Raw genomic sequence first — 144179 nt, forward strand, 5'->3', positions numbered from 1 at the left:
TGAAGTTCGTTTTTTTTCTATCAACTTCATTTTTCACATCAGTGGATTTTTTGCCATCAATTTTAATATAATAATGGAAAAACTTCATTTTATAACAACTTCATTTTTTACATCAATGGATTTTTCCATCAATTTTAGCTAACTTAATTTTAAAAAAACTTCATTTTCCATCAACTTCATTTTTTTACATCAATGAAGTTCGTTTTTTTTCTATCAACTTCATTTTTCACATTAGTGGATTTTTTGCCATCAATTTTAATATAATAATGGAAAAACTTCATTTTTTACATCAATGGATTTTTCCATCAATTCCAACCAATTTCATAAAAAGAAACTTCATTTTCGATCAATTTCACTTTTACATCAATAAAGCTCATTTTTCCATCAACTTCATTTTGTTTTTCTATCAATTAAGCTAATTTTTTTTCAATTTTAACCAACTTCATTTTTTACATCAATGGATGTTTTCCATTAATTTAAATAGAGTTAATGTAAAAACTTCATTTTTACATAAATGAAATTCGTTTTTCTAACAACTTAATTTTTTTTACATCAATGGATTTTTTCATCAATTCCAACCAACTTCATTTCCCATTAACTTCATTTTTACATCAATAAAGTTCATTTTTCATCAACTTCATTTTTTACATCAATGGATTTTTGTCCATCAATTTAAATAAAATTAATGAAAAAACTTCATTTTCTATCAACTTCATTTTTACATCAATTAAGTTGATTTTTCCATCAACTTCACAATTTTCCATCAACTAAACTACTAACTAAAAACTTCCCACCTTTTTACCCAAAACATATATAATTCAAAGTTCAATACCCGACAGTTATATTAAAAATTTATATCAATATCCATGGTCCAGTGACAAAACAACACCCAAAAATCCTTGACAACTCAGCGGAATAAAGTTTTCCCTGGTTTTACAGCTAAAGCTAGCGTGTTTGTCCGATCAGCTCCTCCTCTTTCTTCTTCTTCTCCTCCTCATTCGTTTTTCTTCCTTCCTCCTCAGTGTTATCCATACTGAGTGTGGTTGAAAATGTGGAGGTGGAAAAAGGAAACGGGGAAAAGTTTATTTGAACTATCGCGATTCGGCAGACTCTAGACTCTAGACACTAGACTGTAGACAGTAGACAGTAGACAACTACTGAAAACTACTCCTGTTATAGTTATAGTTACAGTTATAGTCAATCTATCTATAGATAAACCAGTCAAACTCGAGTAGTTCTAGTGAACACTTGTTATGGAGGTTCGCTGCTATTTGTAAACAGCTATCTACGCTATGTACAATGTTCTATAATAGAGAATTGTTACACATACCCAGCTTTTATGTCCTTTTATAAACAACTAAGCTACCATTTGTCCTCTTTATATTCAAAATTGAGGTGGCAGCATTGTAAATTTCACATTTTTAACATATTTACAAGATAACTCAAGCATACAACCTGAATTTGTCCCAAAAAGAAAGAAAAATTACCTAGATTATAGATTTTTCTAGTATATCTACGACTCATCACATCAACGACGAATTTCCTCGGTTCTACTTTGCCGATTACATTGAAACTCAATTTACAGCTTCCTTAGAGGTCCTCGGAAGCACCCCTGAAGTTGGCAAAAAATCGGCAAAGTACTTTCCAAAAAGAATGTCAGTGACCAGGTGATGGTTAAAAACCCTGATAATTGCATTTTTAGCGATTTCTAAGGAACTAATCATCTGATTGACTTGAAATTGAAACTGTACCTTTCTTACTACCCCCAGAAAGCACCCTCTAAATTGCAAGAATTTTGAAAAAGCCGTTTCCAAAAAGAAGATCAGCTTCTGAAGTGCTCTAAGGCTAACATCCGCGAAAATTTGGTTTTTTGAGGATTTCTCGGGATCTAATCGTCAAATTAGGTTCTACTTTTGTGTGTGGCTTTTGTACGCCCTCTATAACATACTTCTAGAATTCCAAGTTAATTTCTCGAAGCTTCCTTGAAATTAAGGGCTTAATCCACAAATTTTCCGTTTTTTGGGGCTTTTTTAGCTTTTTTAAGGAAAATAATGCTCGGATTGCTTCTAAATTCTATAGATCTCTTCTTTACCACCCAAAATAATAATTCTAAAGATTTGGAATGAATTAATCGAGTAGCTTTTGAGATATTATAAGCTACTTAAGAGCAAGTTCAATTAAAAAGTCAATCAACGGTCGTTTTTTTTTTGCTGTCATAATAATTTCTCGGTGTTACACCTTTAAGAAGACGATCAACACCCGACGTGGAATCCGGCGTGGGAAATTTGAAGATCGATCGATCAATCTTTGGTTAACGAGTTGTTGCCGGTCGACGTTGTTGCCGGTTGTAAGCTGCCGTGTACTACATAGTATTTAAATTAAAAACTCATCATATCATCTTGTGACTGGTGACTGGTAACATGACATCTAGTTAAGTCATAGGAGTTTTAATGTTGAATCATAAAGTTTGTATTTTGTTCTGTGTCCGGGTGGGTAAAATAAAATAAAAAAAAAAACAAGCTTGTCATCAGTCATGTCACGGCTATCATGTTTAGATCAATTTATTATTTAACGTCTGATCTTATGGGTGATAACAATCCTGATGCTCTGATGTGACGGTGACGACATTACCATACATATTTTTTTGATCATGAGTGTGTGGGTAAAATTAATATAAAATAATTATAAATATCTTGGATCGCAAGGTGATACCTGTTTTTTTAAACTGTCGTTTTAAACGCAACTTGGTAAGCTGTTACAAGTTACAAGGAAAGATTTTTATCACTTTTTTGTCAGTAATATTATACGGATTTTTATGTATTTATGGATGTGGGTTTGTTGATGCGAGGTTTTATGAGTTACCAAGCTTGTAAGTGATCAATTTTACGGGAAAAGTGGTGAAGTGTGAGAAAAATTTTTAGTCGTTTAGGAAAAATTTACAATTAATTTAGCGACTATATCTCCTAAAATATTAGGAATAGACTCCTAGTATAATAACGTTTTTTATAGGAAATTTTCTAAGCTAAAATTTTAGTATCATGGATTTTTCCTAAACTCAATATTTTAGGAGTTATCCCTATTTTTATAGTCAATAAGAAATAAATTTTCATTTTTCAATTTGATAATAGTAAAGTTACTATATCTCCTAAAATATTAGGAATGGACCCCTAGTATAAAGACGTTTTTTGTAGGAAATTTTCTAAGCTACAATTCTAGTATCATGGATTTTTCCTAAACTCAATATTTTAGGAGTTATCCCTACTTTTATAGTCAATAGAAAATATCTGTTCATTTTTTAATTTGATAATAGTAAAGTTACTATATCTGTTTAAATATTAGGAATAGACCCCTAGTATAACAACGTTTTTTGTAGGAAATTTTCTAAGCTACAATTTTGGTATCTTAAATTTATCCTAAAATCAATATTTTAGGAGTTATGGCTATTTTTACAGTTCCCGGGTAATTATTTGTTATTTAATTTAAAAATTTTTTTCTCATAATAACAGTAATAATAATAATAATTATATACAATAAAGTACGTTGACGTAATAGGGTTCGAAGTACGACAAATAACCGTGAAGGTAATTCAACGCCCAGCGTATCGCCAGTAAACCGTCTTGAGAAATAATCATGACCCAAGTACTTTTTCGCTACGTAGTATTCGCAAAACATATATGTATGTATATATGTATATATATGTACAATATATCCGGGGGGACTAACGCGAGAAAAGTTAATACACCATACACCATAGTACTCTTAGCCGGCAAAAAAGGGTAGGGAGGATAACGGGGTGGGAAACAAAGCAAACATTTGCTCTTAGTCTTTAGTTTTGCGATAGTGTTATTGTAAATCAACAATAACACATACATAATTATATATTTATATACATCATACGTGCTTATGTTGATTTCATAGAAATCTAGACGACCACTTTTATGTTACCCATTAAATTTCAGTAAATTTTTAATTTTTAATTTTATATTTAATATTTCTTAAAATTCCGCATTAAAATTCACAAAATTCCTCATAAAAATTTTTTATATAAATTTATCATAATTCTTCTTAAATTTCATTTTTAAATTCCCATTAAAAATTATTTAAATTTCCCATAAGACATTTCTTAAAATTCTTAAAATTCTTTATGAAAATTTTCTATAAAAATTCAAAAAAGTCACTATTAGAATTCTTAAAATTCCTTATAAAAAATTTATTAAAAATTTTTATAATAATTGATCAAAATCATCATAAAATTTTTTTAAAATTCCACATAAGAATTAAAAAAAAAAAAAACGTTTTTATAAGAATTTTCTCAAAATTTCTAAAATATTAAAAAATTCCTAAAATTCCCCATTAAAATTTTTTATAAAAATCTAAAAAGTCACCGTAAAATTTCTCAAAATTCATAAAAAATTTCGTAAAAATTTTCATAAGAATTTATCACAATTATGTTTAAATTTTTTTAAAAATTCCCCTTATGAATTGTAAAAAAAGGTTTTTACAAGAAATTTCTTAAAATTCTTAAAGAATTTTTAATTCTCAAAATTTAGTAGAAAAAATCTAATAAAAAGTCACCATAAAATTTCTCAAAATTCCCCATAAAAAATTTTCATAAGAATTAATCATAATTTTGTCTAAGTTTTTTTAAAAATTCTCCATAAGAATTTTAAAAATAGTTTTTAATGAGAAATTTCTCAAAATTCCTAAAATTCCTTATAAAAATCTAAAAATTCCCCACAAAAACTCGTCAAAAATTTCTTAAAATTTTCTATCAAAGTTTTTAAAAAATTTATCAAATTTTTGATAAAAAAAATTCCTCAAAATTTTCGATAAAATTCTAAAATTCTCCAAAATTTTCCATAAAAATTCTCAAAAAATTCCCTAGAGCAAATAAATAACATCAACTGTATTAATAATTTTCCATATAACTCTTAAAATTCACTATAATAACTCATAAAAAATTTCATAAAATTTTCTATAGAAGTTTTTTAAAAATTTCCCAAATTTTTAATAAAAAAAATTCCTCAAAATTTTCCATAAAATTCTTCTAAAATTTCCAAAAATTTTCCATAAAAATTCTCTAAAGCAAATAAATGACATCAATTGCATTAATAATTTTCTCTAAAAATTTAAAAATTCACCATAAAAAATTTCATAAAATTTCCCATAGAAATTTTTCAAAAATTTCTCAAATTTTTAATAAAAAAATTCCCCTAAAATTCTTCTAAAACCCTCCAAAATTTTCCATAAAAATTCTCCAAAATTCCCTAGAGCAAATAAATGACATTACTTGCATTAGATGAGAATGTAAACGATTTAAAAGACATATATTAACATGAATACACATAAGAAATAAATCGTCCACCGAAGATAGCAGTAATGGATTTTCGATTAACGACCAGTTGTCGTTTATAAACTGTTTCATTAGTTTCTGCCGACAAACACACTCATTATTTATTATTATTATCATTATCATCATAAGTTCTGACCTTCTCTTATTACTCAACTTTCATTTCAAAATTACATGCACCGACCGCAATAACAACAACAACAATAATATTTAAAAATTTCCTCCCTAAAAATTCCTAAAATATTCACGGAAGTAATACTTAAAAAAAAAAAAAAATAATTTTTGTAAATAAAAATAAAATTAAAGAGCAAGAATCCCAGCCGATGATTTATCAATCTTATCTAAGTTTATGACTCCCAGGACATTGATCTCTTTGTTGTTAAAAAAAATCATACTATCAATAAAATCTTTTTTTTTTTTTTTTATATTTATTATTTATTAATATACTATTGTTATAATTGCTAATAATTACCCACTTAATTTTGTTTCTATTTTTTTTTGTTCTGATTAATAAATTCCGGTTTTATCTTCCGATAAAGAAATACTTTAGATAAAAAGTCACAATAATAAATCCACTTGCTAAATTTATTATTGCTTTAACTTCCGTTCTAATGGTCCAAATTGCCCTTAATTTTATTAAAATATCCAAAAGGTAGTTATTTAAGTCCCCTTAAAATTTTATGAAAATCAAGTAAATAGATTTAAAGTTACAGACAATTTAAATTAATTAATTTTCTAATTTGCGAAAAATTTGGAAAATTTGGAAAATTGAATTTTTGATTAAAAAAGCTTTAAAAATTGGAAAATTAAAGTGCAAAAAATTTTTATAAACTTTTAAAGGTATCTACTTTAACCCTTTAACGGGAAAAAATTTTTAAAAAATTTTAAGGGGCTGGGAATAAAAATAGAAAGATAAATTTAAGGGGTTACACAACGGATTTTTTTCGAGGGTAAGTATTACAACGTATTTCGCTGATTTGAGACGCCGCGGGTGAGAAAATCCGTTTGTATTATGATCACCTTGCCTTAAAAAAGAATAATAGTTTCACGGTGTATAAAAATATATATATTTAGATGGAAAAATATTAGTTATTTATTTGGACAATAATGACGCGGCGTTAAATAATATTTATTGATTTTTTTCTTTGTGTTACTTTGCCGATGACGGTGAAAATATTTTTTTTTTTTTTCTATGGGTTATTAAATAGTAGAAATTCACAGCTGGGAATTTTTGGTAATCTGTTTTAGGGATCGGAAATAGATTTTGTGGATAAAAATGAATAAATTGTAATTTAAAGAATAATACTAAAGTTAGCAATTTTTAATTTTTTGATTACTTTTCATTTATTAAATTAGGACTAGAAAATATTTTTAAAAAATTGCACTTATGGTTTATCAAGTGTTTTACAAATAAGAATTTTTTTTTTTTTTAATAAAAAAAAATTGGTAAAATTTTTAGACAGCTAACTTAATTTTCATATTTAAAGAGGAAAATTTTTAATTTTTGGAGATGGTAACTAAAATATTAGGAATAGACTCCTAGTATAAAAACGTTTTTTGTACTCTCTAAACATGAATTAGTGAAAATTAACTTGAATAAGTGAATATTCACTATTTCCAAGTGCCAATCGTACTACTGATTCGAACCAGTGGTACGATTGGCACTTGGAAATAGTGAATATTCACTTATTCAAGTAAATTTTCACTAATTCATGTTTAGAGAGTAGGAAATTTTCCAAGCTACAATTCTAGTATCATGGATTTTTTCTAAAGCCAATATTTTAGGAGTCGTCCCTACTTTTATAGCAGAAAATTAATTTTCATTTTTTAATTTGATAATAGTAAAGTTACTATATCTCCTAAAATATTAGGAATAGACCTCTAGTATAAAAACGTTTTTCATAGAAAATTTCTTAAGCTACAATTTTTATTTCTTATAAATTTTTCCTAAACTCAATATTTTAGGAGTTATCGCTACTTTTTACAATTCCCGGGCAATAATTTGCCGCGCAGATATTTCGAAAAAAAAAAGTATTAGAACTAAATAAGGGGAAAATCAATTATTGATAATGAGTTATTGATAAAAATAATTATAATAAAAAACCCAATGGTAAACCCATAGAAGAGGTTTTTAAAAAATTTCCCTGGGGTGCAAGAAATCCGCGGTCTAAGCCTGTCTGACATCAATTCCCAGGCACTTTATACCGCTTGTACATCGTAAATATAATAAGGGGTGTAATTGGAGAGGGATGAATGTCCGAGGGTGAAAAAACACGCATTCGCTGTCAGGGAGCGAATAATTTAAGCCCCGACCCTTTTTCTGCTTTACATAACTATTCTAAGCTTAAATTTCTGTTATTTTTTAAATTGTTTTTTATTTTTTTTCAAGCCCTATAATCCGGCCGATTAATTCTAAAATTTATCAGAATCTTTAGAATAAAAAACCGCGTCGAATGCCACCAACCCGATCAAAATCGGCTGATTAGTTCCTGAGTTATCGCCAAAAAATACTGAATCAAGAAAATTTGTAGTTTTTTTCTGACCAGTTATTTTTCGCTGTAACTCCAAAACTACTTTGCCGATTTTTTTGAAATTCAATAGGAGCCTTAAGGATGAAAAACAACGTCGATTGCCGCCAACCGGATCAAAATCGGCAGATAACTCCAAAAGTTATCGTGCTTTCCCCAAAAAAAAATTTTGATCCAAAAAGGAAAAAAAAAAAATAAACTCACGTGTTTAAAGTGAGACGCATCCAGGCGCGTTGCGTCAGCAGCGTCGACGCATTGCGTCGGGCTGGCCTTCTTCAGCTTTTCAAAATGCTCATCCACGAATCGACCCGCGGCATCCACACCGATAAATTATCCTTATTGTTATCAATTATCCTAAAATTTTTTTTTTTTTTTTTTTTTTTCAACTTAAATCTTCAATTCTCTTCTGTTTTCATTATCGTCACCCATATCCGCCCCCGACTGATCATTTTCCACTTATCATATCAACCACATACATATCTACATACATATATATATATATATAAATATATAAATTACTATCTCCACATATATAAATATACCAATATATAAATATACATATACATTTGTCACACCTTTAATCCACCATAACTCACATGAAAAAAAAAAAAATTTTCAAAAAAAAAAAAAAAAATAATTTCACACACAATTAACACCAAAAAAAAAAAAAATTTTTTTTTTTTTCAATTTTTTTTTGCACCCCCCTAATCCATTTGGGAAATTTTTTCCAAACTTTTCACTCGTAAAATAAAAAAAGTCAGCGGCAGAACAAATCTAGCAGAAACATATACGCGTGAGTCAGCCCCACTAGTGTTCTCGTTTACCTGCCGGGCGTCGATTGTGCCTGCTTAGAGAATAGCCCCCACTCATTGGCTCTACATCCCCCTCTATGGCTCTCACGTCGTATCGTATCGCACGAGGCACGTACGGCCCCCCACTTCTTTACTCGCTACTCAGATTCTTACAACTCACAGCCGAGTTTCTCTGTCTAACACTTACTTACTTACTTACTTACTTACTTACTTAGATATGTTGCGGGTCTACGGTGGTAGTGAATGTGTAGTGAATGTTGAGAATTACATATATGAAGCCTCGAGGTATGTGTATGATATTATCCACGCGTGGAAGTTGAACTGTTAAACGGTTGCTGTTGGAAGACGCGTGCCGGAAAATTTTTATGTGATCATATGATCATATTTGATCATTGTGATCATGTGACCATTTGTGATCATATATGATCATTATAATCAGTATCTATATGTGATCATTTATGATCATGTGACCATTTATAATCATTTATGATCATATGACCATTTATGGTCATTATGATCAGTATCTATATGTGATCATTTATGATCATGTGACTATATATGACCATTTATGATCATGTTACTATTATGATTATTATGATCAGCATTTATATGTAACCATATATGATCATTTATGATTATGTGACCATATATGGTCATTATGATCATTAATCAGTATCTATATACGACCATTTATAATCCTATGACCATTTATGGTCATTATAATCAATATCTATGTGATCATTTATGTATGGTCACATGATCATAAGATTATGTGACCATACATGACCATTTATGGTCATTATAATCAGTACCTATGTGTGATCATTTATGATCATATGACCATCTATGGTTATTTATGATCATGTGACCATTTATGATCATTATGATCATTTTATGTGATAATTTATGATCATGTAACCATATATAATCATTTATGATCATATGACCGTCTATGGTCATTATTCTTCTGTAAATATATGTTATCAATGATAAAATGTGATCATATATGACAATTTATAATCATATGACCATTATAAATTTTGATCATATATGATCAGTATTCCTAAATAAATTTATATATTATCAGTGATCTAATGTGATCATATGTGACCATGTGATCATTTGTGATCACATATGACCATGTAATCATTATTTTACAATAGTAATATATAAATATAAATTGTTAATGATTAAATATGATCATGTGATCATATGGTGACCATTTATGATCGCATGTAATCATTTTTTATGAATAGTTGTACGTAAGAAGATGTTATTAGTGATAAAATGTGACCATGTAATGATAAATTTTTTTTTTTTAGATAAATGAGCCACTTAACTTTGAGTAGTTATAATTTAAAAGATGATTACAAGTGTCAGAACTAATGTTACACCACCTTGATTTAATGTATTTTGAGGGATGGTTCGATGGAGATGATTGAGGAGTGCTAAGCTGAAAATTAGGTTACTAATCACCGGAGGAAAACCTAAGGACAGGTGAAACCTTCAGGTGTCCTTACTTATACCTACCTTCCACTATAATTCAAGACTAGTTTTAGACCAAGTCGGTGTTTACTCTATTATTTTCTTATCAATTATTCAAGGTCAACCGAACAAATTCCGGAATTTATTAGTTTTTAAATAGAGATGTTAGTTTGGCGTGGAAAATTGGGAAATTCATTTTTGACGATAACTTTTGCAGTTATCAACCGATTTTTACCAAGTTGTAGATTTTTAATTATCGCTAAAAAATATAAGCTAAAAAAACTTAAGAAATGTTTAAAATATTTTTTTTTGTGTAGAAAAAAAAACTAATAAAATTTCTAAACAATCTATTAACCTTAACTTGGAATCTCCGATAAAATTATCATACTTTCAAAATAAAAAACACTTTCTAGTTATTTATAAATCTTTATTCAGAAAAGAATTTATAGATTTTCAAAAAAAAATTTATATTAAATTCCAAAAAGAAGAAAATATAATTGAGTAGGTATGAAAGGGCATTTAATTTTCTATAATACAACATGAATTCTGGTGATTATCCTCATGTGTGTTATATGTTGTATGTGAATTTCGAGAGTTGAAAAGAGACAGAGTTAGTAACTAAGTAACTGAGAGTGTGTAAAATATAATATAGAACGGTGTGAGTGAGTCGGTTGCTCAGCTAAAGCGGTCAATCATTGTATCCAATCCGGCGATCGTTATTGTGCTTCTTCGGTTAGGTTGTTATTTATTTTTTTGTTACGCAATCTCGGCTAAACACAATCACCAATCACCAATCGGCAATCAGCATTTACCACTGACACTTACGTTAACACTGGCTGTCTATACTGTATTTATTCCGAAGATCTATACAATATTTTTTTTTTTTATTTGTGTCAACGATTTTTTTTTAAGTCCCGGGCCTTGTTAACGATACCTTGTGGTTTTCTCTTGAGAATTCAATTATTATTTTACAATACTAGTTTTTTCTAAGGTTTAAGTTATTCATTTTTTCGAGAATTCGCTACTTAGCTGTATTTTGAGCATTCGTTTTTTTCAAATAACTTCAAAACTACTTTACTGATTAATTTGAAATTCTAGGGGGGTCTTTAGGTTGTAAAATAACGTCGATTGCCGCCAATCCGATCAAAATCGGATGATAACTTCAAGAGTTATCATCAAAAAACAACTATTGGGTAATCACAATTCGCATTTTGAAATTTTACTTTTTTTGCAATAACTTTGAAACTGCTTTTGCCATTTTTTTGAAATTCTAGGGGAATCTTAAGGTTACAAAACAACGCCGATTGCTACCAATATGATCAAAATCTATTGATAACTTCCAGAGTTATCATAAAAAAACAACTATTGGATAATCACAATTCGCATTGAAGAATTCTTCTTATTTCACGATAACTTCAAAACTACTTGTACCATTTTATTGAAATTCTAGGAGAGTCTTTCGGTTGTAAAACAACATCGATTGCCGCCAATCCGGTCAAAATCGATTGGTAACTTCAAGAGTTATCATAAAAAAAAAAAACTATTAGATAATCACAATTCGCATTTTGAAATTGTTATTTTTTCGCGATAACTTCAAAACTAGTTATCCCATTTTTTTTGAAATCCTAGGAGAATTTTTGGATTGCAAAACCACGTCGATTCCCATCAATCCGGTTAAAATTAATTGATAACATCCAAAGTTATCATCAAAAAACTACTATTAGGTAATCACAATTCACATCTAAAAATTCTTGTTTTTTCACGATAACTTCAAAACTACTTTTGCCATTTTTTTTAAACTCTAGAGAAATTTTGGGGTTGCAAAACAACGTCGAATGCCGCCCTTTTTATCAAAATCGGTTGATAACTTCAAGAGTTATCTTCAAAAAACAACTATTGGGTAATCACAATTCGCATTTTGAAATTCTTCTTTTTTCGCGATAACTTCAAAACTACTTGTACCATTTTTTTTGAAATTATAGGGTAGTTTTTGGGCTGCAAAACAACGTCGATTTCTGCCAATCCAATCAAAATTTATTGATAACTTTAAGAGTTATCATCAAAAAACTATTAATAGGTAATCACAATTCGCATTTTAAAATTCTCCTTTTTTCGCGATAACTGCAAAACTACTTGTATCTTTTTTTTTGAAATTCTAGGGGAGACTTTAGGTTGCAAAACAACGTAGATTGCCATCAATCCGGTTCAAATTAGTTGATAACTTCAAGAGTTATCACAAAAAATGACAAACTAAAGATTATTATTCTTGACACAAATGTTGAGCGTCACCCGGATTCTCGAAACTAATTAAAGAACTGATTGATTAACAGCCCAATAAAGAGATGCATAAATCTTGAGGTTATCAGTGGACGTGTAAAGCACCATCCGTTAAGTGGCCGGCCGGCGTCTTCACTATTTTATTACAGAGTTTTATCTAGCGGAGGTTAGGAGTTAGTATCGTTATCTAGGGATCTACCAGCTCGAGCTCTAGCCTGGATTGGGCGTGGGTTGAACCGGTGCCAGTGAGTCGCAAGGACTTAATTACCTGGTCGGATTTTAGTGGCCTACAGTAAATCATAGAACAAAAGCGGCATTTTTATTCGGGCCTATTAGGCCCAATTGTCGGTTGTCGGTTGTCCGTTCTCCGTTCAGTCGCAGGTCTGTCCTTCTGAAGAAGTTTACACGCAGGCGTTTAGTTTTGGATCGCCCGATAGACGATAGACGATAACGCCCGCTAGGCTTAACTGATACAGGTGCCGGTTATCTCACCAGAGATACCCCGGAAATCTTTATCAGCCCAAAGACCCACCGGTTGACGACTCATTCAGGTATACCTAAGGTTTGATTGCGTCACGAGAATTCCTGCGGCTTAGGAATTTTTGGAAAAATTTTTTTAAGGCTTATAAAAGTCTCCAGACTCTCCTCTACAATTTCTAAGAAAAAAATTTCAAAATCTTCTCACTCAGTTCCTCAAAAATAATTCTCAAAATATTTTTATTTCAAAAAATTCTTAAAATTCCCAAAAAATTACAGTTTCTGACCTTTAATTTAAATTTGCACTGAAAGTAACCAACTTAGAACACTTTTGAGGCGCTTAAAAAATTTTCCAGGCTCTCCTCTACAATTTTCAAAAAAAAAATTTCAAAATCTCCCCACTAGTTTTTCCAAAAAAAAATTTTGAAATTTTTTTATTGCAAAATTTCAAAAATTCCACTTTTTGACCTTTAACTTAAATTTTCTCAAAAAGTAACCAACTTAGAAGACTTTTGAGGTACTTAAAAAATTCTCCAGACTTTCCTCTACAATTTCCAAAAAAAAAAAATCCTCAATACTCCCTTTAGTTGCCTTCCATGATCGCGTCTAAAGAGCATAACAAGGAAGCCCGGGCGTTTATTTCTCAATCAGACACATATTTATATATATTTCTTTATCTTTTCTGCTATATATTTAATTCCAGCTTATATATATATATCCATATACACGAGTATGTACATAGCCGAGATCGGAGATATCGATCGAATTCCTATTTTATCTTAAATCGACCTTAGAACTCTCATAATTTCATTTTTAATCTTCTTTTTTCCGTTAATGAATATAAATATAAATCGGCGGCTTTGATCGCGGACGGCGCTAATGAACCAAAACAATTATTATTGTCCGGAAAGAGGAGCCTCTTTCGCCAAAGAAAGATTAAATAATAATTTAATCGGGAATTTTTCGGTAATTAAATATTTAATTTATTTTTTTAACAAAAAATGATTCTGATGTTGATAGAAATAAATGGAATTAAATCACCGTAGAGACTGGAGAAAAAAAAATAATCGGCGTTAAGATGACGAGGGGATGACGAGTTAAGTAACCAAGACTAATTTATAAATTGGATGAGCTTTATTATTATTTATTTTGACGTTTAACTGAAAACGTTTAGTTATTTCGACAATAAAAGGGGAATGAGTGGGGAGATTTTGGAATTTTTTTTTTGAAATTGTAGAGGAGAGTCTGGAGAATTTTTTAAGCACCTCAAAAGTGTTCTAAGTTGGTTAATTTTTGAGTAAATTTAAGTTAAAGGTCAAAAAATGGAATTTTTGAAATTTTGCAATTAAAAAATTTCAAAAATTTTTTTTGGAAAAACTAGTGGGGAGATTTTGGAATTTTTTTTTTTGAAGTTGTAGAGAAGAGTCTGGAGAATTTTTTAAGCACCTCAAAAGTGTTCTAAGTTGGTTACTTTGTGTGCAAATTTAAGTTAAAGGTCAAAAACTGTAATTTTTTGGGAATTTTAAGAATTTTTTGAGATAAAAAAACTTTGAGAATTTTTTTTGAGGAAATGAGTGGGGAGATTTTGGAATTTTTTTTTTCGGAAATTGTAGAGGAGAGTCTGAAGAATTTTTTTAGCCCTAAAAATAATTTTTAGCTCCTCGATTTTCCCCCAAAAAATCAATAACCCCGTTAATTTCTTGCATTACAAAAATAATAAATAAAAAACTAAAAAAGTATTACGGTGAACAAACGTAAGCGGTCGTCCGTCTGGTTCACTCGCGACTTGACATTGGGGTGTAAAAAAATGTCCCAAGATAAACATCAGGTTTAAATTTTTTAGAAAAAGTGTTTACCGTGACACCGGTTAGCACTTCTTTCGTTTCATTTATCTTTTATCTTCTCGTTTGCAAGGACAAATATCTTAATAGCTTGATGACTTATTTTATTTTTTTTCTCTCCGCTTTTTATTTCGGTAATTCTGAGGCACAGGTTGCGGAGCCTGAAGAGTTTGCGGAGAAGGGGGAGGCGTTTATTAGTTTATTTTCATTGGATGCATTGCAATAACAGACTCTGTGATCTTTAACAACGTCTTTAGCAGAAGAGCTCCACTTTGCAACAATAACACGCCTGTGTGGTCCCAGTGGTACTCATGTTGTACTGCTCGAATTTTAAAGAACAATTTTATGTTAAATTCTAACCAGATAAACTATTTACAAGCCTTTGAATCGTCTAGAAGGCTCAAAAGTTGTCTAGAAGGCTTAAAAATTGTCTAGAAGGCTTAAAAGTCGTCTAGAAGACTTAAAATTCGTCTAGAAGGCTTAAAAATCGTCTAGAACAGTTAGATTGAGTTTTTTTGGGTGAAAAAAGGATTTTTTTAGGTCAAGAAGGTTGTAAACTAGGTCTAAATACTTCTAGAAGATAAAAAGTGGAAGTTTAGAACTTCTAGAAAGTTTTATGATCATCTAGAAGTTGCAGTTTGTGATTTTGATGCTTATAAAAGGCTTGATGATCATCTAGAAGGTTGAATTGAGGGTTTTGATACTTTTGGAAGGTTTAAGAAGCGTCTAGAAGTAAAAATTTGAGATTTTTTGACTTCTAGAAGGTTTAATGAGCATCTAGAATGTAAAAATAATTATTTTAACACTTTAAGAAGGTCAGAAGATCATCTAAAAGGGCAAATATCGAGATTTAAGGCTCCTGGAAGGTTTAATGGACGTCTGGAAAATTAAAATAATGATCTTAAGACTTATAGAAGGTTTGTTGATCATCTAGGAGTTCAGGTTGATGCTTTTAACACTTCTAGAAGGTTAAAGAATCTTTTAGATGGGAAATTTTGAGGTTTGAATACTTCTAGAAGGTTTAATGGTCATCTAGAAGATAAGATTGATGATTTTAACACTTCTAGATAGTTAAAGAGTCATTTAGAAAGACAATTCTGAGGTTTTTATACTTCTAGAAGATTCAATGGTCATTTAATAGGAAAAATTTAAGGTTTTAACACTTCTAGAAAATTAAAAGAACCTCTAGAAGTAGAAATTTGGGGATTTAACACTTCTAGAAGGCTCAATAATTGTCTAAAAGGTAAAAACAACTATTTTAACATTTCTAGAAGGTTGATTAATGATCTAGAATTATTAAAATTGAACTTAAACATTTTAATAATGTCAAAAAATCATCTAGGAAGTAAAATTATGCAGCTTCACACTACTAGAGTCTAGAGTTACTAGAGTTACTACTAGAGTTACTTTTTGAATCTAGAATGTTTAAAAAATTTTTTTTAAATACTCTAGAACCTCAAAAAGTCTCCTGGAGGGTCAAAAAACCTTTTTTTTCCATTTCTTGGAGCTAATAAATTTTTTAATAGCTTCTCAGGGAAAAATCACACTGAATTTTCTGGTAAATAAAAAAAAATAATGGAAATATAAATAAGAAAATAGAATATTCCGTGAGAAAAGGTCGGATACTTGTTAAAAGTATGTTGAAAATATTTAAACAATCAATGACAATATTTACAATAGCTTGCAAACAAACCGCCGACATATATAAACATGAATAATATTAATCAATAATGTGCGAATGGATCTCTATTTTCCCAAGAAATAATAATTATTTAAATATTTAAAAAAATTCCGTGCGATTATTTTTGATTTTATAAATATTATTTCATGACGTGCGATAGTTCGGTGTGATGAAAATAATGGAATAACAACCTCAATATCAATATCAATGATTCTATCCGTTATCGATACGGTATCGATGCGTAGTCATGTAATATATGTTATATACAATATACAATATATAAGATCTAAGCTTTTAATAATGATAATAACAATTGATTCTTCTACATTTGTTTAGTATACTATATATATGGCTAATAAAATGTCTGTTGACTAAATTGATAAATTAATATCAAGTGTAATAATCGATAGTGATACTCTAATCCAGATCTCAAGGTAAATTATCAATTCTATTAATAATTTTATTGAGAATTTAATTATTGCTTCCTGGAATTGTTTTCATGGAAATTTGGAAAGTTTAGAGATTCTGGAATAATTGATTTTTTCTAGAAATTCTGGAAAATTTTAATTTTGGTTGAAATTTAGAAAATTTAATTTTTTTTTCAAAAATTTTGGAAAATTTAATTTTTCCAGAGGTTCTAGAAAAATTGAATTTTTCTAGAATTTTTGGAAAATTTTATTTTTAATGGAAATTTAGAAAATTCAATTTTTTTTCACAAATTTTGGAAAATTCAATTTTCAAAATGTTCTAGAAAATTTAATTTTTCCAGGAATTCTAGAAAATTTAATTATTTATAGAATTTCTGGACAATTTTAGTTTTATATAAATTTATAAAATTTGACTTTTTCTCCAGAAATTGTGGAAAATTCAATTTTCTAAATATTCTAGATAATTTAATTTTTTCCAAAAATTCTAGAAAATTTAATTTTTTTCAGAATTTCTGGAAAATTTTGTTTTTTATAGAAATTTAGAAAATTTTATCTTTTTATTTCAAAAATTTTGGAAAGTTCCATTTACTAAATGTTCTAGAAAATTGAATTTTTGTCTAAAAACTCTAGAAAAATTCCAATTTTTCCAGAATTTCTAAAAAATTAAAATTAGATTTTTTAAATAAATCCTCGACACTTAAATCTTCCTAAAAATAATCCAGAACTTAAATAAAATGCACTTAAAATATCATCACTAGTTGTTATTTTTAAAACGAAAAAAAAGACCGTAATTAACAAACAAACAAACAAACAACAGATAGGATATTTACGTAACTGATTGCATATCTACAAAAGAATGGAATGCAGCTGAAAAAAAAGCGATTCCGGATGCAGTGATAAAATTCACACGTTTCACTTGAGAATTATTAAATAAAATAAAGAAAGTCATTGTGATATCAAGATGAGATTAGTGTCTGTAGTGCTTCCGTTTTATTAATACTTTTTTTTTATTATTTTTTTTTTAGTTTTTTTAGTAACTAGACTTGTGAATTAAGTAATCGCGCGGTCATCTTTAAAAACTACTTGATATGTTGAGTGACACAGCTTAGCTCCCTACTCTCGACATCTCAGTGAAATGTTATTTGCGCTCAAGTATTGTGTTTACCTAAAGCATTCCTCAAAGAGTTCAAGCAATGATCCTTTACTCAACTTTGTCATTATTATCATCAGGATAGTCATATAATAAAATCAGTTTTTTTTTTTTTTTACTTTAATAATTAAAACATGACCTTGTTATCTTGTGAACTATTGACATTTTTAAAGATATAAGCTCATCTTGACATTACACTCATCGAGACTTTTCATTTGAGTACCCACATCAATTTTTCATATATTTCATATATTTATATATATTATATATATGTATATATGAAAAATATATCAAAAAATGCAAGTGGGTACTCAAATGAAAGCTCTTGATGATTGTAACATCAAGATGAGCTTATATCTTTAAAAATATCAATAATTAAAAAATGACCTTGTATATTGTGAACTATTGACATTTTTAAAGATATAAGCTCATCTTGATGTTAGACTCATCAAGACCTTTCATTTGAGTACCCACTTGCATTTTTGATATATTTTATTATATATACATATATATAATATATATAAATATATAAAATATATGAAAAATTGATGTGGGTACTCAAATGAAAGCTCTTGATGAGTATAACATCAAGATGAGCTTATATTTATAAAATATGTTATATATATGTATATATAATAAAATATATCAAAAATGCAAGTGGGTACTCAAATGAAAGCTCTTGATGAGTGTAACATCAGGATGAGCTTATATCTTTAAAAATGTCAATATTTAAGAAAGTACAGTGCAATTTAACAAAATTCATTATTTAATTAAAAATTTAAAAGTTATAAAAAAAAATTTCATTTATAAAAATTTTTATTAATTACAGCGCAACAAGTGTCCCAATTACGTCACCCTCAATAACTCATATTCTCTAAAAACATGAAAAAATTCTCAATAAATAAAATAAAAAATAACTCGACTAGTAAAAATAAAAATAAAAATAATAATAAAATTTAATGACCCGTACGGTGAATAACACATTACTCAAACGTAAAATACCGTTGTTACTTTTTATTAATAAAATAAAAACAATAATAATAACAATTTAGTGTCTTTGTCTTGGTGTAACGTCGTCTAACAAATTTGTTTCAACTCTTTTGACAAATGTACGTGCATCCACGGGTACAGCTCCGATACGGGAGATAAAAATCCAGAAGACAGCCGAGAGGTGGAAGAGGAGAAGGAGGAAGCTAAGAGGAAAGGGGAACGCGCGCCGTCGCTCTGTACTGATTTGGGTTACTAAACTGTAAACAAATTCAAACTTTTTGTCCATCGATTATCGATCCTCCCCCTCCCACGCTCCTCTTTGCTTTCATATTCATTTTTTGCTCTCGGTGTTTGTCTATGAGGGTGCAGAGACCTCGTACTACGGACTACCCTCCGATGGAAGTGTATTTATGCCCCTGTTACTCTGATACTATCCTACTGTAAACATGTCTTTTTTATTTATACTTTAATATGTTGTATTTATATTTATATTTTAATATTTTGTGATTTTTTGGGAGAAACAACGGATTTATTGGGTTGAATTACGATAACTCAGGAACTAATCAACCGATTTTGATCCGGTTGGTGGTAATCTATTTCTTTTTTCATCCTAAAGACTTCTACAGAATTTAAAAAAAATCCGCAAAGTAGTTTTGAAGTTATCGCGAAAAAATAACAATTCTAAAATGCGAATTGTGATTACCCAATAAGGGTTTTTTGATGATAACTCTTGAAGTTATCAATTGATTGACACCGTATAGGTGTCAATCGACGTTGTTTTACAATCTTAAGACTCCTTCGAAATTTCAAAAAAATGGCAAAAGCAGTTTTAAAGTTATCGCGAAAAAATTACAAATCTAAAATGCGAATTGTGATTACCTAATAGTTGTTTTTTGATGATAACTCTTGGATTTATCAACCGATTTTGATCAAATTGGCGACAATCGACGTTATTTTGCAACCCAAAGATTCTCCTAGAATTTCAAAATAATAGCAAAAGCAGTTTTGAAGTTATCGCAAAAAAATAACAATTTCAAAATGCGAATTGTGATTACCTAATAAGTGTTTTTTGATGATAACTCTTGAAGTTATCAACCGATTTTGACCAGTTTGGTGGTAATCGACGTTGTTTAGCAACCTCAAGACTTTTCTAGAATTTCAACAAAATGGCAAAAAGCAGTTTTAAAGTTATCGCGAAAAATTACTGGTCGAAGAAAATTAATGTGCAATTTTTTTTGATTTAGTATCTTTTGGCGATAACTCAGGAACTAATCGACCGATTTTGATCGGGTTGGTGGTAATCGACGCTGTTTTACAACCCAAAAGTTCCTGTAGAATTTTAGACAAATTAGTCAAGTAGTTTCAGAACTATTTAAAAAATAAAGTAATTATTAAAGTGTTTCACAATTTTTTGGATCACTTAGAAGTTAAAAAAAAAAACTAATATTTATAAGCTTTTATAAATTTCTTCTAGAACATTCAACGTTCAAAATTTAAAGGCCATGAAATTATTATTTACACCACAAAATTTACACCGGTACAGATGAGTTATTTCCTCTTGTATTATATTTCCGACAAATTTAGTTAAAAAGGCGTTAGGAATTATGAATTATGAATAGCTGGTAAAAATATGAATAAGCTTAGGAAGGACAATAGGTGGATATCGACTGCAAACCCCTAAATGACGCTAAAATCCTCTTTTGACACATTACAGAATTACTTATCCATTTAAACGGGGCCAATTGTGCATTGTCCGTTCCTTAGAATCAATACAAAGCGGCTTTTGTCAAGGCAATTCATCTTAGCTTTGCGACAAACGTCCGAGGAACTAAATCTAGTCCGGCCTACCACGGAAAAAACTTCCCCGGGGAGCTAACGTTGACAGCTTTATAAGCGTTTTATGGATTTTGTTTGACACCTGGAGTGAATTAAAGTATCAAACGATTTTTTAAATAATTTTTTAACATAAAAAAATTTAGTGTTAAAAAATTTTTAAAATTAGGCTTGCATAAAAATGAAAGAAAACAATTACCGCGGCGGGAGGTCCAGGCACCTCAACTCTAAAGACTCTAAAGTCTTTTTCACTAACGAGCTCGGGCAGATTGAATTTATGCTTGACATTATATCCCCGTTTTTTATATTTACAGAGGGTATATTTTACATTCCTATTTATATTTTATCTTAAATTTAGAAAATATGTTTTTTTTGGGCTTAAATTGAAAGTATTAAAAGCCCTTTGTAAGTTCGATTTCAATAAGTGACGTCTACAGTGTAACAAAGGATCGCCGCAGTTTAGAGGTAAGCGAAAAATAAAAAAGTAAAAAATAAAAATGGAGAAACCGCATAGAGAATTGCCAGACCAAAAACAATTAAGTTTGGTGCAAATCCACTATCTTCTTCTTCACATGCACGCCGAAGCATAATAACCTGACCTTTTTATATTAATTTTAGTATAAATGTACCAAGGTGTGTCACTTCAAAGGGAATTACAACCTTTTAGTTATAGAAAATTTTAATAAATTTTCTGGAATTTTTAAATATTCAAAAATATATTTTTACAAATTTTTTTATAAAAATTATCATCCACTTTTTAATATTTCTAGAAAATTTGAATTTTCTAGAATTTTAAATCTAGAATATTTCTTTTTAATTTTGTATGACTTTATAGACTCGTAGAAAATTCAATTTATTTTTTAGAGTTCTAGAAAATTGAAAAAAAAAAATTCTAGAAAAATTCTTAGACCTAAAAATCATCCTCAACTTTCCAAATTCCAATTTTCTAGATTTCTAGAAACTTTACTTAAATTTTATAGACTTTTAGACAGTCCAAAAAAATATTTCTTTATAAGAATTATCCCCCACCTTTCAATATTCCTAGAACATTCAAATTTTCTAGAATTTCAAATCTAGAATTTTTTTTTTTATCTTCTATAACTTTCTAAGCTCTTAAAAAAATTTAATTTATTTTTTTAGTGTTCTAGAAAATTAAAAAAAATTCTAGAAAATTTCTTGTACCTATAAATCATCCTTAACTTTCCAAACTCCTAAATAAATTCAATTTTCTAGATTTCTAGAAGCTTTACTAAATTTTCTAGACTTTTAGACAGTCCAAAGAAATGTTTTTCCAAATTTTTTGATAAAAATTATCCCTCAACTTCTACTATTCCCAGAAAATTAAAATTTTCTAGAATTTATATCTAGAATGTCTTTTTAAATTTTCTATAACTTTCTAAGTTCCTAAAAAAATTAATTTATTTTTTATAGTTCTAGAAAATTCAAAAAAAATTTCTAGAATATTTCTAGTACCCAAAAATCATCTTCAACTTTCCAAACCCCTAAAAAATTCAAATTTTCTAGAATTTTCAATCGAGAATGTTTTTTTTAATTTTCTATAACTTTTTAAACTCCTAAAAAATTTCATAAATTTTTTAGAATTATAGAAAGTTAAAAAAAATTTCTAGAATATTTCTTGTACCCAAAAATCATCCTCAACTTTCCAAATTCCAATTTTCTAGAATTCTAAAAACAACTAAATTTTCTAGATTATTAGACAGCCAAAAAAAAAATTATTTTTCAAAATTACCCCCACCTTCCCAGAAAATTCAAACTTTCCAGACTTCTAGAAAGTTCAAGCATCCCTAACTTCCCTCAGTGATTCCGCAAAAACAAAATTCTTTTTCGAGGGTGACTAGCATCGTACTCGGTCTCAGTCCTCGAAAAACTGAGTCCGCATAAAGTATACCGACTTTCTTACTGCTCAAACACAAACACAAACACACACACACACACACACATACATACGACAACCCTCTTTCTCTCGGAGCATTATGTAGTTGGATATTCGTCTGGTATGGGTTAGTTATGACTTTACTAAGAGGCCGCCTTTACTTCCATATCCATTCGGAGTTCGGAGAACAGCCAGATACTCATACCGGGAGTCGGAGTGGGAGGGTACATACTGGTTCTTATTCTTTTTCCCATACCACGTTCCCTCCTTCCTTTTCTTATACTGTATATTAACAAGAGAACTATTTTTCCCATACATCATCCCGTCTTCACCCTTCACTCTTCTTTCTACCCATTCCAGGCATTCCACTATCGATCTCAAGGAACTCACGCTCTCCTTAAAACCTGCCCTGGAAGCTCCCGGTCAGCCTCGAGCAGCCTAGGACGTCATTTTTCGATCAGCTGAGACCGAGCCCTTTCATTTGAGTACCCACAAGCCCTATCAGTCTCGTATGTGGTTATATGTGACACATGTGTGATGTGTGTCACATATGAGATTTATATGGCTTGTGGGTACTCAAATGAAAGGGCTTAGAGTTTATAGTCTTTTGGGATGGAAAGATATCATGTGTGACGTATGTGGATCGTGATGTGTGTCACATATGGAAATTCGGGTCGAGTGAGGAGTCAAATGAAAGGTAATGTGGTTTTTTTAATTAGTTAAAAAAATAAAAAATAAATCGCAATTGGTAATGAAGCAATTAAAAATCGTAAATTAAGAAGTGATGGTGAAAAAAAAATATATATATGAAAAATCTGGTTAATTAAATAAACAAAACTCCTAAAAGTCTCAATAAATATAAACGAAATTACCCGGCACTACCAATTGAATGAGAATATCACGCAATAAATGCAAACAAGAATTTTTAAAGCCGTAAGAATTGAATTTTTATGTCCCTCATCTCAGTGGCGCTCAATCTACTAAGATACACTAATTTGATTATTTACCACCCAAATTGTCGAGAGTAGTTTTTAAATTTCACCTGTCGAGGTTATGATTCTCTGTAAATTTTTTTTTTTATTTATTAAATATTATATAAATTTTTTATTTCATTTAATCACTTGAAATTTTTAAAATTTATTTTTTTGTAATGACTATAACTCAGAAACTAATCGATCGTTTGACTTCATTCTCACTAATTTTACTTCTTATATTGTCCCCAAAATCCCCACAAAAAATTAGCTCAAAATTTCAACCCAGTACAAAAAAGTTTTTTTTCGTTTTTCGTATTTTCTATTTTTAAATGACTATAACTCAGACACTAATCGATCGATTGAATTGATTCATTTCAATTTTACTTCTTATATTGTCCCCAAGGTCTCCACAAAAAATTAGTTCAAAATTTCTATTCAGTCAAAAAAAGTTTTTTTTTCGTTTTTCGTATTTTCTATTTTTGAATGACTATAACTCAGAATCTAATCGATCGATTGACTTGATTTTCACTATGTCAACGTCTTATATTGTCCCCAAGATTCCCACAAAAAATTAGCTCAAAATTTCAACCCAGTAAAAAAAAAGTTTTTTTTCGTATTTTCCATTATTAAATTGCTATATCTCGAAAACTAATCAATCGATAGATTTGATTTTTTGTAAATCTATTTCTTATAGTGTCGCAAAGGTCTCTACGAAAAATAAGCGTAAAATTCCGAGCCGTGTATTACACCCCAATTATCGGGTACTAAAAATAAGAAAAGGTTAAAAAAAAGTAATCGGTAAGTTTCTGTGTCATAAATATTTAGCATATGAATAATCGAAAATGAAATACAACCAATAAACCAGTTTTTTTAAGCACTTGCTCGTGTGCTTTGTGTAACGCGTTGACGTACGTGTCAAAATAAAGGGTCATGTATATGCAAATCAGTAAAAAATAATTTTTCAATATTTTTGGACTAATTAAGATACAATAAAAATAATTGAATAATTATTATTATTAATAATAATATCTGAGAAAATAACCGACTTTTGGAGCAAAATTCTCGGCAATAAATCTCGTAAATAAATAAAATTTTTAACGAGCCGGTTGATCATTACGTCGAATAGAGACATCATAGTCTTCTCGGCCTATCACAATTTAACGACAGAATATATCACAAAGACCACCTGAGGTCTCGAGATCTTACTACTTTAAAATAAACCCACCTTCCACCTTAGGACCGCAATAAAACGTTTCGGCGTTTTAATTAAACAGCAATTAAAATAAATAAATTCGCGGAACGTACCCACAAATTAAAACTTTTAAATAACGTGTACAGGATAACGTGACCGTTAATTTTATTATTTAGATCGTTTTTTGGAAAACTTTGGTTTTGAAAAAAAAAAAAAAAAAAAATATTTTTGGCTCATTTTTTGCCGAAACAACATAAGAAGTTAAGTTAGAGAAAATCAAGTCAATCGATCGATTAGTTTCTGAGCTATAGTCATTTAATAATGGATAATACGAAAAAAGAAAAAAAACTTTTTTTGACTGGGTTGAAATTTTTGGTCAATTGTTTGTGGAGATTTTGGGGACAATATAAGAAGTAAAATTGAAATAAATCAAGTCAATCGATCCATTAGATTCTGAGTTATAGTCATTCAAAAATAAAAAATACGAAAAACGAAAAAAAACTTTTTTTTACTGGGTTGAACTTTTGAGCTAATTTTTTGTGGAGACCTTGGGGACAATATCAGAAGTAAAATTGAAATTAATCAAGTAATTCGATCGATTAGTTTCTGAGATATAGTCATTAAAAAATGAAAAATTTTCTGATTTTGTAAGTTTGATGTTTCTGCAGTAACAATAGAAACAGAAGGATAAACAATAACGAAAAGGGAATGGTGAAAGACTAGTGGCTCTTAATCTTGGGAGGGTGATGGTGATAATACGTGAAATATAACCATTGTGGCATCTAGAAGCATATAAAACCCCTTCGGCTATTTGTAGTCGAATATCCTCGCCATAATAACGGTAGGCTATAAATTTTCAGGAACGTATCTGCTGGAAGGGTGGGTAATAAAAATATGTATTAAAAATATATATGTGGGCATGAAACGTCTGAACGAAAACGTTTGCCGCCAGTCGCTTTCAAAACCTAATTTACTGGATGTCGCATGATTATGACGGGATTTTTTATAATTACCTGAAGAGGTACCCAAAATTTTAATTAATTTCCATCAAGTTGGGGTAGTCCAGCTTATTAAAACCAAGAAACTTAAAATTCGCAAAATTTGGTCAGAATTCGAATTTGCGGATTTTGGCTTCGTAAAAGCAAACTAAGCGGCAGATTGACTTCAAACTTGGTGCACATCTTCTGACTAGCACCCTTAATGCTGCTTTGGCGGTATTTTGAGCTGGGGGAATTTCTTCAACTTTTGCGAAACAGAAAACGGATATCAGGGTCAAATCTATTCCAGAAAAGCGACTTGGGACCTCTTGAACTTGAAAATAAATAAAGAAGTCGAGTAAATATTAATCATAACTTGTCTGAGGTTATCTAAATCTCAATCTCGCAATCACCCGTGGAATAAAAAAGAGCCAAAAGTTAGACCCCATAGGGCGTTGGGCGCCACTATGGGCGTTCTGTGTCCTGTTCTAAGAAACGTTCTCGGGCTCTCAACAACAGTTTTATCATTTACCAAGCTTACCCAGAGAATTTACACATGCAAATCCATAAATTCAAAAGATCTACGAGGCGAAATAATTGAATTGAATTTAAAGTATGTGTTCTTCGATTATTATTATCACTATTGATATTACCATGGTAATGGTTGGTGTGTGTTTTAGATAGTATCGTAACAAACAGTCACAAATTGTTCCGATGACATACTATCGGTTAGCTTGGACACACTAAATCGATATATATTACGGATAAGATATTTATGAAGATCGTTGACGAAACGAGCTTCGTAATTCATCGTTGCTTTTTTGTTGCACTTACTGTTCTACGGAACAGAAGGGGCATACCGGTTCTCAGACTCAAGACCATCAACCATCAGCCATTGGCCATCACCAGATACCCAGAGACGCACCTTGCGATTTTATCTCCACACGTGCTCGTAACGTGGGATCACACCGAGAAATTTTAAACGCTTTAGCGCCACAGCCAAGGAAATTTGTTTTCTCCACTTTACTTCTTTTTTTTTTATCCCCAGTAATTACAGCTTTAATGACCCAATGCTGTTTATTTGCCGATCATACGCTGAAGCGACTCAGGAATTCATTTGAGATCCGTTTCTGGATTGGGTTCCATCCTGATATTCGTTTTTTGGTTCGCACAAGTGGAAGTTATTGTCGCAGCTTTAATCACCTTAAAAGCATCATTGGGGGTGATAAATAGAAGATGTGTACCAAGTTTGAAGTCAATTGGCTGGTTAGTTCAATTTTGGTACCCAAAAATGTCAAAATCACGAATTGTGAATTTGGACGAATTTGGTCGATTTTAAGATTTTTGAGTTTCTTTGCATATAATTGGGTGCAGAGTGACTAGATAAGATGATTAAAAGCCAACTCTATGGGTAGATTGTCCAAAAATCAATAATTACATAATTTTAGAGTGGGTATCATCGTAGTGCTTTAGGGTTACAGTTAGATTTCTTTGAAGGAATCGTCGCTGCTAAAAATTGACTCAGGACGACCTGGCAGGTGTCTTGGACAGTGTATTCACCAAGTTTGGTCCTAATCCGACGCTTAGTTTGATATTGCAAAGCAAAAATATGAAAATCCACGAATTCGAATTCTCACTAAATCCTTTTTGTTCCTTAAAATTCCATTCTTTCGTAACATCTCTCGGTAATGTGGGAATAAAAAAGGTGACCCGTGACCTTAGAAGCTAAATTGGCACACGTACCTCTCAAGTATGTAATTACAGGATATTACCTCAGAAAGTTCTCGGTAAAAATAAAATAAAGTGATTACAGCCCGGCATTCCAAACTTTGTAAGTCCGAGCACCCACAATTCTAAATGTTAATTTTTAACATATGTGGAAAATTTTACATACGTTAAATATACAAAAGGAACTAGGGCATGCGCGGACTTATTTTAAAGGGCTGAGAGTCCTTGAGAAGATTATTCAGTCTAAAATGAGTCATATGAGGATGCAAATAAAGGTGGGATGTAAATAATCCCTTTACAAATCGACGATAGCCAAAATCTACGGGATCATTAATATCTTCTCTGCATGCTACTCAACCGGGTTCCCTCACCACCTGAAGCCTCCTCACCCTCTCTTAAGAAGTAAGACAGAAAATTCCCACACTCACCACACACACTCGACAAATCCTAATAAAAAATCGGCATCAAAGTACCGGTTTAACTTCAATTTCTGTCGTAATAAACCGCCCACGCATATATACGAGACTTTTTTTTTCTAAACTAGTTTTTTATCAACAAATTATTAGCGCCACTGATAATTTTATGAATTTCTAATTGCAGCCTATTAAAAGGGTCCGGACACCTGGAGTCAGAAAAATATTTTTTTTTTTTTTTTTTTTTTTTTCTTAAAAAAATCATATTTACGAGTTCCGTGAATTTTTTTATATCTCAATCATCATATATATATACATATTGAATAAATGAATTAGTGAGTGAGTGGATATGAATGTAGTTCCTCGTAAAACTTTCGAAACGCGGGCTTTAATAGCGTGTGTACGTGCCAAGATGAAATGGTTCGAAAAAAATACTTTTTTTTTTTTTGGTCGGTGAATAATGAGAGAATTTATTGGCTGGTTATTCGCGAGTACTTGATAATTCGTCGTGATGTTGCTGTGCAGAGTATGGGATATATCAAGAGCTTTAAAATGAGTATACGCATGCCTTGTTTAAAAATAAATCCGTCATATGTGACCATATGGTCATATGTGATCATATATGGTCACATATGATCACAACAAATATAACTAAGCTTGTGGGTACTCAAATAAAAGCTCTTGATATTTCGCACCGGAATTTAAAATATTTAAATCAACATTTCACCAAAGAAGCTTTGCTGCAAGTAATCATGGCGGCCATAAAAATAAAATTCACCAATAATCACTTACTTTGCAACAAAGTTTTTAATTATTCCCACCTTTTAAATCCGTGAAAGCTCTGAAAGCTTCGGTAATGCTTTTAAGCAATAAAGCTTATAAAAAATTAATAAAATTTATACTTTACATGAAAAGCTCTCTCTTCACAGCTAGTTACACACCGAAATAATAGAAAGCTTCGTCGAGAATTTACAAGCGTGTTTTGACTGCAAGATCATAAAAAGCTCCTCAAGAAAACGGTTAATGATGTAAGACGAGCTTTCTTGGTCACTCGATAATTCATCGAGCTTTATAAATTCCTCCTTAGCAGTAGATTCTTGGCCAGTCAATCAAAAGGAGTGTGCCAAATGACGAGCTTTTGTCCCTCAATGGCTACAGCCTTTTAGTGAAAAGCTTTCAGGCTTAATGTCCTTGCAAAAACCCGTATAACTCTAGTTAAAATCATCTATGGAAAGCTCTGAGCTTCTTATTTCCTCCTCTTACCACCAATATTACGAATAAAATTTTTCTAATCATCTAGAATCCAAAAATCGATAGCCAAAATTTTTTCCAATTTTCTTCTGTTAGTTTTTTTATAAAATCTTCTGAAATAAAAATTCCAGCTCCAAGCACCAGAAAGCTTTTGAAAGCTCATAGCTTCCTGAAGAGAACAAGTTAATCAAAAAAATTTTGGGCTAATTAGAACCCGAGTTAAGTCGGTGGCTGCCCAAAGTCCTGTATTTTGACAACTACCGCCATAACTCCGGAACGGGTGGTCAGAAAATTTTTTTTAAAAATGCAAATTAAAGCTCTTGAAAGCAGCTTTTAGGCCCTTTAGGTCAAATTAATTAAAAAAATTTTTTTCATGCCTATGGAGAACTCCAAAGTTTCAAGGTCATTCCGCAAAAAAATTGTTCTGGTAGTTGCTGCCCTCTGGAGGGTCACAAAATTTTTTTTTTTGATTATTTGAAGTTGAAAGGTTATAAAAGAGGCTCAGGGAAGTAGAACAAGCTTTAGAAAAAATTTTTCTGATCATTGGTTCGTATTTTATAAGAATTTCTATCATTCGGTACATAAGTGACCACGATACCATCGATAGAATTCATTGGGGCATTTACCCTAAAATGTGAGTGAATTAACGGAATTTATTGGAAATTCCTTGCTAAAGATATCGGAGATTCAGCGGATTGCTATCGTTGTCCTCCTGTAGGTAGAGAGGTCTGTGACCCTTTGTTATCGAAAACAAAAAGTTTCTTAACCCGGTGTTGGGAATTAAATAATCAAGTTTGTGACTTTTATCTGGTGTAACTCTTATTACGTCGAAGAGTTTCTTAACTTGAGAATCTCAACGCAAAAGGAGTCGATAAGTCTGGGTCCTTTTATCGAGTTGTAAAAATAACCTCATGCAATCCCTAAGTAACTTTTGTATAAACTACGACAAATCGTCTAACTTTTAAGTATTTTTCAGATTTCAAACATACGAAAATAACCAACTACCCTCGACCATAAACTATCCGTCGGTTGAAACTTTTTAGGGGAGCGTGACTCTACAGTGCAATTTAAAACAACCAAAGTTATGCAGGAATAACTTTTAAGGTTTGTTGTTTTCGATAAATAACACCAACGTTATTCTAAATAAGATCGGAACAGAATTCTCACGAGAGTTAGTGGCCCTTTCGTTGTTCTCAACCAGCCGCTAATTCCCGATGAATGACCCACTGTGTCGGCTTTCTCACGAGAGACACAACATTTGACGCTGGGGTGGGAAATCCACAGGTGAGTCGAGAAAACGCTACCAAGGTGCTTTTTAGATTAGATTAGATAACATAGCATTCGTTTTTTGCTTGGCACAAGTGGGAGAAATTGTCGCAGCTTCTATCGCCTTCAAAGCATCATTGGGGGTGATAAAAAGAAGATGTGTACCAAGTTTGAAGTCAATCAGCCGCTTAGTTTGATTTTGGTACCCAAAAATGTCAAAATCACGAATTGTGAAATTGGACGAATTTGGTCGATTTCAAAATTTTTGAGTTTCTTGGCTTAAAATTGGGTGCAGAATGACTAGATTTGACGATTAGAAGCCAACTTGATGCGTAGATTGGCCAAAATATCAATTGGAAGATTCGAGATTAGGTACGATTAGATTGCATCATGATATTCGTTTTTTGTTTAGCACAAGTGGAAGAAATTGTCGCAGCTTAAATCGCCTTTGAGGCATCATTGGGGGTGATAAATAGAAGATGTGTACCAAGTTTGAAGTCAATCGGCCGCTTAGTTCAATTTTGGTACCCAAAAATGTCAAAATCACGAATTGTAAAATAGGTCGATTTCAAAATTTTTGCTTTTGAATAAAGACAAATATAACCTAGCATATAAAATCTGAGCTGCGTGACAGACAGTAAAACTGTCGGAGGTACAACACGATAGATTGCATTATAGAGTCCATTGTCGCACCTCAAGCTCGTAAATGCACCGACAATGAACCCGGCAATTTGTCCAGCCAGTTATTTTTATTTTCTAAAAGTCTTTACTTGGAATTATTGCTGCATTGTGTATCTACCAATGACCAGACTTGCAAGTTAATTTACAACTAAATTACGTTGTGTTAAATTTTAAATAATTGTTTAATTATTTCCCTTTTATGACTGACCTACACTACGTATTTTTTTGTGTCACCGTGAGAACCAATTTGAGGACATAATGCTTACACAATTACTTACACGAAAGTTCTCTATCACTTTCTTCGTAAAATCGAATCCAATTATAACCTTCACTTTTTGCCGATAACTCCTAAAATATCAGGAATATCGTGATAACCCATAAGACTTTTTTGTAGAGCATTAAATTTCATATAAAAAACATTTGTGTTGTGTTATCCTAAGACCCATAGTTTTTGAGTTATCAGCGTTTTAAGTATAAAAGGATACCTTGCTGTGTATTATAGGCGATAACTCTTAAAATATCAAAGCTATAGTGATAACCCTTAGGACCATTTCGTTAGAAAATAAAATTTTCTATGAAAAATGTCGTGTATATTTTGTTCTAGGACCAACAGTTTTCGAGATATCAGTCATTAAACAAAACAAGCGACCTCGCTGATCGCGGAGGCGTAATTATAATGCAAAAAGTAAATATTCCTCGTCACGAACCTGCACTTAAGGATGAGGGAGTCAAGGCCCAGCCCTTAGCCACCCTCGTTCGAGTCAGAGTACTCAGCGACCCACTTTCCGACTAGATCAAGGAGATAGAGAAATAATCGCGTCTACCGTCACTTAATATTCAGGTAACCGCGGTACATTTCGCGATTTTAGATTGGAAGGACGCCAACTCAATGCCTGATTTAATTTTCAGCTTTGATCATCTCGGTGTTCTTATAGACGGGTCAAGTGGATTATTTCTGTAAAAAATTATCATCCCTTAATTTTACAAAAAAAAAAAAAAAAATAAAAAAGGATCTAGCCAAGATATTCGAGCCAAGATTTCAAGAGCACTTTCACGAGTTAGAAGTACAACAAGTACGTGCGTGCTCGCTGGAGGTTCGATAACTTAAATTCAAAGCCAATGTCGGGATTATTTATGCCTTCCGGGAAAATTAATGAACTGAGTAACTAACAGTGAGTGAATTCATGAATTTTTAATCCACTTTATATTTATATTTTTATTTTTTTGTTTACATTAAATTCAAATTTAGTCATCGATTTTAGTATTTTCGACTTGGCCTTCAAATAATCATTATCATTACAAATTAACATTTTATCGGGCTAAGTGTCGTTTAGTATTTATGGCCACCACTAGTAATTTTTAGATGAATAATCTCAATGTCACACTACAATTCAATAATTCACTATTTCCAGTTTTTCATTAAGGATAATTCTAAAACTACTTGTGCAATTTATTTGAAATTCTAAGAGAGTCTTAAGGGTGCAAAACAACGTCGATTGCCGTCAACCCGATCAAAATCGGCCAATTAGTTCAAAAGTTATTATCAAAAATAATCATCAATTCGCCAAAACAGCAAATTTTTAAATTCCAACTACTTTTTTTGCAATAATTAAAAAATGGCATTGCCGATTTATTTGAAATTCTAAAGGAGTCTTACGGATGCAAAACAACGTCGATTGCCGTCAACCCGATCAAAATCGGCCAATTAGTTCAAAATTTATCGACAAAAATGATCATCAATTCGCCAAAACAGCAAATTTCTAAAATTCTACTTATTTTTTGCAATAATTAAAAAACGGCTTTGCCGATTTATTTGAAATTCTAAAGGAGTCTTAAGGTTGCAAAACAACGTCGATTGCTGTCAACTGGATCAAAATCAGCCAATTGGTTCTAGAGTTATTGTGTTTACAGCTAAAAAATTTTTAATAAATCTAAAAAAAAAATGATCCAAAATTTATTTAACTAAAAAACTTACCTTATAACGATCATGGGTGTCCCGTGGTCCCTTGATGGACAATCATTGGGTCAATAATTGTTATTTCGTCACCGAAGTATCACAATAACAAAAAATAAATTCACATTACACTCACTAGTTATTATCGTAAAATTACACCCCCAATAATTTTCAAGTTACTATTAAAATAAATTTATATAAATCGTGATAACTATAAATAGTAACAGAGCGGATAAAAATCGCGTGTGTGTAAGAAAGCGTGGCGCTCAACAACTGACGTCGCGACGCCTAGTCGCGGGTGAGATCGCGGTATACGACGACGACGTCGACGTCGGCAATCCGCCCTCCGGAAGAACCCGGAAACTGACGACGAACCGACGATTCATCCCCCACTAACTAGTAACTTTTCTCCCCACCTACCACCCTTAAAGCATTCTCAATTCTCCCCGCGGATAGACACCCCGCAACTACCGGAGAAAGGAGAAAACTACCCTTATTTTCTCTCACCGACTTCTAACCAATTCATCCTCCGATGCCACAACCGGCGACGCCAGCCCCTAAATAAAAAAAAAAAAAAAACATGGAAATCGAGTACAAATAAAATAATAACTTCTGACGTATGAATAATAACAATAAAATTGTCGAGAATCATTGAATTGATGAGGCAGTTACAAAAATGCCCGTTTTTTTTTTTTTTTTTTTTTCGTTTTATACCATGTAGCATGAAACAAACCTCTATAACTTCCGAACGGATTAAGATATTGAAATTCGGTTTGGGGCATTCGATTTGGGGTCTGAATCTACACCTTTCGTGAAAATTTAAATCGATTTGTAAGAGCCAATTCCGAGAAATCGCAAAAATATACTTTTTTGGTTTAAACCAAAAAATTTTTTTTTTTTTTTTTTTTTGGAAAATTTGATATAAAACTATAATTGTGGTTAGAAATGAAAGAGAATTTTGAGAAAATAAAATTTTATTTGAGAGTTTTGAAGATTTTTTTTTTTTTAAAGAATGTCTACATCTCAAACAATAGAGACGACCAAGTTAGAGCCTGGGTGGCCAGTGCTAATATATTTATTAATTTATGTTCAGTATATTTTTTTCTCCGGCACTAATGAGCGCAATTGACTGGCGTTTACACTAAAAAAGTCGTAATTTCTCGTTGTGTTTAACTGGATGAGTAGTGGATGAAGATGACTAATAATTGATACTCCCACAAAAAAAAAAGGCTAACGTAGTCGGTCAATGAAATGTTTTTTATTTTTTTTGCCAGACTCTGTGGCGCCGGAAAAAATAAAAAAGTGAGAATATAATAAAAGGGATGAATTTTTTTGTGACAGGTCCCCTCTATCGGAAGCCACCCACCACCCACGTGGTGAGGGCGAGTGTATGAATGAATCGACTTTGCCCCAGTTTGTGGGTGTAGGCGTATGTGGACGAACAAGAAATACATAAGAGTAATTCTCGATAGTAATAGAGAATTTAGCTGAAACATTTAGCAACCCTAGAGTCTAGTAGGGTGGCTCGTGGGCGGCTCAGACGAGTGGCGACAGGGTGTGAGGAGCTCGAGGAGTACTAGACCGAGAATGGGGTTTATTCATTTCCGCACCGAGATACTTTCAAGAAAAACAACTATGGACGTAACCAAATTGCGAGGGTGGGGGCTAATATTGGTAATTTTAAGAAATGATTTTCAAGGAGGGTGGGAGGGATTTAGAGGAGGGTGTGCATAAAATTTGAAGTTGATCTGAAGCTTAGTTTGATTTTGATAACCAAAAATGTAAGTTATTTAAGACATATTTAAGATTTGGGCTTTTTAATTATTTTTGGGGTGGGGGGAGGTCCAGAGGAGGCCCAGGGTGTAAAAAAATTATGATAGGTCAAAATGCGTTCAAATGAGGATAGGAGGGGTCTTAAGGAGGGTGTATGTTAAATTTAAAGTTGATCTGAGGTGTAGTTTGGTCATAGGAACCAAAAATGTAAGTTTTTTAAGACGCAAATCAACAATTTGGGTTTGAATTTTGATTTTTTATTATAAAAAGCAATTGTGATGGTTGAAAATGCCTTAAAGAAGGTTGTGAGACATTTTAAAGAGAGTGTGTACTAAAAAGTGTATTCCAAATTCAGAGCAGGCTTCAATGATACCGAAAAAGCAAACCGATTGGCGAAATCGGGCAACTGTATTTGTCCAACAAAACCGAGTAAATATGTTCTTTTAACGGAGCTCTCGAGTAAGCAGCTTGGTCCCCACGTAAACACACCAAGTAAGTAAACACCGCAAGTTCCATTAAAGAAAACTTGTATAAGCGGTCTGACCCGCTCGAACTCGGATACTTTAAAAGTTTTCGCCCTCGGTTCCATAACCTCAGACCATAACACCGGCAGATTAAATGGTTATTAATCGTCGCCTATAAAAAGCACAATTTTAAAATTACAGCTTTTTATCTAAGATCCTCGCAAATAACCTTTAGATAACAATTTCATAAACTTAATACTATTTATTAAGTAACAGATTACCTAAATTAGGGAACTTTTGATATAATTTATACTGCTCTAGCTATTTCACAATCTTGATTGGTTACGATTTATTGATGATATTTAGAAATCAATGCGTGGGCTGAGCGAGTCGCGTGGCGGAATAGTCTGAGTGGGCGGCTTCTGATGGAGTTTACAGTTCTCGAGAGACCACCAACGTTTGTTGTTGTTTTTGTCAATTTTAATGCAGATTACGTTGTTAAAAGTCCAACAGGTTTCGGTCTCACGGAATTCAGGCGCCAGGAGCTCACATTTCTTCATCAAAACTCCTGATGACCTGGAGTTCAAATTTGCAACCAGTAAAGTCCAATTCTAATCTAAAACTCCTCAAAAAATTCCTCAAAATCGTTATAATTCTTTAAAATTCCGTCTTTTTTGGCCCAGGGATCAAAACTGGGCCTTAGAATTTCTAAATCAGAGTTCAGAGACTTCCATTCTAAGATTTGAATCCATTCCAAGCTGGATTTCACGTCAGCTTGAAAAAACTTCGATTTTCCGAGCGAATTCATCGAATTGACTGGGCCTTGATATTCCTAGCATGATTGCTAAGTCCCAATGGTCCGGATGTTGGTTCTAGGCTATCGGCCACTTGGTCTAGGTCCTAAAAAACAGCCTCGAGCAGGTTTGGCTCCAATTTGATGCTTAGTTTAGTTTCTGAAGGCGTGAAACTGAAAAATTTCACCCAAAAGACCACTTTTTGGGACTTTAAGTGGTTTTTAGACATCTGGAGGTCTAAAATAAGAAATTTAGAGAATAGAATAGTTTATTTAGCACCTAAAGATAGATTTTTATAGTTTTGGAAGCAATCCAAAGCTCAGTTTGCTGAAAAAAGCCCAAAAACTTCAAAATTTGGGCCAAATTCGCACTTTTTGGAGCTTGTAGCAGATTTGTGAGACTTTTAGGCTCTAGAATATGACTTTCAGGCTCGTAAATCTTCAGGTGAAGTCCTAAAGCTTGGCTTTAGAAGTCTGGCAAGCGTATCGAAGCGTTAATTTGACCCGGGGCCTAAAACTCTCAGGTCGGGTTGGTCAACGACCTATTTACCGGGCAATTTAACGGCAATTAGAGGTTTATCAGCGGCGCTTTTGTCCGTTGTCTGAGGTCAGTCTTAATGAAAGTAAATCTTTGACAAGTTAAAAACCTCAGTCGAAAGTTATAAATAAATTAACGAAGATTGGATTATTTATCGGGTTGCGTTCTACGTTCCTTGATCTTCATTTCTCATTAAGCCCTCGAGGACTCACTTTATTATATTACCAAGTAAGTTTCTTTTGCCAGCCGACTAATCGTTCAGCTCGTTTCGCGGGTTCGTGAAACTAAAATAATTAATAGCCAGGGTTATTTCGTCGGACTTGGCTCTCTCTTTCTATCTTTTTAGGGCCTTTGAGCGCCATAAATCACAACGCCGATTGCTTGTTTGTTCCCACATATCAAATGTTTATAATTGTCCAAATTGAGAAATCACCCTTTTATTCACGATTAATTACCCGTCATATTAACCAAACGATTCTTCAAATTCCCACGGTTAAAGTCCTTTCAGTTTTTGATGATAAGAAATCATCATCATCTTCTTATTTAGAGATTGCAAAAAGGACGAAATTTGCCCCCAGGAGCAACCACGGCGCCAAATAATTGATTTCAATTAATGTTCTCGGGCCTACTAAGAGATGCGATGCCAGATCTTGATACCATCCAGGGCAAAGGGCCACGAGCGAGATTCTTCCCTGAGGCAAACTTTATTTCTTTTGCTCATCCTTTCACTGGTGGCTTTTTTTTTTTTCTTTTACTAAGATGATAAAATCCTCATTTTTTAGCCTTTCTCAGGGTATTTTTTTAGAGGCTTCAAAATTTAAAATAAATTTTTTTAGCAGTGTTTTATCTTAGAACTTTATTCTAGATGGGTAATTATGAAGTAATAAGTAGAAAAAAATTTTGCACGCTTCAAAAAGCCTTAAAAGTCGGCTCAAGGTCAAAATTTGGATAATGTAGTGCTTTTTTTGGTTTTTTATCCAAAAAAAGGAAAGAATAAATTTTTTTTTTTCACTTTATTTTGTCAGAAGAATCATCTAAATGACTAAGAACACCATACTTGATGCTCAAAAAATTTTTGCACGCCTCAAAAATCTTCAAAATTGAGTTCCAAGGTCAAAATCTGTGAAACATGTTACTTTTTCTAGTTTTTTATCTAAAAATCGTATAAATAAATTTTTTTTTAACCTTAATTTGTCAGAAGAATCTTCTAGATGACTAAAAACAGCATGCTTAATGATCAAAAAATTTTGGCACGCCTCAAAAAGCTTCAAAATTAAGTTTCAAGGTCAAAATCTGCGTAATGTAGTACTTTTTTTGGTTTTTTATCCAAAAAAGGTTTAAAAAATTTTTTTTTTTACTTTATTTTGTTACGAAAATCTTCTAGATGACTAAAGACACCATGCTTGATGCTCAAAAAATTTTGACACGCCTCAAAAAGCCTCAAAATTAAGTTTCAAAGTGAAAATCTGCGAAACATATTACATTTTCTGGTTTTTTATCTAAATTAATTTTTTTTCTACTAAATTAGGTTCAAATATTGTTTCTTAAGATAATATAAGTTGAAAAAATCAATAAAAAAATTTTTTGGATAAAAAAAACTCTAAAAGAGCATTTTTTTGGTTTTTTTGGATGAATGGAGCTTAGTATTGATTCCCAGACGATATAGTGGCTCTCGTATAACAACTAGTTGATATGTTACTAGTACTAGAGATAATATTGTAGGGGTGGTAAATAAGAGAGGCGATAAATTGGGCCAATTTGGCATAGAAACGTCGAATTTACCGTGTAATAAGCGAATAGAGTTGGATGAGGTATAGCCTCATTAAACCCTCAATAAATATAAATATAAATAAAAAGTCTTGTTTGAGGGTTTTTCGAGGAATATCGATAGTATAAAATGATATAATGAATAGTTTTGTGTTGGTCGAGTTCGTCGAACTGTGAAAAATAATGGAATAAATAAAATGACGCGAAACAAATGCGAATATAGAAGCACTGGGCGCAAAACTCCGATCCTACAGACGAATGTGGCGCCAGAGAAGAGCTGACGCAACACGTACCCCAAACCAGAGAGCTACGGTAACTTCAATAAATAACAAATACAAATAAATACTGAAGTTTTAAGTTACGGGATACATTTTCCTTTGTCTAGTGACTGAGGTGCCGCATCTGAATCACCCGATCAACCAGTTACACATAAGTCGCTCCAAGATACCACAATTCGCGAGTTTAGCTGAGGAATTGCATGAATTTTTGGGTCACACTTGCCGAAAGCGACTTTTGTAATTGGAAAAGTTTGCTTATGCTTTGTTTTCCTCGCGGGTTGAGGTCAGTGATACAGAGACCAATTTTACAACTATTTTAAAGCTTACTTTAAGAAAAATCCCGAAAAAGTGGATTTTTAAGGGTTTTGATGGAGGAACAAAGGATTTCTGCAAAAACTACTAAAGGGATCGGTTCCAAATTTTGAGGGTGCTTTCGGGAGATGCTAAGGATGGTACAGTTTTAATTTGGAACCAATCGAATGATTGGTTCAGTTAGAACCATTGAAAAACTGGTCTAAAAGCGTTTTTTTTTCAGGTCTAGGCTTGATTTTTAGGATTCTATCAAAAAGTACTTGATGAATTCGTTCCAAATTTTGTAGCTTCTTTTTATAGGTTCTAAAGAAGCTAAAAATTCAATTTGGAATCAATCGGAAGCTTAGTTTAATCAGAATCACTTAAAAAGCATCTTTCTCAAATTTGGACTTTGAGTTTTAGGATTCTATCAAAAAGTATTTGATGGATCCGTTCCAAATTTTGTAGCTTCCTTAAATAGGTTTTAAATAAGCTACAGATTCAATTTGGAACCAATCGGAAGCTTAGTTTAGTCGATACCATTGGAAAAATGGTTTAAAGCGTTTTTTTTTTCAGATCTAGGCTTGTTTTTTAGGATTCTATCAAAAAGCACTTGATGAATTCGTTCCAAATTTTGTAGCTTCCTTTAATAGGTTCTAAAAAAGCTACAGATCCAATTTGGAACCAATCGGAATCTTAGTTTAATCAGAAACCTCCAAAAAGATTTCCCGCCAAAATCAACTAATTTCACTTTTTCTGTGTTTTTACTTCTAAATCTTCCATATTTCCACTAAAATCAATCTTACAAGCCCTTAGGTAGTCAACCCCTCGAGAAAATCAATATGTCGACCCCCCTGATAGCTTGCAATAGCAAAAATAGCAATTCCCCCGGGGAGAATGTTATTCATACAGCGACGGTATTTCTCCGCGATTAGATCTCTCGCGAGAGAATCGATTAATCTTTACTGCCTAAGTAGGCCGTTTTTAAACGGGGGTCTTTAAGGGGGAACAGATGACCCCCCACCCACTTGACAGTGCAATGGAGTTAAATCAGCAGGTTAGTAGCCGGGTGCCGAATTACCTACCGCGTGGCTGCTAATTATCTTGACCAATCTGGAGGATGGGGTGGAGGGGGCTAGGATGAATTTTGAATTCGTAGAATCTGAAAGTTGACAAGATAATAATTTAAATGAAACAAAATAAAGATATCATGTTTCTGGTGATCACGTTGGGCTGGAATTTAAAATTAACACTTTTGATCATATTTATCGATCTTACAGCTCATGAATTTCGATATTTATTGGGGATTAAATTTACTAGATGGCATTAATGTAAATAATGTTGTAACTTTGTTAGCTTTGGGGCCTCTCGTAGTCAAAGAGAGTAATGAAGAGATACCAAAGAGGATTTTTAAGATGACGATTTTTTGACTGGGACTCCAATGAGAAAATCTTATGCAGAGATATATCATACTTTCATGATATATACTTACGCCCATGGACCGGTATTTATTACTCGTGTATTAGCATTACATATTAATTCCGCTTACCAGATGTGCGATCGCGATACCGATCGGGATGACTAATATATCAATGCTATCTGGTAGTTTAGACATCAAAGAGATGTAGACACAAAGCCTCCAGATATATTAATGTCTCATAAACTTTTTTTTTTTTGTAAGATTTATTTATCCTCAGGCTCGGGTCGTGTCATTCAAGGCCAGGTAATAAATTCGCGGGTTTTTGGTCAATTTATTGGGACCTAAACCTCAGATTGGTTCCAAATTTAATCTGTACCTTCCTTGGTACCTATTAAAGAAAGCTACTAAATTTGAAACCGATCCATCAAGTAGTTTTTGATAGAATCTTAAAACTCAAAGTCCAAATTTGAGAAAGATGCTTTTTAAGTGATTCTTTTTCAATGATTCTTATTAAATTTAGCTTCCGATTGGTTCTAAATTGAATCTGTAGCTGCTTTAGAAACTATTAAAGGAAGCTACAAAATTTGGAACGAATTCATCAAGTCCTTGTTGATAGAATCCTAAAAATCAAGCCTAGACTTGAAAAAAAAAAAACGCTTTTAGACCATTTTTTCAATGATATCGACTAAACTAAGCTTCCGATTGGTTCCAAATTGAATCTGTAGCTTATTTAAAACCTATTTAAGGAAGCTACAAAATTTGGAACGGATCCATAAAGTACTTTTTGATAGAATCCTAAAACTCTAAAGCCGTAATTGTGCTAATCAGACGCCTTAAATAAATTTCTTGACAGACAGGTCTCACAACAAGCTAAAAAAAAATAATAAAATTCGAAAATAAAAAGCCTTTAAGAAATGAATCTGACCATTAATTATTCGTCTTAACAAGACAAGATTCAATGTCAGGCCTAATGATTCACTTAACAATGAACGTGTCCATCTTTGACCTAAGACCTGACCCGAGCCTTGTCAATTACCCATGACAGATTGACGTCTCTAGAGTCAAAAAACTCAGTCAATTACTTACTCCTATCGGTAATACTCAAGAGCTTGGAAGGTCGAGCCGTCGAATAATAACCAATAATTCATTTGAGATTACAAAATTTTGTAATTACCTCCACAAGGATGGAAAAGCCAATCTCAGTGGATAATTAGGCAATATCACGGAGCTAAGTTGTAGAACGTCAACCAGTTTTCTTAGCTTCCCCCCTTAAGCCCCCCCACACTCTCAGCTCGGCATCTCAGCGCATCCCTTCACTCTTTTACGCTCTCCGCTGGCTAGTAATTAGCCGGGAATCTACTTTCATCGCGGATGAGAATCTTTAAGCGAGTAAAATGCCCTCTGATGGTTAATATTAACATTAATTGCTTGCATTGATATCATTTTTTGCAATTTTACCCAAACTAAGCTTCCGATTGGTTCCAAATTTAATACGTACCTTCATTAGGACCTACCAAAAGCACCCACAAAATTTGAAGCCAATCTATAAAGTACTTTTTGATAGAATCCGTTTACAGAAAATAAATAAAAACCACAAAAATTAACCAAAAAATCTTTTATTAAAATTCAATCGATCTAAAAAATTTTCTACAATTATTAATTTTCAAAACGTGATCGCTGTCTCTTCTGATGCATAGCTAAAGGAACAGAACAATTTATATTATCTCCAGGTCTATTATTCAACGTATCATCAAACTTACGTCGCCGACCGCTTCTTCTCTCAGAAAACTCGTCAGTCCTGTCGGGAGCTTGGGTACGCCATTTCTCGGGGATCGGAGGAGGGACAGGGAATTCCCTACTTCTCTCTCTTGGAATAAGTGGAACCGATGATGAAACTGGAGGCATCATAGGTCTGTCAGGTCTTACGTAGTCTGGAATTAAGGTTGGATTTCTTGGTGCTAATAGGTTTCTTCGGGCTCTTAGCACCGCAGTAGGGACATAAAGATCTCTTCGGGAACTTGTCTTAGGTGCATAACCTGGCTCAGGTCTAAGACTGGGCCCATAACCTGGATCAGGTCTAAGACTGGGTCCATAACCTGGATCAGGCTGAGGATTGGGTACATAATCTGGACCAGATCTGGGCCCATAACCTGGTTCAGGTCTAGGACTAGGTCCATAACCTGGTTCAGGTCTAGGGCTAGGTCTATAACCTGGTTCAGGTCTAGGACTAGGTCCATAACCTGGTTCAGGTCTAGGACTAGGTCCATAACCTGGTTCAGGTCTAAGATTAGGTCCATAAGCTGGTTCAGGTCTAGAACTAGGTCCGTAATCTCGACTAGGTCCATAACTTGGACCAGATCTAGAACTGGGTTCATAACCTGGTCCAGATCTAGAACTGGACCCATAACCTGGATCCAAACGTGGACCATCAATCTCTCTGTAACCGTGAAAAAGGGGCTCATAAGGATTTCTGTAGTTTGTTGGGTGGTTCGTTTCGTTTTTTAGCAAGTCATACGGCCGAGGTTCTAAAGAACGTAAGGACAAACTCGGGTTCCGCCAACTGTACAAATTAGCTCGTCTAGGTTCCTCACGATGTCGTTCTGCAAAAACTGGAACTGAAGGAGGCTCATGGTTTCGCCAATTGAGGTCCCTAGAATTGTAATTACGCTTCGAATGCTTAGAGTCCTTACGGATAACGTCCAGCAAGTCTTCGGAGGTGTTGATCTTCTTGTGGCGACAGGCCTTCAAGTCCAAAACGTAGTTTTCACGCTCTATCGAGTGACCACGGGCGTCCTCGAAAGCTGGACAGAGTTTAGGTCAGTTGAGGCTGTTAGAAGGGAGAAGGGGTAATTTTAAGGGGTAAAGAGACTTACCTGTGATCGCCTCGGTGATGTCCCAACCTTGTTGTTGGATCAGGAAACGGCAGACTAGGTAGCCGGTACGGTTTAGTCCGTGGGTGCAGTGGACGCCGATAAGTTCGTCTGGAAACCAAAAAAATTGATTTTTGAATTTGATTTTTTAAAAATAATATTTTTATTTTGAAAGAGTAAGCTGTTGGTAATTATTTATTTAAATTTGAAAGTAATAAGATTGAATTAACAATTATTGAATAACCTATCATTTAAAAAGAAGATGAATATAATTATTCGGAGAATGAATAATAAAAAAGCAGTGAAAGTAATTCAAGAAGTAAGTAGTAGATGTCGAGAAAAAGTTCGTTGTAATCTGAGTCGTCGTTTATTTGCCTTAGGCTGGAGAGGACATTCTTATTATTCCCCTTATATATTATTATTATTATTATTATTATCATATAGTGATACTCATTCCACAGAGCGGTATCTCAAAACGCGAGGTCATCTTGTTGTCGTTGTTGTTTTGCATGTCAGTAATTCATACTTTCATATGTATCACAACTACTATTCTCCTTCTTAAACATTATTCCGAGAACACGTCAGCATCTAATGCATAATCTAGAGCAACTAAATTAATATTGCAATCATTTTTAACTCTAACAGCAGTACCCCGTCCTATCTGTCTCCTTTCTAATTAATCTAATTTCAGATTTCATTTAGATTTACTCTAGCCCACCGTAGTTGTTCGCTTCAATTACACTCCCAAGTACCTTATTTGTCTGTACATATCAAATTTAAAGTTGATTTGAAGCTTAGTAACAAAAAAAGTTAGGGTTTAAGAGAAAAATTTGCAATTTTGGGCGTTTTTATGATTTTTGGGAGGGGGAGGTGTAAAAAAATTACAGTAGGTCAAAATGCGCTTAAAGGAGCATAGGAGGGGTATTAAGGAGGGAGTATATAAAATTTGAAGTTGATTTGAAGCTTAGTTTACTTTTTCGGAGCAAAAATGTTAGTTATCTAAGACGCTAATTTAAGAGTTGGGCTTTTTAATGGTTCTGGAGTGGGGGGAGGGTGTAAAAAAATTATGTTAGGTCAAAATACGTTCAAAGGAGGATAGGAGGGGTCTCAAGGAGAGTGTATACAAAATTTAAAGTCAATCCGAAGGTTAATTAGCTTTTGAGAACGAAAAATGTAAGACCAAAATGGTGTGAGACGCAAATTAAAATTTTTGACGAGTCAATTTCATTCTGTCATTGCATAAATCACTGTAAAATCGTGGACCTTCAGCTGTCGATACTCAATCCTCGAAGATTTAGCTTTAGTTCGAGTAAATTCATTCGATTTAAAAATATTTTTATCGTTTAAAATCGTCGACTACTGAACCTGTAAACCGCCTTCTCATTTTCTTGTGGGTATATATCACTCCAGCACATAAACCGTCCCCTTGGGCATCAGTATTTTCTGCGGTAGCTGACACCTTGACTCACTTGTTTTTATTCGGCTGCATCTAGTGAGCTCGATTAGATTACGCTCAAGATGAAATAAAAAGAAAAAAAGAAGTAACAAAAGTAAGAGCAAGAGCAACAGCATCATGAATAACAATAAGAATAAGAAGTGATTTAAATTCGAACCGGGATTGTTGAGTAATGTGGGAATAACCTGTGCTACTTATCTCAGTGTTTGTCAATTTTTACAAGCCTCGATTTGACCACCCACCGTGTGTTACCAGAATATCGAGAGACAAGTATAGAAAATCAGCGAATACATCTGTCCCGCTGGGAAAGAGCATCCTATCCTGTATCGGCTCTACGGGAGTCGGGTGTACAAAATCGCGGAGGCGGTGTCATCAATTAGCTCCAAGAACGGCATTAATTCAAATCGGCTTTCGATTTAATACTAATTATTTCTATAAACCAACCAGGAATTACCTCAAAAGGACTCATGAGAGAATCCTGTCATTTCACTTTGTTCAAGGAGCAACTGATACTTATGGCGCTTGCTACTGCAGTAGGGGGCACTTAAGAATCTCCTCCGGGTTTCAGGTTCTATTAATATAAGATACTTTACCAACCGGAACGGTTTTATCAAGATAATTCGCTGATTTTATGGAAATTCCCTTTACATTTTTGGTTTATATGACCAAACTACCCCTCAGATTAACTTCAAATTTTATATACACCGTCCTTAACACCCCTCCAATACTCTTTTGAACGCATTTTGACCTATATATCCATAATTTTTTTTTCACCCAACCCCCACTCCAGAACAATAAAAAATTCCAAATCTTAAATTTGGGTCTTAGATTACTTACATTTTTGGTTACCAAAATTAAACTAAGCTTTAGATCAACTTAAAATTTCATATACACCCTCCTTAAGATACCTTATAACACCCTTTGACGGCATTTTGACCTACCATAATTTTTTTACACCCTCCTCCCACCCCAGAACAATTAAAAAGCCCAAATCTTAAATTTGCGTCTTAGATTATTTACATTTTTGGTTATCAAAATTGAACTAAGCTGCCGATCAACTTCAAATTTTATATACACTTTCCTTAAGACACCTCCCACCCTCCTTTGAAGGCATTTTAACCTAACATAATTTTTTTACACCCTCCCCCCACCCCAGAACAATTAAAAAGCCCAAATCTTAAATTTGTGTCTTAGATAACTTACATTTTTGGTTACCAAAAGCAAACTAAGCTTCAAATCAACTTCAAATTTTATATACACCCTTCTTAACACCCCTCCTACCATCCTTGAAAACCATTTCTCTAAACGACGACCCTTCAGTAAGATACAGCGTAATCCCCACAAAACAAGTTCAGATCAGTAAAGCATTGAGCAATCGGTTATTTTATTGTTTGCCTTCAGCAAACATTCTCATTATTTATTTAAATCCTCGTGGAAAGTTGTTTTATTTAAAAGGCAGTTTTTATTGGAGAGTCCTCTGCCTCAGCTAGATACTCGATATTGAGCACGTTGGTCATTGATAAATGCTAAGTGGTGGTCCAACTCCTTCTCCGCTTACTAGTCTCACCATATACATTTTTTTCTCATCCTCATACTACCGCTCATTCTTATTATTATTTCTATTCTCAAGTTGTCTCTTTCGCCGACGAGGAATGCGTTGAGAATAATATAACTCAACTCCTTCACCTTCGCTCATCTCCCGTTTTTTTTTCTTTTTTATTTTTTTCTAAAAATATCCTCTCGAAGTTTATTAATTTTCTAAGGAATTTTGGTGGCAATATAAGGAAAATGGCGATAATTAATAATCATCTTTTTTTTTTTTTTAATCTAATCGATGTGATACATAATAAACGTTAATCGAATAAGGACACCGAGGTGTATTACAAGTAACTTTCTTCTCATGTGTTTGATAAACGGCGTCAGATAATTAACAACTCGCGCGTTTGCTCAGTTGGATACGCGTGGGTGGAGATTTTTTGTTCTTTTTATTCTCTGGGTATTATATATATTATGAGATAAAGAAGTCTAAAGAAGGCGAGATTGTAACGCTAAAAATTTAGAGAAATTTATCTTTTTTCTAGAGAGGGGAACAGGATTCTATCAAAAAGTTCTTTATGGATCATTGTTAAATTTTTTAGGTTCCTGTGGTAGGTACTAAGGAAGCTACAGATTCAATTTGGAACCAATCGGAAGCTTAGTTTAATCAGAATCGATGAAAAAGAATCACTTAAAAAGCATCTTTCTCAAATTTGGATTTTGAGTTTTAGGATTCTATCAAAAAGTACTTGATGCTCCGTTTTAAATTTTGTAGCTTTCTTTAATAGGTTCTAAAGAATTTACAAATTCAATTTGAAACAAATCGGAAGCTCCGTTTAGTCGATATCATTGAAAAAATGGTCTAAAAGCGTTTTTTTTTTTTTTTTTTCAGGTCTAGGTTTGATTTTTAGGATTCTATCAAAAAGTACTTGATGAATTCGTTCCAAATTTGGTAGCTTCCTTTAGTAGGTTTTAAAGAAGCTACAGATCCAATTTGGAACCAATCGGCCAGTTAGATCATTAAAAATTTCCTATTGCGGAATTCTGCAAGCTCAGTCGATCTTAATCGAAAAAAAAGTTAAGAGCGTTAAAGTAACACGTGTTCCCACAACCTGCTGCCCCGAACACATTCTCAAGGGTCCCCTACGCAGTAGCAAACGTCAGGAGTAATGTTTTACTTTCATGTTTCATTCGTGGCAATGTACAACATGACGCTTGCAAAGGTTATAATCGAGTACGAGTAAATTGGAAGTACCAAATAATAAAACCTCACGCTTGTTGCTTGTTTGTAAGTACAGGCACGGTAAAAAGTATATTAAAAATTACTCACCATCTTTGGCGTCTTTGGTAAACTGCTCCATAGCCCGGAAGAATCTAAAAAATAAAAAAAAATTAACAATGATTTTTGTTAGATTTTCGCTTTGGGTAGGAAGAAGTTAATTAGAGCGTCAAATAACCGCGAAATGACGGCGGCTGGTACGCTCAAAGGCTAGTAGGCAACAATATGATTTAGGTTGATTTTGTTGTGAGACTAGGTAGAGATAGAGGCGTCAAAACAGCCTTTTAATAGGCCGACTTGCTTATGACTTATGACGTAGAAAAATCATACGGCGCAAAAATTAAAAAAAAAAAAAGAGGAATTTGTTTTGACCACTGAAGAATCGCCGAGAATGTCAGAAGATAAATTCCGCGGGTTATTTATTGACTCAAGTTAATCCGTTAATAAGCCGTCTATGTATTGACCGGGGTAAAAAATGAGCTGAAAATAAAGGGGATGCACGAGTGGAGAAGCTACCCGTGAATTATTACAAACTCTCTTTATCTTCGGATCTTCTTTACTGCGGGACGAAAACAACTTTTTACGGTTAGTATTGCGGAACCTTTTTTATTTGCCCTTTTGAGAGGTGAAGGATTTTCGACTGTGAGGTCAAAATTTTTTTGAAGGTTTAAGTAGGTTTAGGCTAGGATGGGTGTGTATATTAAATTTGAAGTTGATCTGAAGCTTAGTTTAATTTTGGGAACCAAAAATGTAAGTAGTCTAAGACGCAGATTTAACATTTGAGCTTTTTGATTTTTGGGGCGGTTAAAATTTTATCGTAGATTAAAATGCGTTTAAAGGAGGGTGTGAAGTGTCTTAGGGAAGGTGTATATAAAATTTGAAGTTGATCAGAAGCTTTATTTCATTTTGGTAACCAAAAATGTAAGTAATTTAAGACGCTAATTTAAGATTTGGGTTTTTTCATCGTTTTGGGGTGGGGGGAGGGTGTCAAAAAATTACGGTTGGTCAAAATGCCGTCAAAGAGTGTTATAAGGTATCTTAAGGAGGGTGTATATAAAATTTGAGGTTGATCTGAATCCTAGTTTAATTTTGGTAACCAAAAATGTAAGTGATCTAAGATGCAAATTTAAGATTTGAGCTTTTTAATTGTTTTGAAGTGGGAGGAGGGTGTAAAAAAATTATGGTACGTCAAAATACGCTCAAAGGAGGACAGGAGGTGTCTTAGGGAAGGTCTATATAAAATTTGAAGTTGATCGGCAGCTTAGTTTAATTTTGGTAACCAAAAATGTAAGACTCAAATTTAAGATTTAGGCTTTTTAATTGTCCTGGAGTGGGGGGAGGGTGTAAAAAAATTATGGTAGGTCAAAATGCCTTCAAAGGAAGACTTTGGGACCCAATCTGAAGCTTAGTTTTCATTTGGGAACCAAAATTGTTTAAATACTCAAAATTTTGATATTTCAGCTTCAATTTTCCAAAATTTCGACTCAAAATTATTGAATGAAAATTTATAAGCTTCAAAATCGAGATTATAAACATATAAGTGTATAAAGATGTTCATACGTTGCTTATATAACGTTTCCGTGAAAGTTTTGCCGGAATAATTTAAATGTTTAGCCTCGCGGGTGGGAGAAGTTGAAATAAAATAATAAATGTTCGATAAAATAGAATAAATAAAAAAAAAAAAATAAACATATTACCGAAATGTAAATAATAATAAAAATGCATTTGGTTGATTGATTTATCGTGTGATTATGTGAATGGTTATTGATAAAATAATATAAATATTCAAATTTATACAGTTAAATTAAATATATTCATCGGTAATTTTTCATCTAGGCGGCGCCGCGGCGCTGCGCGTTCCTTCATTTTCTTTTTATTATTATTATACGCATATAAATATTATTTCATTATACGTCGACTATTATTTTCAATATCGATAAATCATTTTTTTTATTGGTCCATTTGTCGCGGTTTTTATTTATATATTAATTCCCTACCGATATTCAACGACCGTTTACGCTATTAACTATTCCAGCAATCATTCAATTAAAATAATTGACTTTAAACTTTTTTTTTTTTTTTTTTTTTTTTTTCTATAAATATTTTTCGCTGAAAAATCTAATGAACTTTTTTTCCGGGGAAATTAACCTTGTTGAAATTCTAAAGCAGCGCGTGGGTGGAAAATAATAAAAAGGTAAAAATGACTTGCGTTTTCACGATCCTCCCGTTCTCCCGGGCATCTGTCACTGTTTTGATGCCTCAGACTGGCAACAAGAGGCGTGTTAACCTTTGCACGGCGCCAAGTAACAACTTACTGGCTCCTTTTTCATTTTATTCTTCGTTAAAACCCACACTAACGATAAATAGTTTGTAAGAACGTAACACGAACGAAGATCCCCGAGAAGTGGTTTCTCTCACGCAACAGCTACATTCATTTTACTGATACTGCCTTTTAATTTTATATTTCGGAGGTTTTCGGCGCTAATTTACTTAAATTTAAGCGGAAAAAATTGAAATTTCAAATTTTTGAACTTTCTCAAAAATATCATTTTTAAGGAAACTAGACGTCAAATTTATTTCAAATTTCGTATATACATTCTTTAAGATACCTAATAACAATCTAGAAGCTTTTTTTGATTAAAAAATTTCTTCATACAAAATCAGAGAAATTTAAATAGCGCACGTGCAAATTAAGATTTTAGACTTTTTACATTTTTGGTTCCTATGACCAAACTACCCCTCAGATCAACTTCAAATTTTGTATACACCTTCCTTAAGACACCTTATAACATCCTTTAACGGCATTTTGACCTACCATAATTTTTTTACACCCTTCCCCCACCCCAGAACAATTAAAAAGCCCAAATCTTAAATTTATCTTAAATTACTAACATTTTTGGTTTCCAAAAGCAAACTAAGCTTCAAATCAACTTCAAATTTTATATACATCCTCTTTAAGACACCTCCTATCCTTCTTTGAGCGCATTTTAACCTACCATAATTTTTTTACACCCTCCCCCCACCCCAGAACAAATAAAAAACCCAAATCTTAAATTTACGTCTAAGATCACTTACATTTTTAGTTACCAAAATTGAACTAAGCTGCCAATTAACTTCAAATTTTATATACACCTTCCTTAAGACACCTCCCATCCTCCTTTAGAGGCATTTTTACCTACGACAAAATTTTGACCGCCCCAAAAATCAAAACTCCCAATTTTAAATTTTATCTCCGATCTCTTACATTTTTGGTTTCTAAAATTAAACTAAGCTTCAGATCAACTTCAAATTTTATATACACACTCATTGTAAGTCCCTTTAAGCTTCTTTGACGGCATTTTGACTTACTTTAATTTTCCCGCTCAAAAATTCCAAAAAACTAGTATTATAGTTCAAATTTAGATTTTAATCAAATAAAAATAACTTACTTGAGAACATCCTGCTGAATTGGAATGCGCTTTCCTTCTACCGGAACTTTCTTGTATATGAGGCCCAGCTTCAATAATTCCTATAACAAAAAAGACTTTCTTCAATCGACCCAAAATTAAAAGACAAATCAACTCAATTAATTAACAAAATTTATAAATTAAACTTTCACGGAAGAAATTAAAAGATAAATCGCCGGTCGACGAAAGACGCATCTAATAAGATCAGATAAAAAAAAAAACAACATGAATAGAATCTAAATTTAAATATTTATCTCGGGTGTTGTTTTTCCGTTTCCTAAAATTGTAATAGAGTTTAATATTTTTCAAAGATCTTAGATTTAAATCTATCTTCTCTAATTAAATTAGAAAAAGGGAAAAGTTAAATAAAATATTTTGAATAATTAATTAGAATTGGTGTTGTGCTTCTACAGTGAATACTAAGAAATATGTTTACCTGCTTATCGTAGTACCGCGTTGTATTTGTGAGGTCTATTATGTATTTAAGGTTCGGCAGCGCCTTCAGAAGTACCTCCGGTGTAAACCTAAAATATTTTAATTTTAAGAAAAGAATATCTTTTTTTTTTTTATTTTATTTATTTTACACAAATAAAAGTAACTTACTGTTGGTGTTCTGGTAAATACCTCGATATCTTCTAAAAAAAAAAAAAAAAAAAAAATTTAGTAGCTAAATTTTGAAAAATTTATTTTGCAAAAAAAAATTAAATTCAAGCCCTGGCATGCAATGCAATTTAAAAAAAAAAGAGGGGGAATTTATGTTGAGACAGAAAAAAAAGTTTAATTGAATGTATTGAATTGGACGATTCTTTATATTTATTTATATTGCTGGAAGTAAATCAGGATTATATATCGACAAAGTAGTCAGTTTGTAACGCATTGTGCGTAAATACGTCCATGGGTATGACAGAACCACTTTCCTGATACAGAATACGGGACCGGAAAAAAAATCTATTGGATAAATGTCAAAGGTTTTTTTTTCGCGTTCATCCTTTATAACAATTTAAATTAAGTACAATGGAGAAATAAATAATATTAATTTATTTGTTGGGATAATAATCATTAAAAAGGTATGGGAAATTGAAAATTTGGCAGGTTATGGGCCCAGGTACGGAATTTTTAGCTAATTTTTTGTGGGGATCTTGGGGACCATACAAGAAGTTAAGTTAGATAGAATCAAGTCAATTGGTCGATTAGTTTCTGAGATATAGTCGTTTAAAAATGGAAAATACGAAAAACGAAAAAAAACTTTTTTTTACTGGGTCGGAATTTTGGGCTGATTTTTTGTGGAGACCTTTGGGACAACATAAGGAGTAAAGTTGGAAAGAATCAAGTTAATCGATCAATTAGATTCTGAGTTATAGTCATTTAAAAATGGAAAATACGAAAAACGAAAAAAAATTTTTTTTTTACTGGGTCGGAATTTTGAGCTGATTTTTTGTGGAGATCTTGGGGACCATATAACAAGTTAAGTTAATGAGAATGGAGTCAATCGATCGATTAGTTTCGTAGTTATAGTAATTTAAAAATAAAAAAATAGGATTTTCTGCAACTTTTTTTTCTCCAGAGAATTTAGTAGAAAAAAAAAGAATTAAAGTTGAATAAATTGAATAAAATAATCTATTAGATAATTAATACAACGTAGAAGTGGGTGTGCATAAATAAAAAATAAAGCATAAAAAAATGTCCGGGTAAATTGAAATTCATATTTTACCACCCTCCTATCGCATCTACAACCTACAACCCCTCGAAAATTTTATAATGGGTGGGCTCTACTAATATTAATAATGGGTTTTAGTAATCCACGGGCCCGATTCGATTGACTGGGCGGTTTGAGATCCTATCTAGCCAACTAACGAAATTTTTTATTTATTTTTTTATTCGTACAACCGAATCCACTCTTGCTTTTACATTTTTGGTCAATATTAATAAATATTATCGTACAGTCGTTGTAATTAAAAGCATTAAAAAATAATTACACGTGCCTTTTTTTACAATTAAAATTTTTTTTTATAATACTGCTATCATCAAAAAAATTAAAAAAAAATCGTGATGATTTCCATCATAAAGAATAAATAATAAAAATATTAACCTATAATTCAATTGACACCTAATAACACGTCTCCTTAAATCCACGGGCACATAAAAACTAAAAAATAAAAAAATAATCATGCATGATAAAAGGAGGCTCTTTTATTTCAACCTTTATATTTATAAATTTTAAAAACTGAGACCTCTTTGACCCGCGGAGTTTCTGCGCCCCAGGAGGTCTTTGCCGCTTTTGCAACAAACATTATCCATTTGTACTTTATTGTGGATGTTAATTCAGATATAGTTCAATAAAACTTTTATGACCTTTTTTTTTTTATTTTATCCACCGGTATAAACACGTAATTTTTTTTTTTAAACAGAGAATAAGGATAATGAGAATTAATCGCGTCCTTTGTTCGAGTAAAGGATCTTGCGCGACCTATTTTTGATTATTTTAGTAATGGAATTATTTTTATGCTCATGACAAATGCAGGTTGTCGTTAAATTTTTTTAGACATGACTAATTAGGGTACCAGTGAATGATTAAATTTTTTTTTTAATTTATAGTCGTGAATTTTAGTTGGTTGATGACATTTTAGATGGTTATTAGTCCGAATTTATTTATTGAGTGGAAGAAAAAATTTTATTAGTGCAAAAAAACGCAGAAATTGTACTTTTTGTATATTTAATTTATTAATGACCATATCTCAGAAACTAATTGATCGATTGACTTGATTCTTTTCAACTTTACTCCTTATATTATCCCAAAGGTCTCCACAAAAAATTAACCAAAAATTTCAACCCAGTAAAAAAAAGTTTTTTTTCGTTTTTCGTATTTTCTATTTTTAAATGACTATATCTCCGAAACTAATCGATCGATTGATTTGATCCTTCGTATCTTAACTTTTTATATTGTCCTCAAGATTCTCACAAAAAATTAGCTTAAAATTCTGGCCTAGTCAAAAAAAGGTTTTTTTTGGTTCGAAAGTTCAAAAATAGTGTTCTATAAAACTTGTATCAGACTTTTGACTTGAAGAGCTCAAAAACCTCATAAATGCAATTTTAAGCGCTTAGATATGGAATTAGCGGAAGTTGCAGGGATGGCCTTTAGGGTCAACCGTTTTCCAGATTTTTTTCTGATAAATGAGCGTTATGAGACGTTCACTTTTCTGATTTTCCAAACTTATATTTTCTCTCCGTGTAGAGTAATAAATTGATAATTCTGTGAAACTTTTTAAAAATTTAATTTATTCAACTCGGGTCATGATTTTCTTACAGTAAATGAAATAAAGGAGAAAAAATTTGATACATGAGTAATTTTTTTTTTAGCTTTATGAAAATGTTAGCGCATCAGAACCAATTTTACATATACAAATAATTTTTAGGACAGTAATAAATTAATTTGTATCAGTTTAATACTTGAATAATCAAAATTTTATACATTTAGAAGTTTACGTCAGAATAACTTTAGAACGGCTGTCTTTATGATAAAAGTGTAAGAGACCTTTTTTGTAGAGCGTTAAATTCTCTACAAGAATATGCTATGGACTTATTTATATGAGGTGCGTATACCAAGCTAGAAAAATAAACAAAAAAAATAATTTTTTTCCCATGTTATTTAAATGGGAAATGGAAAATTAGGGACAGACACCTCTAAATATTAATATTAAGAGCTCCGCTTTGAACAGGTTTCTGTTCTCACCTTCATGCAAGTTTTCAGCCTGTTGTTTCGTTGAAAAAAAAAGTCGCCTAAAATTGACACACCCTAATTGATCGATATAGCCGTTTAAAAGATATTCCGAAAAAACCACTTTCAAAAATGATTTTTTTCTTATTTTTGTTGACATTTTTCAAAATTTCGTAAAATCTATCGGTCCGAATCGGTTCAAATTCTCAGGAACTCTAAGTTTGAGGAAACTCTTTAGAACGCCGTTTAGTACGTTTCGATCGGTTCAGTCATTCAAAAGTTATAAGCGAGTCACATAATCACACACACACACACACACACACACACACACACACACACATACATACAGACATAGTGACAACCTCGCGGGGATAGTCAGTGAAGCTTCCTGTGACCTTCAAACGTCGAGATCTGATGAAAACTCGATTTTTGCAAAACGGGGTGAAAACAATAACTTCTCGATTTTTGAAAATCTTCGATTTTTTTAGCGGGAAGTTAAAAATTTTTCCGATTTTTCGATATTCAAGTCTCGATATCTCGGAAACTAAGCGAGATATCGAAAAATTTTATTTTTTCATTTCGTTTTCTTTCGTCGAGATCTATAAGAATTTGCCTTCAAATCGTGGCGCCGTACAAATCGTAATCATGCCCTATTTTAAAACGTTGATATCTCAGAAACTAATCAATCGATTGACTTGATTATCACTATCTTAACTTCTTTTAGTGTCCTAAAGGACACTATCAATTATCATTATTATTCCATCTTGATAAAGATGTTTAGATAATCTCCACTTATTTATTATCACTGTTATTATTATGATTAATGTGTTTATTATGATTATGGTGTTCTATTATTTTCGTTTCAATGTCATCATTGGTATAATTTATTTATTTATTTTGATTTAATTAATTTTTAAATTACATATGTAACTGTATGCAAAATTTATATTTATATTATATTTGGTTATTATATTCCTTTTGGATACTTTTATTATATTTGGAAATTATACTTATATTATAATTAGAAATTTATTTGCTAATAAGATTATTGTAAATAAAAATGTATTCTGTAGATGACTTTGATGGCCTTGAGGGAGCCCAGGCTCTAAGGTCAAATAAATCACTTTATCTATCTATCTAGCTTAACTTCTTATAATGCCCCGAAGGTTTCCACAAAAAATCAGCTCAAAATTCCAACCCAGTAAAAAAAAGTTTTTTTGCGTTTTTCGTATTTTCTATTTTCAAATGACTATATCTCCGAAACTAATCGATCGATTGATTTGAACCTTCGTAACTTAACTTCTTATATTGTTCCCAAAATTCCTACATAAAATTAGCTTAAAATTCCGGCCCAGTAAAAAAATTTTTTTTTTCGTTTTTCGTATTTTATATTTTTAAACGTTGATATCTCAGAAACTAATCAACCAATTGACTTGATTCTTTCTAATTCAACTTCCTGTATTGTATCGAAGGTTTATGTTTACTCTAAACTCAACTTTTCGGATTTTTTCAATTGAAAAAAAAAAAAAAAAAGAACTTCCAAGGTAATACCCAAACAAACATCTCTAATTCGTGAAATGACCGTCAAATTGACTTCCGCGGTGTAGAATCGTCCGGCCACCTGCTTCTCAGAAACCACCCGACTTATTTGTTTTCTCAACTTTCACTGTGCATTCCCCCGTACCATTCGTTACCCCCAGCGTCTGTTTACAACACAAAGCCGTCCCAAAATTTGTCTACGGAATTTATAGCCTACGCCCTTTATTATTGTTATTATCCGGCATGAGGTCCTTTAGTATTGTGTAAGCGCAATTGACCACGCGTCTGTTCTTTTATTAACGAAACTGGACACAAGTCAAACTGTAAACTTGAATCGGTCTTGGCTATGGAGGAAAAAGAAATAGCGGTTGAGAAAAAAGATCGGAAAAATACCGGCTTGTAAATGTATCCTTAAATCTACTCGCCGGAAACAGCTTCCCATTTTTACACTAAATATATCTCTTTATTTTATTTCATACCCTGTTTTATTGTATCCGTTTTATTATTTTTTTCGGTACTTTGGTGAAGCACCGAAAGACACAAATAAATAACGGATTTTTCTGGATACCTAACAGTTGGGTGAATTACCCGCGATTTACCTGAGACCCGTTTTTTTTTTTTTTTTTTAGAAAAAATTCAGCCCTTTTTAACTTCCCGCTAAGAAAATCGAAGATTTTCAAAAATCGGGAAGTTATTGTTTTCACCCCGTTTTACGAAAATCGAGTTTTCATCAAATCTTGACGTTTCGAGGTCCTAGGAAGCTTCCCTGACTATTCCCGCGATGGTGTCTGTATGTATGTATGTATTTAGATATGTATGTATGTATGTATGTGTGTGTGTGTGTGTGTGGATGTATGTATACCTCTTATAACTTTTGAACGGCTTGACCGATTTGATCGCGGTTGACACCATTCGAAAGGGCTTGATCAAACTTAGATTTTGAATATACTTTAGAACGATTCGGACCGGTAAATTTTGAGAAATCGCAAAAAAACTACAAAAAAAATTTTTTCAAAAGTGATTTTTTTGGAATAACTTTTAAACGGCTTCACCGATCAATTCCAAAAACTAATCAGCTCTTAACATCAAAAAACCACGTCAATCGCCACTAGTTCGGTCAAAATCGGTTGATTCATTCGTGAGTTATCGTTGACGAAAGAAAACCGAAAAGTGTTTTTTCGGAATTACTCCGAAATGTTTTGCTCTATCAATTGAAACTTGAAGATTCTTTATGAAACTTGAAAATCTGCGTCGAATGCCACCAACCGCGTGAAAATCGGTTTATTCATTCAAAAGTTATTGCGATTTGAAAATTCAAAAAATAGTGTTTCATCAAATTTCTATCAAACTTTTGAGCTCAAAGAGCTCAAAAGCATACAAAAGCTATTTTTTGAGCTTGGAGAGCTCAAAATAATACACAAATTGTATTTATGAGCTCGAAGAGCTCAAAAACGTCATAAGTGCAATTTCAAGCGTTTAGGTATAGAATTGGCGGGAAGTTGCAGGGATGTCCTTCAGGGTCAACCGTTTTCTTAATTTTTTTATAAGCTGTTACCAATTTTTCTGGCATACTCTAAATATGTTCTAAAAATATTCTAATAAAAATTGATAATTAATTTATTAAAAAATCTAACTCACTCCAAAAAAGATACCATCAAATTATATTTTATAAATTCCCAAGAATCCACATTTATCTAATTATATTTTTAATACGCTTATCAAAAAAAAAAAACAAAGCATAGATATCTCAAGGCTAGTTAATTTTTATTTGTGTCCAGAATTTTGCCTCGTAGTTTATTAATTACTATCATCTTATTGCTCTACTCTAATTATTATTATTATAATTCTTAGTATCGAGGCCAACGTGACATTTTTTGTAAGTAGGAACTGAGTATAAATATAAGTCACAATTGCTCGGATTAGTATTGAGTAATAATTTGAAATTGTAACAAATTCAATATGTTTCTCAAATTGAGTTTTTTTGTTCTGTTCATTTGTGTGCTATCCCAGGTATTATTTTAATTATAATTAACTATTTAAATTCAATATTTCGCAAATATCGTTAATTTTTGGAAATTTGTAAACGCAATAATTCTTAAACTAATTGGCCGATTTAGATCGGGATGGTGGCAATCAACGTTGTTTTTTAACCTTAAGACTTCTTTAGAATTTCAAATAAATCGGCAAAGCCGTTTTTTAATTATTTCAAAAAAAGTAGTTAGAATTTTCGAATTTGCTGTTTTGGCGAATTGGTGATCATTTTTGACGATAACTCTTGAACTAATAGGCCGATTTAAATCGGGATGGTGGCAATCGACGTTGTTTTACAACCTTAAGGCCCCTTTTGAATTTCAAATAAATCGGCAAAGCACTTTCGGAGTTATTTTGAAAAAATAATCAGAAAAATCACAATTTTTTTATAATTTTAGCACACTTTTGTTGATGCAAATGATCACACCATTTCTGGGAATTTCTTTCGACGAATTGGAGACTGGCAACATGCTCGAGGTGACGCCTGGGACCGCAAGGTATGATAATTGTTTAATTATCAACAATTTAATTGAAATAAAATTATTTTTTTTTTGGATATTTAAAGGCTCACATCTGGCACATTTTCGACAATTCTGACGAACCCCAAGAAACTCTAATCGGCAACTTGAAACGCGGGTTTGGTAACAAGTCATACAGATTGGCTGACAAGATTGACGGCGTAAGTACCTTATCAATTACCAATTTAGCGATTAAGAAGATTCACGGGTGGTAAAATTTTTAAAACTTTCTTCAAATTTGTAAATTCAATCTACGTAGCCTAATAATTAATATAAAAATTAAAAAAAAGTATTCCGGGATATTTAATCAAATAATTAGGTTTTAAACGATTAAAAAAAAATTTAATTTTCATTGAATTTAATTGAAAAAATAATAAGCTAAAGATTAAAACAATAAAAAAAGTAGCTTTCCGAAAGTATTACGAAGATATTTTATATTTTTTATGAAAAATTACTCGGATTAAATATATTACATTATAATAACGTTTATTGTAAAATACCAAATTCTATCACAGCTCATAATTATCTTTTATGATTTTAAATATTAAAAACGTTAATTTATTTATTGAATTTAATTATTATCATAAATTCCAGCTGTAGGATAATAAAAAGCGTCAAAAGAAAATTACTTTTGCTTTTTATTTAAAATAAATATTTTTTAACAGTTAACAAATATTCATTAACCATTAATAAATATTTATTAACTGTTAATAAATATTTATTAAATCTTATGATGCTAAAAAATTATTTATTAACAGTTAATAAAGTTTATTAAATATAAACAAATCCTTCTATCAGTAGATTTTTTACACTAGGAGGGTACTTGGATTTGTTTGATTAATCATAATTAATTAGATTAATAAAATGTTTATTTTAGGTGACTCGACTAGTAAAAGGCATCTTTGGACAAGTAATCGGAAGTATCGTAACTAAAAGCCGGAATGAGAATAAGAAACGAGCATCCCATCCCATTCCAAGTCTAACCACCCCAACAAACCCTCAACCAGCACCTACAGTTCCAACTGGAGGCCCGTACTTCCCAACTACATTTGTTTCAACAAGTTTGACTCCAAGCGCTCAACCTCCAAACATAAATTCAATGTTCAATCCTGAAAACATTCCATTCCCTCCAGGAACGACTGTTAAAGGAGAAATTCCAGCTCCTAGATATAGCATCGGAAAATTGGTGTTCATTGACAATGAAGGAAAGTCTATGGATCTGACTCTTAAACAGGTCGTTGATATTGGAAAGTATTTTGATCGGATGTTGAAAGAGTTTAATTGAATTGTTATGTGATTTCTTTCAATAAATATTATTCACTATCTATTTTTGGAGCTTATTATTATTTATATTATTAAGAAAATAAAAAATGACCTTTCATCTTGAGAACTATTGACATTTTTTAAGATATAAGCTCATTTCGATGATATACTCATCGAGACCTTTCATTTGAGTTCCCACATCAATTTTTCATATATTTATATATATTATATATATGTATATATGAAAAATATATCAAAAATGCATGTGGGTACTCAAATGAAAGCTCTTGATGAGTGTAACATCAAAATGAGCTTATATTTTAAAAACTATCATTGATTAAGAAATGACCTTGTATCTTAGAAATGTATCTTGTCAACTATTGACATTTTTAAAGATATAAACTCATCTTAATGTTACACTCATCAAGACCTTTCATTTGAGTACCCACATCAATTTTTCATATATTTTATATATTTATATATATATATTATATATATGTATATATGAAAAATATATCAAAAATGCAAGTGGGTACTCAAATAAAAGCTCTTGAAGAGTGTAACATCAGGATGAGCTTATATCCTTAAAAAAGTCAATATTTAAGAAAGTACAGTGATATTTATCGAACCGGATCTAAATCGATAAAAAGAAATTTTCTCCAGATAAAAGAACGTTCTCTAATAATTGAAAATTTATTCAAATTACACTTCTATATATTTATTTCCCATCCATAGTGATACCATGGAAATATTTAAAATTCTACCGGATAAATATCTTTGAATTTGATTTTTCATCTACAGTTTACATCCCCAAGCGGTCTTTCTCTACCCAGCGTGTGTTTTTTCCAACAGATTTTTTTGGACTTTACTTTTAACGCAGGCCAGGCGCCAGGGCGTTAAATACACACTTATCACTTTCTATTAAACACATATCCTTTCTTTTCATTTGTTAATAATAAGTACACGGAGAAAAAAGTATTGCTATTACCACAATACAGTATAGTGATGATCCCGATCCCCGCATGACTATACTTTAGATGCGCAAATGCCCAATCTAGTGGATCATGATTATCACGATCGACATGGATTCGGATATTGAGTGTCTATATTGCTATGGTTTATAGATGATTAGTTGTCTTGAATAAAATATTAATTATATTTTATTGCAGATTATTATTTTTTTGGTATATTATTGTTATTAACATAGATACAAATTCCTTTTGTAGCTTGATTAGTTAAAAATTTTTGTGTAGATTATGACAGTCAAGAATTGGGTTAGTTTTAAAAATGTTTAAATAATGACTTACAGCAGTACTGTTGGAATTTATCTCATATGACTTCTTTTTATTTTTACAAATATTATTATTATTAGTCTAGAAATATGTATTATCGAAGTTTTCATTTAAAAGAGGCAAATATTTTTATCATAAGAAAAAAATTTTTAATGGAATTTTTACTCCTTTATTACTGTACATATTTCATACAATAATATATTTTTGTATAAAACAGTATGGGATCAAATCATTTATGCTAAAAAAGACTTGTATGAAAACAAAAATTTTATTTATTTAATACAATATATAATGTACATTGTTTTTCCTTATCAATGCAGTAAAATTATATGCAATAACCACGGGCACAGCATTTATTTCTTTACTAGCCTTCAAAAATCGACACAAGTTTTTCAAGATTTCACTCGAGTAATTTATCAACAACCCTAGTAGAAATGAAATCAAGTTTTTAGCCAGTAACTGGCCAGTTTTACTAGACTTAAACCAGTAACTGGCCAGTGTAATATCAAGTTTCTGTCTAGTAACTGGCCAGTTTTACTAGACTTAAACCAGTAACTGGCCAGTGTAATATCAAGTTTCTGTCTAGTAACTGGCCAGTTTTACTAGAGATCTAACAAAACATTATGGCGGCTTTAGTGAAACTGTCAGTTTCGAATTCTGAGGTTATTAGGCGTTATTAAAATTGTCAAATAAATTCAAAATAATGTTTAATAAACGATATGATATAAAAAAGTTTCATTTATGTGTACATTATAAAATAGATAACATCATTAGACTGATAGACTAATAATAAATCTAACAATAGAATAAGAAAATAATTATTTTGAATTGGAGATTTGTTTTTAATACCCACAGTCGCAATTTATATATTGTGGCATTTTTTTTCACTGCATCCATTTTGAAATATATACTGGAAATTATTTACACGTTAATAAACACTAAGTTTGATTGATTTATACTGTTTTTTAATAATAATAATTACAATAATGATGCGTACAGGTTAACAAAAAAAATAAACAAACACACACACACACACTAGTAAAGATACACTGTCGGTGTAACTAATGTTTATGACTTAGTTGTAGGTGGCGCGATTTCAAGTTTTTACTCGATATCACTGGCCAGTTACTGGTTTATATCCAGTGAAAACTCGATTATTTCTACTAGGGAACCCAATCATCTATATCGCTATTATTATTAATTCACTAATTTATGTAATTATCACTATTTCATCACTAAAATTGTAAACAAATCCACTCGTAAGTTTCAGACTTGGTTATGCGTGGTGGCGCTCAAGGCGTCGTGGATCGTGATAATCACGATCCGTTTCGCCGTAATAAGGAAACGTTTCTTTATGATCACAATACGTTTTGACATATTCACATACCACGGCAAGTGAATATAAGAATCCGAAGTATTGAGTATATCAGGTTATAATATTGTGAAAATGACAATACTGTTTTGAGCTAATCACAATACTACGTTCACGATCCACTGGATCGCTACAATAGCAATACTTTTTTCTCCGTGATAACAAGAATTTTTTTTTTAATACACCTAAATTTTATTTTATAATCTTCAAAAATACTCCATTAATTAAAAAGTTATTTAAAGAAAAAAAATTTAATTTCGCAACAAAATTTTTCTATTGAAATAAAAAAAAATAAAAATCTAGCGGTTTAAATTCTTGACCACCTGCTTAGCCGATTTAAATTTCCTTATCGATTTCCACAAAAACTACCGGCGTGTTACTTTAAAAGACCAACAAGTCGCTAAACGCCTTTGAATTTAGAATAGGCAAGAAAAAAAAAGGGCGTGAAAGGTGTAAATAGACACGGTGATAGTGCACATTTTTATTAAAAAAACTTAATATATTATTTATTTATATTTCTCAAAAGCCTTATCCCAAAATCCCATTCCGTCTTTTGTTTCCATTCCTTTGATGTTTTCAGAAACAAACACTTTTTAAATTATAACCCACTAGTTTAACTACACATATAATATGTTATATATGAGAAGAGGTATAAGTATAATACAGTATATATAAAAAGGATCGTTAATCTTTCAACGATTCACGCAGATCGTTAATATTCCTAATTCTTTTTTTTTTAATATACTTTTGACCTTCTACCTATCTAAAAATACATTTATAATTAATAATCAATGAATTTTTATGTCTAGAACGATTTGATTCGATAAATCGGTTGTTTGATTTTATAAATACCGATGAAAGTTATGAAATAGCCACTTTTTTTTTTTCTTTTTTCAATTATTCAAATGAAATTTTTATAAAAAATCAATTACAATACAAAATTTCCACTAATAATTTTTTTTTTCACATGTAAAATTTTTTTAATCTAATTAAAATTTAAATAGTCAATTTTTGATGATAAGTATTTAGGCTACATTCAAAAATGCCCTATTTCTAGATACATAATTGAGAAATGACCTTTTATCTTGTGAACTATTGACATTATTAAAGATATAAGCTCATCCCGATGTTACACTCAACAAGACTTTTCATTTGAGTACCCACATCAATTTTTCATATACTTATATATATATTATATATACGTATATATGAAAAATATATCAAAAATGCAAGTAGGTACTCAAATAAAAGCTCTTAATGAGTGCAACATCAGGATGAGCTTATATCTTTAAAAATATCAATAATTAAGAAATTACCTTGGATCTTGTCACCTGCTGACCTTTTTAAAGATATAAGCTCATCCTTATGTTACACTCATCAAGACCTTTCATTTGAATACCCACATCAATTTTTCATGTATTTCATATATTTATAAATATTATATATATGTATATATGAAAAATATATAAAAAATGCATGTGGGTACTCAAATGAAAGCTCTTGATGAGTGTAACATCGGAATGAGCTTATATCTCTAAAATATATATTATATATATGTATATTTGAAAAATATATCAAAAATGCATGTGGGTACTCAAATGAAAGCTCTTGATGAGTGTAATATCAGGATGAGCTTATACCTTTGTAAACGTCAATAATTAAGAAAGTACAGTGCAATTTAATAAAAGTCATTATTTTATAAAGCAAAATTTTATTTATTTATTGCAAGGTTGCTAATAATCATTTAATTGCATTAGAATTATTGATTTCTTTTTTTTCATAAATTTTGAACTATTGAATTAATTTTTATAAAATTCTTCCAAACTAAAGAAAAAAAAAAAAACTAAAATTCCTTTAAAATAAAATAAATAAAATTCCGGTCCCAGTTAATTTAACTTATTATTATATTAGGTTTATTTGATTGCGGAAAAATACCGAGAATTAAACGATAATATCTCGGTAATTAAATGAACGTGGGCGTGCGTACCTCGCTGTAGTAATATCCCGGATTTTTTCCGGATTTACACACTTTTGATCAAGATTTACGCGGATCAAGTATTAAATTCCGTAGTTACTTTTAATTATCTATATTAATTTCTTTATTTTTACCCCCAGGACAATTTAATTGCTATAATTAAACCGCGAAGTACTTTAAAGTTAATTATTTTAAATCCCCGCCAGATTTTCAAATTTTTTGAATTTTACGCGCGAAATTTATAGTAATTGTAAATTATTAGATTATTACTCACGTCGGCCAGAGGAACTTTGAACGCGACTATCCTGGTGCCTTTTATCGCGACTCCGCACGGTTTGTAGTCCAGCCATCTAAAAAAAAAAAAAAAAAAAAAAAAATAAAAATATTATTAATTGTTAATTTACAAATAAAATCAATTTATTGCCGCAGGTAGAATTAAATAATTAATTATCGGGTTTATAATTAAAATTCATTGATTTTTAATATAATTTATTGAAGTGAATAATTAAAAATTGAAATTTTAATTTACTGATTTTTGGGATTAAAGTGTGTTTTTTTTTTGGAGTGATTTATAGCTGAGATTTAATTAAATGAATTTTTTAATGACGTAATTTTTTAAGGGGGTACAGTGGCGCTGTCTAGTGGATAAATGGAAAATTTGTGTTGATAAAAAAGATTTTTGTTGGTAAGAAAGAAATTTTTATTAAAATTAATTTAGATATTTAATAATTTTAGGAATTTTTATAATAAATAAATTACTGGATTAAAAATTGAGAAAAAAAAATGGACATTTAAAGAATTTAATAAATTAAAAATGCAATTTTTTAAGAAAAATTTTTCAGAATAAATTTTTTTGTTAAATAAATTTAAAAAATGGTTAAGTGACAGCTTACTTTCATAAGGTGACATTTTTTTAATTTGTAAAATTAAAATTATTTTTTAATTAAGAAATAAAATTAAAAATTGAAATTTTTATTTAAAAAAAAAAAAAATTATTTTTAGTTCTAAATTTTTAATTTGAATTTTTTAATTTAAAATTTTAACTCTAAATTTTTATAATTTTTGTTTTAAATTTAAACTCTTAATTTATAAAAATCAATTTAGCATATAAAATAAAAAATTGAAATTATAAATTAAAAAATAAATTTACTTTTATTCTAAATTTTTATTTTGAATTTTTACTCAAAATTTAAATTTAAATTTTTAACTCGAAATTTTTATAATTTTTCTTTTTAAATTTAGATTTTTAATTTATGATTAATAATTAATTTAGTATATAAAATAAAAAATTGAAATAATAAATTAAAAAATAAATTTATTGTTAATTTTAAATTTTTAATTTTTTAACTTAAAATTTAAATTTAGAATTTTAACTCCAAATTGTTATAATTTTTGCTCTTAAAAATTAATTTAGAAGATATCGAATAATTTTTATAATTTTATTGCAAATAAATTATCGCAAAAAAAAAATTGACGAAGAAATGTTAGAATAATAAAAATGTAATTTTTTAATAAAAATATTTTTGACAAATAAAATTAAAAAATTGTTAATTTTATTATTAAAATTTAACTCTGTACATAATTAAAATTTCAAATTTTAATTATATATTTTACAATAATTTTAAAAATTTATAAAAAATAAATTATAGCAAAAATACAATTTTTTAACATTTATTTTGGCGCAAATTTTTTTGTCAAACAATTTAAAAAAATTCAAGTGTTAACTTTAATTTCATTAATGTCAAAATTTTTATTAAAAAAAATTAACACTGAAAATTTTTCAATTAAAAAAAAAAATCAATATTAATACTCCAAAAGTGAAAATTTTATAAATTTTCACATGGAATTTTTTCCTAAATTTTAATTATAAAAAATTATAAAATGTCAGCTGATTTAAGTATCAAAATTTCTTTTAAGTATTGATAAAAATCACCAATTAACACACAAAAAAAAAGAAATAAAACATAAATAAATAAATAAAAATAACCTCCAAAAATAAAAAACCAAAAAAATTTCCTACCTGTCAGGAATTTTTCCCATTTGAAAATAAAATTTTATTTAATAAAATATTTATTTCACTAATTAATTAATTTACAAAATTCACGTGCAATAAAATAAAACTTAAAATAATAAAATACTGTCACCCGCGTGGAAGAATTTACGAGTCAAAAAATATTACTCCCTCACCGTACACAATATTGTTATTATTATTTAAAATCTACTGACGCGCCACCTAGTAGCAAAAATAATAACTATAAAATTCCAAAATGGCGGCATCTGACAGCCAGCTGTTGAAGTTAATTTTAGTTTTATAGAATATAAATAATAATAATAATAATAATTATTATTATTATTATTATTATTAAGTGTCCCATTCCCAATCGTGGGCGATTCTCTTATAAATAATTTTTTTATACATTCTTGTAATTTTAATAGTAATTATTGTTATTATTTTTATTACATTCTTAAACTTAGTTGATAAAATTTTTGACAGATAATTTTTAAACAATAAAATTTTTTAAACAATAATAATTAATAATAATAAAAAAATTTTTATACTTAAACTATTGTTAAAAAAAAAATAAATTATAATTATTTATGATAATTAATGTGAAAAAAAAAAAAAGTGATAACGGTAATAAATAATAAAAATTTTAAGTGTCAATATGGTAAGGAAAAAAATTATTATTAAATTGAATAAAATAAAATTGTGTTGCAATAATATATAATTGTTTTGTGTTATATATATATTATATTGTAAGTAAAATGTTAAAAAATGTAAAATGAAATGAAAGTTAGATTTTTTTTTGTAATGTATATTGTGTGTCTGTGTGTAGAAGTGAGAGGATATATTTGTGCTGATGAATTATTGCCTGTTGTTTCAGGTAGCGATTAACGTCGTTTGTTGTTCAATGGATAAATTAGAGGTTTTCGAAGCGGAGATTTCCGGGTGCTGATTTGGAGGTGGAAATTTTTTGGTTGATAGTTTTTTGAGATGGTCAAGATAATTTGGGAGGGAGTTTTTTGAGAAACGTCTTCCTGTTTATTTTTGGAGAGATAGCATGAGCTGGAAGTTTTTTTTTATTGTCTTTGGGATTCAGGTAAGTTTATTATTATATTTAATTTTTAGTTTTTAATAATAATAATAATAACAACAACAACAATAACGATGACAAAAATAAAGAAGAAATAAAAAATTTATTATAATAATAATAATAATAATAATAATAATAATAATAATAATAATAACAATAACGATGACAAAAATGAAGAAGAAATAAAAAATTTATCATTATAATAACAATAATAACAATAATAATAATAATAATAATAATAATAATAATAATAATAATAATAATAATAATAATAATAATAATAATAACGATGACAAAAATAAAGAAGAAATAAAAAATTTATAATAATAATAATAACAAAAACAAAAAAGAAATCAAAAATTTACCATTATAACAATAATAATAATAATAATAATAATAATAACAACAATAACGATGACAAAAATAAAGAAGAAATCAAAAATTTATCATTATAATAATAATAATAATAATAATAATATTTATTATGTTAGCCATCGCTATCTATAAAGCTATTATTGAGCCCCATATTAATTATTGTATTAGTATCATGTTCAATTACTCAGAAAAAATGATGAATAAAATTTATTTATTTATACCAGGATACAAAACATTTTCTTGTAATTAATGATTTTATATATAAAAACAATTTTTTTAACATCAAATATCAATCTTATTGGGTATTTTTAAAAAAATTTTTTTACTCTGTATAATTATAAAGATATTTGTCTTTCTAGATTATTAGATAGATTTCTAGATCATTTGTATTAAATTTAGACGTTAAAATATTTATGTCTATTTGACAATAACCAATATTTTAATTTTGTTTATATCGTTTTGTTTTTATATTGGGTAGAAGTACCGTTTTTGGCAACCTTAGCACTATTTTTTGCCAGCTAACATTTAAATTAAATTATAAAAAATTTATATTAAAACAGTTTGTAATGGTTTATTAACATAACTTCATTTTTATCGTTGATTTGAACAATATATAGCCATAAACGGTACTTCTACCCTATAAAAACAATTTTTTTTAACATCAGATATCAATCTTATTGGGTATTTTTAAGCAAATTTATAAACTATGTATAATTATAAAGATATTTGTCTTTCTGGATGATTAGAACATATCATTTGTATTAAATTTAGACAAAAAAATATTAATGTCTATTGAACAATAACCAATATTTTAATTTTGTTTTTATGTATAAGAGTTTTTGAGTTTTTAAATGATTAGATAATTTATTATAGTATTTAATGGCGACAAAATAAGAATTTTTGCATCTATTTTTTTACTCTATGTATTTGAAATGAGAAAATGTTTATTATTTGGTCTCTTATTATCAGAATGTACATGAATTTATAACCTAATAAGAAAAAAAGGAAATAATTAGAAAAATATTTCAAAATTATAACATGACATCAGGCACAATGTTTAAGAGCCTATATAACAGCCGAAAATTTTACAGCATCACCACCGAGTTCTTAATAGTAATAATAACAATAAAAATAATAATTATTCTACCTCATTACCATAAAAAATCACAACTTCCCGCTTCACTGATCCAAAAAATTTCTCTAACTATGACCTAAAAACCTGCCCTCCTTAAATCACTCCCACTATCCCCACCGTCTCATAGTCCATCAACGGGACAGTACCTACTAGCTTCCCTAGGTCAAGAGCTTTCAATAGAATACCCACATGACCCCCTACTTCTGGAGGTTTTGTCCAGGAACTCAAAACCTAACAAAACTCTTGCCCCAGGTATGGCGCTCGGACTCAGCAGACCTGGCGATCGAGATTCCGGGGAACTTGACCCAGCAAGGAACCTGGTACCGCCTGGACTACAGTCCGCCTGTGGGGGAGCCACCACCGAACACAAAAATTCCCGCGGTGGACATCGGGGACGTGATAAAGTTCCAGAAAGGGTTAGCTGGTACCAAATACGAGTTCTGGCTGTACTACAACAACGGTTCTTGGAACGACTGGCTGACCTGGACGGCGTCGATAACGACAGCGCCTGACCCTCCGTCGAACCTGACAGTTCTGGTGAGGAACGGCAAGACGGCAGTGGTCTACTGGTCGCCTCCCGCCGAGGGAAACTACTCTGGGTTTAGAATGCGTGTCCAGAGCTTCAATGACCTGGCGAATCCTCCATCGACGACCAGGACCAGCGTGATCTCCTCTGACGCCATTCCGTACACTCTGCGTGACCTGACTCCTGGCGCCACCTACTCTCTTCAGCTGTTCACAGTCCTGGAGGCGAAGGAAAGCGTCGCTTATACCAGCAAGAACTTCACCACCAAGCCTAACACTCCAGGGAAGTTCATCGTCTGGTTCAGGAACGAGACCACCCTCCTGGTCCTCTGGCAGCCTCCTTACCCTGCTGGGATCTACACCCACTACAAGGTCAGCATTGAACCTCCAGATGCTGTCGAGTCTGTGTTCTACGTAGAAAAAGAAGGAGAACCTCCAGGTCCTGCTCAAGCTGCCTTCAAGGACCTGGTTCCTGGTCGGGCTTACAATATTTCGGTTCAAACCGTGTCTGAGGACGAAACTTCGGCTCCTACTACGGCTCAGTATAGAACGGTTCCATTGAGGCCGCTGAATGTCACTTTTGACAGGTCTTCGGTTACCTCCAGTAGCTTCAGGGTCTTTTGGAGTCCTCCAAACGGCAGCTCGGAGTTTGATAAATATCAGGTTTCACTTGGGAACAATCGGAGGGTTCCTACTGTTACGAGGAACAGGTATGAAGAGGACAGCACTTCTTGGGAGTTCCATGATCTAGAGGCTGGCAAAACTTATCAGGTGAGACATTATAATATCTTGTTCCAAGAAGGAGATCTTGGTTGGAATTTTATTTAAACTGATCCAATATTGATTTACTAGAAGCTTTTGTAAGAAAATATCAAGATCTTGATACTTAAAATCTGGTTCTAAGAACAGGAATCAGATCTTTGAGTAAATTTTATTGCAAATTTTTTTTTTTAACATTTTTAAGATCTTGTTCCTTAGAAACATTTTTAAGATCTTGTTTCTTGGGGACATTCTTAAGATCTCGTTCTTTTAGAACATTTTTAAGATCGTTCCTTCAGAACGTATCTAAGATCTTGTTCTCAGAACCATTTTCAAGATCTTGTTCTTACTGAACTCATCAAAGGACTTGTTCATTGAGAACATTTTTAAGATTTTGTTCTTTAAGAACATTCTTAAGATCGATCCTTCAAAACTTATCTAAGATCTTGTTCTAAGAACCATTTTTTAGATCTTGTTCTTATAAAACTTATTCAAGATCTTGTTCCTTGGGTAGATTTTTGAGATCTTGTTTCTTTAAAACATTTTTAAGATCGTTCCTTCAGAATTTATCTAAGATCTTATTCTAAGAACCACTTTTGAAATCTTATTCCTTGAGAACATTCTTAAGCTCTTGTTCCTTCAGAACGTATCTAAGATCTTGTTCTAAGAACCATTTTTAAGATCTTGTTCTAAGAACCATTTTTAAGATCTTGTTCTTATAAAACTTATCTAAGATCTTGTTCTTTGGAAATATTTTTAAGATTTTGTTTCTTGAGAACATTTTTAAGATAGTTCCTTCAGAACTTATCCAAGATCTTGTTTCTTTATTATTTTTTTAAGATCGTTCCTTCAGAACTTATCTAAGATCTTGTTCCTATAGAACTAATTTAAGATCTTGTTCTTATAGAACTAATCTAAAATCTTATTCCTTGGGAACATTTTTAAGATCGTTCCTTCAGAACTTACCAAATATCTTGTTCCAAGAACCACATTTACCTTAAAATTTCTCCTTCAGGTCGTCGTAAAAACCGTCTCCGGCAAAGTGACCTCCTGGCCAGCAAGCGGGGACATAACCTTAAAGCCCCTTCCAGTCCGAGACTTGCGAGCGAGTATCGACGAGCGAATGCTTGAAGTCTCTTGGCGCCCCGACAACGCAAGCATCCAGGACAGTTACCGTCTCGAATACCACGAAGTAGACACGGCAAGTTCCGGCGACAGCAACACCCTAACGATCGAGAAGACCCGAGTAGTCCTGGAGGCGCTTCTGCCCGGCCGTAACTACACCATAATCGTCGCAGCGATCTCCAACAAGGTCGAGAGCAACGAGACGGTGATCTACCAGGTAACAAGACCCTCCAGCCCAATCATCGAGGACCTCAAGTCCATCGAACGCGGGCTGAACATCTCCTGGAAGTCCGACGTGAACTCCCGCCAGGAGAAGTTCGAGATTACTCACACGAGAAACGACACCGGGGAAAGTGCAACGACTCTAACAACTGAGTCTCATATTATACTGGAGGACCTTTACCCAGGAGCCGGGTACGAGGTCAAGGTCTTCGCGATCAGCCACGGGTTGAAGAGCGAACCTCATGACTATTTCCAAGCCGTGCTTCCGCACCCGCCTCAACATCTCAGGATTGACCGAGTTGACCTGGGGAACAAGTCTGTTCTAGTTCGCTGGAGTCCTCCCATTAACTCCCTCTTTTCTGAATACTCCGTTAAGTTTCGAACTGATGACTCCACCTGGACAAGATTGCCCAGTGTTCGCAGAACCGAAGCTGAAATCTTGGAACTGACTCCTGGGGAACGATACGTTATCCAGGTTAACACCGTCAGCTTTGGAGTGGAAAGTCTGTACCCCCTCCAGGTGAACCACACAGTCGCCCCGAACCCGGTGACAAACATTACCCCGATTGTTGACTCGACCAACGTCACCTTGGAGTTCCCCAGGCCTCAAGGTAGGATCGAGTTCTTCACCTTTACTTGGTCCGCGACCAGCGATCCTGGAGATGATCTTGGAGTCAGAAGCAAGAACATCTCTGGCCTGGAGGAGGATCCTGATAAGTTTGTCATTGGGAACCTGATTCCTGGAGTTGAGTATGTCTTTTCTGTTGCGACGACTTCTCATGATCTAGTGAGTGAGCTTACGAATGTCACTGCGAGGACTATGCCGTTGATACAGTCAGAGGTGGTCATTGTTGTTGATCAGGATGTTACTGATGCGTTGGCTATGAGGTACACCAGGACTCCAATACAGATTTCGAGGTTAGTATTAGGAGTTTATTTTTAGGTATGATGTAGTTGATTTGGGTTAAATGTATATTTATGTGATCATTATGCTAGATTTGGAACAGTTTTTTTGATGGAAAAGTGTTCCAGGAACAAGATCTTGAAAATTTTCCAGAAGAACTAGATCTTGTTATAATTTAAAAGGAACAAGATTTGGGAACAGTTTTTAAGGAACAAGATTTTAGATGAGTTTCAGTGGAACAAGATTTTAAAATTGATTTAAAAGAATAAGATCTTAAAAAAGTTCCAAAGGAACAAGATTTGATTAGAGTTTTAAAGGAATGAGATTTTAGATGAGTTCTAATGGAACAAGATTTAAAAATAGCTTTAAAACAACAAGATCTAAAGAAGTTTTAAAGGAACAAGATCTGATTAAAGTTTTAATGGAACAAGATCTGAAAAACATTTTTAAGGAACAAGATCTTGAAAAACTTCTGAAGGAACAAGATTTAATAAAAGTTTTTAAAGAACAAGATTTTAAAATAGCTTTCAAAGAACAAGATTTTAAAATAGTTCTGAAGGAACAAGATTTTAAAAAAGTTAGAAAGGAACATGCTTTAATAAAAGGTTTAAAGGAACAAGATCATAAAATAGCTGTGAAGGAACAAGATTTAAAAAAAGTTTCAAAGGAACAAAATCTAATCAAAGTTTTAAAATAACAAGATCTTAGATGAGTTTAAATGGAACAAGATTTTAAAATAGCTTCAGAAGAACAAGATTATAAAAAAGTTCTGAAGGAACAAGATCTACTTAAAGTTTTAATGTAACAAGATCTGAAAAATTTTTGAAGGAACAAGATCTGATAAGAGTTTTCAAAGAACAAGATTTTAGATGATTAAATCGAACAAGATTTTAAAATAGCTTTGAAAGAACTAGATCTTAAAATAGTTTCTGAAAGAACAAGATTTTAAAAAAGTTAGAAAGGAACATGATCTGATAAATATTAAAGGAACAAGATTATAAAATAACTATGAAGGAACAAGATTTTTAAAAAGTTCCGAAGAAACAAGATCTAATAAAAGTTTTAAAAGAACAAGATCTTAGATGAGTTTGAGGAGAACAAGATTATAAAGTAGCTTTAAAAGAACAAGATTTTAAAAAAGTTCTGGAGGAACAAGATCTGAAAAACATTAAAAAAAAAAACCTTGAAAAAGTTTTAAAGGAACAAGATTTTAATAAATGTTTTAAAGGAACAAGATTTAAATGAATCTTTTTATAAAACAAGATTTAAATGAATCTTTTTATAAAACAAGATTTAACTAAAATTTTCTCCGGAATAATACAAAGATATATTGGTTCCTAAATTACAATAATGATCATATACATTTATATTTCCCATGTATCACAACAATTAATTCTAACCCCTATATTTTCCAGGTTCGACTTGTACCGTTTCCGAATCAGTGACGACCTGAACACAACCACGGAGAAGCAAGTCGACGACCCGGACACCAAAGTAACCTTCTCAAACCTAATCCCCGGTCGATTGTACAACGTGACTTTCTGGACAGTGAGCCAAGGAGTATCAAGCCGTCCTTTGTTCCGTCAGGACCGGCTGTACCCACTACCGATCTCAGCTCTGCAGGAAGTTGAAGTGAACGCCACCTGGATCAGCTTATCCTGGGACATTCCAGCAGGGGAGTTCGACGCCTTTGAAATGCAGTTTATAAACGGGGACAAGTTGGTGCAGAACATAACCTCGACGAACCACATTGTGATCCAGGACTTGCGACCCTGGCGGAACTACACCTTCACCCTGGTGGTTTGTTCCGGGTACTATTCTAACCTCCACCTGAGAAGAAGCCACCCAGTTTCTGCCAGCTTCACCACCAGCGAGTCCTTCCCAGGAAGAGTCGAGAAGTTCGACCCGACTGATATTCAGCCAAGCGACATCAGCTTCCAGTGGTTCCTTTCTCCAACGGAGTTCAACGGTGTCATCACTAAGTTCACGATCACCTATCAGCTGGACGGTAGCAAGCACACGGGAGCTAAAGATTTTAAAGCCAACGAGAACCAGGGCATGATCAAGGGACTGATCCCTGGAAAAACCTACGCCTTCAGCATCCAGGCCAAGACTAAAGTTGGATACGGACCTGAGAACGTCTGGCGGCAGAAGATGCCCATTCTAGCACCTCCGAAACCTCCCACCCAGGTTGTTCCTACTGAAGTTTGCAGAACCAGTTCCACGATCCAGATTAGGTTCAGGAAGAATTACTTCAGTGAGCAGCATGGATCTGTGATTGCCTACACGATTATTGTTGCTGAGGACGACAGTAAGAACGCTTCTGGGTTAGAAATGCCAAGCTGGAAAGATGTTCAGGCTTATAGCATTTGGCCGCCTTATCAGGTAAATTTTTTGTTGATTGTTCCATAAGAAATTTCATTTAAATCTTGTTCCATTAAAAAATCTATTGAAATTCCAGGTTATGGAACCATACTACCCATTCAAAAACAGTTCCGTAGAAGATTTCACGATAGGAACCGAGAACTGCGATGGTAAGCTGATAGGCTACTGCAACGGACCCTTAAAATCTGGCTCGACTTACCGAGTAAAAGTCCGAGCCTTCACCGCTCCAGATAAATTCACCGACACTAGCTACAGCTTCGCCATCCAGACCGGTAAGTTTCATCAGTTCCATATGTTCCTATTGTTCTAATGTAACCCCCTAAAGCTAACCTAACAATCTGCTTTGCTTTTTAATGCCTCTAAGAAGGATTGCTGCTAATGGCAGCTGGTGAGCTTAAAGATCTGTGTATCCACCTCTTTAGTTCAGAGAACCTGGTTAACAATATTGTTCTTCTATTTTAGACAAAGACAACACTGCAATCATCGTTGGAGTCACTGTTCCTATTATTCTTCTGCTGACTTTACTTGGGATCGGACTCTTTGTTAGACGACATCGGAACCAACTTAGGAAAATTGCAGAACCAAGAGCTGGAGGTCCTTCGGACAATCTTTCGCTTCCAGATAGTGTCATTGAAACAAGGTAATTTTTTTAAGATTTTACAAGTTTTTTTGATCTTGTTGCTTTGAAATTCTATCTAAATCTTGTTTCTGGAACAATATTTTTAGAACAATGTTCTCAGAACAGTATTCCTAGAACATGTTCTCAGAAAAGTATTTAAGAATACTAAGGAACAATGTTCTCAGAACAGTATTATTAGAGCAATGTTCCTAGAACAGTCTTATTAGAGCAATGTTCCTTGAATAGTTTTTTCAGAAGTTTTCCTTGAACGGTGTTCCAAGAACAATGTTCCAAGAACAGTGTTCCTAGAACAGCGTTCCTGGAACCGTTCCCGAATTTTTTTGCTAACTAACAAAAATTCTATTTTTTTCCATAGCCGACCAGTAAGAATAGAAAACTTTGCCGAACATTACCGAATAATGTCAGCAGATTCAGACTTCAGGTTCTCAGAAGAGTTCGAGGAACTGAAGCACGTTGGCCGTGACCAGCCTTGCACAGCAGCAGATCTTCCATGCAACCGTCCTAAGAACAGGTTCACAAACATCCTACCTTACGACCACAGCCGGTTTAAGCTTCAACCAGTCGACGACGAAGAGGGCTCTGACTACATAAACGCAAACTATGTTCCGGGTCACAACTCGCCCCGGGAGTTCATAGTCACCCAAGGGCCCTTACACTCGACCCGCGACGACTTCTGGCGGATGGTTTGGGAAAGTAACAGCCGCGCCATTGTCATGCTGACTCGGTGCATTGAAAAGGGCAGGGAAAAGTGTGACCACTACTGGCCTATGGATACTGGACCGGTCTATTACGGTGACATCTCTGTTACTATACTCAACGAGACGCGGTATCCTGATTGGAGTATCACGGAGTTTATGCTCTGTCGGGTAAGTTTTAACTAAAACAAATTTTGTTTTTAATAAAAAAAAATAATTTTTTTTTTATTTTTTTTTATTAGGGCGAAGTAAAAAGAGTAATCCAGCACTTCCATTTTACAACATGGCCGGACTTTGGTGTTCCAAGCCCCCCACAAACCCTAGCGCGGTTCGTCCGAGCCTTTAGAGAACGAGTACGTCCCGATCAGCGACCAATAGTCGTCCACTGTAGCGCAGGAGTAGGCCGCAGCGGGACATTCATAACCCTGGACCGGATTCTCCAGCAGATCCAGGTCTCAGATTACGTCGATATCTTCGGTATTGTCTGGATTATGCGGAAAGAGCGTGTCTGGATGGTCCAAACTGAGCAGCAGTATATTTGCATCCACCAGTGTCTACTCGCGGTATTGGAGGGTCAGGATACTACTGGTCCTCCTCGGGAGATTCACGACAACGCTGGGTTCGAAGGTAACCTCCATTTTTAATTCCACCTCTTTTAATTACCTTTTTTTCTGTCATTATTATTATAAACAATGTGTGCTAGGTGGCGGTGATTGTTTACTGTAATGTTGTATTTAATAATAATAATTATTTATAATGATACCCTTGTACATAGAAAAAAATCGAAGCTCTCTGGATAATTCGGTGAACCAAGATGAGAAGGAAAGGTGATGGTCTTGTAGTCAAGACACCTTTATTTATTATGTGGGTAATAATAATTGCTTATCTAATTATTAGCTCTTAGTAGACATATTAATTTAATTATTGCTTAAAAAAGTTGGTAGTTTGTGACTAATAAATGAAAAAAACTAAGCATGTATGTTGATAAAAAAAGTAGTTTTTTGAAGATTACTCTGAAATTATTAGATTTAGTGGTTTGAATGTAGTTTTAATGGATTCCTGAAAAAATATCCGATAAAATGAGTACCTGGTCGATATTTATTGACTTTGGTCACATATCACTATTTATGATCATATACGACGAAGTGCGACCATTTCTGATCATATATGATCATGTGTGACCATTGAGACTTGTTCCTAGAACAGTGTTCTTAGAAATATGTTCCTCGAACAGCGTTCCGAGAACGATGTTCTTAGAACAATGTTCTTAGAACGATGTTCTTAGAACAATGTTCCTAGAACGATGGTCTTAGAATAATGTTCCTAGAACAGCGTTCCTAGAGCGATGATTCTAAGTACATTGATGATCATATATGATCACACTTGGTCATGTATGTGATCATATATGGTCACACTTGGTCATGGATATGATCATATTTGATCATAATGACTATGGTCATAGAGATCATGATACATAATTATTTTTACTTAAAAATGGTCACATGATCATAATTATCATGGATGATCACACATATGATTATTAATGGTCACATGTGAGGTCCTATATATTGTTTCTAAACTACTTTTATAATTAATAATAATATTTTAAAACTTTAAAATTGCATGGCTTTAAAAATTAATAAAATAATGTAGTTGTTAATATTTAACTTAATATTGCATAAAATTATAAATATAATGACTAAATTATTAAAAATAAAAAAAAAATTTCAGATGATGAAGGAATTGCTGAGTCAGGAATGTGAAGAATCAATTAACCGAGCTTTATCAACTATTATCAACCCGAGATTATAGAAAAAAAAAAGAAAAAAAAAATAGCCTTCAAAGTTTATAATTTTGCTTGGAATTTATATTAATTTGTTGTCTGTTTTGTTTTTTTTTTCATAAATGGTCACACAAATCTCCGTCCAAAGAAACGAAAAAACTATAAGAAAACAAGAGAGTAAGTACGCAACTTAAGTGGATTTGTGAAGTACTTAAAACTAGGGGTGTGCAATTATTTACAATGAAAATCATTGAAAAAATGACATTTTTCGCAAAGAATCTCTGCAAATTTGATTGTTTAGGCAAAAAAAAAAAAAAATCTTAACTATTCAAAATTTGCCCACCTCTTATAGAAAGAAAAAATACCCATTATTATTGTTATTTTTATTATTATTATTTTGCACTAGCACATGCATTTTTTTAGACATTTATTTTCTTTAAGTTAAAATATACATTAAGTAGCCAGATTATTATTATTTTATATTAATAATTTAATTATTAATTTACGCAATTATTTTACGTAATTTGACCATAAATCAGTAAAACTGACTTGTCGCTAGAAAGGATCTTTAATTATTAAAATTTTTAAAAAATTTTAATAATTACATGTGACCAGATATGATCACATATGATCGTATGTTCTAAGAACATTGTTCTAAAAATATTGTTTTAGGAACACTGTTCTAGGAACATTGTTCTAAGAACACTATTCAAAAAAGATTGTTCTGTGAACATTGTTCCACGAAAATTGTTCAAGGAACAATGTTCTAGTAACAATGTTCTAGAAACATTGTTCAAGGAAAAATGTTCTAAGAACATTGTTCCAAGAACATCATTCTGGGAACATTGTTCTAAAAATACTGTTTTAGAAACATTGATCTAGTAACATTATTTTAACATTGTTCTAGGAACAATGTTCTAGGAACATTTTTCAAGAAACAACGTTCTAGGAACACTATTTTAACATTGTTCTAGGAACATTGTTTAAAGATCATTTTTCTAGGAACAATGTTCTGGGAACATTGTTCAAGGGACAATGTTCTAGTAACAATGTTCTAGGAACATTGTTCTAAGAAATTTGTTCTATTATGGTCACATGTGACCATATATGATCATAAATGTCAAAAATTCTAAAAATCGTAAAATTATAATCGCCATCTAGTGATGAAAAAAAGTAACTAAAATTAATCTTAAGGACCAATTACTCCACTAATATATTAAATATATTACTCACTCTGGCTACAAAAAAAAAACTCAATTAAAAATGACAATTATTATAATTATTAATATTATTTTTTAATATTAAAGTAACACTCGGACGTAATTAATAATTAATTAACGGAAAATCAATTAAATAAAAAATATATCGACTATTAATTAATTATTATAAAAAACAAAACTATATATTAAATATGTACATATCATTAACGAATCTCCACAAACACAATGTTATTAATTAATTTATTAATTAATTAATTAACTCATTATTGATTTATTAGCGTAATACTCTTGTTATCGTTGCTATATTTTTTATTAATTATTATTATTATTAATTATGGCAATTATTATCTCATTTTAAATGGTATTATAAATAGTATTTTTAAAACAAAATAATTTTATTATTATTATTATTATTAATTATTAATTATTATTATTATATATAAATATAATTCCAGTGCCAATAATTGATTTTTAAAATCGGCACACGCGATTGAAGCCGCATATTTTTTATATAAAATTTTATTGATTTATATAATTGGTGACAAATGTCGTTAAAAATAATTAATTATTGATATTTAATCGAACAAATTTTTTTTAATTAGGTCTCTAAAGTATGAAAAATATTTTTTTTTATTATTAAAATTATGAATTAATAAAAAAAAAAGAAGGATAAACATAAACAAAATAATAAATAATTGTATATGAATGGATCAAATGCGAATTATTATTTTAAAAAGCCTGTGATAAATTATATACAATTGTAAATTTATAATTTGACATATCAAATAAAAAAACATGTTTATAATAGGCTAAATTATTAACTTTTTTTTTATTAATTTTTACCTAATACTAAATTTTTATATTATTTAGCAGCTTATATTAAATATGAATCTTACATTGCAGAATTATTCAAAATTTGGGTTATATATGGCTTAAACATTAATAAATTTGATCTATACATCGCTCAATTGTCAGAAAGTTACGTAATTGTCTTCAATATGACCTAGAGATTGACCAATTGTCTAAATTATGACCTAAAATTGGCTTGATCGTCCTAAATATGACCTTAAAATTACTCAGATATCTTAAATGTGACCTAAAAATGGCCCAATTGTCCTAAATATGACCTAAAATTTTCTAATTGTCTTCAATTTGTACCAATAACGGTCCAATTGTCTAAAAATCGACCTAAACCTGGTCCAATTGTCCTAAATATGACCTAAAATGGCCCAATAATCCCAAACATGACTAAATTGACCTAAATATCGTCCGTTTGTCTTAAATACGACCTAAAACGGCCCAATTGTCTTAAATTTGCACTTTAAACGACCCAATTGTCTGAAAAATGACCTAAAGATGGCCCAAATGTCTTAAATATAACCTAAAAATTGATAAATTGTCTTAAATTTACACAATAAATGGCCAAATTGTTTAAACAATGACCTGAATGTAGTCCAATTGTTTGAAATATGACTTAAAAATGGCTCAATTATCTTAAATTTGCGTTATAAACGCCCCAATTGTCAGAAAAATTATCTGAAGATGGTCCAATTGTTTTAAATATCACCTAAAAGTTGACCAATTGTTTTAAATTTGTACTATAAATGGCCCAATTGTTTTAAAAATGACCTAAATGTGTTCCAATTGTTTAAAATATGATTTAATAATGGCCGAATTGTCTTAAATTTGCCCCATAAATGGCCCAATTGTCTAAAAAATGACCTAAACATTGTCCAATTGGCCTTAAAATAACTCAAATATGGCCCAATTGTCTGAAAAATGACCTAAATGTGGTCCAATTGTCTGAAATATGACCTAAAAATGGCCAAATTATTATAAATTCGATCAAAAAAATTACAAATTAGATTTTTTCAAAAGTTAAATTAATTTATTAAAAATTACAATTACAATTATTAATTATGAATTAGGACTAATAATATTATCATTTCTTATAAAGAATTCCGAGGTGCTGTTGCTGATTAGCTACTTGGGGAGCATAATCTCTCCATAAATTAAAATCAATTCCAGGAATAGAATCACAAGATACAAGTGAATTCTTTTTCGATGGAATTTCAAAGGCACGCTTTTGAATAGTCTTAATGCTGTTGGTGTTGTCGCACATAAACCTCGCCAAAGTAGCTTTGCGGATTTCCCTCAATTGCTCTGGAAAATTTCACCGATTAAATTAGATTGCTAAAAAATAGGAAACTATTTTTATAAAAAAAAACATTACCTCGAGTGAAAGCAACCACCGGGTCCGGGGACTCGAACCAGAACCGGTCGCCCACGCGGGTGCGGTAAAACTGCTCGATAAGCACGCAGAGGAAGGTAGGACCAGCGAGAGCGTTATTATCATTCACTTCTAAGCCCCCACCTACTGCAAAGTCAACGTCATCTGGGTGCTCGTATAATTCTGAAAGTTTCTTAACATTCTCCGGGCTGATGAAGTCTTGGAAATCTGACCAAGATTTTGCGCGACGGAGCCCACAGAACTCGCGGTAGTCGTTGTAAGTTGCTAAGCCGTGGTCTCGCGCCCTCTGGATGTCGATCGAGCGCAAGTCACCGCCAAAACGGTCTCGGCCACGAAAGAGGTACAAGGTTATCTGAAAGATTTAAAATTTAGGTTCAATTGTCTTAACCATAATTTAAATATGGCCAAATTGTTAAAAATTTGACTTAAATATGACCAAATTATCATGAAATGTCATATTCAGCACCCAATTGTCAAAAATTAGACCCACAAATCTCCCAAATATCCCAAAATTGACCTTAAGATGGCCAATCTGTCTTAATTATACCTAAAAAATTGTCCAATTGTCATAAATGTGACTCAATAGTAGTCCAATTGTTCTAAAATTGATCTCAAAGTGGTCCAATTGCCTTAAATATGACCTAATGATTGCCAAACTGATCCAATTATACCCCAAAAAGGGCACTATTGTCTTAAATATGACTTAAACATGGCCCAATTGTCACAATTATCGCAAAATTCTTTTAAATTTGCATTATATATGACCAAATTGTCCTAAATTTGAAGGATACGTGGCCCAATTGTCCTTAATATGACCTAAAGATTGTCCAATTGTCTTAAATATGACCAAAATATGGCCCGATTGTCAAAAAATCTTATCTTTAGTGCCCAATTGTCTTAAATATGATCTTGAGATTCCCCAATTGTCTTAAATTTGCACCAAACATGACCAAATTGTCTTAAATATGGCCCAAATATTGTCTCATTGTTTTCAATATGAGCTAAATATAGCCCAATTGTCCAAAAATATGATTTTTAGTATCCAATTGTCATGAACATGACCTGAATATGGCCCAATTGTAATAAATATTACCTAAATATGGCTCAATTGTCTTAAATATGGCCTAAATATAGTCCAATTGTCTTCAATATGACCCAAATATAGCCCAATTGTCCAAAAATATGATCATTAGTGCCCAATTGTCTTAATTATGAGCTTAAGATTCCCCAATTGTCTTAAATTTGCACCCAAATTGACCAAATTGTCTTAAATATAGCCAATAAATGACCCAATTGTCAAAAAATGACCCAATTGTTTATAGTCAAAGATAGAATATCACTTTTAATTAGAAAATATTGAATATCAACTTACTTCATGATCATAATATTCATCTCTAGCCTGCTCAGGCTGGTCCGAAAGTCCACGTGTCAAGTCGTCCATATTATCTCCCTGTTCGATAATACCCGGTCGGAAAAACCAGTCGCTTATCCTAATGAGTCCTTTCGTTGACCTATTCTCCTGGACCAGTCTGGTAAATCAGACACAACATTAACACATTTAAATATTATGTATTACTGATAACAAACTTGACTATTGCATAATTATAAATTATTTGTCAAACTTACTTTAAATAACCGGCAATGAGCGAGTGAAAGACTCGATAAGCACCATTAGAATGTTCGTTTAATACAGTTGGGTCAATATTTGGATTGTAATCGTTTACATACTGGTCGTCGGGGATATCATAAATTATTTTATACTTCAATGCATTCTCTAGCCCTGTAATTAAATATTAAATTTAATTTTTTCAATTATTTTATCGCGGAATTTATGAATTTTTTACTGTGGAAAGTATTTTTACCGATAACTCGGAAACGGTTAGAGATATAATAAAATTATTTCAGTACAAAATTGTAGAAGAGAAAATTTACTAACTAACTTGTCTGAAAAAAATTTTTCTAGGACCATCTGTTCAAGAGTTATAAGGCTCCAAAAAAAGCGCGGGAAAATGCGAATAGAATTTTGCGGTTTTTTTTTTAGTTTTTCACAATTTTTGCTGATAACTCGGAAACGGTTAGAGATAGGAGAAAATTATCTCAGTACAAAGTTATAGAGGGGAAAATTTTCTAAAAATTTTGTTTAAAAAATTTTTTTCTAAGACCAACCGTTCAAGAGTTACAAGCCTCCAAAAAAAGCGCGGGAAAATGCGAATTAAAATTTTCTCACCAATCATCGGCGGCAGCCACTCATAATACGAAATCTGTTGATATTCAGCAATAGCAATCCTTCTAGCCTCTTGATAAATAGTCTCGTCACTCCAGTGAGGATTAATCTTGGCAAGATTAGTCGCTATTCTATTGTGCTCGCGGAGTAAAAGCACTTGTAGAACCGTGAGCTGAGGATTCTGGTTAACGCGGTTGTCACCTGTAAATTTATGTCTTATTATTGGGATCACCTCGAGAAAGTTAATATACCTCGAGGACTTACCAGCTTCGTAGCAAATGTCACTTGGTCTCTCAATGACACATTCCTCCGAGGCGTTTCCCGACGGCAGCCATTCTCTTTGTCTCCTGACCTGGGACCTTAGCTTGCCCCCTTGAAACTTGCGCAATTTCGCCGCCTGGCTGTCCGACGATCCGTATACCAGAGACAGATCCAGGAACTGGGTCACCTGGGTCACCTGGTCAGCTGGCTTCTGGTGGCCGAAACAACTGTTTGGAAGCTCGAAATCCGGCGCTGAGCGGGTAAATGTCAGGCATTGGGTTGTTGGCGGGTAGTTTGGGTCATTAGGTCCAACTATTATTGGGAAACATGATGGGTCTTCTAGGTTCTGAGTCACTAGTTTGTCGTCGTTGGTACAACATTCGACTGATGGCATTTCTGTAAGATTTTTTAATTTTTTTATAGAACTTAAAAATTTTAGGTTGAACCTGAAGTTAATTTTTTGGGCGAAAAAATTATATCAAATTTGAAAATTCCCCATAGAACCTTAAAATTTTCTATAGAACCTAAAGTTAATTTTTTTGACGAAAAATTAATATAAAATCTGGAAATTCTCTGTAGAACCTAAAAATTCCCCATAGAAGCTAAAAAATTCCTATAGAACCTAAAAATTTTGAGTTAGACCTAAAATTAACATTTTGAACGAACAATTTATACAAAATTAGAAAATTCTCATGAGACCTAAAAATTCCCCATTGAACCTAAAAATTTTTTATGGAACCTAACACTTTAGGTTAGACTTAAAATTAACTTTTAAGATAAAAAATTTGTAAAAAATCTAAAAATTCGCCATTAGACCTAAAAATTCCCCATAGACCCTAAAAATTCCGAAGGACCCTAATATTTTCCTGTCGGACCTAAAGTTAATTTTTTGGACCAAAAATTTATTTAGAATCTGAAAATTCTCCATTGAACCTAAAAATTTCCCATAGAACCTAAAATTATTCTGTATGACCTAAAATTAATTTTTTGGACGAAAAATTTATATAAAATTTAAAAATTCTCCATTGAACCTAAAAATTCCCCATAGAACCTAAAAAATTTCCTGATCAAAAATTAATTTTGTTAACGAAAAAATTTAATTTAACTTAAAAATTCCCCATAGAACCTAAAATTAATTTAAAAAATCAACAATAAAACTTACTTAATATTGGCTTAGTTACTAATTCAGCCATATCATGAGTAATAATCTGGCCCCACTGCATCAGCGCTAAAGTCCATTTTGGGTCCTTCACCCTCAATTCAGGGAACAATGTGTAACTTAATAATCTGCTGCGAGGCAAATCACGACCACTTTTCGCTACTGCTGGTTGCCAAATTCCTACAAAAATTACATAAATAAATAATCTATTTAAATTTCCTTTTTTCTTTTTATTTTAATATTTATAAATTATGAATTGTAATAATGTCGCAATTACATAATTTGTTATGCTGCATTTAATTTCTGGTCTTATTGTGTCAGTATTATAATTATCAACTTTTTTTTTTCTTTAATTAGACCATTAATTTTGTTTGTTTAGTAATTTTTATCATTTAGATTTATATACATAATAAGTGAAATTTAAATATATATATGTATATTTAGAATTAAAAAATAAATTTTTGTTCCGGGAAGTTTCAGAATTTTCCGGAAAATTTAACTAGTATTTTCTTTTTATTACAAAATTAAAATAAAATTCAGAGAAAATAAATATTTTTCCAGAATTTTCCGGAAAATTCTTAACTAAGCCTACAAATTTTCCAAAATTTTCCGGAAAAAATTTTTTATTCAGTTTATTTAGAAGACAAAAAAAATTTTCCAGAATTTTCCGCAAAATTATTAACTAAGACTTTGAATTTTCCGGAAAACTCTTTTTAATTTTCTTAAAATAAATAAAATCCAAGAAAATTTTTCCCGAATTTTCCGGAAAATTCTTTACTTAACCCTTAAATTTTCCAAAAAATTATTTTTTAGTTTCTTAGAGTTAAATAAAATCCAGAAAAAATTTTCCAGAATTTTTCGGAAAATTTTTTATAATTCATTTAAAATAAATAAAATAAAAAAAAAACTTCCTGAATTTTCCGGAAAATTCTTAATTAAACACTTGAATTTTCCGGAAATTTTTCTTTAGTTTCCTTAAAATAAATAAAATCCAAAAAAAATTTTCCGATTTTTCCGGAAAATTTTCACAAATTTTCCAGATCTTAAATAAATAAAAAAAATATTATTAAGAAAAAAAGAAAAAATTGTCTTGAAAATTTTAACAAAATAAAAACAATCGACAAATTATCGAGAAAGTATAAATTTGTTTTTTTTTCCTGAAAGATTTTCTCGAGTTTCTAAACGATAATTTATAAGATTAATAAGATTAAATACATTAAAGTATATACATTAATACAAATAAAATTAAAAATAAAAACAAATATGAATAAATTTACCGTCAGAATAAATCGGCGGCAACAGTCGTGCGTAACGTGTGTTTGCCATTCCCCATCCAGGATTTTCTAAATTATTACACGAACCATCGATAGTACGGTACGGTAACTCCTGCGTACATTTTATCGAAGGAGAGCTGTCGCAGGTCCATGGCCTCTTATTATTATCATTATTATTTATCTTAACAAGACTGTTAACGTCGGGATTAAAATTGTAATTTAAATTATAGACCGGAAAACTCGGAGGCGTATGGATGAACTGGACTTTAGAATTAATCAGAGGGTTTGTAGAGGGGTTTAAATAATTCTGGATCAGTGATACGAAGTTCAGGTAGCTCCAGGAGTTCCCGACATTTTCCTGATCTGGAAAAAAAAAAATTTTTATTCATAAAAAATTATCAAAAAAATTTTAATTATTTTTTTTTTTTTTAATAAATTTTTAGATAAAAAAATAAAAAAAAATTTTTTTAAAGAACTGATAGTACTGGAGAATAATAGTCGAAGCGTGAAAGTAGTTATTGTAAGTACAAAATACGATAAATTTCTTTCTATCCCAAGTGTTAAAAGTTAACTATTAAAAAATTGGGTCTTTTATAACTGCATCAATCATACAGCGCGTCTTTATTCTTTATTTATTTATGATTCATTATCACTGGTTATTATTTCCGGCTTTCAAAATTAACCGTCTGACATTAATAGTCGTGTCTAAAGTTTATCATTGACTGATTAGTTTTCGTATTATATTCATAAAGCCGAATAATCATTTAAATTCGTTATTCCCCGAGGGTTGGCCGACTTTTGCCACTTTTTTTTGTTTATCTTTTCTTCATACCAATCCATTAACAGATGAAAGTTTATTCTTAGATTGAAATCAAGGCGGTGATCTGCTTAAATACGTTTTTTTTTTTTTTTTTCATCAAGACTATTTTTCAACTAGCAACCTCGATTATAAATAAATGAAATTTTGCTTTATTATATAGTGACTTTTGTTAAATTGCACTGTACTTTCTTAAATATTGACATTTTTAAAGTTATAAGCTCATCCTGATGTTACACTCATCGAGAGCTTTCATTTGAGTACCCACATCAATTTTTCATATATTTTTTATATATACATATATATAATATATATAAATATATGAAATATCTGAAAAATTGATGTGGGTACTCAAATGAAAGGTCTTGATGAGTGTAACATTAAGATGAGTTTATATCTTTAAAAATGTCAATAGTTGACAAGATACAAGGTCATTTCTTAAATAATGATATTTTTGAAAATATAAGCTCATTTTGATGTTACACTCATCAAGAGCTTTCATTTGAGTACCCACATGCATTTTTGATATATTTTTTATATATACATATATATAATATATATAAATATATAAAATATATGAAAAAATGATGTGGGTACTCAAATGAAAGGTCTCAATGAATATAACATCAGGATGAGCTTATATCTTTAAAAATGTAAATAGTTGACAAGATACAAGGTTATTTCTTAATTAATGATATTTTTAATAAAAAAAAAAAAAAAAAAGTGCTGGTAATTCAATTTCACGTTCATTAATATCAAAGTTATTATCAAAAAAAAATTTTAATAAATTTTTTATTATATATGAAAGAAAATAATTACAATTATTGAAAAAATTTCTCCTTAAATGGAACAATCACGCATGCAAATTTAATCCTAGACTAGGTAGTAATCTATACAATTAAAAATTTGTACTTACCTGTGGAAGTAGCCGGAGGTACTTGTAGACCGCATACATTATTAATCCACAAGAAGGCAGTTATTGAAATAGACGCTCGCATTTTATAATTGACTTAACCAAAGTATCTGTAAGTGAAATAAAAGTTTCTGTAAATTGTAATAGTAATTTATGTAGACCGGTAATTGAAATAAAGTTTAAGGTGAAAGGAAAAGTTTTTACTCTCGTGAATATAATTCGCGTACAAGGATTCTGTTTAACAATTGTATTGCTCTAGACATTATAAGCTACTGAAAAAAAACTTAAAGTATGCGACATTGACAAACTAAAAGACATACCTCGTGATTATCGGCCAGGAATTCCGCATAGATTGCTTAAATTAGAGCGACAATTCATTTTTTCTAATTCGCGGTTTTTTATAAGCTTGTAACTTTTGAATGAATGAACCGATTTTTACGCGATTGGTGGCATTTATAGCAGATTTTAATAAAAAAATTTTTTCTTAGTTTTTTAGAAATTTTTCAAAATTTATCACTCCAAATCTGAGAAAATAAAAATTTTTTTGTCCAGAAAAAAATTTCTTGGTTCAAGAATTGTTTAAAATAAATTTTGGCTTTTTGACAAAAAAAAATGATAATAAAATATTGGGATTAATTTTGATGGATTAACAAACAAATAGGTTCACTTGAATTAAACAAAAAATAATTCGATTAATTTGATCGATTATTGAGACAAGAAAATATATTCTAGAAAAATAATCTTGAAAAGTCAAAATCTTGAACCAAGAATACCATTTTGAAGAAAATGATTTGCTTGAATCAAGAGAATAAATTTTTGAGACAAGAAAAATTAACTTAAATCAAGAATAATTTTTTGACTCAAGAATTTATTCTTTTAGACTCACGGAAATCATTTTCTTCAAAATTGTATTCTTGGTTCAAAATTTTGGCTCTTGAGTCAAGTTAATTTATTTATCAGTGTACAGATGCGTACGGCAAATAATTTTGGTTTCAAGATAATAGTAAATGGTAATGTAAATGAATTCTTTCCGTTTAACAACTGCCCAGTCTGCGCGACTGGGGAAAAAGATACATTATCTCATTTTTTGTTTTCATGTCCTACTTTAATAAACATAAGAAAAGTCTTCCTCAGCAGTATTGGATTGGAGCAATCAAAGACAATTTAATAAATCTAAACGAAATACTCAACTTTCACAAACCAAAGCAACTTAAAATACTATATCAATTCATAGTTAAATTTTGTAATTTAAGAGGATCCAAACTAAAACTAAATTAATAAAATGTAATAAACTAAATTTAAACTTAAATTAAGCTACATGATAAGATTTAATGTTAATTTATATAATTATAAGTATTTACTCTATGTAACCTCTATTGCAAGCGAAAATAAGCAATAATAAACATAAAACATAAAACATTTATCAGTGTACAGACATACACTGAAAAAAAAATTAACTTGAATTAAGAGAAAAATTCTTGAACCAAGAAAATAATTTTGAAGAGTTTCATTGTCTTGAATCAAGATGAAAAATTCTTAAATCAAGAAAAATTTCTTAGTTTAAGAATTTTTTTACTCAAATCAAGAAGATCAAGTTCTTCAAAATTATTTACTTGATTCAAATTAATTTTTTTTTCCGTGTAGTGACAATATCGCGGGGGTAATCACAAAAGCTTCATGTGACCTTAAAACGTGTTATATCTGATAAAAACTCGATTTCTGCAAAACGTGGTACACTGTAAAAAATTTTGCGTCAAAAAACTTTTGAATTAAGCGTTAAAAATTTTTGTGTTAATTATTTAACACTTTTATCCGTAAATTTAACACTTATTCTGTTAAATCAATACAAAAAAATGTTAAATATTTAACATAAAAATTTTTAACACAAAACTTTTTGACGCAAAATCTGTTACTGTGTAAGTTAAAAAATTTTTTAAATATTTTTGATAGAAAATTTTACCTAGTCTATAAATTTTTACTGAGATAATTTTAACCTATCTCTAATTTTTATCAAGTTATCATTGAATAATACAAAAAAACTGCGGAATTAACTTCGCGGTTTTTTTTTTAAAGCTTGTAACTTTTAAATTATTAATTAAAAAAAAAAAAAATTTGAATATTATTGATAGGAAATTGTTATCCTCTACAAATTTGTACTAAGATAATTTAAATTCAAAATTTTCATTAAAAAAATTTTTAAATTGTTATTTTTTATTGAAAAAAAAAAAAATAAAATAAAATAAAATAACTCACCCCATAGAGCAGGTATGTCCTGGTGTGACTAAAAGCAATAACTGAGCGGCTGGCCGATTAGTAGTGGACTTATAAACAACCGGAGAAAGTCCATATTTGTAGTTGATTTAATCGCGGGAGTAATTAACAACAACAACAGCAACAATAATAACAGTAGGCATATTAAGGATTTACTATCTTATTTACAATTGACTCAGTTTTATCTAAATCGCGGAATTCAGTGATTAGCTTAGTCCTCGCTAACACCTTGTTTGGGCGTTAAATTAACTAATTTTTTTTTTTTTTATTCATTTATTTACTATTACTTCATAAAAACAATAGAAATTTTTTATAAATTAATAAATAAAGTATCTTTCATTCAATAATTCATAATATTTTTATTTTGTTATTTATTATTTTATTTATTAAGCGTAATAATTGATTGTGATCTTTCGGGAATTTCATTGATTAAAATTTATAATTATCAATTATGCTGACACTTGAAAAGTGATATATATTTATTCTTTTTTAAGAAATATATAATTATAAATTAATTAATAAATTTTTTAATTCGCGGTTTCTTAAAAGCTTGTAAAAAAATTTTTTTAAATATTTTTAATAGAAAATTTCTCCCTCTACAATTTTGTACTGAGATAATTTTCACTTATCTCTAATTATTTCCGAGTTATTGGCAAAAATTCAATAAAACTTAAAAACCCGCGAATTTTAATTTAAAAATATTTTTTTTTACAAAAAAAAATATTTTTTACCTCGGCTTTGAATTTTTAATGGTTTGCAGCGCCACCTGTTTTTTAAAATACAAAGCTTAATTAAGGATCAGTAGATTATTTTCCTACTTTATCAATAATCGGTAAAATTTAATTTTTTTGTTTTATACAAGCCATTTAATTAAAATAATCGCAAGTATATGTTTATGTTTGTAAAACAATTATTTAAAATGTAATTTGTTGTTAATAATTTAATTTAATAATTTATAAATGTTCTTAAGGTTTTAATAAGTAATAATAATGAGTGTAAATAATTTTGTATCAAACCCTTTTGTTATAAAAATAGAAAAAAGGGAACCTGAGGTAGGTTATGTTTACATTATTTCAACAAACAATGAATTTTATTAATTTTATCTTATTTATTTCCAGGAAAACGGGGAAAATGGGCCAGAGGAACTCTGTGAAGAGTACCCTATTGATCTTGAAGAAATAAAAGTCGAAGAAGGTCAAAATACGACGACTTCTGACGATTTCAATCATGGTAATCCTTTTAATTAATTAATTCGCGGTTTTTCCCGGGTTTTTAAATTTCTCTAATTTTCAAACGGTTGGTCCTAAAAAAATCTTTTAAAAAAAAATCATTAGAAAATTTTCCACCCTACAACTTTGTATTAAGATAATTTTCATCTATCTAATCGTTTCCAAGTTATCATAAATTTTTTACAACACCCTTTCATCTCACAAAAGCCAACACTAACTATTGCCACCTCTGGATGCATTTAATAAATTATATAAATATTAAATGGATGCAATATTTATTAATATTTAATATTTATTTAATATTGTAATATTTATTAAATGGATGCATTTAATAAATTATATAATTCCAATAATAACCTGGATCACTGTAGCAATCATGCATACTTATATTAATTTCTCATAAATACCAATAGGGATTATTGTATTACTGTATACTTGTAAGCAGCCAGTCTTTATTTAGATATTGAGTTGTTAACACGTATAGAATTTTCACCCATATTAATAAATTGTATTTGAAACGATTTGCCAATTATTTACACGTTTATTTATTGTATTATTCCTATAAATAATTAACAATTATTAATTATTGTGAAGATACTGTTTTATTCTATTACATCTATTGACTTAGTAAAAACTACACTGAGAAAAAAGTGCATAGTTAACTGAATTATAACATTACAATTATGAAAATATAGTTTTCTGAACTTTTTTTTAGTAGTTACTCAAACTATGCATTAGTTTAAGTAACTATTGATAAATAGTTATATTGACTATATTTTAATAAATATGTTTTTGTTATCGTGCTAAACAAAAAGTTATTTGGTGACTGAAAGGTGTTTACGGACGACGGCTCAGATAGCTAAACTGTCCGAGCCCTTGGTGCGTAACCAAAAGATCCGAGTTCGATTCTCGGTCCGAGCTATCCGAATTATTTTTTCTGTTTTCAAAGTTAAAGTTAATCAAGATGGCTATTAAGCTGATATTTAACTGAAAATAGTTCAAGTAACTATCTATTGGGGTTCAATATAATAAATAATGTTAGGTACAAGAACTGCAATTAAATAGTGGTGATGCTATTTAACTAGATTTTCCTAGTTCAATTGACCATATTTTTCTCTCAGTGTAGACGAGGATGCTAACCATAAGAGTAACCCTCGCGGTTTTTGAAATACCGTAAATTTTCGGTATTAATGCGTTTACTATAAATTTACCGTTATAATTCTGAAATAATACGGTATTTCTGTGGTTGTTTTGGCCAGTTTTTTTACTATAGTTATACAGCATTTCTACCGTACTTTTGCTGAAAAGTTTAGAAATAATACGATAAAATTACCGTAAAATTCTAGAACTTTTACCGTAAAAAATCTATCTATTAACTATAATATTACTATAATTTTACAATAATAAAATCGTATTTATACGGTAAAAATACCAAAGATATACTACTGCAATTTTGCCGCGTTTATACTGATATTATTAAAGATATAATGCTTTCTACCGTAAGATCGACGGTTGTGTTTATTACTCGGTGAGTGTTATTAGGTGACTGAGTAAATAGTTGCGGATAGTGTCTCTGATAGCTCAACTAAATGATCTGGGTTCGAATCCCGGTCTGGACTAAAAAAAATGATGATAATAATAATAATAATAATAGAGAAATTAATTTATCAACCGCTTAAAAATTATTCGTGATAATTTATAATATTATAAAAAAAAATTTTAAGCTATTAAAAAATAGTAGTAAAGCAGGATATTTTTGGTATTTTGCCGGTAATAGAAAGTAGGGATGTTCTTTTCCGGTTTTTTACTGCAATAGTGCTGCAGATATACAGTAAATATGCGGTACATTTACGGTTTAAATGCTGTTAATACACCGTAATTTTACTATTATTTTGCCAATTGGAACTAATTGTTATTTTCATTTATTTTTGTTTTATAAATCAAATATTTTTATTAACTAAAAATTATTTTTTGATTTTTAGTTTGCCTAATGAAGCTGAAATAAATCAGCGAAATTTATAATTTGCAATTCTTATCTTGCAATTTAATATCTTCATTTATTGTCCAAATTCTTAAGATTAAGTTATTTAAATATTTTTAATATTATTGAGAACTCAAATATTAATTATTGTATTTTGTATTGAACTCTACCATGTCAATAATTATAATTATTATTTAAAAAATAAATAAATAATTACCTTTTTTTCCAGATTTTCATCCTGAAGATGAAAATTCCGAGAAAATTTTCGTCGTTGACGGAATAGTCTGCGAAGAAAAGTCCGGAGACAATTTTTCCGGTAAAAAAAGTGACCCAATATCCAAATGTGAGATCTGCAATAAAGAATACTCGAAATACTACATGAAAGAGCACTACAGGACTCACACGGGAGAAAAGCGGCACAAATGCGAAAAGTGTCCCGCAAAATTCGTCCGTAAAAGCAACCTTACCAAGCACATGCTCACTCACACGGGGAAAAAGCCCTACCAGTGTAACATCTGCTTGTCGAATTTCCGCGGAAAAGCAACCTTGGACAGACACATGATGATCCACACTGGGGAAAGACCCTTCCAGTGTCGGCTCTGTCCGATGAAATTCCGCGACAAGAGCACGTTGGTTGGCCACGAGGCGCTTCATACCGCCGATTATGATTACAAGCCCTTTCAGTGTAATTTTTGCCCCCTTAAATTCCGGTTTAGAAGCAGTCTTAACCAACACAGGTACATCCATGCCCCGGAAAAACCGTTTCAATGTCACGATTGTGGAAATAAATATTATTCGAAGAAGAGTTTAAGAGCTCACCTTAAAGCTCACCCAAAAAAGGACAGTTGAGATTTTTACTAATTCGCGGGTTAGTTATAATAAGCCTTGGGTCCTAGAATAGTATATTACACACCTAGGGAAGTAAAGTAAGAAATGTCTCAGATCACATGTAATTGTTGGCCGAGGCGAAGCCGAGGTCAACAAACATGTGATCTGAGGCTTTCTTATTTACTTCCCGAGGAGTGTATACTATTTTTGTGTCCGGCGAAGGCGGAAAGCGGCAACTTTGTTTAGCGCAGCGGGACGAAAGTTGCCACTTTCCGCCCGGAGGGCAAAAAATTATTTAAGACACTTTTAACAGGACATTTCCCCCTCTAAAATTTTATATTGAAATAATTTTAACATCTGTAATTGTCTCCGTTTTTAATATTCAAAAACTTACGAATTTTAATTTAAAAATATTAAAAAAAAAAAATATTTTTTTTACAACCTCGGCTTTGAATTTTTACTGAATTGCAGCGCAACCTGTTGCTAAAAATAGAAAGCTTAATTAAGTATCGGTAATTTATTTTTCTACCTTATCGATCATCGATAAAATATAATTTTTTGTTTAGTTTACAAAATTCGCGTATGTAAAATCATCGCCAGTAAAGTTTACTTTGTAAAATAATTAATTACAATGTAGTTTATTATTAATAATTTAATTTTAAAATGTAAAAATGTTTTTAAGGTATTAATAAGTAATAATAATAGTAATAATGAGTGTAAATAATTTTTTATCAAACCCTTTTGTTATAAAAATAGAAAAAAGGGAACTTGAGGTAGGTTATGTTTACATTATCCCAACAAACATTGAATTTTATTAATTTTTTCTTATTTATTTTTAGGAAAATGGGGAAAATGGGCCAAAGGAACTCCGTGAAGAGTACCCTATTGATTTCGAAGAGATAAAAGTCGAAGGAAATCTAAATTCAACGACTTCTGACAATCTAAATCATGGTAATCATTTCAATTTTTTAATTCACCGTTTTTCGCGGTTTTTTTAAAAGTTTCTAACTTTTGAGCCGTTGATCTTAAAAAAATTATCTTTAGACACTTTATATAGTAAATTTCCCCCTCTACAATTCAAAAATTATAACAAAACTCAAAAAACCGCAAAATTTAATTAGTGGTAATTATTTTTGATTCATCCTTAGTAACAATTTGGTAAAAGCTTTGTGTCAGCACGGATTAAGATACTTTAGAAAGATTTAACATCAAGAATTGTACAAAAATTGGTCCAGATTCTTGACCAAGATTATTTGTCAAGACTTGAGCCAGACTGTAGTCAGAATTTATCCAGAAATCTGTGGCCTATTTACTATTTCCTGCAATAATTCAACTTTTTACTTATCGTAGCAAAAGTTAAATTAATTTTTTAAACTTGTTGACTAATAGACTATAAGTGAAAACCACTGCAATACTTTTATTTATTTATTTATTTATCAAATAATGAACCCAACAGCATTGCCAATAACAGGGTTCCATACAAGTAGAAATGTACATAGTATGCAATGGAAATTCAAAGAAAAAAAAAAAAAATATAAAATTATTAATAATTCATAGAATTATGTATGTATAAAGTGGTAACATAAATGTAAAAGCCACTGATGCACCTGACTCAGCAGTTTTTAGGAAAAGTAAATATGACCAATAGAATATGGTATGGCTCTAGATTATTATTTAAGTTGTAGAAAAAATTAAATGATTCCATTATAGGGTATATAGGCGTAGAAGTGACAAAGTTGGTACAAATCATTGGAATCTGAAAAGTTGGACCACTTCTAATGACAGGCACTTTAAAATAAAATTTATTAACTCTATTAATTGCATACAATCAACTTTATTAAGTACTAGAATTCAAATTTGCGCGCGCAAGCGCGCGCCTTGACTATAGACTTTGCATATATTTTCATGCATATGATATATTTGACCAATCACATCACGAATAGTTTGGTTTCACATACATTTCATCTCAATTTTATTATGGGATTAGCACAAGCACAGCGTCTACGATAAAATATGAAATCTATTACGTAAATCTCGATAGTCAGTTCTCATACCGGGATAAACTCCATCAAGCTTCCATACCAAGAATTTGAGAAATTTTTTTTTGATTTTGTCTTTGGGTCAAGAATATGGTCCAATTCTAGGCAAACACTGTAAATCCAAGTGTTTTAACAAAACACACATAAAGTGTTTTGTTTCTATCTTAAAGCATTGTAGTCACTTTTAAAACACTTCCATGTGTTTTGAATTTCCTATGTTAAATGCCCATTTGTAGTCACTTTTAAAACACTTGGATTTACAGTCTTAAGACCGTCCCAAGTCTGCCGCCAGTCTGGATAAAGAATCTTGATCAAGTGTGTTGGTTGAGAATTGTCCAATTGTTTACAAAGTGCCTCTCCAAGTATCTTGCCAATGAATCTTGCCCAATAATTCCATTGCCACTAGGGGTGGTATACGTATTTGGAATTCACTGCCAGCTGAAATTGTGGCTGTTGATAATTTATTTGTATTTAAAATTGCTTGCTTTAAACACTTTTTTCAATATAATAATTAGTAATTACAATATTTTATTTTGATGTAATTTTAAATTTAAAAATTAAAACTATTATTTTCTATGTTGATTTTAATTAACTTTTTTATGTTATTGATATATCTCTGTTTTATTAAAATTTGGAATTAAAATTAATAGATACCTTTTATTTTAGATGCTCTTTCTGAGGAAGAAAATTCCGAGAAAATTTTCGTCGTCGACGGAATAGTCCGCGAAGAAAAGCCAGAAGACGATTTATCCGGTAAGAAAAGTGTCGAAATGTACAAATGTAAGTTCTGCAACAAAGAATATTCAAAGTACTACATAAAGGAGCACCACATGACTCACACGGGAGAAAAGCGATACAAATGCGAGCAGTGTCCCATGAAATTCCTCCGGAAAAGCAACCTCAACAAGCACTTGATCATTCACACGGGGATTAAGCCTGCCCAGTGTAACATCTGCTTGGGAAAATTCTGCGGAAAAGCCAGCTTGAAAAGACACATGATGATCCACACCGGGGAAAGACCTTGGCACTGTTGGGTTTGTTCGATGACATTTCGTAACAAGAGCACGATGCTCAGTCACGTGGTGCTGCATGACGCCGATTGCGTTGTCAAGCCCTTTCAGTGCGAATTTTGCCCCCTTAAATTCCGGCACAGGGGCACTCTTAAACAACACAGGTTACTCCACGCCCCGGAAAAACCGTTTCAATGTCATGATTGTGGAAAAAATTATTATTCGAAGCAGAGTTTGAGAGCTCATCTCCGCAAAATTCACCATAAAAAGGAAAGTTAAGATTTTTCCTACCTTACTGGTTAATTATTATTTATTAATTTATATTATTATCTTAATTTTTTAATTAAAAATTGTAAATAAAAACAAGAATAAAAAATTCAAACAATTTTTTTATTTTTAAAAATTATTTTAAAAATCATCATGTGGCGCCATCTGTGAGAAAAAATAAAACTATTATCTTTGATCAATAAAAATAATTTTCTTCTTACCGATGTTTGCTATTAGAAAATCTATCTTAACCTAGTCAGCTGATAAAATCCTGTCCTGTTTACCCAACAAAGCAAAACAAAAGGTAATCAACATGCTGCTGAACCACGACTGCGAATTATCTCCATCAGTCCTCCCGCATCCTCACCGTAGCAGGTTAAAAAAATGGGTGTTTACCTTCCGGAAGATCCTGATGGCCTCAACGAAGAACCCGCGGGCGCACCGGTACCTAAGGAACCACAGCGCAATCTTGGCGGAAAAGCGCCAGCAAATCAGGAGCAACAACATATGGATGATCCACCCGTTTAGTATTTTTCGTCAGTGGTGGGATTTTTTGATGATAATCCATCTGACAGCTAGTTTGCTGCTGGTTCCTTATAAAGTCTTTGATATTCATCGCTTGGAACCTACCTGGCCTTTTATTAAGAACTATTTATTGGGTGTTTGCTGCTTGGATGTTCTTATTAACTTTTTTACTGGGTAAGTTTTTTTTCCTAATCCTAAGATTCTGATCCTAGTTCCTAGTTTCTAGTTCCTAGTCCTAGTTCCTATTCCTACTTTCTGGTCCTAGTTCCTAGTCCTAATCCTTGGTCCTAGTTGCTGATCCTACCCTGAATAAAAAAAAGTATTAAGACAACGGAAAAAGTATTTAAAATTATTGGATTGACTAGAAAACCAATACTTTTTAATACTTTTTTTTTTATCAGGGTAGTCTTTGGTCCTAGTTGCTGATCTTGACCCTAATTCTAGTAATTGGGCTTAGATATTCTCGTCCTGATCCTAATTAATAGTTCTGGTCTTAGTTGCTGGTCCTAATCTTGGTTCTAGGTTTCTAGTCCAATTCCTAATCCTAGTTATTAGTCTAGTTCCTGATTCTTATCTGAATATCAGTCATTGGGCTTAGATCTTGGTTCTAGTTTTTAGTCCTAATTTTTCATAACCTTGGTTCTAGTTCCTAGTCCTAATCTTGATTCTAGTTCCTAATCCTAGTTTCTAGTCTAGCTCCGGGTCCTAATCTTGGTTCTGGTTCTTAGTTTTATTTCCTTGTCCTAATCTTAGTTCTCGTTCCTAGTCCTAGTTCCTAAGCCTAGTTTCTAGTCTAATTCCTGGTCCTAATCTTGGTTCTAGTTCCTAGTCTAGTTTCTAATCCTAGTTCCTGATCTTAACCTGAATTTAAGTCATTGGGCTTAGATTCTGGTCCTAATCTTGGTCCTAGTTCCTAATCCCAGTTTCTAGTCTAGTTCCTGGCCTTAGTTCCTAATCTTGACTTGAATTTCACTAATTGGACTTAAATCCTGGTTCTGATCCTGATTAATGATCCTGGTCTTAGTTTCTGGTCCTAATCTTGGTCCTAGTTCCTAGTCCTAGTTTCTAGTCTAGTTCCGGATCCTAATCTTGATCCTAATTCCTAATCTTAGTTTCTAGTCTAGTTCCTGATCCTAGCTCCTAATCTTGACCTGAATTTCACTAATTGGACTTAAATCCTGATTCTGACCCTAATTAATGATTCTGGTCCTAGTTCCTAATTCAATTACTTGGTTCTAGTTTTTGGTTCTGATTCTTGTTCCTAGCTTCCAATTTTAGTCCTAATTCTTACTAATCTAGTTGCTTGCTTCTAATTCCTAGTTCTGCCTCTAATATTTGGTCTTAGTTCCAGACCTAATTGCTGATCTTGGTCCTAGTTCTTGATCTTGGCTATAATTCATCATTCTGATCATAATCCTACTCCTAATCCAATCTCCAACATACTAACCCTTTTCTTCTCTCTTCCAGATTCTACTCCTCCGGCCAAGTGGAACTAAACCTCCAAAAAATCGCCTCGAACTACTTCCTATCCAGCATCTTCGACATCCTGGGCTCCTTTCCAACGGACCTGTTCTTTCTGACCCGCACCTCTCCATCAGTCTCAAAAGAACTGGCCAGCTGGCTGCACATTTTCCGAATAATCTCCGCCCGCCGCTACCTAATAAAAATAGCAGAAGCTTACAACATCTCAGCCATCTACTTCGGACTTTTCAGTTTCGTCCCCTTGCTGATGATAACTCTCCACTGGTTAGCCTGCAGCACCTGGCTAATTCCAGTCACCGTGACATCACTATCCTCAATCCGTCAACCAGTTCCACAATCCTGGATTAACCAGAACTTCCTCTGGGAAAAAACCGGGAATGAAGCTTACTGGGCGACTCTAATCCGAACCGTGACCATTTTAACAAGATCCGGAGTCTTGATCAATGAAATGCAGACCCCGGAGGATCAATACGTAGTCGCTGTTCTCCAAAGTATCAGCATGCTCGTCCTCTGCTGGATAGTCTGCCACGGGATGCGATTATACAAATCCCGAAACTGCTCACAGTTAAAGTACGCAGCAGCTGTTGCTCAATTAAAAAAATACATGAGCTACAAGCACCTGCCAGAGCTAGCTCAACGAAGATTCCTAGTCTACTACGAGTTCAGGTTCCAGAGGAGGTTTTTCCAAGAGCAGGAGATCCTCAGCACACTCTCCACTCAGATGAGGCAGGAGATCCGGATGCACGCCTGCAGAAAGCTGGTAGAGAACGTCGCGTTCTTCAATAACTTACCAGTAGGTTTGCTAGCCAGAATCGTCAGCCACCTGGTTCCTGAAGTGTTTCTGACCAATGACGTGATTGTCAGGGCTAATATGCCTGGCGACTGTATGTACTTCATCGCAACAGGCACCGTTGCCATCTACGGAATATCAGGGACTGAAATCTGCCACCTGGAAGACGGAGCTCACTTTGGAGAAATTGCCATGGTGATGCCCAATGAAAGACGGGTTGCTACAGTGGTTGCTGTTGAAGTTTGTGAGCTTTATAAGCTAGAACGGACTGACTTCATGAGGACTATTTATCCTTATCCGGTTCTATGGGAGAGTATCAAGAAGATTGCAGTGGAACGGCATGAGAAGACGCAGACTATTGATGAGAGGTGATGATGGTGGTGATGGTGATGATGATGGTGATGGTAATGGTGATGCTGATGGTGATGACGTTCCAAGGATCTAGGGTGAGTAGAATTAAATTAGTAAGCGCCAGATTTGGTTAGTTTGAATCCTGAAGGTTCTAGCTTGGATTTCCAGCAGGTTTGGCAGCATCTGGATGTGTCCTTTAGTATCCAGGAGCCAGGAAGCTGCCAAAAGAACCTTGGTGACCTTAATTGTCCAGTTTTTGGGCTTCAAGGCCGAGAATTCAGCCGCTGAAGTGTTCTGAAGCTACTGGAAGATGCCCTGGAGGTCATCAGGATGATAATATTGATGATGATGACGCTTCTAGGATCCAGGATGATTAGAAGATTATCAGGCACCAAGTAAATAAGTTTAGAAGCTAAAGCGAAGGTCCTAGGTGGGATTTTGGGTAAGTTTGGCACCTGGAAAGCCTATAACTTGGTAAAAAATAGGGTTCGGCGTCGGAGCTTAAAACAATGCGCAGTAATCGTCGGGGTGTGGCCAGTGTAATGGATTGCTGATTTGCGGAGAAGACCCAGATACAACAGAGAGTCATAACAATAGGTAGTGTAGGCAGGCTGGCTGGCAGGTAGACGCTAAGAGGGAGTTTTGTGAAAGCCGAGAGCTACCAACTAGCAAGCACGCGCATATACCGCCGTTACAATGTCCAGCCCTCTTATTGTCATATGCGCGAGCATTGTCATTCTCTGCGCAGCTATTGTCACCAGGTACGCTCCATTTTAAATTCCAGTCGCCCAATCCGCTCTATATTTTCACACTGAATCTTCTAAAGGGTCACAGTAGTAGGATCGCCTTGATATTTCGGCTTAGAATCATCCTACGGAGGTCAGAAAAGGGTCATTTTCTTTCTGATGATCTCTAGGACATCTTCCAGTAGCTTCAAGCTAAATTCTCAACTTTGGAGCCCAATAACTGGACAATTGAGGTCGTCGTGGTTATTTTAGCAGATTTCTGGATTCTGGGTGCTACAAGACACATCCAGGTGCTGCCAGACCGGCTAGATATTTAAACTAGAACCTTCAGGATTCATGCTAAGCGGATCTGGCGCCTGCTAAATTAGTTCCAAGCTTCAGGAGGCGTTCTGATTATTACTGCTATAGATTCTGGTCAGAATTATCAACGCAATTAACAATTCCAAGCCAAAAGTCCAAAATCCGATTGGCTAATAGGTGGCTCAGGTGTTATTAATAACAACACCAGTTGATAGATACGTTTGTTACATAATAAAAAGTTATTAACAAGAGTGGAGCGGGTTTTGTGGATTTTATCGAGCCCAGAGCTGCTGCTTGTGTCTGTACGAGCTGGTGCTGGCTGCTGCACAAGAAACCGGTCGATACTCTGCGGGCTACCGGTTTGCTATCTCACTTGTGTGCCGCAACTTAGCTACTCTCTCTCGCGGTATTCTACCGTACTTACCAGCTCGCCGGGGATACCACCCAATTTTGTTTAATGCCCTCCACTCACTCAGTCTATTAATTATTTATGAAGACTATTTGGAAAAACACATTAGTGACAGTGATAACAGTGATGATAATAACTCTGATAACTGTTCTGTAAAGCTATATAGTGTAATCGATGATGAATAAATATGAATTTTTTTAGCTGACTTGTTTATTGTGACACTAAAGATATTACGGTCTGTTGCGGGTATTGTTAGCACGACTATGATGGGGCCTTTTTATGCACCGCAGGGGGCCAATAGAGTGATGTCACGTCACGCATCATTTAACGATTGTTCTGTCACTGGTTGATTATTAAAGAGACGGGGTGGAATTTTTTTTTTTCGGTATTTTCCATTGATTTTGCTAAAGAGTACGAGTATATTTATTGTTGCCAAGAGCAAACTAAGCTTCAAATCAACTTCAAAATTTATACACACTCTCCTAAAAATCCCTTCTATCATCCTTTGTGCGCATTTTGACCTACCATAATGTTTTTGCAACCTTCCCGCCTCTCCAGAACAATTAAAAAGCCTAAATCTGAAATTTGCACCTTAAATTACTTAAATTTTTTGTTACCAAAATTAAACTAAGCTTCAGATCAACTTCAAATTTTATATACACCCTTCTGAAGATATCTTATAACACCCTTCGAGTGCATTTTAAGCTACAATAATTTTTTTACACCCTCCCTCCACTCCAAAATAATTAAAAAGCCCAAATCTTAAATTTACGCCTTAAATTACTTACATTTTTGCTTCCCAAAAGCAAACTAAGCTTCAAATTAACTTCAAATTTTATATACACCCTCCTTAAGACACTTTGTAAAACCCTTTGACGGCATTTTGACCTTATAAAATTTTTTGACACCCTCCTCCCAGCCTAGAACAATTAAAAAGCCTAAACCTTAAATTTGCGTCTTAAATCACTTACATTTTTTGTTACCAAAATTAAACTAAGCTTCAGATCAACTTCAAATTTTATATACACCCTCCTTAAGACACCTTATAACACCCTTTGACGGCATTTTGACCTACGATAATTTTTTAACACCCTCCTCCCACCCCAGAGCAATAACGAGGCCCAAAATTCAAAATTTGCCTTCTAAGCCGCCGACTTCGCACACTTTAGGACAAATGTCCAAGCTTGACACAAAATCGGCGACCTTTTTTGGCAAGTAAGCTTAAAAAAACGTCAAACGTTGCGCCAAGTACTCAAAAACCTTTATTTTTTCAGAATTCTTTCCACACATTAGACAGGCGGTATAAATTTAACAGGATGATAGGATAAAAAAGATAACAGAAACTAACGAGCTCGTGACGTAGTGAGTTAAAAACCATCAAAGAAGCAGCTCGGAGTTTCTGCAATTCATCTTTAAAACGTTATAACTCACCCTGATAGACACGGCATATACGCGATTATCTCGACACCGTTAAAGCCAGACATTCATCGCTACTGATGCATAGTCGAAATCTACACGATGCGCATCCTGACGCGTCATTTGCCGACTCATCCGCAGTTTTAATTAATACACACCCCTAAGCACACCGCAACCCTTTCTACGCTTTTTAACCCATCCAACCCCCCTCCCCCCTCTTCACCCTCTTCATCCGCTCTCTTTCTCTCTTTGAGCGTTTGCCCACTCTTTTTTTTTTGTTGTTTGCTCAGGAACGGTGAATTTATCATTGTAAATTGTTAATGAGTTTGAGACTTTCTCTTTGTTATATATATATATTCATACAACATATATGTATAAGGAGCTTCCTTTAAAACTTTCTCGACGCAAAAACTATTGCGTAAATGTAAATTTCATTATATTCCGAGTAAATTAAAAAAATAAAGACAATATTTTTTTACTCCAAGTAATGAATTTTGTTAAATTGCTCTGTATTTTCTTAAATATTGACATTTTTAAAGATATAAGCTCATCTTGATGTTACACTCATCAAGAGCTTTCATTTGAGTACCCACATGCTTTTTTGATATATTTTTCATATATACATATATATGATATCTATAAATATGTAAAATATATGAAAAATTGATGTGGGTACTTAAATGAAAGGTCTTGAGGAGTATAACATCAGGATGAGCTTATATCTTTAAAAATATCAATAGTTTACAAGATACAAGGTCATTTCTTAATTAGTGTATCTATAGATTGTAAATTAAATTCTATTTTTAAAAGTCCTTGGCACGTAATATTAATTTTAAGTGGTAAAAAAATTGAATTAAATTTTGACAATCGTAAATAGAAAAATAGTTATTAAAAAGTATTTATTATTAGAATTAAAAAATAATTTTGTTAGACATTAAAAGTATATAGATATATATATATAGGGAAGGGATGGTGACCACCCGGTGTGCGCGACATGTGAATTAATTATTTGTTTTAATATAAAATCCACGGGGTGTGATTTAGTTGGCTGCTACAGGGGCAAGTGGATGTAGCCGAGCGCATAAACAAGTCGATGTCGTGTTGTTATCCCGAGTGAGACCAGGGTGGGGGGATAAACTATACGAGTTGTCCTGTTGGACAAAGAGAGCTTATATAAAAGGATCCGGGGGTGACCGGGGGAAAGAAAAGGATATATGTAAGTAAAGTAACAAGTTGTTGCATGCAAGAATATTTAAAATAATAATAAATAAAAAAAAATAAAGTAATGTATGTATTTTACATGCGATGTCTTTTGAATTTTTAAGGGAATTTTATACTTGGCCAATTGTCCAAATTACTCGTGAGATTTCTGTGGGGTAGACAACTAATCACTGGATAATGTTAATATTATACGACGCCACAATACCTTTTATTGTAATGTAACGCGAGTGTGTTAGTTTGTAAATGACCAGAAGGACGGTAGAGGCTCTACTCTCCTCTGGATAGACCGGACGACGATGAATCACGGGGAAGATGTATTAACATCTTACATGCAATCGTAGGTATCTTCTTAAATTCATGAAATACTTTTTCAATGTGGAAATTTTTATTTCTTTTTTTCGATAATTAAAAACCTTTCTTCTATGCTAATTTATGATAAATTATAATTAAGATTTTTTTTGTGCCAAGTACTTTAATTTTTTATGCCAAGTATCTTAATTTTTTAATACAAAGTAATTTATTATTTTTTGTGCCAAGTATTTTGTTATTTTAGGTGCCAAGTAATTTGATTTTTAATGCCAAGTACTTATTAAAACACAATGCTTTAATTTTTCGACTAAATATTTATGACATATTATGCCAAGTACCTTAATTTTTGACATATAATGCCAAGTAATTTTTATTTTTTCTGGCGCCAAGTACTTCTTAAAACATTAGTTTCTTTATTTTTTGGCTAAATATTTTTAATATATCGTGCCAAGTATCTTAATTCTTTGGACCAAGGACATTTTTATTTTTTTTTGCCAAGTACTTATTAAAATACAATTTTTTTATTTTTAGACCAAAAATTTATAATATATTGTGCCAAGTACTTCAATTTTCAATATCAAGTACTTTTTCATTTTTTTAAAATGCCAAGTATTTTAATTTTATTTTGCAAAGTAATTATGGAAGTACTATTCATTTTTTAAGCCAAGTACTTTTGATATTCGCCAAGTACTTCAATTGTCAATGCCAAGCACTTTTCTTATTTTATTTTATGCCAAGTATTTCAATTTCATGATCTAAATATTTCTAATTTATTATGCCAAGTACTTTTTTATTTTTTTTATTTGTACCAAGTACTTTAAGTTTATAATGCCAAGTACTTATTAAAACACTAGTTTTTTTTTAATTTAGTCCAAGTACTTTTAATTTATTGTGCCAAGTATTCTAATTTTCCATGCCAGTACTTCTTTATCCATTATATGCCAAGTAATTTAATTTTAAAATGGAAAGTAATTGTTAAAATATAATTATTCAATTTTTAAGCCAAGTACTTCTGATCTAATGTGTCAAGTATTGTAATTTTTTATGCCAAGTGCTTTTTTATTTTTTTGTGCCAAGTAAAAAATAATAATTTTTAATTAACAATTATTATCATATATATTATAATAAAAAATAAATAAAATGATTAATTTGTTATAAACATAAAGTTGTAATATTGATAATTCAAATGAAAATTCTTTGGTGTTGATAAAACTAGCAGAGCGTTACAGATAGTTATATAGAGACTGATAAATATGCCGGTAGTCAAGCTTAAGAATGTTAATCACCCATCAGACTAATCTCGATAAAAGTCAACCTGGGTATTTATGTAAACATTCTTTTTATATCTTATTATTTTTGTTTATTAAGAATTAAATAAAGGATATTGCTTTACTATTTTTTTTTTTTTTTTTTTAATTAAGTGACAGGTAATTTTATTTAGAAAAATTACAACCCACTTTATTATATTTTAATAAACTACTTGGCATAAAACTGAAAATAAAAATTTATAAAAAATTTTTTTTAAGTAATTAAAAGTTAGTTTTATAAAAATAATTAATTGTACATTTAATATTTTTTTAATAAAATTACCTTGTGTAATAAAAGAAAAATGGTATTATGGTTTATTAAAGAAAGTCTAAATATATATATATATATATATATATATATATATATATATATATATATATATATATATATATATATATATATATATATATATATATATATATATAATAAGAAACAATTCGTTTAAAAGTAAGAGAGGTGAAGCAGCTTTGCGATGCAGCAATCTAACCGCGTTGATTAGAGTCGTATGTAAAATCAAGAACCGGATTCCAAGAACCTGTTTCCATGTTCACGTAAGATCCCCAGAGTAATCGACTGACGGATCGGCGACCGTTCGAGTCACCGACCCCAAACCTCCGCAACTAGCTACGATTATTTCTTTCATACAATATATTAACAATGAATACCTAAATTTTAAACTCAGCACATAAAAAGTCGCTCTAATTCGCTTCAGAAGCTTCGAAATTTATTTTGAGGTGTGTAATTGAGTTCCTGAATCGACGCCCTTTAAAATGAGTACCCACATGCCAAAATTAAAAATTCCAAAATTTGGAATTCCAAGAATTGGAATTCCAAAATTTCGAAATTTTGGAATTTTGAAGTTAGGCTTGTGGATACTCATTTTAAAGCTCTCGACAATGGGAACTCACCTGGTGGGGGCAAAATGAAGGGTGAGGAGGGTGAGAGGAATTACGAGAGGTTTTTACCTCCTGCGAGTGACAATTGCCGAGAGTAAAACAAGTCTGTTGTTAATGTAATCGAGATGCGTATTTAGTGGGGAGTGAATTTATTTTATATACATATGTATAATGATAATAATAATATGTGTGTGTGTATGTGTGGATGAAGTGAAGAACAGCAGAAGCAGAATCGGCAGCAGCTCGCCCGAGGCCGCTGGTCCGACGGCATTCCTCTAGCTTCTCGATCGCTACACCGAGTACAAGTCTCTTCATTCTTCTTATCGGATCTTCTTTCTTATTCTTCTTATAATTCTTATTCTTATATTATTCTCGAGGACTATGTATGTGAAATCAAGTGTACCAATTGTATTCCATAATTGACCTTGAAATTTAACAATTAATTTAAGATTAAATTTATATTGCTTGAGAAAATTATTTATTGTATTATTATTTTATTGTTTTGATTTGTTTTTTTGTCAATATTAATTGTAACTTACAAATTTAATATTTTTTATTTTATCGTCAATACTGTTGTTCTTTTGTTTAGTTATTATTGTTCTTGTTGTTCCTGTTCCAGTTCTTGTTGTTGTTCCTGTTCCAGTTCTTGTTTTTGTTGTTGTTATTTTTATTGTTGTTCCTGTCCATGTTTATGTTGGAAATTTAACCTATTTTGTTGTTCCAGTTGTCATTGTTGTTATTGTTCTTGTTCCAGTTCTTGTTTTTGTTTTTGTTCCTATTCCAGTTCTTGTTGTTGTTGTTATTGTTATTGTTTCAGTTCTTGTTGTTATTTTTGATTTTATTGTTGTAATTCCTGTCAATGTTTGTATTTGTAATTCAACCTATATTGTTGTTCCAGTTGTTGTTATTGTTCCTGTTTCAGCTCTTGTTTTTGTTGTTCCTGTTCCAGTTCTTGTTATTTTTGATTTTATTGTTGTTATTCCTGTCAATGTTTGTATTGGAAATTCAACCTATTTTGTTTTTCTAATTGTTGTTCCAGTTGTTGTTGTTGTTGTTGTTGTTGTTGTTGTTGTTGTTGTTGTTGTTGTTGTTGTTGTTGTTGTTGTTGTTGTTGTTGTTGTTCCAGTTCTTGTTATTATTATTGTTGTTGTTTTTGTTGTTCTTGAACAAATCTAATTAAAAATCCACTATAATAATAATTATTCTCCCCAACAAAGCACCCTAAAAGCCAAAAAAGACAAAAAAAAACCTTGAAGCAATGGTAGTAATAATGATCCCGATCAGAACAATCTCGTCCGCGAATCTCGGGAGTGTTTTCTCGGCAATAAACGCATCTGGTTCTAACAGTAGCCATCCTACCAGTGGTACAGAAACGTCGAGCTACCTCTACTACTCAACTGGTCTTACCATTACCCATTATATATACAATCCATCCTACATATTCATTACGGCTTCAGGGCAAACAGGTATTATCTCTACCTGAATACAGCTTGTAATTTCGACTCCATCCATCCCCTCGCTCTCCGTTAATACGTTCCTCACTCCTCACAGACAGGCACCCGGGCTCCAAAAACCGTCTCTTCAAACAGCCTTTTCGATGCCCTTTCATTCGAGCCCAAACACGACTTACTTGCACCGTATGTGCTCATATGTTACAAATACCTCCACAATTACACATATGTCCACATATGAGAAAAGTATGGCTTGTGGGTAGTCAAATTAAAGGGCTCGAGGTCTACAACTCGAATAACTATATCCGACACCTCGGAAACAATTGTAGCAAGAGTAACACTGGCAAATAATCTCCTGCTACCCAAGCTGGGATTTTATCAATTAAATCGCCTCAATTGATGATCCGGTGGCTATATTGAGGATGTGACGCCAATCTATTGTTCCGGAACAGTCAGTTCCGAGAGTGACAGTACCAGTGATAGCGTCAATTTTAGGCTTAATAATTATTTTTAAGTGAAATATGAAAGTTTCAGGTTAATTTATTTTTATTTTTATCTTGGCATATTCGCGGCGATATATGAAGCATAATACAACAACAACACTAACAACAAGAACAAGTGAGTGCAAGAGCTACCTGGTACGCAAGAGGTACACGCACGTAATTGCGTGCCAGTCGAGAAATTATTCATCTCTCCCTGAGGATGAAGATGAGGACGAGGACGAAGATTCTGAAGAGTGTAGAGGCAAGAATACGTCCGCCGACCGCCCAGACGATACATACGCTTATATATAAATATATAAATGGAGGTGGTATTGTATGTAATATATAATATATAATATACAATATACAATATGGGATATATATATATATATATATATATATATATATATATATAAATATATACATGTGGATATGTTGATATGTGGATATGCAAGTGCCAGTCAAGTGATCATAGCAAGAGCTATCCCGGCAGCTATCTATTATTATTGCGCACCAAACAATTTATTTCGAACAAGTTTTGTTGTTGTTATTGTTGTAATGATAACAATTATTGTAATTGTTGGTTACTATTCATCTTCCTGTTGGATTGCCAGCTCTTACTTCTTTTGTTTTTTTTTTATTCTTACGAGATTATTTTTCTTACGAGTATGTTAGTCAGTTATTTTATACGAGTTTTTGTAAGAATTTTTTGGTTTCTGGAGTTTTTTGTTTAAATTTTGTTGTTCTTGTTGTTCCTAAAGTTGTTTTTATGGGTAGTTCAAGTTTTGTTGTTGTTCTTGTTGTTCTAGAAGTTATTGTTGTTGTTCTGTTCCTCTGTAGTCAAAATTTTGGCATTTTTATGGTTCCGTCGTTGTTTTTATGGAAAGTTCAATTTTTTTTGTGGTTCTTGTTGTTATTTTGTTGTTCTTGTTGTTCCTGAGATTGTTCTAGTTTTTCCCGTTGTTCCGGATATTGTTCTTATTGTTCCTGAAGTTGTTTTTATTGTTCTAATCCTTCGTAATCAAAATTTTATCATTATTTTGGTTCCTGTCATCGTTTCTGTGGTTTATTTAATTTTTGCTGTGGTTCTTGTTGTTCCTGAAATTGTTCTTGTTGTTCCTGACATTGTTCTTGTTGTTCCTTAAGTTTTTTTTGTTCTTCTGTTTGTTCGTAATCAAAATTTTGTCATTATTGTGGTTCCTGTCGTTGTTTTTATGATTAATTTAATTTGTTTTGTGTTCCTTGTTGTTCTTATTGTTCTTGTTGTTTCACTAATTGTTCTTGTTGTTTCTTAAGTTGTTTCTATTGTTCTGTTCCTTCTTGATCAAAATTTTGTCATTATTGTGGTTCCTGTCGTTGTTTTCATGAATAATTTAATTTTTATTGTGGTTCTTGTTTTTCTTGTTGTTTCTGAGATTGTTCCTGTTGTTTTTAATATTGTTCTTGTCGTTCTTAAAGTTCTTTTTGTCGTTCTGTTCCTTTGACATCAAAATTTTGTCATTGTTGTAGTTTCTGTCGTTGTTTTTATGGTTAATTTAATTGTTGTTGTTACGTTGTTGTTCTTGTTGTTCCTGACATTGTTCCTGTTGTTTTTGATTCAGTTCCAGTAGTTATTGTTAATATTATTATTATTGTAAAATAATAACAAAAGTACCATCAGTAGTAATAACTATTAAAATTATAATGAAAATTTTCTCATTATCCTAAAAGTAATTAATCTCATCCCCCGTCGACCATTTACTACCAAACAACAACCAATAAAAACAAAACCAAAATAATTATAAACAGTAAAATAAAAAACCCTAAAAGAATAAAGTTCAATGGCTTCAACGAGTATTATAGTCTCATCGTTTGTAAACTTATCGGACAGAGACTTGAAAATCCGGTCGCATTAAGATATCTATCGAAACAACGGATGTACGCTATTAAAACTTTTATATTATTTTTTTTTTTTTTATTATATACCCTACTCACATCAGCCCTAAGTATTTCACATATTATTTTATTTTTATCATCATCATTTTTTATTATTGTCATTATTATTTATTCCCATCTCTCATATAACCGTATGAGAGATACCTTATTCTTATTCTTACTCTACAACTTCAACTCCAAGCTCAACTCTTGCTCTTATTATTCTCTTTATTCTCTTCATCTCACAATCCCGTCATTCACTATTAATTCCTCTCATATATTTTATACATATTATATAGTATACATATTTTAACTATTTCCTTTACACACACCATTAATTATTTTATTAATTAAAAAAACAAATTTTTTTCTACGATCTCGTATTACAAAAATTTATATTTTTACTCTACATCTAAAAGATATACATTTACAACAATAAAATATAAATTTCAACTCCGAACAATGTAGCTTTAGTAGATTCCGAGAAACAATCTAAACCCGATTGTTTCACTTTGTTTGACCTGCGAGATTTTTCAAATTTTCTTCTAAATATCTCTTACATAGCCCCCAAAAATAATAAATAAAAAATCTAGAGCAAAATCTCTCAACAAACAATCCTAGAACAATAATAATCGGATTGTTTCTCGCGATACAAACATTGTATCAACTCAATTTTTTTTCTAACCTTCCATTTTCACCCCCTAAACGCCAAATCCGCTTTTATAATTCCAATTTTCCATCCCTTGTTTTCGAAACAATCAAAATCCGATTGTTTCACTTTGTTCGACCTGCGAGATTTTTCAGATTTTTTTCTAAATATCCTATATATATCGCCCAAAAATCCTAAATAAAAAATCTAGAACAAAATATCTCAACAAACAATCCTAGAACAATCAAAATCGGATTGTTTCTCGCGATACAAACATTGTATCGACTCAATTTTTTTTCTAACCTCCCTTCATCACCCCCTAAACGTCAAATCCATTTTCATGATTCCAATTTTCCCTCCCTTGTTTTAGAAACAATTAAAATCTGATTTTTCGGCCTTTTTGGCAGGAAAACTAAAATAGATTTTTGCAAATGATAGTATAGCTTGTTGGTACTCATTTGAAAGGTCTTTGAATCCTCAATATATCTCCAGGTAGGTATCCTCATATATAAGTACTTATAAATATATATGTGCGTAAATTGTTAGAGAGGTTTTTTAAAAAAAAAGCTAGAGGGGCAATCGAGTTTAATCGCAATATCCCGCGAGTAAACGCACCTTATATATAAATACAAGGGTTATATATGTGTACGGATAGATATATGTATACTCGGAACTTTAGAGCGTTATAATCTCGATATCCCATATATTCATGCGCAAGACATGCCTACCCATTTTAAATATAGCATCGTGTAATTCATAATAAATGACTTATAAATGTAATGGACTTTTTGTTAAAACTTATCATCTTTTGTGAGCGTACGTGTGAGCTTGTAGTAGTGTGCCGGGGTAGAATATAAATATCTGATCACATATTCTACTGTCTTGTAAGCCTTCCGCTTTTCAATGCAACCATGCACTTTTTGTTCCACCGTTCCATTCCACTATTTTTCTTTTATTTGCCATCTTTGTTTGCCGAGCAAGAGTTGAAGTTTGTTTGGGTTGCGGTCGCTTTTATTACGCTTTTTTTCTGCTCTGATTGTTTAAAAGTTCACCAACTGAAAGCTTTGAGTTTCCACAGAGTTTAGTTTGCTTAGGTTCCGAACAAAGTTCTTTTTTTTTTTCGTTGAAAATATACCTTTGCCTCTACCTTGTTTATTGTTAGAATTTTCGGTCAGTTTTTTTTCACCAGACTGTTTCAATTCACCTGAAGAATATTTTTTTCGAAGAACAAACAATGTAGCTTTACTAGATGTCGAAAAACAATCAAAATCCGTTTGTTTCACTTTATTCGATCTGCGGGATTTTTCAAATTTTCTTTTAAATATCCTTTACATAGCCCCCAAAAATGATAAATAAAACATCTAGAACAAAATATCTCAACAAACAATCCTAGAACAATCAAAATAGGATTGTTTCTTTTGATACAAACATTGTATCAACTCAATTTTTTTTCTAACCTTCCTTCTTCACCCTCCAGACATCAAATCCATTTTCAAAATTCCAATTTTCTCTCCCTTGTTCCCGAAACAATCAAAATCCGATTGTTTCACATTGTTCTTTAGTCAAATTCCCCCGAATTTTTTCTTACCCCCTCCTTTCACCCTCCCTACCCCCAAAATTCCCTTCACTAACTAATCCATGGACCCAAAATTTCCTCGAAACAATGCAAATAACTTTGTTCCTTTCTTCCTAAAGCCCCAATGACTCCAGAAAAAAATCCCTTGGTAATTATCTTTCCTCCAAAGAACAACTTAGCACATTGTGGATCCAATTTAGCATTATCCCACTTTGTTGGTTCGGAATGCTGATAAAAATGGCGGAGTTAAAAAATGACGATGATGACTCTTATCCCATACATCCACTATACAAAGGAGGTTGGTATAAATGAGCAGAGTAGGAAGGTTGCCACTTGGTTGCGTGTCGAGTCTTAATGAATGCAAACCACGATCAGAAGGTAGGTAGGTAGGACTTATACCTTATACCTTCTACCTGTTGTTTTCCAGTCCAGATAGCCTATAATTTTTATTGTCACGGCAGAAATAGCGGGGCTGATGGAGCCAGAGCTTATCTCAGCTTCTCGTTTTGTCTGTGCCTTCCCTTCGTGTTCGCCGAGAGATGTGCACTTGTTATTCTTCTTATTCTTCTTTTATATTCATCCTATACATCACTGATCCCCCTCCCTCCCTCCCCACCCTTCTACCTCTCTCTACCTCGATCCTCAGAGCGTCTTTGTCCCAACCGTCTCACCGATTTCTTACGCCTCTTCTAATCAAGGATTTGTCGAGCTTCTATCTCTCTCTATCTTTGTTTAAACAATGAAATTTCTCTGAGAGGAAACTTTGAGGGGATTCGGAATTTAAGGTGTAACTAGGACACTAACCACTCTCTTGGTATGGACACGGCTGGTGGACTAATTGGCAAACATTTACGCCACTTAGCTGACACTTGGTGAAACTACCGGCAATCAACTCTCATGTCGATTTAACTTTGTTTGTTTTATTGATCCATCCTTTGACGTCTAACGTCCTCTTTGGGTGACTTTTTTTCATTTAAGTCCGTTTTCACAAAATTGGAATTATGAAAATAAATTTGACGTTTGGGAGGTGAAAAACAAAGGTTAGAAAAAAAATTGAGTTGATACAATGTTTGAATCGCGTGAAACAATCTGATTTTGATTGTTCTAGGATTGTTTGTTGAGTTATTTTGTTCTAGATTTTTTATTTAGGATTTTAGGGGGCTATGTAAGGGATATTTGGAAGAAAATTTGAAAAATCTCGCAGGTCGAACAAAGTGAAACAATCGGATTTAGATTGTTGCTCGAGATCTACTAAAGCTACATTGTTCGGACTTGAAATTTATATATTATTATAAATATATATCTTTTAAATATACATTTTTATAATACAAGATCGTAAAAAAAATTATTTTTTTTTTAATTAATAAAATAATTAATGGTGTGTAAAAAGGAAATAGTTAAAATATGTATTGATATTTTTTCAAAATTTCCCCTACTTAATTCTTCAAAAAACTTTAACAAATTGAAGAAAGACACAATAATCGAATTCAGGAACTCAATATTGTTCATTTAAGGCAATATCCTTCGGAGTTTATACAATCAAGCGTCGTTAGGGGTGGAAGGAGGTCTCAGTATGTTCTTTAGCAACCCAGGAGTGGGATTGCATCCATCAACCAGCATCTAGCATCCAGACGTTGGCATTCGACGTGATAATTGTATTTCCACGCTACGGTTCTGAGGATAGAGGGGGGTTGTATATGCGGAAACTTCCCTTAAGATTCAAACTAAAACCCGACAATCATAGTTATAGTTACAGTTTAGAGTTATAACTCATCACTTCGTACCACACGCTATTATGCTACTGACAAACGACAATAATTTAGCGGTAAGTCTATTAACTTGAAGCGCGACCTGGGGAATTGCAATTAATCTTAACGAAACTGGGGATTTTTGTGACCTACTACTCTAGGTACAATTGTAATCCATTGAGACAATGCTGAAAGGGTAGAGGGAGGGGATTAGTGAGAAACAATGCTGGCAGATTGAGCAGACAAGTGTACTGACAATAGAAATATAATACCTTGGAAAAAAGAATGACAGGAATTTAATACGATTGTCTTGGCTCTTGGAAAAAATTCCGCAATCAGAAGCATTGTTACTGAAATTATGTGAGGAAGGTTAATAAATCGGTAAGAATTATAAGTATTGATGGGAAAAGGGAGTTAGGGTGACTAGTGCTATGGTGTAATGTAATTAGGCTGTCTGGAACACTCATGACACGTGACAATTCGATGCGAAGCTTACTAAGAACATGCTAAGAGAATCTTAGAGAGAAATAATTCGGGGTTGGAATTAGGATACTTTGATTTTGATTTGGTTCAGTGGAGATGAATTTTAGAGCACGTTTTTGGCTCCTATGACTAAATTATCCCTCAGATTAACTTCAAATTTTATGAACACACTCCTTAAGACCCCTTCCACCTTCTTTTGAATGCATTTTGGCCTACTTTAATTTTTTTACACCCTCCCCCCCACCCCAGAACAATTAAAAAGCCCAACTCTTAAATTAGCGTCTTAGATAACTAACATTTTTGCTTCGCAAAAGTAAACTAAGCTTCAAATTTTTTATACACCCTTCTTAACACCCCTCCTATGCTCCTTTGAACGCATTTTGACCTACCATAATTTTTTTACACCCTCCCCCCACTCCAGAGCAATTAAAAAGCCCAAATCTTAAATTAGCGTCTTATACTACTTACATTTTTGGTTACCAAAATTAAACTAACCTTCAGATCAACTTCAAATTTTATATACACACTTCTTAAGACTCCTCCCACCCTCCTTTGAACGTGTTTTGACCTACCATAATTTTTTTACCCCCTCTCCCTACCCTAGAACAATTAAAAAGCCTAAATCTTAAATTTACGTCTTAAATTACTTACATTTTTGCTTCGCAAAAGTAAACTAAGCATCAAATCAACTTCAAATTTTATATACACCCTTCTTAACACCCTTCCTATACTCATTTGAACGCATTTTGAGCTACCATAATTTTTTTACACTCTCCCCCCACCCCAGAGCAATTAAAAAGCCTAAATCTTAAATTTGCGTCAGACCATTTACATTTTTGGCTCCGAAAAGCAAACTAAGCTTCCGATTAACTTCAAATTTGGTATACACTATCCTTAAGGCATCTTATAATACCCTTTGACGGCATTTTGACCTACCATAAATTTGTAATCTCCCCAGAAGACCTACCGCAATTTTTTCAACCAACAAATCAAAATAGAGGTAATATTCAACTAATTAACCCTTTATTGATGTAATTTAAGTGGGTCTCAGACTTTTTTACCACAAATTACTTTGATGTGCTACAAAATAAATAATACCTCGATCTGCCAATAAATAGACTGTCATTAAAATAGACTGGACGCTTTATTAACATTATCATCTTAATTCCAACGAATTTATATCCATTTGAAAGCGGTGAAGCCTGTACTATAAAACATGTATATTTATTTAAATCTATCGGACGTCTAAGTGTTTTTATACGCCGAGTATATTGAACTTAGTGTAATAAGAGAAAGACCCGGGTTTATTAACATTTCATTATATTATTTATTTATTTATTTATTATCATTAAAGAGCAACATATAGCTGTATTATTTATAAAAATAACAACTATTTTTACAATAAAAACTCGTTTGCATCCCGGCATTCCATTCTGGGTCGAGGTCGATAGCTAATCTTTCCAATTATATTAATTTAATTAAAATCCACCGTTTTATTAAATATGTGATTAATCCAGAATGTTTATTGACTAATTTTTACGCTAACGAATTGTCAATGTCGCTTAAAAAAGTCAGTGATCAATTACTTTAAAGCGTCTCATAATTACTCGGAGATTATTTTAGTCGCAGGACCTGATCGTGATACAGGATAGAGGATAGAGTTGGCAAAGAGGGGAGGGGGGCACCCATTTACGCGGTCTCATATAAATATAAGTGGGCATACCGGCCTACCTCGTAACGGTCTTCATCATGAGAATGATGAGGCAAAACATGTTAGACGATAACAAACTTTTTTATCTTTTGCTCAAGGCTCCGGGTTTATTCCAGTTTTTTTTTTGCTAAAGCTCATCAGAGGACCTCAAATGGATTTCTCATTTCACGTTCGAGTTTCAAATTACGGATTTAGGGAAGAAAATAGTTAAAGGGGGTGAGAAGTCTCTTGAAAAAATTTCAAGACGCAAATTACCATTTTGGGCTTCTTGATTTTTTTGGGTGGTTAGAAATTTATGGTAGGTCAAAATGCGTTTAAAGGAGGGTAGGAGGGGTCTCATAGAGGGTGTATATAAAATTTGAAGTTGATCTGGAGCTTAGTTTGATTTTGGTAACCAAAAATGTAAGTAGTTTGACGCAAATTCGCATTTTGGGCTTTTTAATTGCTCTGGGGTGGGGGGAGGGTGTCAAAAAATTATAGTAGGTCAAAATGCCGTTAAATGGTGTTATAAGGTGTCTTAAGGAGTATGTATATAAAATTTGAAGTTGATTTGAAGCTTAGTTTGATTTTGGTAACAAAAAATGTAAGTGGTTTAAGACACAAATTCAAGATTTGGGCTTTTTAATTGTTCTGGGGTGGGGAGAGGGTGTAAAAAATTCATAGTAGGTTAATATGCCGTCAAAGGAGGATAGGAGGGGTCTTAAGGAGGGTGTATATAAATTTTGAAGTTGATCTGAGGGGTAGCTTGGTCATAGGAACAAAAAACGTGCCAAAAAAGCATGAATCTCCGAATTCCTCTCGGATTCTCCAACATTCCCATTCTCGGTGGCTATTTATCTATCTCAGGAAGCTCGGAGACATAAATTTCCATAACAATGTGGCGATACTTCTCAGAAACAATGTACTAGTCACCCGGCGGGTATTGATCGCATGTCGGTAATGGATCGCAATGTACGCGAGCACCGGATTGACTCTACAATGTTGCAGTTTTAGCTGCACAAAAGTAGTCTTTATCTTTTTATAATTTAACTCTTGCGCTTCGATATGAGCTTGTGTGTATTTCTTTGTAAGTGTGAGAGGATACACACATATAGACGCAGACATATTATATATAAATGTTTTGCAGGAGTCTCTTGTGAGAATAGAACAATCAAGAGTGAATCAAGCTGGCACTTGTTCTACATGCCCAGGGACGTTGGACAGTTTGCCTTGTTTCCTTCAAGTGTTTCATTCACCAGATAGTCTCGACGCCCACAATATAATGTCACAATTAATGCAATCACTCATACACGGTAGGACAAAAACGTTTACCCTTAAAAAAAAAAAAAAAAAAAAAAAAAAAGGAATAGAACAAAGTCTAGACCGTTGAAATAATTTTTATTATTATTTTTCCTTCATAAAGTTTATTTTATTTTACCACCGGTTGATTTTATTGTGAGTAAAATAAAATAAACAAATTTAAAATTAAATTATATTGGAAGGAAGTCACGAGGGTGAAAATCAAGATATAATAATAATAATAATAATAACAAATCGATTATCATGTCTCTTATTTCTGAGCAGAGACGTGTGAAATAAACTCGCGATGTTTGTTCCTGGGTATCATTTGTCACTCGCTCAAGACAACGAGGCTTATCGAGTCGACACATCTTCTTACACCCGCGCAGACAGAGATGTCACCGGCTTACATATAAGTGTCATCCCTGAGGTATTCGGAGGTTATATTTGATTTTTTCTGAGGCACAACCGGGATTCCGGTGGTTTTACTGGAAAGGACTTGGGGTGGCTTGATAGTAATGGGGGAGGGGTTGCAGAGGGTGCATGACAAGTTTGGAGTAAATCTAAAGGTTAGTTTACATGGGAGAGTCTAAAATTTAAGTGGTCTAAGATACAAATTTAAGATATGGGTTTCTTGATTTTTTTGGGGGGGGGGGGTTAGAAAATTATGATAGGTCAAAATGCGTTCAAATGAGGGTAGGAGGGGTCTTGAGAAAGGTGCATTTAAAATTTGAAGTTGATTTGAAGCTTAGTTTAATTTTGGTAAACAAAAATGTAAGTAATCTAAGATGAAAATTTGCGATTTTGGGCTTTTTTCTGATTTTTGGGAGGGGGAGGTGGAAAAAAATTATGGTAGGTCAAAATGCGTTCAAAGAAGTATGAGAGGGGTCATGAGGAGGGTGTATATAAAATTTGAAGTTGATTTCAAGCTTAGTTTAATTTTGGGAACCAAAAATGTAAGTGGTGTTATGCAAATGTAAGATTTGGGATTTTTAATTGTTCTGGGGTGGGGGGAGGGTGTAAAAAAATTATGATAGGTTAAAATGCGTTTAAAGGAGGATAATGGGTGTCTTAGAGAGGGTGTATATAAAATTTGGAGTTGATTTGAAGCTTAGTTTAATTTTGGTAACCATAAATGTAAGTAATCTAAGACGCAAATTTAAGATTTGGGCTTTTTAATTGTTTTGGAGTGGGGGAGGGTGTAAAAAAAATATGGTAGGTCAAAATGCGCTCAAAGAAGAGTAGAAGGGCTCTAATAAAGGGTGTATATAAAATTTGAAGTTAATCTGAGGGATAATTTGGTCATAGGAACCAAACATGTAAGTCGTATAAGACGCAAATTAACAAATCCTGGCGCCGCCCCAGTCTGAACTAATTAAGCAAATTCATAAGAAGTAAACTCGCTCTCAACAAGAAGGATGATTAATAAATCCATAATGAAACTAAAAAAGCGAGGAGCTAATTAATCAATTATTGACAGGTAACATGTAACTGGCTCGGAGATAAAACTGAACTAAAATTACTGGAATAGCTGTTAGCCGAGCGTATCACATCAGGAAGAACGAAATAGGCCGTGGAGGAGCCTTGGACAACCTGCCAAATATGATCGTACCTCGTCCGGTGACATCTCGGCCGTAGAGTACTTATAATGCAATTAAATGTATAGTTATATCTCAAGCCTAGCGTTATACTTAAGCTTGTAACCGACGGACAAGGCTGATCAGAGAAAACGTTGTCCGTTGAAAGGAAAGGAGAATGCCGAGATGTTAAATGTGTTTATGTCGATGCTGTTTCTCATTTAATAATTTTATTTATCCACCAGCTAACAGCATTCCAATTAAGCTACCTACTTGATTTCTATACCTTAATTATCTGAAACTCCTAATTTGGATGAGATTAACAGCCAACGATGATGATGATGATAGCTAAGTTGGTTAAACAGGAGTCCTTTGATCTGGGGCATCTGGCGAATTTACTTACCACCAACAATTATTCAGAGATAAAATTATTAACCAAACTATTGACTGATACATCCACAGTCAGTGTTTTCTTCTTAGAACAGCAATAATACTGAAATTGACTGATCTGGCAGGCTGATTTTAACTTTTAACGCTACGGCAGTTAACTTTAGTGTTTACGCCCGTAAACCCATTAATATGGATACCAAGGATTTAATGGCCAGCGTGTGTTGTGTGTAAGTGGTTGACTAATAGAAGATCTGTAGATCCAACAGCCGTATTTGTTTTTCTATTCAAAAAGTTATCCACAAACTCGCCAATCCGGACTCTTGTTGTAACAACGTTACCACAAACCCCATTTTAAAGAGTAACCACAATGTTAGAGGGCATGTGTGTGCAAATTCCGAGGATTCATATCCGAGCCTCAACCGCACGCAATTAAGATGTCAGTGTGTCCGAAATTTTATCATATGTGTGTGGTTTTTTATCACATGAGGCAAAGCAGCTACGGTAATGCCTTTTCTACAGGGGTAATGATGCTAATTGAGTCCTTGGAGGTGGATAACCAGGAAATCCAAAATTTCAAGATTTATGGGTGAATTGAGTCTTAGATCACTTACATTTTTGGTTCCTATGACCAAACTACCCCTCAGATCAACTTCAAAATTTTCATACACCCTCCTTAAGACTCCTCCTATGCTCCTTTGAACGCATTTTGACCTAAAATAATTTTTTTACACCCTCCCCCACCCCAGAACAATTAAAAAGCCCAAATCTTAAATTTGAGTGTTAAATCACTCACATTTTTGGTAACCAAAAATGAACTAAGCCTCAAATTAACTTCAAATTTTATATAGATACTCCTTAAGACCCCTCCTATCCTCCTTTGAACGCATTTTGACCTAAAATAATTTTTTTAACACCCTCCCCCCACCCCAGAATAATTAAAAACCCCAAATCTTAAATTTACGGCTTAAACCACTCACATTTTTGGTTACCAAAATTAAACTAAGCTTTAAATCAACTTCAAATTTTACATACACACTCCTTTAGACTCCTCCCACCCTCCTTTGAACGCATTTTGATCTATCATAATTTTTTAACACCCTCCCCCCACCCCAGAACAACCAAAAAGCCCAAATCTTGAATTTACGCCTAAACCACTTACATTTTTGCTTCCCAAAAGCAAACTAAGTTTCAAATCAACTTCAAAATTTTCATACACCCTCCTTAAGACTCCTCCTATGCTCCTTTGAACGCATTTTGACCTACCATAATTTTTTTACACCCTCCTCTCACCCCAGAGCAATTAAAAAGCCCAAATCTTAAAATTACGTCTTTTATTACTTACATTTTTACTTCCCAAAGGAAAACTAAGCTTCAAATTAACTTCAAATTTTATATACACCTTCTTTAAGACACCTTATAATACCCTTTGTCGGCATTTTGACCTACCATAATTTTTTTACAGCCTTCCCCCACTCCAGAGCAATTAAAAATCCCAAATCTTGAATTTGAGTCTTAGATCACTTAGATTTTTGGCTCCTACGTTGAACTAAGGTTCAGATTAACTTCAAATTTGGTATATACTCTTGCTAAACCACCTCCCACCTTTTTAAACAACAATCCCGACTGATAAACTAAACACCGATCAATATTCGATTGAAATAGCGGAAAATGAATGAAATATGACAGGAATCCCCTCTCGTGAGTATAAAAATAACTTGTATACGTAAACACGGCAGATCAAAGATGTTTGGGTTTTAATAGAAAGCCTTAGAGGCGTTTGTTCCATCTTCTCTCATCTGACTAAATATTCGTCGGATTGAAAACCTACAGATTACTGATGACAGTCACGGATACACATCTATATCTTCCAACGATCCATCCTAAACACACACACCCACACACATGTATAAACACGTTTAAACGTTATCTATAAAGCACATTTGACTTTACCAAAGTTTAATATCCCTTACGCCTTGAGTTTATTTTAAGTAAATCGTCGTCTCAGTAGCTGGAGAGAGCCTCCTGGAGTATCGCTCAGGATTTAGTTAACTTTTACAAAGAAAATTTAGTTTGTAAACCACCATCAGTGCACCGGGAATTGCCTTTAACTTCATCTTGAAGTTAAACTTTCAAGCAAACGTTGTTTATCATTTTCTCTAATTAATATCTCTGTTGACGTAACTAAATCCTGGGACCATCCAATCTTGCATCAATCTTATCAAAACCAAACAGATATATAGATCTATATATAAACTTATCGATATAGAATTTATAATTTCAATACCCAAGCTTTAGAATACTAGCTAGCTGGGTTGATTGATAATCTGGATGACGGGGACAAATGAATGCCATTTGCTGAAGGAGTCGAGTGTTTTGTTGGTATTACAGAGCTTTCAGCCCTAATCCTTTTGCCAGGGGCAGAATCGTTTGGCCTAAGCCTTACAAATAGTTCCGGATGCTTACAATCAATGCGGTATTACGCTGATAATTGCATTTTTATTGTAATTTCACGCGCCCTGGTTAGATTACCAAGCGAACGATTGTTTCGGGATCTGGGGGTAGATTTCAATCTCGATTTTAAGGGGTAAGAAAATTTTTATTATCTTAATCAGTGGGCTTACCTGAAAGCTTGTTTCTTTCCGCGTATTTTTGTTTTTTTAAAAAATTTTTATGACAATTTTCTTGGAAGTTATCTTGCGCCAAGTACTTAGGGAGGTTATTTTCTAGATCAAGCGTAACTTGGCGCCAAATTATCGCACAGCGATGAGCTAAAGCGCGTTCGAAAGCTGAAAGTATGTTGTTTTGAGAATTCTAAGTTTAGATAGTATGGAATTTTATCTTACTAGTGAGAAACTTGAACGAAACAAAGCGGTGAACCCGCAGATTGACTGCGCCAAGTTGGGACGTCTTAGTAGCCTCGGGAGTTGATTTTAGAGGAAATTTTCAAGGACTTTTTTGTAGAAAATTTACTGGAGAACAAAAAAGTATTCTTATAAATTTTTGAAACTTTGAGTTTTAAGCCCCGAAAATTGAAGATATCTTGCGCCAAGTACTTGGAGAGCTTCTTTTCTAGATCGAGCGTTACTTGGCACCAAATTATCGCACAGTGCTGAGCTACAGTGCGTTGGAAAGCTAAAAATATGTAGTTTCAAGAATTCTGGGTCTGGATAGTCTAGAATTTGATGTACTTTGTGAAAAACTTACATAAAAACTGGTAATTTACTGATGAGTGCTCTTGAGCGTCAAAGCAATTGAACAATATTTAAAAGGTTATATTTATGACAATTTTATTAGACTTTGACCGCTGTAAGCAGTAGTTACTCAAAACAAGTCTATTAACAAAGTTTGTTGATGAGCGTAGTCTAGAGAGTGGTGGATCCATCCACGAAAACCAGTGTAACGGGATCAAGACCAAGTCAGGTCGGCTTAGAGAGCCCTAAGGGTGAGTTTTAAAGCAAAGGGGTGACTGGAAAGAGGAAAACGAGGTGGATGCGCAAGGGTGGGAGTCGAAAGGGATGGAAACATTTCTTGCCAGCTATAGATACTTAAACCGTTGATCGTCTACGGAGGGGTCTTGGTATCCTTGTGCTAGCCGTCCTCGCATCCTCGATCCTCATCCACCTCAACCAACTCAGCCAAACTCTGCTCGGCTCACTCAAACTGCTCCCTCAGTTACTGCTACCTCTTCTCGTTATACCGTCTCTTTAGTATCACATGAACCAATAAATATCTTCTTTGATGTCGGAGACGCATTAATTAGTAAACGACAAAATTGTATTTAAACAATATAATGGTAAAAGGTTTTAATGAATTGCCACCGTCTACCCGAATCAACATGATTGTCTCTCTTTATTATTTTATAACTTTATTATTGATTCAGGCTCACGATGTTTATTTTTGCTTACAATCAACGACAAAATGGCTGTCCTAAAATAAACTTTACGCTTACTAATATTCTTCGGTGGAGTTGCAAAAGACTTGGGTATCGATTATATGGCTCTAGAATCCTTGAAACTATATATTTTCAGCGTTCAACGAACTTTAGTCCAGTACTATGCGATAATTTGGCGCCAAGTTACGCTTGATCTGAGCAAAGTCTAATAAAATTGTCAAATATATAACCTTTTAAATATTGTTCAATTGCTTTGACGCTCAAGAGCACTCATCAGTAAATTACCAGTTTTTATGCAAGTTTCTCTCAAAGTACATCAAATTCTAGACTATCCAGACCCAGAATTTTTGAAACTACATATTTTTAGCTTTCCAACGCACTGTAGCTCAGCACTGTGCGATAATTTGGCGCTAAGTAACGCTCGATCTAGAAAAGAAGCTCTCCAAGTACTTGGCGCAAGATATCTTCAATTTTCGGGGCTTAAAACTCAAAATTTCAAAAATTTATATTCATACTTTTTTGTTTTCCAGTAAATTTCCTACAAAAAAATCTTCAAACGTTTCCTCTAAAATCAACTTCCGAGGCTACTAAGGCGTCCCAACTTGGCGCAGTAAATCTGCGGGTTCACAGCTTTGTTCCATTCAAGTTTTTCACTAGTAAGATAAAATTCAATCCTATCCAAACTTAAAATTCTCAAAATAACATACTTTCAGCTTTCTAACGCGCTTTAGCTCATTGCTGTCCGATAATTTGGCGCCAAGTTACACTTGATTTAGAAAATAACCTCCCTAAGTACTTGGCGCTGGACAACTTCCAAGAAAATTGTCGTAAAAATTTTTTAAAAAAACCAAAATGCGCGGAAAGAAACAAGCTTTCAGGTAAGTCTACTGACTACGATAATAAAAATTTTCTTACCTCTTAAAATCACGATTGAAATCGGACTTCATATTTAAAAATAACCAGCCGCTAAAAATAGGTGGAGCAGAAGGGTCCAGAGCTTTGAAAGACGATAATTTGTCTGAGCGATATCGAGAGTGGACAGTACTGGTAGATCGATACGGTGATTCCTTTGAAATGGTGAACTCCTTTGGCCTCAACACCTTGGGTACGTACGTGGAATACCTAAAAGACTATAGAGTTTGTAAAGTACAGACAAAACCTCCAATCTCACCTAATGGTTTTCTTCTTTGGTAGTGTTGTGTAGGCCTCGCACATAAAATGTACCTTTAGCAGTAGTATTTTGTCTGGGTAATGAATGCAGGATGTTACGTGAAAAGGAGGCTACAAAAGACGGCTTAGAACCTGAGGAACAAAAGAACGGTACAAAGCGAGTAAGCGAGAGGTACTGTCGAGCAATACTGGGGCAACGCGAGCCCATTCAATGTGATTGATCGGATAAATTTATGCGGAGCCTTTTCGAGATCAGACAAGTGAACCCAAAAGAAAATAGAATAAAATAAAAGCAAAGGGAGTTGGGGAAGGCTACGAATAAAAATAGCTGATTATTTGATGGAGATGTTGTAATGTCCTTCGGCCCTTCTTCTCTGTGTCAATAGACGATTTCCCTTTCAAGCTACGTTGTCAACTCTTTTTGTATACCCAGTAAATTGTTAAAAGTCGGGCGATGCTTAAATTAACATTGTGATTGCAGATACCGAGTCAGGGAGCGGACCCGCGGCCCCGATTCTTAGGTAAACAATCGATCGAACCACTTTGATCTTGCCTGATTACCCCATTATAAACATTCTACCCTCAAAAAATTAACAATGTTTATTTTATTCCCAAGCAAATTGGTTATTTTGCTTATTGATTTTTTTTCGGCCATTTTTCGGGGCTTAAAACTCAAAATTTCAAAATTTTGTATGAATACTTTTTTGTTTCTCACAAAATTTTCTACAAAAAAGTCCCTAAAAATTTTGCTCTAAAATCAACCCCCGAGGCTACTAAGGCCTCTCAGCACTGACTTGTGCCACAATCATCACTTTCAATCTTTAATCAGCTCTAACTTCCGAACGAATTATCGTAAAAATATTTTTGAAAAAGCAAAATATGCAGAATTAAACAAGCTTTCAGGTAAGCCCACTGACTACTACAAAAAATTTTTTTCCAACCTCAAAAATCCAGATTAAAATCAACCCTAGATGACGTTGACACCTGGGTTGATGATTCTGCTCACTGGAATTCTTCGTAAGCTAAATCTGAGGGTTGATATCTAACTCTTGGGTGTTTTTGGTGCCAAAAAATGGTCATCCAAGCCACAGACCCCCAGAGGGCGCTTCCGTCGGTGCAAAAATCAGAGTTCTTACTTAAGCGGGCAATTTTCTTGGATCACAAAGGCTTTTTATCTTGTATCATTAAAAATAGCTAATGAGGGAGCTATAGATGCAGATCTTGGACGAAGCCATATTGACAATGGAGCTGGATCATAAAGCGGTAGGCTTTATCTGAATAAAATATACGATGCTATCGATAGATAAGGGGACAATGCTTCTAGAAGTAACAGGGAGTTTCATGAGTGGCCTTATTGAGGACCGGGAGCACAATTATATGAAAAATTAATACGTCTGTGGTCTGTAAGTAGCAAACGATGTAAATAACAATTTCCCATACCAGATACTCCGTAGTTCCTTTGGTATTCTTTTGGCATTGTGTCCCAGCGTCGGAGGGTACTCAAGCCCTCTCACCAAAGCTTTCGACAAATCGTTTTTGTATAGAAATCCATCCATTCTGCGTAAAGCACGAGGGTAGGAACAAAGTCGCTAGGCTACGTTCCTATCCGGTATAAATAATATTAAATTACTTGGGCATATAAAAACCCAACTAACTTTTTAAAACGTTGCTTTACATATGAGTCGTACAAAATTTTATACAAGGAAATAAATAACAAAAAAACCAACAACAAGGGAAGTATTACCTTGGATTGCAATAAAAGGGAAATAAACAGCCCAGGCATTTCCCTAAGTCTTATTTAGCTATCCTCAGTGACTTTTTAACAAAAGGTCAATTTTTAGAGGTTAGGATTCAAAATTTCAAAAATTTATAAGAATACTTTTTTGTCCCTCACAAAATTTCCTATTAAGAAATTCTCAGCGTTTTGCTCTAAATTCAACTCCCGAGGCTACTAAGGCGTCCCACCATTGACTTGTACCACAATCATCCTTTTCAATCTTTAATCAGCTCTAACTTCCGAACTAATTATCGTAAAAATATTTTTAAAAAAGCAAAATACACAGAATTAAACAAGCTTTCAGGTTAGTACAATTTTTTTTAGAAAAAATAATTTCTAGACAATTTTAAATAGCTGGAAAAACATAAAACCTTAAGGATTGCTTTACATATGAGTCAAACGAACTCTTGAAGAATAAATAACAAAAACAAGGGAAGTATTAGCTTGGATTGCAATAAAAGGGAAAGAATGAGGCCTTATTTAGTTACCCGCGGGTAGATTCTGGAACGACTGTCACCGTTTCTCGCGTAAGTTATTACCCCGCGGTGAATATAAATCCGAGTATTGTTTCGATTGGAAATATATGCATGCGCCTCTGTTGAGATTCGCCGCAGATCCAGCAATTACCTTTAACTCGGGTGGCGATTCTTTACATAGAGAGAGGAAGAGAGAGAGAGAGAGAGAAAGAGAGAGAGAGAGAGAGAGAGATTGACCAGAATGTAGCCACCACCACTAACCAATTAATAATTAATTAGGAGCAAGCAGGGGCAGCGCCTGTCGCAATGAATGTCAGAAGGGTGTACTGGGGCGTCTATCCGGCGAGGGGCTGTAATTTATTGGGGCCATCGATCACCCTACAACACATGACAACTGTTTACATTTTTGTTGGAGGTTATTATGATGATGATTAATCGGATTTTTGAGAGTCGGTTCACTTATAGTGGATAGGGGTTTTTTTTTAATGGCCAGCAACCAGCACAGGATAGGATAATTGTTGGTGCATTGACTTGGTGCACCTCTGCATCAACGGCTAGAAAGGTTAACGTATTTTAATAGTTATAAGCAAAACCATTATCTCCTGCGTGAAGCGATTATGATTTATGATACCCGGGATACTCTCCTGGAGAGGCTAGTGTTGATGCGAGGCTCTGTTCCGACTCTATACGGACAGAAACCGTAAATTAGATTTAACTTAAACACAGGGAAATTTTCATCGGGGCAGCGTTTAATAAATAACATGCGTGCGAGACGGCACAACCATTTGTAAGGGATTTATTGCGAATACAACCGAGTATATTAATGTGAGAGCTTTGTATACGCGATTTAAGATCCAAAGGATGCTTCATACTGGTAATTTCTTGCTTTTTTTGTCGTAAATTCCGATGGGCTATGACCTAGGTTAAGAAATATTCCTTTTTTTTTATTTAACTGGCTTAAAAGTCAAAATATTGAAATTTTATTTTAGTAGTACGATGCGATAATTTGGCACCGTTAAGCTTGATCGAAGCAAAGTCTAATAAAATTGTTGTAAATATAACCTTTTAAATATCGTTCAATTGCTTTTACGCTCAAGAGCACTCATCAGAAAATTACCAGTTTTTATGTAAGTTTTTCACAAAGTACATCAAATTCTAGACTATCCAGACCCAGAATTCTTGAAACTACATATTTTTAGCTTTCCAACGCACTGTAGCTCAGCACTGTGCGATAATTTGGTGCCAAGTAACGCTCGATCTAGAAAAGAAGCTCTCCAAGTACTTGGCGCAAGATATCTTCAATTTTCGGGGCTTAAAACTCAAAGTTTCAAAAATTTATAAGAATACTTTTTTGTTCTCCAGTAAATTTTCTACAAAAAAGTCCTTGAACATTTCCTCTAAAATTAACTCCCGAGGCTACTAAGGCGTCCCAACTTGGCGCAGTCAATCTGCGGGTTCACCGCTTTGTTCCGTTCAAGTTTTTCACTAGTAAGATAAAATTCTATACTATCCATACTTAAAATTCTCAAAACAACATACATTCAGCTTTCCAACGCGCTTTAGCTCATCGCTGTGCGATAATTTGGCGCCAAGTTACGCTTGATCTAGAAAATAACCTCCTTAAGTACTTGGCGCAAGACAACTTCCGAGAAAATTGTCATAAAAATTTTTTAAAAAAACAAAAATACACGGAAAGAAACAAGCTTTCAGGTAAGCCCACTGACTAAAATGATAAAAATTTTCTTACCCCCTAAAATTGCAATTGAAATGGAACCTTGTACCTGAACTAGCTGTCCCAGGTAAAAAAATCTTTTGTAAGTTGAATAAAAGGGTTGGCACCTGTATTTAGAGTAGTTCTGAGTGTAAGAACAGGTTGCTCAATTGAAGAAATTCTAGAGGGGGAAAGATAGAGAGTTAAATTGACGCCGTGTGACCTTGAAGATAGGGTTGGGGTTATTTTTTTCGTAATTTTAAGAAAGTCTAGGTAGAAATTACGTGACTCTGTTGCGATACGGATCGCTGGGGATTGATTTGAATAGGTCGAAATACAAAAGTTAATTGTAAAAGGTGGAAGATAATAGAGTTTTCGTTATTCGGGTCTCCCTTAAAGATCTTTAAGATGATGAGGGTGATGAAGATTCTTTATAATTTGTCTTTTTGCCCTCGGTTTTATTCGATTGAATAAGATAATATAAGAGTATAAGGTCTCGTAGTTTTAGTATCTCAAGTACGGCGAGCGAATAAACGAATGAATGAAATGAGCGAGTGAATAAGTTACACCGTCAAAGTATATATCTATATATAATAGTGTATATATAGACAGAGGATGGAGTAGTTGAAGCAGCAGGCGTCTCCTCCATTACTTTTCTAATGATAGCTAGCGTCGACGCGGGTCGGGTCCACGACAAAGCTGGGTAATGAGAGCAGAAGTAAATCATCGGGCATTGTGGGGTAATCCAACAGTATTGTCTGGCTTACACGTGATGTATTATGATGTTATTGATAAAAACTCTTTTTACTTTTCAAAAGCTTTATTAATACTTATCATATATTTCATCTCGCTGTTATTTTCAACGTTATCTACCTGAAAATCACCAAACATCCAAGACTACATCATTGATTTTATTTAATTGCAATTTTCGGGGGTCAAAACTCAAAATTTCAAAATTCAGTAAGAATACTTTTTTGTTCTTTACAAAATTTCCTACAAAAAATTTTTATAGCATTTTACTCTAAAATCAACCCCCGAGGCTACTAAGGCGTCCCACCATTGACTTGTGCCACAATCATAACTTTTAATGTTTAATCAGTTCTAACTTCCGAACGAGTAGTCGTAAAAATATTTTTAAAAAAGCAAAATACGCAGAATTAAACATGCTTTCAGATAAGCCCACTGACTATTACAAAAAAAATTTTTTTAACCTCAAAAATCCAGATTAAAATTAACCCTAGACGACGTTGACACCCGGGTTGATGATTCTGCCCACTGGAATTCTTCGTAAGCTAAATCTGAGGGTAGATATCTAACTCTTGGGTGTTTTTGGTGCCAAAAAACTGGTTATCCAAGCCACAGACTCCCAGAGGGCGCTTCCGTCGGTGCAAAAATCAGAGTTCTTACTTAAGCAGGCAATTATCTTGGATCACAATGGCTTTTTATCTTGTATCAGGATTAAAAATAGCTAATGGAGATGCAGATCTTCCGACAAAAAAGTCCTTTGACATTTTGCTCTAAAATCAATCCCGGAGGCTACTAAGGCGTCCCACCACTTGTGCCACAATCATCACTTTCAATCTTTAATCAGCTCTAACTTCCGAACTAATTATCGTAAAAATATTTTTAAAAAAGCAAAATACGCAGAATTTAACAAGCTTTCAGTTAAGTGCAATAATTTTTTTTAAACAAAATTTTTTCACTCCAAAAATCAAGGTTAAAATCAACCCCAATGAAATTTAGCACCTGGTCCAGCAACCTAATCATCAAAAATCCTTCCTACTCTTTTTTTAAGGGTTGCTATCAACCTTTAGAGTAATTCTGACTTAGAGAATCCCTGACTTGACCCGCGATATTTTCTCGGGAGCTTTTTTAGGTGATTTTACTCGTTAGTTCTCGCTGAGTTGGACCAGTATTATATATCATGTGTTAAAAATAATAATAGCGCTGAGAATACATAATAATAAGAATAAGAATAAGACAAAACGACAAAACACGGATCAAATGGAGAATGTTAAGACCAAGATGCCGTTATATTATGTTATGTCCATCCTCACTTTTCAGGTTTTTATTATCCTTCTCTTCTTCTTTTCATTCTCCATCATCTCCATTTACCATTTAACCATTTACCATTTTCATTTCCATTGGGTTATTTACAAACACACATATACACACACACGCACACGCACATAAAAAAATAAAGATTTGTGATATTGTCTTGTTTTATTCCGTGATCTGAGATACCCATTTCCATACTTAGTCTTTTCTCAATCCGATGAGAAAGTACGATAGCGTATAAATATATTTATTGTATTTTTTTTTATTTTTATTTTTATATTAGAGATCTCCCGCATTGTTTTGTCTCAAATAAATGTATTATTATTATTAAATATAATGATACGATAAATATTTCCGAATATTATTATATATTAAATATAAAATGGTGTTGAATAAAAATATCTAAATAAAATGATTATTTGTTAGTAAGATATAGGATAGTTGTCTTCTTATTCTGTAGTTATAGTCTAATGGGAATAGTGTTGTTTATGTTATACAAGATTCTAACTGTACTTGGATTTAGTTAGTACCAGTTAAGACTAGCTGAAGAAAAAGAAGGAGAAGAAGAAGAAGAAGAAGAAGTTTGTAAGATATTTCCAATGTTACATTAGATTTTTATCCTGTTTATGGCTATTTATTGTGTGTATGGACATATAATTATATTAAATTGATGGCCTATATATAAATATATGCATAGATTTTCTGTGAGAGGCAGCGTGAATGTGTGAAATGAAATGCATAGCGGGAATGTCGTAGAGCTGCTCTGGAAGTTGATTGGATAATTTTGTGGGACGACTAAATGGGCATATGCCCATTTAGGTGGCCAAATTGGGTGAGTGTGGAATTATGGAAGATATTCAGGAGATTAAAGTGGGGTTTACATTTTTTCTGCCCATTTTGGAGTCTAAATTGGGCATATTTAGATTCAGATGCTGTTTGAGGATTTAAATCAGGTAAATAGAGGAATTTATGACTATTTAGGACTCCTAAATGGGCAAAAAAAAATATTTTATATGCCCTTTTAGTACTCTAAACTGGGCATAAAAAATTTAAGATACTTTATTTAAGGCCCTGAATGTTCCCTGAAATTAAATATGTCCATTTGGGAGTCCAAAATGGGAAAAAATATTTTATAGGACCTTTTAGGACTTCAAACTGGGCATAAAAAATTAAGTATCCTTTATTCAAGGCCCTGAATGTTTTCTAAGCATAAGGATGCCCATTTAGGACTCAAAAATGGACATAGAGTATTTTATATACCCATTTAAGACTCCGAAATAGGCATAAAAAAGTAATATTCTCAATTTACGGCCTTGAATATTCTCCAAACTTAAATATGTTCATTTAGGACTCTAGGATAGGCATAAAATATTTTATATGTCTTTTTAAGACTCCAAACTGGCCATTAAAAATTTATTTAAGACCTTGAACATTTCCTAAGCTTAAATATGCCTATTTAGAACTCCAAAACAGGTATAAAGAATTTTATATGCCCATTTAGGACTCCAAAATAGGCATAAAAATTTCATATGCCCTTTTATGACTCAAAAATGGGCATAAAAAATTTAATATCCTCAATTCAAGACCTTGAACATTTCTTAAAATTATTTCTGCCCATTTAGGACTCCAAAATAGGCATAAAAATTCTCTGTGCACATTTATGTCGCCAAAATGGGCATAAAAATTTAATACCCTTATTTCAAGGCCTTGAACATTTCCTAAAATTATTTCTGCCCATTTAGAACTCCAAAAAATTTAATATGCCCATTTATGACTCCAAAATAGCCATAAAAATTTAATACCCTTAATTTAAGGCCCTGAAAATTTTCTAAAGTTATATCTCTCCATTTAGGACTCCAAAAAATTTAATATGCCCATTAAGGATTCCTAAATGGGCATTTAAAAATTCCTTTTTCCCTTCCTTACCTCCAAAAAATTTCAAATAATCTTCCAATTTCCGCCAAATCTTAAAACCAACTTCTACCCCCTCCCTTTAAAATTTCCCTTTCCAAAATCACCCTTTCCTCAATCCCATTTAATTCTCCAACTGTATCATAAAAATCTTAAAGATTTAACGAGAGTAATCCAGATATATAATAACCAAAACATTTTAATAAATATATATATATATATATATATATATATATATATTAATATAAAAGTGACTAAACCGCTATTGCCCGTACAAACTTGTCACGCCAGTGATGACAGTCTATCTTTATAAATAATTACTGATACATAAATGGCAAAGATTATTTAATCTCCGGGCGTCTTTTAGAAAAAAAAAAAAAAATAAATTTTTTTTTCACCATCCGTCAGAGGAAAATATATATTTTTTTTTTTTCAATTACATTCATGTAAATTATTGTAGCGCGCGGTAAAAACTGAGATGGAAGATTAAAAATAATAAAGAAAGAAAATAATATTATAGACAGAGCAGCATATGCAACTTGTATTAATGACGCAGTAAAGGAGCAGACGCGGGTGGAGACCTGCCCATTAGTGGATGAAAGCGGAGAGCACTCCAGTAACTATATATATATATATATATATATATATATATATATATATATATATATATATATATATATATATATATATATATATATATATATATATATGTCCTTTATAAAATAAATATAAATATATATCTCCTCTTTGCTGTTAAAATTTAGCTGGCTATTTGCCCGTGCCTGTAACCGCGATTAAGTAAGTACCCGGTAGCTCGCTTGTGAGTCCTACCTCTAGCCATTTGGGTAACCCAGGATGTCTGTTACACCGTGTGCGTACCTAAGGATAGCTAACAGTTACAGAACAAGGAGTATGGCGCCAGCTAAGTCTTGCTATCCCAGTCTTCCAAAGACAAAGACGCATAAACGGCTAATTAACGCAATCTATTTTTATTTTTATCCAACCTAAGGGTAATTATCACCAAATAAGAGTTGTTTATTAATTAATAATTAATTTATTAATAAATATTTATTATGCGAGGCACGTATCAGTTTAACTTCGAGCTATAATTGTAAGTAATGTCTTACTTAACAGTTTTTTTGCGGGCTAATTCAATTACGGGCAAGCTTAAGGAATTTTATCGGTATGCTGAGTTATTGATTTGTAATAGTTTACGGGAGGATCATAATGGGAGGGTTTTTGTTGAGAGAGTGGGGAGATGATAGGGGAAGGGGGTTCTAGAAGAGGTATTTAATAGATTATTTCTTAATATATATAATATAAAAATGCAGTCAATGAATTTTATTAAATTGCACTGTACTTTCTTAAATATTGACATTTTTAAAGATATAAGCTCACCCTGATGTTATACTCGTCAAAAGCTTTCATTTGAGTACCCACATGCATATTTCATATATTTTTCATATATTCATATATATAATATATATAAATATATGAAATATATGAAAAATTGATGTGGGTATTCAAATGAAAGGTCTTAATGAGTGTAACATCAGGATGAGCTTATATCTTAAAAAATGGCAATATTTTACAAGATATAAGGTCATTTCTTAATAAAAATAAAATTGTAATTGATTAAAGTTTTGCCTTATTAAATAATGACTTTTGTTAAATTGCACTGCACTTTCATAAATATTGATGTTTTTAAAGATATAAGCTCATTCTGATGTTACACTCATCAAGAGCTGTAATTTGAGTATCCACATGCATTTTCCATATATTTTTCATATATTCTTATATATATTATATATTTTAACGATATAAGCTCATCTTGAGGTTGCATTTATCGAGAGCTTTCATTTGAATACCCACTTGCATTTTTGATATATTTTTTATATATTTATATATGTAATATATATAAATATATGAAATATATGAAAAATTGATGTTGGTACTCAAATGAAAGGTCTTGATGAGTGTAATCTCAGGATGAGCTTATATCTTCAAAAATGTCAATAATTCACAAGATACAAGGTCATTTCTTAATTATGCGCGGGAAACAAAATTTTTCTTATTCTCTTAAGAATATAGATTATTTCTATAATAATGAGCCAAAAATCCTAGAATCGGTAAATCCGTCGATCGAAAAAGCGATATGATTAACGATTTGAGGCACTTGACTCTCTATTATTCTATATATATTGCCCAAGAGCACTCACGGAATATCAAAAGCTTTTATTCTGGCAACATTGATGTCAAATAACCTGATTTATGGCATTCCCACCATTAAAATCAACTTAAATCATGAAAATACCACCTCAGAATTCCACTCCATTGTATTTCTATTTTATAGATTTTTATATATATATATATATATATATATTTATATACATATATATCTACATATATTTTTATATTATGGTATTGTGAAAGGCGGATATACTAAATGGAATTTTATCGAAACGTAAATGACGAGGATGATACGAGCCACTAAAAATTACCGTTAACAAATCCGGTTATACATATAAATACATATATATATATATATATATATATATATATATATATATATATATATATGTACATATGTGTATGTCTTTTCGAAAAGATGTAAATAATAAAAATAAAATTGATGAAAGAAAATATATATGTAGTTAACCAATAAAACTAGCAATAGAACTGGAATCACCTTACAAGAGTGAAAGTTTACTTTTTTTTTTTTTTTTTAAGTTCTATTCGGTGATTGTCTCGTTACGTAGGGGAATGAGTGCATACGCAGTAAAACTTGATGATTTTATGTGATGCTGATGAGGTTTGTTTGCACTCTCACGGTTCAGGTCCACGCTCTAAGTTACATAACTTATTTACAACCGTACTAATAATAAAACTAATAATAGAAGCTTTTTTTCTGATCAAAAATCTACATTATTAAAAGAATAAGCAAAATTTTGTTAACTATTGTCATTTTTAAAGATATAAGCTTGTCCCGATGTTATACTCATCAAGACATTTCATTTGAGTACCCACATCAATTTTTCATATATTTCATATATTTATATATATTACATGTATATATGAAAAATGTATGAAAAATTGATGTGGGTACTCAAATATAAGCTCTCAATGAGTGTAATCTCGGGATGAGCTTATATCTTTAAGATATATAATATATATATGTATATATGAAAAATATATGAAAAATTGATGTGGGTACTCAAATGAAAGGTCTGGATGAGTGTAACATCAGGATGAGCTTATATCTTTAAAAAAGTCAATAATTAATAAAGTACAGTGCAATTTAACAAAATTCATTATTTAATAAAGCAAAATTTTCTCCTAGAATCTTTCCGAATTTTCTAGCACCAAAAAAGCTCAACGCCCACCCCAACGACAAAAAGACATATAATTCGCTGTAGCTGGGTTATTACTTGATGACCGAGAGGTTCTTTGAGACACTGGAAACTGGAGAGGTTGGCCAATAGAGGCAGACCAATTACGGTCCTTTGCGTCCCGGTCGGGAATCACCAGCAATAGCAGTAGCAGCAGCAGCAGCATCCTGGTACTAGAGGTATCGATTTGCATTGAAATAGACGGCGGGTGCTCGTCGCTCGTTGCTCGGTAAGTAGACGGATCCTCTAATGGATTATCAGTCCGAGTGATCGGCGATGCTTCAAAGCATATCCAAGTGTGCCCCTTTCTCCCTTTTTTTTCCTTTCGTCTCTTTAGTTCGTTCTTTCCCGTCCGCAAACGAAAGCTAGCTTTGCTCTTACAGAGTTCCACTGTTTCATCCATTTCCTAATGAAACTCTTCTTGATGGTTCCATAATAATTATTCTATATAGCTGTGTTGCTGGAATTATATCTGGAAGAAATGATTCATGAGTTAGTTTAAAGAGAGTTAACAATGACGGTCACCTGAATCCCAGAATCGGCCTCGTTTGACCATCATCCAGGTATTAAATAATGTTTTTGTCCGGATAAAACATCTGACGTGATTGGTGATACGAAAAACGAGCTGGGTGGATGCTGGAATGGCGAGCAATGACAGAACAATGCTGCCGAGGCTCTTCTGGGGCTCCTTTTAACTCTCAAGTCTCAACTCGCGTTCACCCATTTGTAACCAAACACACCGATTGTACACACCCCGGACTCCAGTTATGTTCCAGGTTGTTGTTCAACACGTAAGACAGCTCTTTGTCTTCCTTTGTGTTTGCTACAAGTCATTTCCCTTTTTTGTCGACCTCTCGAGCAAGAATATTGCTCTTGGTTATGAGCTTTACATCCTACAGAGCTGTATTTTCCGCGGAATTGTGGTTTAAGGATAATTAGGCATTGGATTAGTTCCAAAATTAATTTGTACCTTCCTTAGTACCTAAAGAATGTAACCACAAAATTTGGAACGAATCCATCGATTAGTTTTTGATAGAATCTTTTGATCCTGAATCATCATAATTGCTAAATTTGGCTAATCATTCAACTTTTGAGGTTTTTGATGAACTTATACATTAAATTACTTCCAAATTGGATTTGTACTTTCTTAAGTATCCAAAGAAGGTAATCACAAAATTTGGAAAGAATCTATTGATTAGTTTTTGATAGAATCATTTGGCTCCAAATCATCATTATTGCTAAATTAAACTAATCGTTCAATTTTTAAACATTTTAATGAACTTATATATTGAGTTGGTTTCAAATTGAATTTGTACTTTCCCTAGTACCTAAAGAAGGTAACCACAAAATTTGGAACGAATCCATCGATTAGTTTTTGATAGAATCCTTTGGTCCTGAATCATCATTATTGCTAAATTTGTCTAATTATTGAATTTTTGAGGATTTTAATGAATTTATACATTAAATTAGTTCCAAATTTAATTTGTACTTTTCCTAGTATCCAAAAAAAGTAACCACAAAATTTGGAACGAATCCATCGATTAGTTTTTAAAAGAATCCTTTGGTCCTAAATCATAATTTCTGCTGAATTTGTCTAATCGTTCAATTTTTGAGGATTTTAATGAACTTATACATTAAATTGGTTCCAAATTTAATTTGTACTTCCCTTAGTACCCGAAGAAAGTAACCACAAAATTTGGAACGAATCCATCGATTAGTTTTTGATAGAATCTTTTGGCTTCAAATCATCATTATTGCTGAGTTTGTCTAATCGTTGAATTTTTGAGGATTTTTATGAATTTAGACACTGAATTGCTTGCATACTAGCTTAAAAAGTCAAAAGTCGGTACAGACAATGAGTTAGCAAGTGGGCATAACAGCCGCCGATAAAACTAGGTGGTAAGCATTTAAAAGGAAGTGATAAAAAAAAGGTTAAACGTTGGTCTCTTTGGAGGTGGATAAGTTGTGTGGTGGGCGAGAGAATCTCTTAGGCTGGGATGTCAGGCCTATAAATAGAGCCTTGGATAATCACTCTGGATTTATGGTAACCACGGATTATCAAGTTGTACAAGGGGATATATTTCATATCGCGACGTTAGCTTATTTCAATGCCCAGAATACCTGTTTCAGACACACACAACACGGCCCGTACATCCAACAATAATAACAACAACAGACCGTGGCAAACAAGACCAACAAGAGAGGTAGGCTCCGCTCGCCGACGAGTAAGAATACCGAGCGATCTCCATCCACTGTCTCTATCTAGTTTCACTCTTTGTCTGTTGGTCTCTAGCTAGCGTCCTGGAACCAGCATCCAACATCCAGCATCTAACATCCAATGCGACAGTGATTCCCACGAGAGTATCTGTGCCTAGTTCCTACCCGAAGTACAGAACAGATGACCGATGATGATGGTGATGGTGATGATGATGATGATGATGGTGATGGTGAGCTGTCGATTCTGATCAATTCTTTATGACGATCATTGGCTAGCTAGTCGATGCATAACGAACTGTGAAAGTGATGACTCCTCTTGACGCTGGGTCATTAATTAGACATTAGACATTAGACGGGGAAAGGAAAATTGGTACCTCGGTCCTTTATACTGTCTTGCTCTTGGAAACCGCGAAGGACGGGACAATGGAGCAATCAATAGGGTAATGAGAGGACACTTTATTGAATTATCGGTCCGGGGTTTCGGCAGCTTTGACAGCGACACTTAGTCCGGTCGATGCCCCGCGGCAGCTTTTTAAAGAGCAACGACAGTGTACACTTGCTGAGACACCTAGGAGCTTTGTAAGTGTCGGGAGGATGTTAATATACGGGCCGTCTATTCCAGTACCAAGCGCTCTTATCGCGCTTTAGTCCTAGTCGACAGCCTGGCCATGTTTCGATTGAGCATGTCGTGGTAAGTGATACCGGGCAATGACTTATTACACCGAGTTGTTCTCCCCTTCATTTACATACTCGCTATCATTTTATGTTCTGCTGCTTCATAATTACCTAAGCAATAAGAATGAGACTTATGGTTGCTTAGAATTACTTGGAAATTTGAGTTTTTGAAGAGGAAGGGGTATCGGGAGTTTTAAATAGATTTGAAATATTTTTTTAAGTGTCTTAGGGAGGATATATACCTAATTTGAAGCTTAATTTAATTTTGGGAACCAAAAATGTAAGTAATCTAAGGCGCAAATTTAAGATTTGGGCTTTTTAATTTTTTTGGGATGGGGGGAGGGTGTAAAAAATTATAGCAGATCAAAATGCGCTCAAAGGGTGTTATAGGGTGTCTTAAAAAAGGTGTATGTCAAATTTGGAGTTGATTTGAAGCTTAGTTTGCTTTTGGGAAGCAAAAATGTAAGTAGTTTTAGACATAAATTGGGATTTGGGCTTTTTAATTGATTTGGAGTTGGGGAAGGGTGTAAAAAAATTATGGTAGTTCAAAATGCGCTTAAAAGAGGGTAAAAGGGATCTTAAGGAGAGTGTAGATAAAATTTGAAGTCAATCCGAGGGGTAGTTTGGTCATAGGAACCAAAAATGTAACTAATCTAAGACGCAAATAAATTTTTACCCGCTAAAATGAATCTAAAAAAAGTTTAGACCAAAAAAGTATACCCTAATCACGAGAATCGTCAGCATAAGTCCTCCAGGTTATCAATGAACTCCATGAATGATCAGATTGAAACGTGAAAGTAACAACCGATGATTTAAAATTCCAGAGTTGGAACAGGCAGGTGAAGTGTAGCATGATACACGTAAAGCTTTGTCCATACCCCGGAATATTACCCAAGCGTGTTATCATTCCCTCTCTTTCCTTTACAAGAGTGGTCTCCTCGTTTTCACCTGAGCGTGGTTCTCCCCCCTCTCTTCAATATCTTTGGGTGCCTACATGAGCGACTTCCACATGATGTCGTTGGTCCGCTCGGCTGGATCTCTTACGTGGTGCCTGGTACATTGGTACATCGGTTGCCCCTCCAGCTCCTTTCAACCTTAGTAAGTCTGTCTCTGTTTCTCCAACATGATGAATCCCTCTCCCCCCCTCACCTCGGGATCTTGTCTTGTCTTCTTTCTCTCTGGAGCCACGCACACGTGTGTAACCCGGTCCTCAGTGTAAGATCGTACCTGATGGGGAACGCACCTATTGTCGCCCAGAACCCGTCACCATCATCACCACAATCATCACCATCACCATCATCACCACCACTATCATCACTATCACAAACTCCAGTATCATTACCATAAAAATGACCTTCTTTCCGGTTCCACCATCAACGTAACACCTCTAAGCATCAAAGGACTGACCCGTGAGTGTCTTGACCGTCCTAAAAGGGTGGCATCTAAGCACCCTTTAAGGAATAGGCTATCTAATAGCGTGATACCCTACCAGGGTAAAATTGATTGATTAGACTTTGGGTTAATTGCTAATTGTCGCGGAATGGACGCTCCAACTACAAGTTATAGGGGTTGTTGTTAACTCACAAGGAGCAGGACATCACTTGCTTACCCAGCATCAGAGCCAGCGGATTCAGTGTCTGTGATGTTACAGTGATCTGTGTTTTATTTATAGTGATTGTTTTTATTTATTATTATTGATGATTGATGATTAATTTTATTTGTGGTGCTCGTAAATGGGAACTTTACTTAGAATTACTTACGGTGAGTTTCTTGTTTATTTTTCACTAAGTTTTCTCTCCAATGGAATGCACGCCCGATTAAAGCTTGCCATTTTTGGGGACACAAGTTTACCTCCCTGATGAACTGGTTATTGTTGATTGTTGATTGTTGGATTTAACTGCTTTAAAAAAGACCTCTTATGGTTATTTTAAATGTAATTGATAGGAAATTTTCCGGGCTATAATTTTGTACTGAGATATTTTTTTGATATCTCCAATAGTTTGGCCGTAAACTCTAGGCGACTCTTTAAATTCGTAGTGATGATAATGGTATGGAATTTTTAGACAACAAGAGCTGAGCGGTTTAGGGTGTGTGTTAATAAATATATTTCCAGTGAGTGGTTAAAAGAAGATCAAGAGTGGGCGGAAAGGGTTGATCATAGCATAAACATTTACGGGCTACGTCACAAAAGAGGATATAAATTCCTAGCCCCGTGTCATCTTAACTGACAACAAGTTGCTGTTTAAAAACCTCAAGATCTTCCTGAGCTTCCTCCACTTGTGGTGTATGTACATATACTAGTCCCCTGCTCATTTTAGTCGCTTTGAAGAAATTCTCCAGCAACGTCAACATCAACATCCACTTGTCTCTTACTACTATTTTTATATATATTTTTAATTAGTCAACCTATAAGGGTGTAAGCGCTAACAATGTTACGTTAAGTCCAATTAAGACGACAAGCTCCTCGGGGCAAACACGAGGACGTTCAAAGACGTCCAAAACAATGCGTCACTTATTGCGTAAATTAATAATGGAACCACTCCAGTATTTTTCCACATATGTGTCCTTCATTAATTGTCCTATGATTATCTTGGATTGACGCACATCCTTTAAACACGTTTTCTGGAAATTTATTGATCTAAAGGGTGTAATATTTTTAGGTTTTGGATAGGAAAATATACGGGGACTCATTTTGGACGTAAATAGTTGTATCTCTTATAGTTTAGCTGCAAATCGCATTTTAATATCTGCGAAGTATAATAAATTTTTAGGTCGATTTTCCGGAGTGAATTTTTCGGAAAATTTTAGCAAAATTTAAAATATTTAATAGATACTTAATAGGAAATTTTCCGGGCTACAATTTTGTACTGAGATGTTTTCATCGTATCTCTTATAGTTTAGCTGGAAATCAAGTTTTAATATCAGCAAGGCATAATAAATTGTTTGGTCGATTTTCTGGAGTGAATTTTCCGGAAAATTGTATCGGAATTAGAAATTTTAAATTTTTATTGGATAGGAAATTTTCCGGGCTACAATTTTGTATTGAAATGTTTTAATCGTAACTTTTACGGTTTAGCTGAAAAATTGAATTTTTATTATAAAGTCTAATTTTAAATAATAGATTGATTTTCTAATTGAATTTTCCGGGGAAAATATAGAGCTAATAATAGAATTCAATCGAAAATTTTCTGGCCTACAATTTTGAATTCTTACATTTTTCCTATCTTCTATATTTTCGCCGGAAAATCAATTTTTCTACCCGTAGGTGTGTTTTTATATTTATTGACTCTTTTTTATCAATTTTTCCGAGGAAAACTCATAAAAGAAAATTATTTAATAGCTTATTTCAATCGGAAATTTTCCGCGCTATATTTGTTAATAGTTATTTTTCTGGTATCTTCGATATTTTCGCCGGAAAGTTGATTTTTCTATCCTCGGGAGTATTTTTGCAACCTCGATTTTTTTTATCGAATTTTCCGGGAAAAGAGGAAAAATTCTCAAAAATTGACACCTAATAATACAAATCAATCGGAAATTTTCCAGCCTACAATTTTGTATCTACATTTTTCCACTATCTTCAATATTTTCGCTGGAAAATCAATTTTTCTATCGATAGGTGTGTTTTTGGATCTATTGACACTTTTCCAAGGATTTTTCCGGGGAAAACTCTTACACAAAATCATGCAATAGCTTAATTCGATCGGAA

At 32.6% G+C, this 144179-nt stretch overlaps 6 protein-coding genes and 1 long non-coding RNA gene across 16 annotated transcripts in view; 4 read left to right on the top strand and 3 right to left on the bottom strand.

Moving 5' to 3' along the window:
• The window catches only part of LOC123270478, a 57359-nt gene extending 23872 nt beyond the window's left edge, over nt 1-33487 (bottom strand). Inside the window, exon 1 of one of the 2 annotated variants that reach the window (XM_044736555.1) lies at nt 33204-33487. In XM_044736555.1, the coding sequence (XP_044592490.1) occupies nt 33204-33217 (14 nt within the window). In that variant the 5' untranslated portion in view covers nt 33218-33487. Of the gene's footprint in view, nt 1-8082; nt 8734-33203 lie in introns of those variants that run through there. The other variant, XM_044736553.1, reaches the window with a different exon arrangement.
• An 8619-nt stretch (nt 33488-42106) lies between these two features.
• Nucleotides 42107-66998, bottom strand: LOC123270467 (RNA/RNP complex-1-interacting phosphatase-like). Of its 4 annotated transcripts, XM_044736539.1 has the most exons (10): nt 66819-66998; nt 65073-65148; nt 51697-51728; nt 51530-51617; nt 51076-51155; nt 47699-47742; nt 43380-43487; nt 42885-43307; nt 42267-42776; nt 42107-42203 (listed from the first exon to the last, which is right to left on the bottom strand). In XM_044736539.1, exons 1-10 carry the CDS (start codon nt 66836-66838, stop codon nt 42163-42165), a joined length of 1422 nt encoding a protein of 473 aa, XP_044592474.1. In that variant the 5' UTR covers nt 66839-66998; the 3' UTR covers nt 42107-42162. The 4 variants fall into 4 exon arrangements, with proteins under 4 accessions (XP_044592474.1, XP_044592470.1, XP_044592471.1 ...); XM_044736535.1 differs by having other exon boundaries at nt 42107-42776; XM_044736536.1 differs by having other exon boundaries at nt 42107-42746; nt 66819-66997.
• LOC123270492 lies at nt 58770-60223 on the top strand. Its single transcript, XR_006510609.1, has 3 exons — nt 58770-58875; nt 58944-59057; nt 59774-60223. It is a non-coding gene; the product is annotated as an uncharacterized LOC123270492 (long non-coding RNA).
• Nucleotides 66999-67426: 428 nt separating the features above from the next.
• LOC123270442 (tyrosine-protein phosphatase 10D) lies at nt 67427-78679 on the top strand. 6 transcript variants are annotated; one of them, XM_044736478.1, is made up of 12 exons: nt 67427-67467; nt 67684-67899; nt 69656-70699; nt 71703-72952; nt 74354-75323; nt 75400-75595; nt 75688-75711; nt 75786-75963; nt 76319-76829; nt 76901-77285; nt 77434-77526; nt 78390-78679. In XM_044736478.1, the coding sequence occupies exons 2-11, from the start codon at nt 67861-67863 to the stop codon at nt 77487-77489; spliced, it is 4653 nt and encodes a 1550-aa protein (XP_044592413.1). In that variant the 5' UTR covers nt 67427-67467; nt 67684-67860; the 3' UTR covers nt 77490-77526; nt 78390-78679. The 6 variants fall into 6 exon arrangements, with proteins under 6 accessions (XP_044592413.1, XP_044592412.1, XP_044592414.1 ...); XM_044736477.1 differs by having other exon boundaries at nt 77434-77522; XM_044736479.1 differs by having other exon boundaries at nt 75691-75711; nt 77434-77522.
• A 2850-nt stretch (nt 78680-81529) lies between these two features.
• LOC123270456 (peroxidase-like) lies at nt 81530-90971 on the bottom strand. Its single transcript, XM_044736520.1, has 10 exons — nt 90814-90971; nt 88564-88670; nt 86834-87193; nt 85560-85736; nt 84401-84793; nt 84140-84337; nt 83539-83692; nt 83285-83441; nt 81895-82264; nt 81530-81824 (listed from the first exon to the last, which is right to left on the bottom strand). The coding sequence occupies exons 2-10, from the start codon at nt 88643-88645 to the stop codon at nt 81604-81606; spliced, it is 2112 nt and encodes a 703-aa protein (XP_044592455.1). The 5' UTR covers nt 88646-88670; nt 90814-90971; the 3' UTR covers nt 81530-81603.
• Nucleotides 90972-91834: 863 nt separating this feature from the next.
• LOC123270806 (zinc finger protein 816-like) lies at nt 91835-98232 on the top strand. The gene is made up of 6 exons (XM_044736955.1): nt 91835-91883; nt 91950-92061; nt 94271-94887; nt 95607-95642; nt 95709-95820; nt 97575-98232. Exons 3-6 carry the CDS (start codon nt 94420-94422, stop codon nt 98195-98197), a joined length of 1239 nt encoding a protein of 412 aa, XP_044592890.1. The 5' UTR covers nt 91835-91883; nt 91950-92061; nt 94271-94419; the 3' UTR covers nt 98198-98232.
• A 266-nt stretch (nt 98233-98498) lies between these two features.
• On the top strand, nt 98499-101624 carry LOC123270808 (potassium/sodium hyperpolarization-activated cyclic nucleotide-gated channel 1-like). Its single transcript, XM_044736958.1, has 2 exons — nt 98499-98884; nt 100136-101624. The coding sequence occupies exons 1-2, from the start codon at nt 98499-98501 to the stop codon at nt 101352-101354; spliced, it is 1605 nt and encodes a 534-aa protein (XP_044592893.1). The 3' UTR covers nt 101355-101624.
• Nucleotides 101625-144179: the final 42555 nt, after the last annotated feature.

This window comes from Cotesia glomerata, linkage group LG8, assembly GCF_020080835.1.
Source record: "Cotesia glomerata isolate CgM1 linkage group LG8, MPM_Cglom_v2.3, whole genome shotgun sequence".
In the NCBI taxonomy this organism is placed as follows: domain Eukaryota; kingdom Metazoa; phylum Arthropoda; class Insecta; order Hymenoptera; family Braconidae; genus Cotesia; species Cotesia glomerata.

Excerpts from the sequence above, each read along its gene's own strand:
- LOC123270467 (XM_044736535.1), bottom strand. The coding sequence starts at position 66,838 with ATGGGAAAAATTCCTGACAG. Across the intron at positions 51,156-51,529 it reads CGCGGTACTACGATAAGCAG|GAATTATTGAAGCTGGGCCT; the intron begins GTAAACATATTT and ends TTTTTGTTATAG. Across the intron at positions 47,743-51,075 it reads ATTCAGCAGGATGTTCTCAA|ATTCTTCCGGGCTATGGAGC; the intron begins GTAAGTTATTTT and ends TTTATTTTTTAG.
- LOC123270442 (XM_044736478.1), top strand. The coding sequence starts at position 67,861 with ATGAGCTGGAAGTTTTTTTTTATTGTCTTTGGGATTCAG. Across the intron at positions 75,712-75,785 it reads ATTGCTGCTAATGGCAGCTG|ACAAAGACAACACTGCAATC; the intron begins GTGAGCTTAAAG and ends CTTCTATTTTAG. Across the intron at positions 77,286-77,433 it reads CGACAACGCTGGGTTCGAAG|AAAAAAATCGAAGCTCTCTG; the intron begins GTAACCTCCATT and ends CCTTGTACATAG.
- LOC123270456 (XM_044736520.1), bottom strand. The coding sequence starts at position 88,645 with ATGCGAGCGTCTATTTCAATAACTGCCTTCTTGTGGATTAATAATGTA. Across the intron at positions 83,693-84,139 it reads GTGGCTGCCGCCGATGATTG|GGCTAGAGAATGCATTGAAG; the intron begins GTGAGAAAATTT and ends ATTTAATTACAG. Across the intron at positions 81,825-81,894 it reads GGTGGTTGCTTTCACTCGAG|AGCAATTGAGGGAAATCCGC; the intron begins GTAATGTTTTTT and ends GAAATTTTCCAG.
- LOC123270806 (XM_044736955.1), top strand. The coding sequence starts at position 94,420 with ATGAAAGAGCACTACAGGACTCACACGGGAGAAAAGCGGCACAAATGC. Across the intron at positions 94,888-95,606 it reads CTCACCCAAAAAAGGACAGT|CCTTTTGTTATAAAAATAGA; the intron begins TGAGATTTTTAC and ends TTTTTATCAAAC. Across the intron at positions 95,821-97,574 it reads TTCTGACAATCTAAATCATG|ATGCTCTTTCTGAGGAAGAA; the intron begins GTAATCATTTCA and ends CTTTTATTTTAG.
- LOC123270808 (XM_044736958.1), top strand. The coding sequence starts at position 98,499 with ATGCTGCTGAACCACGACTGCGAATTATCTCCATCAGTCCTCCCGCAT. Across the intron at positions 98,885-100,135 it reads CTTATTAACTTTTTTACTGG|ATCCAATCTCCAACATACTA; the intron begins GTAAGTTTTTTT and ends ATCCTACTCCTA.